The sequence below is a fragment of the Pieris napi genome, chromosome 23 (genome assembly GCF_905475465.1).
Source record: "Pieris napi chromosome 23, ilPieNapi1.2, whole genome shotgun sequence".
NCBI classification, from domain to species: Eukaryota; Metazoa; Arthropoda; class Insecta; order Lepidoptera; family Pieridae; genus Pieris; species Pieris napi.
The window spans coordinates 10,013,891-10,153,161 of NC_062256.1; the positions used below are offsets into that span (position 1 = coordinate 10,013,891).

Genomic DNA, 139,271 nt, shown 5'->3' on the forward strand with positions numbered 1-139,271 from the left:
TTTATTGATTGATGAATTCGTAGATGATTAGTTTTGAGCGTTATATTAGATTGTGTTTGCCTTTTTCGCGTTCTCATTGAACACCGGACAAGTCGTTGACCTTATTACGACGCGGGTGATTTCGTTTTATCCAGATCTGGTAATCTAGGGCTAATTGTTATCACTGTACATTGATAACATTGCCACGTGAAATTAGAAAGTAAAATTCATATCGCATTCATTTCTTTTAAAGAAAGATAAATAAAATAAATAATAACTCTAAGGAGGCAGTTAGCGCAGGAACAAATATTGAAGTTATAATATATTGCAACTGTCGCAAGAATAGGTAACTATGTTATCATATGACATACCTAGGTAACATTATATTAAAGTTGTTTATGCTCGTCGTGATGGTGTCAATATATTTACGATACCTACAGAATAGTATAAAACCCAATGTTTCATATTGTTTAAATATCCAAGTAATCCCCAAGGACTCGTAAGTAAGTTTTAGTGAAACCCAGAGGCACCTCCTGGGTGACGTAACGCCGGACGTGGCCCGCGCCGTTCAAGGACAGTAAACATTTATTTACCAGGTCAATGGTCTCCGTCTCTAGTCGCGTTTTTCAACGGCCACTGCCGAAGTCTCACTGAGGCCCATGCGATAATTCAGCCGACAAATACAGCCAATGTTTTCTTCTATCTATAAAGAGTATAATTCGCAAAAATATACATTTTATTGCCTTTGGAGAACCTGATTACTGAATATTTAAATAAATTCTATGACACATATAAACGTGAATTTATCACCTTTTCAGCGCCCGTGGACAGGGAGAGAGATATGCTGTCCATTTTTAGAGAAGTAGGTATATAATAATTAATGTATTTGTACGTATAGTTGACAATTAAAAAGAATTATTGCCAGTTCTCATTCGTTCTGCGTCCGTTTGATGTTCAGAAGTTAACTAGATAATATTTTAACCATGATCCTAAAGTAAAGTTAATATTTCTTAATAGTAATAATAAAATACGTTTGTTCTCTTCTTCAGGAAATTAACGTAAAACTGTATCATTCGATTAACCGTGATCTACATCATCTTAGAGATGCGCAGCTTATCATTTAGCAGGTAAGCTTAAAGCTTACCTATTGGATACCTTCAAATGTGGAATATCAGTGCTTTTCTAGATTTCATAGATATCATCAGTCCTCTTTAAGTTGAAGTTTTGGAGTAAGAATTGTAATTTTTTAGTAATTGGGACAAACCACAACTTATGTTTATTTTGTCAGGATAAGACCAATCAACTTAATAGATAATCATCGTTGTTGAGTTACTGTTCCGACAGCGTTTGAGAATTGATGACTGAGACCTCACACACTTTAACGGATATGTCTGGTATATCCTGTAGAGTAACCATAGCCTATTACGATAAGACAATAGATCGAAAATAGTACTAATAGTTATTTGTCTTCAATTTGGAGGCTGCTTATATTAACGAGAGCAGCCCTGCGATTCTGTAACTCACTTCACGAACTCACACAGCGGTTTTCGCATCGGCGGTCTCTCTCAAATCAGTCGTGAAGGAGTCATTTTATGATTTGGCATTCTGAAAAGGTGGGAGCTTGTACTTTATTGTTTATCAGAATGCCAAATCATAAAATGACTGCTTCACGACTGATTTGAGAGAGACCGCCGATGCGAAAACCGCTGTGTGAGTTACAGAATCGCAGGGCAGTGATAGCATATTGCTTAGATGAGCGTCTCACCTCAAAACTCGTATGTGCGATATCTATAACATTGCAGACATTTTATATAAATTGCAGGCAAAAAAGCTTTACGTAATACTTTAAAAGAAAGTTTTCTTTAAATGCGCTACATTTTATAATTACCTCAACCCCAAATAACGTATAAGATGTCTTAACAATATCTTACCTATTTGCAAACAATTTTCGATCTTTATAATATATTTTTTATAAATTCTTTTACATAAACCGTTACGAAGTAAACTAAGCAAACCTTGTGCCAGGAGAAGCTGCCTTGGCTCGTACTTATAAAGCTAAATTTGAGCCAGGGCCAATTAAAACCACAGAACACACGCAATACACAATTAAAACGTACTTTCTTCTTTAAAAGAAAAAAAATTGTTATCTCTTATGCTTTTATTTTTTTTTTATTGATTATTGTGTGTTTTGTTAGTAGTAAATGTTACGTTTATGTCTATGTCTATGAATTAAGGAGGCTAATGTTCAACTAACTTGAATTTGCCCTATAACAAGAGAATGGAGCATAAGAATTTCTAGAGTGAAGACCTTTGACCGGATCTTTTGAAATCTTTCTGCGCTATTGAAATGAGCTTGAACGAAAACAATGAGCAGGATTCCAAAACACATGCAATAAAGTGGAATGCTTAGTGCGAGAGAGACGTCACTTTTTCTCAGAATATGCGACTTGGAGCTTGGAACGCGGTAAAATGGAATGTAGCCGGCACCGTTCGAACAATTCATTCGAAAATAGTACGTTTAGTGTACTTTTGCTAATTTGTCTCGGAATCTCGTTTCGTCAATAGACCGTAGAAAAATCTGCCCAAAACAAGACAATTTCAAAAAATTATACGGCCTGTGAAACGAATAGTAAATGTATTACTAAGTGCAAGTAATGAGTATACACTTGAAGATTATTAAATTTGATAATTCTTCCTCTTCTTCTTCTGTTAAATAAAAGAATTAAATATTATAGTTAATAGCATTTTACTCCGGTTAATAAATAAATTACCGTGAAATAGTCCCTTAACAACAGATAATAGATACAGTCTTAAAACGATTTCATTCGCAAATTGCCACAAATCGATAACATCCTTCGGTTTTTTAAGCTAAGCTAACTTAAGTAATTCTATGATCGTTTAGAATAAGACAATGTAACTGTTATGCATACTATTGTAAGGTGTTTAAAGCATTGTATTGTAATATAAAAGGTCCACCGCGCGGTCTATTTTAAAACACAAACCTTTTTAAACGATAATTTACTTTAGCTTCGATGTTTTATAAACCTGACATTAGGCCTAAATTTGCAGAAATAATAATAACAATAATAATAATTGCCAAGGACCTGTTACTTCCAATAGCAATCCCGACCCCGACGTATTTGTAATTTTGTATGCAATTCGATATAGTCCTCTATTTCTAAATATCCATACGAAAAATACCGGAGTCAGAGCTTGCCCAATGCCCGGTGGGCAAAGAATAATATTCTCTTTCGTTAACTCAATTATTACTAGTTAAATTAATCGACTTTGAACACGAGTTTATTTAAACTCTTAAAAGGAAGGGTGTTTGGCGTATTATCGATGATTTTGTCGCTACTTATAACACATGAATATATTTCTAAGTTGTGAAGTTATTGGCTTTGGTTAAGAGCCTATATCTAGGCTACGTAAGTGGCGACCGCCTACAAGGCATAGTAGGCATCACACAAAGAAGGCATATGCACCATGACTGTTAAATTACGAATATATTTTAGCTTTTTCAGTGGGTTGGGCCTCGTCCCTCCTAATCTTATGTGTGTATCGTGTGTAGTGTCCTTGAAACTACATTACTGGAGTTTGTTTTAGTCAGTCTAAAAATTACCTTCTGGAAATAATTTTAGGTATTCCGCTCAGGTATTTCGTGAATTTCTAGATTAAATGTGATAGAATTTCGATTTACAATTTGCTATAATATATTTAGTCTAAGTGACTGTGCAGGTCTAGCAGGTTGAAATGGACAAAAATAATTACAGAATGGCAACCACGAGATGGAAAAAGGAAAAGAGGAAGACCGACCAAGAGATGGGCAGACGATATTAAGATAATAGGAGGCACAACTTGGACAAGAAGAGCTAATAACAGAAAAGAATGGAAACAGCTGGAAGAGGCCTACGTGTCACAGGACACGCTGATTACCAAAAACGGGTCATATGATGCATTAGACTAAGTTTTATTTATGTGTTAGAATTAAGTGTTTTTTTATGTAACTTAAATAATTATTGTTATTACATTGTATGGGTGTCAGCAATAAAGGCTATTTATTATTATTTATTATTATTAAGTGACTGCGAACCAACCCTGATGTCGTGTGTTCGTATCCTGGCTGTGACAGGGGCGGATCTACAGACTTTTTCGGCTGCAGTCCAGAATCCCGTGGATAAAAAGGTCCCCCAGTTCCCGCTGAAAACAATAGGCGATATTTTTAATTTAAAAAATATGTGAAATTAAAAAAATACAATCACAATAAATCTGAGATCAATCAACACATGTGCAATGCGCGACTATCGAATGAAACGGGGAATTCCCCGTCGCTTGTTTTCGGTCAGTGTATATTTTCGCGTGTGCTTCTATTACAGGGAAGTTCCCCGTAATAGCCCAGAACCCCACAAATTCACGATCCGCCCATGGGCAACTGCCCATATATAGAAAATGTTGGTACGGTGTTTATCACCGGCTGATTCATGTGGTCAGCCGTGTGTGTCAAGCGACCGAGACAGTTTTTGTTTAGATGAACCCAGATAACTTTCGTCAACTACTAATCCACGATTCAGCCAATAGCTAATGTGGACAATCAAGTGAGGTGAGTGGGGGGAAGATTGAACGGTGTTTTGATGAGATGAGAGGAGTTGTGTTTGAACCTCTTGTAGAACAATAAATATTAACCTGTACTAATTTATGGCTTTGATTGTAACTAACAAAAACTATACTTTTCTATCATATCAATTACATATTGTTAAATCTGTTTGAAAGCAGAGAAAAAGAGTAAATAGAAAAATAAAGATACGACCACAAAATAGGGTAAAGATGAAATCGTGATGGGGAAAGATTGATATTTTTTCTAAAATCGTTAAAATTAATGTGAGATGTCGTCAACGGCTTTAATTCCATAGCTTTTAGTGACTTGAAAACTCACATCTGACTTTAGTGAAAAAATACCTTTATTTAACAAAGATAACCGGGATTATTCAAGCTAAATATCAATTCATAATATTTACAAACGAAAGACTCTTACTGAAGCGTCTATATATAACCTGTAGTATTCGCTTAACCAAAAATAAGAACAGTAGCTCAGTTAAGGCTGTCATGTAGTATGTCCAAACATTGCATCATTTCTTGAGTGCATCGTGAGCACCAAGGAGCTCGCGGTCTCCGACATTGAGTACCCAAGCACGGCCTGGCTACATATAGACGCTACTTCGCCGAGGCTGATGCGAGAGTGATTTGTTAATGTATAGTGAGAGGTCCATAAAAGGCTTGATTGTTGCTGAGTCAGTCTGCTATTTATTTTAATTTTAAGTTAGTAAAGGTTCATATCAGTTGGTAGACCCCTGTTTTAATCAAAAATAAATACCTTGGCTCCCTCATTAAGCAGGTTTGCATAAACAATAACAGCTATTAAGCTATTTTACAAGATCGCCTTTATATGAACTTCAAACAAAATGTTGATTTGCCAGCCTAAGCGAATAATGAAGGTAAAGCAACTTTCAAAGCATTCACATCTGTTAGGTCATAATCTATGATCCTTTGTCTTCAAATAATAAATGTAAAGTTAAATTTCATGTATTTAGGAAAAAGCTTTATGTGCTGTCACATATTATATTTTGAAAAAATAAAATATATTCACCCTAGAATTAATATAATGATAGAAATTGTGAATTATAATTTGTAGGGCATGTTTTTGCTTGAAAACTGTTTTGGTTTTTGCAAAATGCAAATAACATGGTTGTAAATTGAAATATAATTTATTCACTGTTCCACTGTACTGTACTGTGTACTGCATTAACAAATTAAGGAAAAAAAAAGAAAAGCAAGAAAATTATTCTAAATTTACATTTACTGCTGCCAAAGTCATCAACTATCGCAATTTTAGAATTTGATCAGCGTGATAATTAAAATTATACTATGTGACGACGCTTCGTTCAGGAGTTTAGGGCATTAAAAGATCCTCACTACTTGCCTATGCAAGGTATGACGAAATAAGAGGATTGACCACGTTATGAATTGAAGCAATAAAAATCAAATCTACGAAAGGAGTTTTGTTGCTATCCAGCAACAGCATCGACCAATCCAATTTATTGATTCTGATAATTAATTAATATCTTGAGATTCCCGGTCACAGAACATTTATGTCACATCAACAGAATACAAAAATCCATTACATTAATATGTTAAATTTAATCAAACATTGAAGCATGGAATGTGCAATAATTGGGTGACACAGCTGTTTGGCAATAAAACGATCGTGTTTATGATAAGTTCTACAATAATATTATTTAGTTTTTCCTTAATGCATTAAGTAGACGCGGTGCACGAATTCTAGAAATAAGCATGAAAGTAGGTATAGCGTTGACCTGGTGGTTTATCGACTCTCAACCCAATTGTTGTGCGTTCAACCCCTAGCTATTTCTTTCTATCTCCGAATTTAACACGTGGACGTTCGGTAAAAACCGCTAGTTAACCCTTATGCGTTACACCTAAACATCACTTTTATACCTATTAAAGAGAAATTATCAAAGAAACAAAGCAAACAGAGTCCAACGCGTTTTACATGTCTTTCATTTCATAAATGTTTTCCGAAATCTTCAAAAGGTGTGTAAAACTAGAGCAGTGATGGTGGTAAATTACCCTTTAAATGAAATGTATCTTGTTTAGAATATTTAGTATAATTATTGAACAAAATAAATTCAATAAGTATTTAATTGGCCCCACATAAAAAACTAATTTTACATTTAAACTAACATAACTAATAGATTATCCTTCTAATCACTCTCACTTTTTCTTCGCATTTGGGTTTTTCCAATTTCCCTTACGTCTTTCACTATTTGTCGAGGTTCTTTGTGTATAGATATAGATAAGTTTCATTATTTAATAGAATACATTTTCACAATTCACAGAATTCCTCTAAACACTGTCAACCTTACTCACAGTCTATCATTAAGAATTAATGTTTAGATATGTCTACTATACCTTACAAAATACCATCATTAATGCCTTCGGAAGCATCAACGGGTCTTTCACTGCCTAAATCTGTCGTTAACCGATCAGACAATAATTTTCATACCTGGTTCGCAAGTTATTTAGTTATAAAATTATCAGAATAATCTACCGTCACAGATAATTACTATTATTCATTTGAAAACAGCATGAATCGACAAATTATAAATTCATGTTTGTTAATTCATTAATCAGAATGATCTATTATAAAAGAAAGCATCGAAAAAGACTCTGAGTGAAACAAGTGAGAATTAAACTCAATCACTATTCCAAAAGTCTGTACACGAAATGGGTTCTGCGAAAAACGGTTTGGGACCGACAACCGACAACGGGGCGTATAAAATAAGGAGTAGTTTCTCCTTTTGGTTAGTAAACATAAAATAAATTTTTTACTTCCTCTTCTCAGTTACCAAAGTGCAATTAATGAAATTGTCTCCTTAAGTACTTGTGCGAATACATAATATGTAATTTGTGAACGGTGTTTCTTAAATGTATAATGATTCATGATAGATGTTTTTGTTACAAAATCCAGTCACTTGGCCAATGTGATTGGATGTGCAAGAGTCGTTTTACAATTTTTTTTCTACTAAAAGTACATGAAGTACACGAATTTAAAAAAAAATTAAATGTACGCCGCATATAGTTATATCTACAGAAAGTTATATGTCGAGACGAACAATGCGAAAAAGGGCACTTCATATTTCTATTTAGGAGTAAACTTTTGCACAATACTGAGGATACAAAAAGATACACATACTTGGTAACTAATACTTATTTTATTTCTGTAACACAGTAAGGACTAATACTTACTTTTCGGGTTCATATCCTACTTAATTAGCAACAATAACTTTAGGCTAGACCGTTGACTTGCGTGTCAACAATTAGCCAACATTTTTCGTCTCTAACGAAACATCTATTCAGGTTTTGGGTGAAATGCGATATAATTTATTCAAAGCAGTAAGCACTACAGATGAATTTTGAATAGCAATCAAGGTAGGTTATGATAGGATTTCAGAAAAACTGTTAGAGTGCCGTTACGTTGTCACCATGGCCAGTTCCAGTTGGTATTATTAGCAGGCATTTGCAATGCCGTCGATGATGATGATCGATGAAATTTATCTTCTCTTTGCTTGAAAGAGATTTTTTCTTTCGCAATTTGTAATTGGTTTTACATACAACTGCATTTATTTGTAATACTTAGGTACCTATGGAAAAATCTAGACGATTAGGGCTAGAATGTAGGCTGCTTTTTATTGATGTCAAGGACATTTAAATATTTGAACTAGGTAAGCAAAAAAGCCGTAATTACTAACGTAGAGTAATTTATAGTAAAGGCCGTTGATATGTCCATGGGTATTGATCACCACAATCACGTAAATTGTCTAGGGTGCCCCTTTGGGAAACTTAATCGTTAGATAATATTAATAATTTAGTTAGGAAAAATGAATATCATTTTCTCTCGCCTTTCATTATGTAGTTAACTATCAATACTCTGAGGTAAATACATACAATAAAATAATAATAGTGCTTTTAAAGTTACGTCGGATATTTTATCAGCTCGTGGAATTCATTTCATTTTGTAAATAATAGAACGAGAAGCAAGAATCGGGATAGAATACGAGAGAGCAAGAAAACGTGTTATGTTTTATTATTCGAGCGTCGAATCGGGAGAAACCTGCGTGCGGGCCTCACGGGCCGGGCGGCGCCCCTCCCCTCGCCCCGCCGATCATATGTTCGGCGGCCGGTCGGTCGCTCCGCCGGCGGCCACTCATTGTGACTCGGGCTGTCGCCGTCGTCGCACCGCAACTCGAACGGCTCCACACGCGCGCTCAGTCAGCTGTTCTCGACACGACTCCGCGAGGTAACTCGAGGCCTAGATAAGCCGCTGTGCGGTGTAGCATGGAGCTGTTGTGCGCGGAACGCGTGAGCCCCGGCAGCGAGCGGGCGAAGGCCGGCCCGACGCCCGCCGCCGCCGCCGACCCCGTGCTGCTGCGCCGGCGCGTGCTGGACAACCTATTGCGCACCGAGGAGAGCTACGCCGTCACCGCCAATTACTTCGGCACCGTGCAGACCGAGATCACCCCTCATATGCGCCGAGTGGTCGCCGAGTGGATGTTAGAGGTGAGCTCAGGGCCCACTCGTTCGCCATCTTGTCGATCTGCTAACCACTCGGCCACGTGTAGGTACCTCGGTGTCTGCGTAAGCGCTCGCCTGCCGCCGGTGCCAAACGATTCATACGTCTAGGTGTATGGAGATATTATGATTCCGATAACCGAGTGTATCATAGAAACGTGGTCTAGAAAATCTTGTGCATTTTTCTCTAGTTAACGTGCCATAAGGATAAGCATTATGGTAAAAACTATTTCAAATATTCTAGCGATTATAACACCACTATCGTCATTGTTTACATGATCAGCTGATCATGTTTATAACTTTCCAATAGGAATCTGATTAGAAATAAATTCAAAATATCAAATGAAATATTTTACTATGTTGGGATGCTCCCGCATTATGTTATAACATAAAGTAGTGTTTCGGAATGTAGTGCTTAGTGCCTGTTGATTGCGCGAGGGGCCCTGCCGGCCGGCGGGGCGGAACGCCGCGGTCGCCGACCGATGCGAGCGCTCGTTCTATTTGAATAATCAGCTGATTTTGACACGCACACAGCTGACGCCGGACGCGCTTTTATCTATCGCTAGGAAACTTTATAATTCTCATACATTTACAAATTGTAACATGATATTTTATTGTTAATTTCACAATATTTTATTTGCATTGGTTGATTATGCAGATTTCACCTATGCGGTGAAATGGGGTTTATAAAGATAGGTTCTGCTTTGAAAGATAATGCATCCAGGGTTATCTTAGCCTAACCATATGAGATCAGTCAGCTGTAAATTCGAGCCACGTGGGAGCGGCGCGGGCGCTGACGTCACCCTGCGCTGCCGACGCATGCGCCTCGTTGCCACTTTACCAAGTTTGCCGACACATTATGCCCACCATTTATACGTTAAACCTGTCGCATACCAAATTACAAGAAGCCCTGCCGAAAAACACCACCTGAAAGGGCAATGACATTTCATAGTCTCTAGTTAAGCCCACTAAATAACATCTCGGTGCAAATCAAACATTTTTAGGTAGATTTCATCATGTTATATACCCAAATAGAATTAAAATGAAATGTTTTCCTGCTGTGAACGATTAAACGAGAAGCGATATCACAATATATACACTTATTGTTTCTATACGTATTACACAATGGGTATTAACAAACGCCACAAAAACTAACAACGTAATGATGTTGAAGTATTCGCACCCAGTAATCTTGTAACAGAACAATGGCCCGTTCTGCTGAGCTATGAGTTAATCAGCTGACAGTCGAGCGTGGGACCATCAGCTGAGGCTCTTGCCGGTCCCACTGCGGGTGCATCCGTGTTTCGGATTACACCGTGCGAAACTATGCGCGACCGACTCGCGTCTCTCGTGACGTTCTCTATTTACTAAGTAGATCACTGCACTTCGCTTTACTCTCTCCTTTTAAGTACAACCGATTCTCAACTAGGTATTAACACGACTACGGAAGAACTGTTCAATTACTTAATATACGTTTGACCGTTACTTCTTGGAAAGCAACGAAGAGTACCCGCTTCGATAAGAGCCCGAGTAGGAAAGCACGAGGCTCATTTATCGCACTTAGTGTGAATTACAATTTTATGGAATATATAGGTTATCAGGAATTCAGTGTGATAAGAGCGAGGTGCGGCGCCGTGATGCCCACTAAATGTAATGTACTGAACCGTATCGTTTTTTCAGGTTTGCGAAGATCAGAACTGCCAGGAAGAGGTGTTCACGCTGGCGATGTCCTACCTTGATCGGTTCCTTAGTACCTGCACGGTTGGAAAAAGTCAGCTCCAACTGCTGGGCACGGCCTGTTTGCTGCTAGCGTCCAAGCTACGGGAACCGAGTTCGCGAGGCCTCCCTGCAGATTTACTGGTCTTCTACACGGCAAACAGCATTACGATTTCGGATTTATGCGTAAGTTTTATCATTGAATACTGGACGAAATGTTGCGATATGACCTCCCCTTATCATAAATAACCGAATGCAATTCAGATTGTATTGAAAATGATATGACGTTCGGGTTGTTTCAAAACTTATCACATTCGTAAGTAATTTAAATTGTAGTTGGCTTTCTGCAGCGGAAGTTGTGTTATCAATCTAGTTATTATACACATAAGAGTTAGGGCGAGGCAAGTTACGTGATTAAGTGCCATGTAACATTTTAACGAAGTACCTACTTTTCTTAGTAATCATTAAAGTACATTTTTTGTCAATTTCGAGTTATCATAATAATAGATGGTTAAATTATGCGGTCATTGCCCTCTAACGATTACTTTTTTGGTCGTAGATTTAGTATTAATTTTATGTAAAGTAAATAAATTAATCATTCGTTTGCCCTGCGTGTTAAATCTACCTTAAGGTTAAGTACCTGTAGGTCGTAGATATTAATTAAAATTTAACTTATAACGATATTTTTAAACCTAAATCTTTTAATATATTTTTGATTTCATAACTCTCATTTTATAGCACAATGCTATATTTTACACTATGTCAGACGAGGGGTTATATTAATTTAATAATAGCTTAGCGTAAAAACGTAGGTATTCTCACCATAAAGGTTTTTGTAGTACCTACTCGTTTCTCAAATAATATTACAATATTTCGAACTAAACTAATCCTAATAAGCAATTGATAAATCTAAAAATAATAAAATGTCGCTACATATAATATGTTGAATATATTACGAGTGATATGCAATGCAATTCGGGCGTCGCGGCCACCCGTCGGAGCCCCGTCCTCCCGTAGATAATAAGTGCACGCCGCATCTTTTAGCGTCATACAATCGAGTTCGTTTGTTTTTAACGCATTCCATACTTACTTACCCTGATACCTGGCGGCTTTTTTAGTGCTTGCATTAGTTTCTATTCTTGGACTATTACATAAAAATCGAATTACACCATTCCGCCGGTCGGTGGAAAAAGTTAGGCCCAAAATCGGAGGAATGCGGCGTGAGGTCTGAGAGGAGGGGTCCCGGACAGTGTCCCCTAACGAGCCGGCAGCCTTCTTGGAACCGCCGAACGAGAGCCGCGTTTCAATCAGACCAATTACAGACGAAGCATGCCGCTTGTTTTTTCTCACGGCGCGACCGCGACTTGCCTTGTCTGACGATCCTACGAGCTGCTTCCCAAAGGTTTTCTATATGCGAATGACAATCGTTAATGCTATTCTAAACGACCTTGAAGTATTAAAATACTTTACATTTCTGACGCACTTTGATAACTCTCTTAATATAGCTTAGAAGCTAATATTTATTTCATTATTTTTAGTCTCTGTATGTATATATCTAATCATTTATTCAATACGTTGTGAATGTTGTTATTTGAACAGTTACCTACCAATTATCCAAATGAAATAAATGCTTTATCAAAGAAACACGGTTATGGAATTGTAAACAGTAATGATAAGTTTTATATACACACACAAAAGCGTTAATTAAATTGAGTTTTAATTGTTTCAAACTTAGTCGTTAGGTGCGTAGCATTTTCGTAGAACAACTACGACATTCCGTAGAGCCCAAGATAAAGATAAAAGTGATAATTGATATAATTTTTGACCTTGCATATAAATCAATTAACTATTTTTGTGTAATATGTTTGAATGTGGTCACAAATATGAAAGTAGGTAACCCAATATTCTTATATCAGTAAAGGCGGTACCCGTCACACTGGTTGAATATAATATTATGCTCGTTTACAATGGATTATCCAAGTGAAACGAATGGCGGGTGTCTAGAACAGCGGATGCGCCGGCAATTAATATTAAACATTATTATGGAAATTCTTAGTCTACCCAGAAAACGATTAACATAAATCGAAGCATTATGAACTTATTGAATTTATAAGAAAGATTATATGGATTTTACTAAACGGAATTTTAATTTTGAAATCGTGTATTAGATACAGAGAGCGGTTTCTCTCGTACTGGTTATCAAGCTCGTCAAGGTAGGTGAGCGTAGCACAAGCAAAAAGAGCGACCGAGACAGCTTAACGCAGGCCTCACGAATCACAACCGCCGCCTCGGCACGATCATAAAACCTGCGCGTTCTCACATCCACTGTAAACGCTTATTATAATTGAAGAATAAGGCCGTATTCTTGATTGAATTTTCTTTTTAGGCACCGCTCAGAGAAAATCCAATAACTCGTTCCCGTCTGTCTGTATTGAATGACACGCCTTGAAATATTTTATCTTTTTTGTCATATTTTTCATTTCATAAATATGTACTTATGTAGCTTACAAATGCTTAGTTTACCAGGAAGAAGAAAAGCACACTTATTTGCAGATCTCACGGCTCGGTTACGCTTGTTTTCCCCACTAATGAGCATTGCTAAGACGATGCCATTTTAAATCAATATTTTAAGGTACGTTAGGTGTTATCAAACGGGTTTCCTTATTCAATTTGGCTCGTACTTTCTTACTATTGTTTCCCACGAGAGCAGTCGTTATTCTCGGGTGAGAGGGGCGAAGGGGGTTGGGCGGGTCGCATTCCAGCGCTCGGCTCCTTGCTGCTTGCCAAAGAAACCTCCACGACTGCCAGAATAACTCATATTATCACCATACCAAACTAATACATATAAATATATTCTATTTATATCTTCAAAAGAAACAAACTAGCTTTTAGCGTCCTTTAATGGATTCCATTATTGTCTGTACATTACCGAAGAGTTAAACTATAAAATAAATTACAATTTCATTTGCTACATTTTGTAAAGCATTATTGATATGATACCTCTAAAAACAACAATAATAAATAGCATTTCGTTCTAAGTAAAACCCATTCTATGCGGGCACAGACAATGGGGCAAAGACGAAGACTTTGCGGTTAAACTTGGTAAAACTACTCCATTGGTAAATTCATAAAGGTAACTTAATATTATTAAATATTTAGAAAATTTGTAGTTTCGTAAGTTCTTCGTCACGTACATAAATTAAGATTTACGATCGAACTTAACGTTTGTTGTAATGTACAAATAAGTGAAATAAGCCACACGTAATGATTTCGCAATCGCTCACCATCATTTTACAGGAATGTGCTGTGATAACGTATTACGTTAGCTCCACTGTAGCTGTGTAAAAGAATGCGTGTCACGTTTTGCATACTCGAGGTAACTTTAGTATTCAACATGTAAAGCTTCCGACCAAAACGCTGTCCACTCCCTACACAGTTTGGTCATAGGGAAATCACGGTATAATCATTCACTAATACAACGAATCATTTAGGTAGGTATTGTGTGTAGGTAGTGCTCGATGAAATCGGACGAAGCATGGGAACAGGTACGGAATTCAGCGAGTGTGTCGCGGGCGCGTCGAGGGCTGTTTGCATAGCTCGCTTTATTGGCTGTAACGTGCCTCGATAACTGCTACCGCGCAAGCTTCTAATGAACACCGACTTGGAAATTTATGAGCCGCATTCCAAACGTCTCGAGTTCTATTTGTACTTTCACACGATCGCTGAGACCCGCGCTGCGTGTTTTCGGATCTTAGTTCTTTAGCTGAACGTAACGCTATCGCTACATCCGCACGGTGTATCAGGTGGTGTCTGCGGTAAATTCTTTACGAGCGCATTGTTTCCGAAGCTTTTCAACGACAGCGAGGCGAGAGACGGAATCCTTTGAGAGCGCGGTCGACCCGCATACCACCATCGTTAACCACTTTCGCTCACCTGTTCTTTTTAGTTTCCAAAGCATTATGAGCCATTATTATATGCTTCATATTAACCGGATTACTTAGACCGCACGGTTAGTTGACGCACACCGAGACGAGATCACATATCGTGCGACTTCCAGTGATGATGAGCCTCATTCATTCACAAGTACTGAATATCAAGTACCAATAGGCCTCAAGTTCATTCGAACCGCAGACTAATCTCGACTCTATCCTTATCGATATTCGGAATATATTTGTTTAGTTGAAAAAAGCAAACGTTTGTCGGTCTGGACGACCCCATCGTTTGAGTTATGTAAACATCGAGTATTATCTGTCAACGGCCATGCATCGCTGACATGCGGACGTGTGTGTGTGAGCACAAAATAATCAAGTTATTCATAAAACTCACCATTCATATCGCAAACTTGTACAAAGGTCGTCCTTATCACGGCACTTATTAATTAATGTAGGTCAGCAAAAGAAGCTGGACAAAGTTTCAGATTAAGAGTTTATAGCAAGGAGGGGAATTAAGCGTATTCAGTGCTGGTAAAGGCCGAAGTAAAAATTATCGAATAGTATATTGATTTTTATTGAGCTTAACAATGTGTTGGGGACTACCTACGTTCCGTTCCGGGAAGTCGAGCGAAACTCGGCGTGTTTACGATTATGCAGCGGATGTAAGGAGTGGAATGCAGCATTAATATACTAGCCCAATAAGCACTTCTTTGCATTCGGCCGGCTTTTTATAATAAATCTAAGCTAATCTTCATTTTTATGTCACTCAGAAGTTTTGTGCACGCACACGGCACAGATAACAAATATTATGCTGATTTTTAGTTAGTAATAATAGGAATTATTTAGAATTCAACTAAGTGTATATTTTGTCAACAGAGCTGGGAATTGCTTGTGCTGTCGAAACTGAAATGGGACGTCGCAGGAGTGACGGCTCACGATTTTCTACCACTCCTGATATCACGATTGCCACTCCGTGGTGGACGTGTCACCAGTGAAATGGTGCAGAGGCACGCCCAGACCTTCATCACAGTAGCCGTGAGAGGTGAGCTTTCTTTCTTTACATAACGTCTTATATAACAATAAATGTATTCCATATCTCGAGTTCTAAATACAGTTAGTTATTATCAGCGCAAAACCGCAAACGTAGTCATTTAACGAACCCTCATTAACACTTAATAGGCTGATTGGAGGATATTGTTAAAAATAACTAAATTAATTACATAGTTGATATATAAATACAGTTCATTGTTGTTACTATACTTAAATCTATACATTTGTATGTATTGCTGAATTATTTCATTATTGCAATATTGTTATATTGTAAAACGCCTTACCTGTACCCGTAAAGTGTAAAGCTATAATACCTGTACCCAGTTATTATACCTTTTGTCTTACACGTTCGAGTAAATACTGAAAGTTATCAAAACGAAGTCTAAGCGGCGTATATGTAATTAGCACCTCGTTCGCAATATCAGCGATCATGTCATGTCGCGATGGTTGCGCAGTCGCCTGAATATTCACCGTTCCTAGCTCGCGGTGTCTGTCATGTCGATGTCACGTGTCACTGAACCTAACGACAAATGAATAGAGAACGAACACTATGCCTCAAACCGGAATAAGTCTCAGATGCATATTCATGTCTTACGTCAGATAGCGCGCATTCCCAATTATATTTTAACCTATTCAATGAAATGGCTCTCACGGTGAAGCCACGATGCAGTTACACGCTATCTCGGGCTATCAACAATTGCTGGAACTGATAGTCAACTGAAATAGGCCGCAGTCACGTTATATGCAATTAAGTTGTACTTAATTCGTGGCATCGCGAGCTACGATAGAGATTTTTAAACCTAGAACGTTGCGTGCAGATTTTTGTTGGCTTCTTGCTGCCGAGATGTGAATAGGTTTGTTTACAGTGAGGGTTAGAGTGAGGGCGCGTGTGGGGCCAGCACCTCCCACGCGGCTCGCCTGATCGCATTCCAGCACGCCTCGGGACTGCCCGCGCCCCGCGACCCCTCGGCGGATCATATGTTTTTATGCAACGGTTTTTGTTGTTTGCCGCCGCCGCCGCCTTGTTTTTTTGGCGAAGTTCACGCTTCAACTCTTTTATTTTACATGCTCCTTGGGTATCATCTCGCGCTTGTCAGACTGTAGATTATTCATACCCAATACAATGCTTTATTACCGCAAAATATCACTCTTACACGTGACAGTAACGCTATGAAGTACCCCTTATTAATGTAAAAAATTGAAGGTTAAACTTACGTTAACAAGTTCCGTTTATTAACTGCTAGAATTTTGCACCGTACATAGAGTAATAATGAATTGACTGCAGTCTTATTGTACTTAAAACTTTCGTTTTCAAATGCTTTCAAGGTCTGTGGTATATTTATAGTACAGGAGGTTAAGTGGCGGCGGCTGCCCTGCATGAGTGGTAGTTAGTAGTTACACTCCACGGTATCGAGCGAGCCCGCATTATGTATCATTATTCGAATGGTACAATTTACTCAGTGCAGTCATAACTTGCCGGGATATTAAATTTGTAATGGATTATTTTAGTGCTGACACACACAGACATACTTTACAAAACAAGTTACTTTTATTAGTTTCATCTTAGCTACAGAATTAATAGTTTTAATATCATATTACCCGGACAATTTAGGAGCTTGATTTGTATTAGTCTCACAGCATTGTGACTAGATTTCGTCATTCGTCAAAGGCGGAAACAGACTTAAATGTGAAGTATTAATTCCTTAAATGAGGCACTACGCTCTAGGTCTACAAGTCTATATTGTTCTCGTTCTCCTACGGCCTCGAACGTTCACCTCTCAAATACTTAGACATTGAACCTCAGGACGTAACGATGTCTCGCTGTCGCCATACATGTACAAAGGATATTAGACGATTATGTCATAGGCGACAAAATCGCTTGGGTTTCGACTCGTTGCCAAATTTGCTTAGCGAACTTGGGTACTTCAATGTCATGACTCTCGGATGGATTTCAATATCAAACAAGACTCCGTAAGGTCCCTTAAGTTGGAGCTATCTGGTCGTGAGACCGGTCCGCGGGTCGAACTGCAAAGCGGTAGGGCTTCAATGTTTGATTAACATCAGATTATGCAAATGCTTCGAGTAAGCGGCCGCTCTCGTTGTTTCGTATCTTCGTTTTGTTCCTTCCTTCAGAGCCTTTATCTCGACTCCGCCGCCATACGAATTAAAAAACCCTTTAAATGAAGCTGAAAGAGTGTTCGGTAACCATACGTCGTTCGATATAAAGGAATATACTTAATCATGAATGGAGTGCTCTCGGATGCTCTGCCTATATTGTCTACGTTCCCATACTTTTCAGAATTTGAGATTACGGTGCGCCGAGTCTTCAATGCCCAATAGAGGCTTTTTAACTTTTTTTTGGTCACCGTTTTTTAATAATCCCGCTCCAAATAAATGGTAGACTGTTCTTTTTATGTAAGTGCGTGTGTTTTGAGAGGCAGCATTTGACAAATCGCTGAAGGTCAAATAAGTTTTTCCTCTTGTTTTATTATACTATAAATTGCGTCTGAGGAAATGATAATGAAAACAATGTAACAAGTCTGTTCTTAATTAAATTAAAATTAGCTGGATTATATGTTTTACCAACTAAACCGTGTGGTAACATATAACCTGATCTATTCATTCGGAGTTGTAAGCCCGAATTGGTCGATGATGCCTTTTTAGGAGGATATATTGTATATATAATAATATTATGCCAGGCGAGCTCGTGAGAAATATTCCAGTAAATCGGTTGCGCAGGTACAGCGGAGGAATGCGGCCGCGAGGGCGGTTGCCGGCTCCTTTGAGACTGTACTCTCCAGACAGAGACCAACAACCTGCGGGAAGGAGAGAGACGTATTTCATTAGGCGATACCCTTTCCTTTGTGCCACCAGGGCTACTCCGCTAATACGTTGACTTTGTCGCCAACCACCACGTAGCTGGGAAACCCGCAAAATACGCAATTATAATTATGATTTATGACATAAGTACTTGACGCTCGTTAAATATAAACTAACTTTGTTCCACATCCGCTTTTAGGTACCTACATTTACTGTGTAAGCATGCTGACCCGGTTCTATACTGATATCGCTCGGTAGAGTGCTCGTTTGTTGCTTCAATCATAAGCAGCAATTTAAGTAGGTACTTTAATGAGGCGCCCTTTTTGTCTACGCAAGATTTTGTAAATCTGAAGTTTGAAGTTTTGTACGAACCACTTGTTTTCCTCAAATGTCAAAGTTTAAAACGTATTTACGTATGATATTTCAAAAAATATTTTTTGTTTTAGATTACGAGTTCACGTTATACTCGGCGAGCACTCTCGCGGCGTGCAGCATAGCGGCCGCTTTGCGAGGCCTAGAATTAGACGGACACCTGCCTCGATTACACGAACTGACAGGCATCGATTTGGTAAGTTAATCTCCACCACGCAACTTCATATAAACATAATCACAATTGGCTATTCTCTAACGACGTGTCTTTCATCAGGACTGCTTACAAACGTGTCTGGAGCAAATGGAGGAGCTGGTGCAGGGTTTGATTGAGCGGGTAGTGTCCGTCCCAAACGGACAGAGCCGGGAGGCGTCGGGCTGGACGCCTCCTCCGAGCCAAGACAAGCCCCACAATAACGCTGCCACACCCACCGACGTCAGAGATGTCCACTTCTGAAATTGTCGCTTTAACTTCGGTGCAGTACGAAAATACTATAAACTAGAACATTTGAACGGTGTATCCGTGATCGAGGACTGATACCAAGACTGACAATGTGTCTAACATAAGTACCTACTACTTATCGTGTATAATTTTTATTTAAGAACGAAGTTTATCTTGATAGTTGACGTCGTTTGGCCCTTTGTGCTTCTTGTAAATGAGCGCCCAGTCTTCACATTTCTTTCGCACGAGTGAGGCGCGTTAAATATCGTAGGAAATTAATCACCGATAGAATTTTCTATTAGTTCATAATAGGTATCTTGAAATTACGATCTACCTCTTTATTCATAGGAAACAATTTTCATTATCGCCTGAAACGATAATATTATACATTTATTATTTAATATAAGGTTTTGGTATGCGATAATCAAAATATCTAATCTAACTTACAATTATAACGAAATTGCTAAATCATAACTCACGGGACCAAAGTGAATTCTTCGTAGAGAAAACATACGAGATCCTTTTAATTAAGTATATCGTATTGCAGTCCATATATTATTATATTCTTCCCAAATAACTTAAATATTATATTATCTTGTTGAAAAAAACATTTATGTCACATGGCAGAATCATATTTTTTTTAAATATGCATTTTAATCACAGTAAAAGTATATCGGGGGAAGGCAATATATTACGCTTGAATGTTGCAACTTTAAATATTATATTCAAGATTTAAAATACATTTAACAGAAATATAATGGTATTACCAACACTTGCACAGTATATATAGATTATTTGATATATTATAGTAGAAGGACAAGGGCTACATGAAAGTTATATTATTTATAAGATGACAAAATAAAGATAGTTCTTAAATTGTTCAGAATCGTTGTTCCTTTTTGACACTGAACCAACAGGTAGTTTTAAGTGCCTAATATATAATGTGATAGTTTAACTAACAGTTTAAACTTGATTTCATAGTCACTTCCAGTCATAATATGTTAACGTAGGAGTACTATGTTATGTTGTAAGGTAATATAAGCAAAATCTGAAATAAAAGAATTGTGATTCAATTATTATTAATAGAATATATTAGATATAGAGCGTTTCCATACAATATTGTTCCTAATACTTTGACTTTTGGAAATAGGTAAACACACGGCGATAGATATTAGAACTAGGTTTTCGTACTTAATGGTTCTATTCTGTTGTAGATAGGAATTTAGTATAGACGATTTAAGTTTAACTTTAAAATGTGATAGTTTCCACAGATATTATAATAGATATAATTGTGTGTAAGTACGGGTGGCGTAGTTAGCTAACTTAAGGATTGCTATAAGTCGTGTGCATTTAAAAGAATTAGTTATTTTAAATAGTTTAGTCCAACGTCTTCCATGTAAGTAAGCTTCGAATGTAGCCGCAGCACGGCTCACATATATTTTTGTTCTACTTTAACATTTTCTCTATTTTATTGGGTTAACTTTGTAAATATGAAAGTGTACATATAAAGTATATTTGCTGTAAGCATTTGGTGCCATAAGTAAAATGACTATAAAGTATTCCTCATAATCGATATTAATGAGCGACCTAACTGTTATATACCTTTAAAAATTTATCTGCAATTTGAGTAGTTTCGTTTAACGGACGAGGAATGTAAATATGTCGGTTGTGGTGAACACACAAATATATCGTTTCACAGAATAACATCTTTTATATCTTAGTATTCTATTGTTTGTGAAACTGGGGAAACGATTCGCTTAGTCTTGACCTAGAATTATTTTTGCTTTTGGCTTTGGATAGGCTTTAAGCTCTTAGTTTAGATTATAAGTTCGAGGAATATATTAAGAAATAAGTACTGAACATGGAAGTAGGCCGTTCGCCCTTCTCACAACTGACGTGATCTTAAAAATTTGCGCACATACGTCGAAATTCGAAAGATCAAAAATATTTTTAAGCTGAATGTGGTTTGACACTGATTTGATTTTGTGATGTATTTTTAAGTATATTATCTGTAATAAAAGTTCGTTGACTTTAATATGTTGTAGATAATCGAAATCTGCAATAAAAATGTTCAAAATTAATTATCTTTCATTTTTTTATCGTGTCGTGAATTTCTGTGGAGTCTAGTAACTTTCCACCTAACTCTAGAATCCCTTGCCTTTTCTTGACAACCCCAACATATCTAATGTTAAGGATTTACTTATGTGTAAATATCACTGTCTACGCAGGGTGATATCTTTTGAGTTTTGTCCTCTTCAAAATACAAAGTCATCATCGCAGAAGTAATAACGAAGCAATCTGCAGCTCTCCCATGAAAATTCATAGTAGCAATATACTTGGACACGAGTGCCTACTCTGGTAATTGTATAAGAAGAACATAGCTCACGCTTGGTCACGTGACGGTTTCCAAAGTTCAATCGTCATTAATAGTTTATATGTAACTCCACCCACCATCCACCATACAAGCAAAGTGTTACGCTACCGTACAATAATGTCGTATGAATTCTTGGTTGGAATCTATAACGAATTAGTAACACTATGAATGGTTTAGGTTATCAATAAATAAAAAAGTGTATTGAAATTATAATTTATTCAGAATTTTTACAATTAAATATACAAATGCTGCAGAATCACATTAGTGACCATACAATGTGGTAAATATATATATATATATATATACACAAACATGGCAGCGCAACGTGGAAGCTCCCAATAAATCAAATGATAGAAATTTATATAAATTTACAAAAAAATCATAACATTTATTAGCAGTCAATGAAAAGCACCATTTTAAATTTTGGTCAAATGATGCATTTATAATACATACGAGGTCGTTCGTTCGCGATATTTGTTGTAATATTGCGTTTTATTATTAGAAATAACATTTGGACTAAAATAGCACGATTTGAAATATTGTGGTTATAATTATTCTCTAAGAAGACAACTAGCGCGATTAAATGATAGGGAAGTTCTTAAACTACACTTTTATGTTTCGGTGGCGAGTGATCCACAATTACACGTTTGTCTCGCAAACTCTATCAAATTGTGTCGAGTGCAAGTGCAACAATTTCTAAACATCCCATCACAATTTCAATACTGACGGCTGGTCGTAATACCAACTATTCAAAAACAATAATGGATTTGGATTTTAGCAGAAAATAACAACATTTGGTTAAAATTGTATTTTGATTAATGTCAGTCGGACCGTCTTCTAAGTTTGCCTACGAACTACATAACATTCACTTACATATGGACAACTTTTGGAGTGCTCTTCCCTCGGAGCCAGTTCAGCAGCACTGTGGGAGTGCTTTGAGAGTCACGGGCTGGAAATATAAAACCACTTTGTAAAGAATTAGAAGATTGTGCATTTAGGCCTTCGCTTAGTTGATCCTTCGTGCGAAATGAAAGCAACCATAAAGTATTAAACTCACAGAGGGTGTGGTGAGCCTGGTTAAGCTGCTCCCTCGCCTGAGGAGGCAGATTGGCGACGTCCTGCTGCAAGAGCCTCATGCCGAGCTGTCGCTGCTCGCTTTCGTGTCGAAGGCGCACGTCGCGACTGTGCTTCACGCTGCGCAGCTCGGACAACCTGCAATTCATTTCACAATCACGCCCGACTCAATGGCAGAGAACATCATATTTTCGGAGGTACTTACTTCGCTTGTAGTTTTGGTTTGTCTCCGTCGGTCTCACAAATACTACTACTCCTAGATGTTTGCGCACGATGAACGTCGGCGAATTGGGATTCCTTTTCTACACTAAAGCTTGGCAGTTCAGATATCGTATCTCGGCTGAGGTCCATTGAATTATCGAGGCCGACAGACCCGTGATGCGATTTGAGTTCTTCGTAAGAACGCAAACTGTCGGACAGACGGAGTTGTAATGTATCTCTTTCTTCTAACAATTGAGTCAATTCCATCGTCAGTTCTTCGCAGCGCACGTCTCTTTGGTGAAGCATGTATAAAGCCAAATCCAACTCGGCTCTCGGGACCGCATCTAGTAACTCGTTACTCGTTGTTGTTTCGCCGTCGCCAGAGCTTTTAGCATCGGAAGCAAAAGTGACGTGTTTCTCTATTCTTGTAGAGGCGGCTCGCAGTGTCGTCTTCATGCTTTCTATTTCATCTTTAAGCGTCACAATCTCTAACTCTTGACTCTCCAAGACTAGTTGAGTTTCAGCCGCTTTGTTTGCGTATTCTTCTAATATTTTATTCAAATCGACTATTTGTCTATTGAGGTTTGTGCATTCGATAATCTTTTCATTTAACGTTTCAGATAATTTGACTTTTTCTTTATCTGATTCTGTACGTAATTTCTGATAATGTTCGGTGTTTTCGTGCATCTTCAACCTAAGAACTGCCAATTCAGACTCCTTTTCATAAGTCAAGTCCTCAACTTTTCTTTCATATTCCAAAAGTTGTTTTCTAACAACTTCAAATTCGTTATTTCTATCGGCGAGAGTAATTGTATAGTCGTGCGTTTTTTGGAAGATTTCACTTTCCTTTTGCTGAACGGCTTTGCTTAGTTCAGATATTTTTGATTCATAACTATATTTAAGTTCTTCTATACGTTGATTCAAACTGTCGTTGACAGACTTCGTGGCCTCCAACTCAATTTGAAGAGCATTGACCGCATCACTACCTTCGTCCTGTTTCTCAATTTCGCTTCTCATGTCAGTTATGATCTTTTCGTACTCCTCTTGTTGAACTAAAATTTTGTTCTCGTGTATCATTTTCTCATCTTCCATTTCCGATCGCAATATATCCAGTTGGTGCATGACATCTTCGTATTTAATTTGTAAATTACTTAATTGCATTTCTTTCTCTTGTAATTTATTTTGTAGGGATGTAACTTGTTCTAATATTAAGATCTTATTTGTTTCCTCTTGTGTGGATGACTGTACGCTCTCAAGAAGTTGCTCGTATTTACTCTCAGAGGCATTTAATTGCATTCTCAAATCTTGTTCATTAGTTTGGAATTCGCTCTCCCTTTGTGCTAAATGTTGCTTCCACAGTTCTGCTATTTCAAATCCCCTTTGATCCATAGCACTCGATACTGACGACCGTAACTCGGTGACAGTCGATAATAGTTGATCGTTTTCTAAATTCAACTTGTCAATTTTCGATTCAAGTTCACTTATCTGCCCTTGATAACTTTCTGTTATAGTGCTTTTTTCAAGTTCTATACTTTCATTACGTCTGTTAACATCCTCTAGTTGAGCTTTTAAACTTTCGCATTCTTTTTCAATTATCTCATTTCTGTCAGAAAGTGTATTATTATTCCGTAGTTGTTCTAGATTTTGTCTCTCTTGTAATAATTCCAACTGAATAGCTTCAAGAGTTTCTCTTAGAGACTTTATTTCATTTAAAGCTGCTTCATTCTGAGATTTAAGAGCTACATTTTCAGTTTCTATAAATGCACATTTCTGTATCAAGTCTAATTTGTCGTTTTCGGTTTCTTTACAAGAAGCCTTCAAATCTTCGTTAATATTTACTAATTGCACGTAACGATCTTCTGAGGCCGAAATATCACTATGTAATTTCTGAGACGTGACAGATAGATCATTATTTGTATTTATAAGATCCTCTATCTGTTTTTTAAGTAAGTCACGATCGTCCTTTTCCAGACATTTTTGACGAAGTGTTAACACTTCTTTGTTCAATGTAGTAATTTCATCTGACAGTTTTTCATTTTCGCTTTTAACAGCGTCAACAAGCCCTTGTAATTCATCGTTTTCTTTTTCAAGTTTTAATATGTCCTCTTCCAGTTTTGAATCTATTTTTGAAGTCTGAACTTTTTCATGCTGAACTTCAGAATGATGTTGCTGATTTAAAGATATTTTGTCATTTGCTTGTTTAAAATTATATTTCCACAGTTCCAATTCATTGTCCATTTTCTCTTTCAACTCTATTAATCTATCATTGGCATTCTTTAGGATTTCATTCTGTTTAGTGAGCGTTTCTTTGTCTTTTTTCTCTTTATTGAGCGTGTCATTAAGTTCTTGTACTTTTTTCTCCAACATCTCAAGGTTGCTAGATAACTCACTTTCAATAGCCATATCTAACATCGAAGAGTTAGATATCTGTTTTGATATTTTTAATTCGTTGGCTATCATATCGTTAGCGTTTTTAAGTTCTTTTAATTTTTTAATAGCTCTTAATAATTTATTATTAGAAGCATCGAGTTCTTTCTTTAAACTCTCATTATTATCCTTGAGTTGTTTTATTTCTTGATTTAATTGAGTAACGCCTGGAGTAACTTCGTATATCTCTTCGCTTTCCCCCAGGCCCCAGCCCTCATCTGAATTAAATGGATCCACATCTTTACTATTGTCGGGATTGGAGCACATGTAAGCTTTCTTTGAGACAATCAAAGGTTCTACAGAACCGTCCGATTGTTGATACGAAATAGGCTTTTCAGAGTTTGTTGCGTCAACTTTTTTGAATGTATTAATTTCTTGATTGGTTATTTCAGCATCTGAAAGTATCTGAGATTCCAGTGCTGACAAAGATTTTTGTTCATCGCTCAATTCTTCAATAGTTGACGATATAGTCATTCCCTCTGTTTTAGGTATATTCATCTCAAAAACTAATTTTTTCTTTTCAATCAACTGCTTGATTTGATCTTCTTTTTGAGTAATTAAAATATTAAGCTCACGAATGTTGCTCTTTAACGATTCATTTTCTTGCGACAAGTCTTGCAGCTGTTGGAATGATTCTTCAAGCTTTGCAGATAGCTGTGCGACATTGTTTTCTGCTGCGCATTTTAAAGAGTTATTATGAGCTTGCAATGTCTGTATTTTATCCATTTCTTCGGTAATTTGACTATTTTTACTATTAATGATGGCGTTTAATCTATTGATTTCACTTATATATTGTTCAGTATAATCTGGACTTGCGGTATTTTCGTTTGGCGATGGTTCTTCCAGTTTTCTATTTTCTGTTGATAGTTCTTCAAGATTGATATGTAGGTTTTCAATTGTTATTCTATAATCGTGAATTTCACTTTGCAATCTTTGAATGTGCTCATTTAATTTTTCAACGCTTTCGCTGAGATGTTTCTTTTCCTTTATAGCTGCTTCGATTTGAATATTAAATTCTGCTTCTACGTCGTCCATTTCCATTTTCCTCTGAGCTAACATTTGTTGATGTTCATTGTGTAATTTTTTCAAACTAGTTTCAAGATTTTCAATTTTTTGTTGCAATGAACTATTTTCAGCCTCTAATGACTCTACTTTAGCTGACTTATTTTCCAAATTAGCACAATACTGTTGCAACTCTGAATTATTCTTCTGCAACTTCGATAAATCTTCATTTATGTCGTGTATTTTATATTGCAGGTTTTTATTGTCATTTTCTATTTCATGCAATTCTTTTTCAAGAACCCTATCGTGATCCATTAAAGCGGCTAAACGCGTAACTAACTCATCCTCTTGAACTGAGTAATCGCTGTAAGATTTTTGTTTCTCTTGTAATTGCGTGTCCAGTTGATCCGCCTTTCTCTCTAAAGATTGTCGTCTGTTTTCCATCACAGAAATACTTTCTTCTAGGCGGTAAATTCGATTTTTATATTTATCTAATTCAGACTGCAAATTCTCAATATACATATCTCGCTCCTGAACCTTCGCGTCGAGTCCAAATTGCAATTGATTTATGTTTTGATCCTTACTATGAAGTTCCGCGGTTAGATTGGCTATTTGCATTTGCTTTTGATCGAGTTCAGACTCTAAACAGGTTATTTTAGTCAGGAGATTTGAGTTATTTTTCAGTTCTATTTCATACTCTACAAGTTTATTCGTAAGACTTTCCATATTCAAAGTTAAGGTCACATTTTCGTCTCGATTAAGTTTAACTTCCATATTGAGGGTACTTAACGACTCATTTAATTTTATGATTTCCTCTTGAGCATCTTCATATTTCTTTTGTAAAGATTCTAATTCTGACCGCGCACCGAGAAGATTATCTTCGAGAATATTCTTTTCACTTAAAATTCTATTCAGCTCTTCGTTTGCATACTTTAACTTGTCTTGTAACGCTGGAACAGTTTCGACTTGTATCATTGCTTGTTCGTACTGTTCAGATTTAATTTCAAGGAGGTTTTGCATATCGTTAAATTTATTTTCTAAATCAGAATACATAGCAGTTTTTTTCTTGATGCTTAAAGCAAATTTTTTCAATTTTTCGATTAATTCCTTGTTTTTATTTTCTAATGCCGTTAAGTCACTTTTAGATGTCTCTTCGTGAGAAATGACTTCTAGTTTCTTCTTGAGCTCTTCGCGTTCAGCCATTAGCTCAGAGAAGCCATGTTCTTTTTGCTGTAACATAGTTCTAAGCTTTTCGTTTTCAATAGACTCTTTTCTAAGTTGCAATTTTATTTCATGGATTTCTTCATCACGGTCTTTCGCCTGCAACATGACTTCGGCCCACTCTTCTCTTTGCTTTTGTTGTTGACGTTTTAACTCTTCAATTAATTTTTGATTTTCATTATGAGTTTCTTTTAATTTTGAGAGCTCCGACTCGAGCATTACGTGTTTGCTCTCGAGTTTAGACTTTATAGATGCCAATTGAGCCTTTTCTTCTTCCAGTGTTCTTAACTTTTCTTCGCATTCGGCCAACGCATTTTGATAAAGTAATATTTGTTGGTTCAAAGATTGAATCAATTCAACATTTTGATCATTTGCTTTTTCCTCTTCGAAAAGTTCTATTCTTGATTTGAGTTTCTGAGTGACATCATTTAGTTTAGTAACTTGATTGACATATTCATTGATATCTTTATCTTTCTGCTGTAATGTATTACTATAGTTAAATATTTGTTTTTCATATTCGCCCAACAAATGCTCTAATTCCTGAACTTTAGCATCCCGAGAATTGACAGCGGCACTATACTCTCTTTGGAGACGTTGAATTTCGTGTTGCAAAGGCTCGATCGTGTCTTTGAGGTGGGTTTGTTCAATTTTGTCATTCATCATGGTATCATTTTGTATCTTAAGGTATTTATTTTCTTCTGACAGTTGTTTGATTTTAACTTCATATGCTGCATTACTTTGCGTTAACTCACTCTGTTTTTCTTGGATTTCTTCTAGAGACAGTATTTTCATTTGACAATCTGCTATGTCATCCTCTCTCTCTTTAATGATATTTTTTAATTTCAATATTTCTTTAGTCAACTGCTTCACAGATTTCGCTCCTTTCGAGGCTTTGTCTCCCACGGCCTTGTCGTCTTGGTGAATTTCGAGAGGATTATCGACCGTGTCTTCGGCTGCGATAGGTTTAACTTCGGCGGCTTCCTTGACTATGTCGAGCCGTTGATGTTTTAACTCTTCTATTTGAGAGTTCAATTCTTTATTAAGATTGAGTAGTTCTGCTTTTTCAAAACTTAACTGGTCGATATTTGTTTGCAAATTACGACATCGGTTTTCTAAGTCTTCGATGTTCTCATGAATTGCATTATTTTCTGTACATATAGTATTCATTTTTTCCATAACTTCTTGCCTCTCTTGCGAAAATAATTCTATTTTGCTCTTTAGTTCTTCATTTTCTTGCATCAGTTTGGTTATACTAGGACTGTCAGAAGAGACCGGTGGCTCAGCAGACTCAAAATTGTTATCGTCCGCTTTTTCTGCTTGAATTCCTTTATTATATTCTTCTATTTCTAGCTTCTCTTGTGTCGTTAACGATTCGACGATCTCGATCGACTCCGCTGAACTCACTTTTTCGGCACTTAGTTTTTCTAATTTGTCGGTTAAATCCATATTTTCTTGGACATAATGCTCTAACTTCTGCAACAGCTCTTCCTTTTCAGTCTTGAGCGAGTCGATGTTCCTCTCGACGTGCTCTCTGTCCAGTTTCAGGTTTTCAACGACCAACTCCAGTTCTCTCTTGGCAGCGACGAGTCCGTCGATTTGCTCTTCCAATTGCACCGATTTTATTTCAGAGCAGACTTGTTCGTTTTCAAGTTGAGATATATCTGCAATTTTATCCTCCATTTCTGCATTCTTCTGTTGCAATACGTGTAACTCTGAAATGAATCGTCACAGTAAACATTACTCTACTGAAGAACTCAACGAAACAAAAGTGCGTTATAAAAATAAAATTTACCTTGAACTAAATCAAACTTCTGCGTCTCGAGCAAACTTATCGATTTCAACCTGGCCTCGGCTAAATTCTCCATCTCCACCATCTTCTTATATACATCTGTGTCGGTGACTGAAAAGTAAGAAGACTGAAGTCGTATCTCTAATAAGGCATCAAGGAATTGACATGAATTTGTTAAATAATGAAAATGCGAACTCACGCCTTCCGCTATCGTAATCCACCAAATGCAATTGCAAGTTGCCCTTCTCCTCCTCCAGCTCGGCCACTTTCTGCGAGAGTTGATGAATTTCTTCATTCAGTCGGACGATCTCGGCGTTCGCGTCCGACACCGAACCGAACTTATCGATCGTCTTCTGCATTTGCTTCAGTTTTAACTTGCAATTCGATTTAACTTTTATCATGTTCTTATTCGCCGCATCTATCTCTTCCGTCAATAATGCGATTTGCTCCCGAGCCGCTCTCGATCTCTCCTCGGAGTTCCCGTCGACGGCCGCCGTATCTTTCGTTTCAGGGTGAAGGTCCGATTTTTCCGTTTCTATAGCTACATCCACTTTTTCGAAAATTGGTTGTTTTTGTGATAAGAGTTGCGACTTCAATTCTTCGATGACGTTTTCCTTACGATCATTAGAGGAAGTCAACTCTTGAATGATTGTATCTTTTTGCGATATAATGTAGTCCTTCTCCAGTAAATCCTTATTGAGAGCTTGTACGATCGTTTCTGATTTGGGAATGTCTGACTTCGTCGGCTTCTTTTCGGGATCTTGATTGAGGGCTTCGGCCGAAAGCTTACTCCAAGGCGATTTCGTTTTAGACGCAGTGTTTCTGCCTTTCCGTGTCGGTAGAGGACTCGCTTTTTTAGAAGGTGAAATAGAAGGGGATTTTGCTTCTTTACTTATCGAAGCGAGTTGAATTTCTAGTTCTTTATTAGTCTGCCTGATTTCAAAATTCAGTCGCTCCAATACTTCTATTTTTCTCGTCAGTTCTGTCATATCGGCTACTTCTTTTGAGCCTTTTTCTTCCTCCGACTGTCGTCCCGGTTCATCTTCGGCACGGTCTCTGCTCATTTTACTCAACTTGTCCTGTAATTCTTCAACTTCTTTCGCCTTCGACTCGAGCTCCTCCGATAACCTTGAATTCGCCAAACTAATTTCAAATCGCGAATTTTCAAGAATAGCGTTGGCTTCTCTAAGACTTTTGAGTTGATCATCTTTGGCTTCTATGTCAGCCAAAAGTGTCATCTTTTCCTCTTTCCATTCGGCTTCCATTGTAACAAAGTTATTCTGCATTTTAATCATCTGCTCTTTAGTATCGTCCAATATGTCCATTGCATCTTTTTCTGAAACATATACGTGTTTTGTGGTTAGACTTTGTTCAAAATTTTCTTAATATAAATAAGCAATAAACTCTCAACTCTCATTTCCCTGTTACTAAAATAAAAAGAACAAAGTTGCTTAGATAAAAGAAATTGTTAATTTTCTCCCTTTTTCTATTTACCTTTTTTTGTTAAACTATCTGATATAATAGTAGTTGCTTTATTTTTTGCTTCAATTATCTGGTCTTTTTCATTAAGTTTTTCCTGCATGTCCAGAATAGTTGTTTCCATAGCCTTCATTTTCCCTTGCACAATACTTAGGGCATTTTCTTTGTCTTTCACAACATTCATTAACTTGGAAATTTCTTTGTCAGAACTCTGAAATGCACATAAATTTTTACCAAAGAGTTGTTTAAGTTTTGTCTTAATGTGGTTTTTCGTTGTAAGTATTCAAATTAAATATTATTTTAAAAAAGATGAAATATATATTAAGTTAAATTTATAATTGTGGTAATAGTTTATTTACCTTTCTCAATTCTGAACTTTCATGACTTAATTCCTTTTTAACAAGAGGGGTTGTTTTGCTCGGCCTCTTGCTTATCTCTTTGTATTGCTTGATCCTTTGCATTAATATCTCTTTTTGTTTCAAAGTGTTTGCTAAACTTTCGCTTATTCCTGGAACTATATAGGCATTATATTAGGAAAGATTAATATGATAACACATAATAAATTGACCCCACATCTGCAGACATAGGCATATCTTTGTTACAAGAGTCAATAAGAGATAAATGTTTTCAAGTGCATTACAAATAATAATATCAATGTTTGCTAACTGTTAAGTGCATCTTGGACAGACAGCGTAGTGGAAGTGTCAGTTGCAACAGAATATCCTGTCTTTTCACTCATGGTGGATGCCAATTCTGATTGATTGTCTGCATTATCATCTTCTGTAAAATAGAGGACAGAATCAATGGAGGTTATTCTTAACAAAATTACATCTTATCTTGCTGGAATAGTAATTATAGATTATATGATTTCTGGGTGACTTTTTTACTATAGTAATATCATAAAACAGCATTAAATAACCACTGCAGATAGTACTGGTATTCTCTACTTAGTAATATTTGGAATGTAAATATATTTATTTTATTTTTTCAATGCAAAGCTACACTTTGTGGAAAAACTAAATAGATAAAAAAATAACAAAAAACAGATAGGACAACCAAATGGACCCCATTCAAACAAGTTTGCCTAAAGAGAAGTTAGATACATTTGCAAAGATGTGACTTAGGATACAGGCTTTTTGAATGTATTAATTTTAATATATTTACCATAAGGCCGGCCCAACAGTTCAGCTGTGGCTTTTCTATGCTCTTTGATCCTTTTAGATACCAGAGCAGCATTTTCCAAACACTTTTGGGCTCTTTCAAATTTAATTTGTCTTTCTGCTGTCAGCTGGAAAGACAAAATTTTTGCAAACAATTTATTGATCACATTATACAATTTAAATAAGGTTTAAATCATGTTGTATTAATGAAAAATAATTTATTCTGTTAGTGGTTATTAGAAATTTGGCTAAACAAAAAACTTCACTGTGCAACTTAAAATTATGATATATGAATTAGCCAACTTTTAAAATCTAAAAAAAAATTGTAAATTGGAAAATATCTTGATGTTTTCTCAATTGCTTGCTAAGTTATCAAATGTCTACCACCAAATTTTATAAATGTAGAGTCCTTAAAGGATACCAGTACTTTTAAATAGTATAACAATAAATTTCATTAAAGTGTAAGCTCCTAGATTTCATAATAGTCAAGATTTGTCGTGATATCAGTAGTCACCTAAATTATATGTAATTTAAAATGTACTAAATACCTTAGAATTATTAATGCTGCTTTTGCTCGTAATACTTGCCACATCGCATCGAGACACTGCTATATTTGAATCGACCTCAGATTGCTCCGTTTCAACAGGATTGTCGATGTTTTTATTGTCAGACATATTTGAATATCTGATGAAATCATGAATACGGTAACGATTTTATAAATAGCACCAAATAACTATTGATAATGACTCGGCACTAAATTAAGGCGAATAAAAGGATTTAAAAGAGAAATACAATAAAAATTAGGAATCAAAATATTTAGCAACCACTTGGCACTCGATCACTTGCCATTTTCTATGATGAAAGATCCACCGTCCACGTCAGCACAGATTGAATTTTCTAAGGCACAGAGTTGAAAACTACAGCAACAACAATTTGTCAGATTGAGAATTGGCATTTGTCACCTTTAAATAACTTACTTGACGTTTGTACTGACTATATAGTAGCAAAGTGCAAATTTTATTTTAAATATTTAGTATTTTGTAGATAGAATTTTAAGTAAATTGTTATTGTTACATGATTCGTTAACTAAAAGTTAAATGGCCACTTCCCGTATTCAGGTATTTTAACACTACGTTTCGTAAACAAGTTTTAGATTTTTGTTGCATCACGTCGACTGTGTTGACAATGAGGAACGTGTGACCTTATCAGAATTTGTTTATCATTTTATATTTTTAGGCGACAGCACGCCAGTTGTCGAAGACATTTAAGAAGAAAAACAGATTTGACATAGGTATAGCTGCTGAGCTACCTGTTGCATATAAAAAATTTTGGCGTGAATGGAAGGTTCTGAAACCAGCAGCTGTGCATTTTATCCCTCAGGATAGCAAATGGAAGCGTGATGATCTTACTGGTGAAACCCTCCCAGTGCAAAATATACCTCTTCCCTTGAAACAGCCTCATCAAATTCATGAAGGAATTTGGGGTGGTGAAGCAGTAATTAAAGGTAAGTAAGCCTGTTTTCTCTTATTATATTTGATTTTTTTTTAATGAGTATTGAATGTATCTTTTATTTTTGTAGGTTTTCAAAAGCGTGATCCTCAAAAACGCAGAGTTCCTCATTACTGGGTACCTGTGCTTAAAAGGACTGTTGTTAAATCAGATGTCTTAAACACGCACCTGTCTGTCACAGTTACTGACAGAGCAATAAAGCTTATTAATGACCATTATGGATTTGATCATTATTTGCTGAAAACACCAGCATGTGATCTGGCCTCAATGTTAGCCTTAAAATTAAAAAAACAAATACTTATTGAATTGATGAATGGATGTCCGAGACACGCATACGACCCGGCCAAGCAAAAACAGATCTATGATGAATATAAAACATATTTGTCATCTGTAAGTAACAGTAGTCATGTGTATTATTAGTTTCTAGTTAATATTTTACTGAAATATACATTTTTTAGTATACCCCAGAAGAAATCGAATGGTATGGCTTAACTTGGTATGAGGCTTTGTGTAAAGTTGCAAAAATTAAAGAAGCAGCTAACAAACCAATTCCTCTGAAAAATGTTTATAGAAAAAATTTAGTTGAAAAACTTAAGGCAGCAGGAATTGATGCTAATACGTCTGCTGAGGACATTACGTAAGTCATTTTGTTATAATTATATAACAAGGAAGACATTTTCATGCTTTTCATTATTTTTACTTTTTATTGAATTTAAAATTACAGTTAATATAAATGACAATGTTTCAGGTCCACAACATCCTGGCTTTCAAAAATGAATCCATTTGGAAAGAAGGATGAAGCTTAGTATTTTAGAAAAAACAGACATTATCACATGAAAATTGTTGTGTTGTAGAAAATGATATGGAAATAAATAGTTATATAATGCATACTGTGATGATTTTAATAACTATCAAAGTTAAAACAACAAATAATTCAACACATCTGATATATTTAATTTTCAAAGGATATTAAATAAGTCAAATAAGGACAATTATATGAAATTAATTGAAAAATATCGAGGTAAACTATGTCATAACACTTTTACATTTTTATAAAAGCTCTTGCAAGGATGCTTTACTCTTAATAAAAGCTTTTTATATAGTCTCTAATTATATTGAAACAAACAGTTTCAATATGGTTTTATGTCTTTTTTTCATATTAATTCTAACTAATACAAGGGCCGTATGTATGGCCGTACTAAACAATGTTTACTCGCACATTTGTTAAATATAATGTTAGCAAAGTATACTGAAAATTTTTAACTTCAACAAATTATGACTGTTTAGCAATAACAGCTTATCCCAAGTGTAACTTAAATTTCAAAGAGTATGTCAACAATACTTCATGCAAATCAATTGTGAATTTGAATTTAAAAGTTTTATTTATTATTTATTTTATATACATAAAGAGAAAACTTTTAAATTCACATTTAAATTCATTTACCAAATTAAACAATATTTATTTATTTCTGAACTCTTGGATTCCATTGCTGCAGGCCTTGATAACATTAAATATGGGAAATAAAGTTTCAGCAACATCAAATATGACGACCTAATTTGAAGTTATATTCAAAAACGAAATTATTGCTTAATTATTAGTCTTATAAGGAGGAGTAAATCAAGTAACTTTTCAGTGAAATGGACTTAGATTCATCAATTAATTATATAAAACAATACTACGATTTATTTATAAATAAAATATACGTAACTACCGGCAATGATATAAAAAGAAATTTAGTGAAGTTAGTATTGCCAGTTACGTGATGGTGCACTCGATGGGCGTGTCGGGCGGCATCCTGTCGGCCAGCAGGGTCGCGACGCTGCGGGCCAGGTACGTCATGGTGCCGTAGCTGCCGCTGGGGGCGCTGTCGTACAGCAGCTGGCACACGCCCGCCGCCCCGCCGCACACCTGCCCCCCGCCCCCCCACTCGGGCTTCGCACAGCACAGGGTGGCGTCGCCGTTGCAACGCATCTGCAATCGTTCCGCCGTTAGCACCGTTCGATCGATAAAAATGAAATCGACATATAAATAAACTCACCTGATCTTCCAAAAATATCTGATTCGCCTTGTGCACCAAATGCTCCACCGTGATGGTGCCCCCCAAGTTGTCGATCGTTTTGTATTCCACGATGAGCGTCAGGACCATGAGCGCCTCCACCACCAGCTGCCGGTACTCGGGCTGAGGGATCGAGTTGAGCACCGTCTCGACGGCCAACGCGAACTTCAACTCTCCGGGCGTCATCTCTTGGGTCAAGTTCGGTTGCAGCGTCTTCCCCTGGATGACCAGACCTTGGCACTGGAAAGAACCACCGGCGTCGATAAAAAGTTCGGCAATTTGACTATATAATAAATCACCAATTAATTTATTGATTGCTCAAAATATTGTTATGTTTATAAGGAACTCTCAAAATTTTCTTTCCAAAATCAATTAAATTTATTTAGATATTTCATATTGATTTATTTATTGTTCTTAGACAAAGTATTAAAACAACTTGGAATAACATTACTTATCTTTTTTTATTCCATTTTAGAGACATTGATAACATACGGCAAACACTTCATTATTATAAATGGAATGGGTGAAAACATAAAACACCGAGTTCTAATAAGTCTATGGATTCTATTTATTTTATTTTTTAAATATTGGAGAGCACATAACCGGATATCACATAACATAAATAGATTAAATACCTTTTCTAAGACGCCCCACACTCTCGGATAGAAATCTCTCGGAACTCGATTGAGAGCTCCGTCCAAGCGCCGACGTCTCAACCACTGCCCTTGGCGATCCGGCTCCACCGCCGGAGCTTCGATAACGAATTATATTTATATAATTAAATACATTTGTTTTATTAGAATGGCAGCACCACGCAATATCATGGACATCTTATAGGTTATAAGATGTCAATTAGTCAGTAGTGTGTAGATGCGATCGTCGACTGTCGAGTTCGTAGGCAAATCGGCGCCTGCGCCGTGTTTAAATATTAAATAAAAATAATAATAAGAAGACAAATAATCAATAAACTTAAATTTCCTTATTCCTATTTATCTACGAGGTACACTCACCGTCTTCGATGCCTTGAAGAGTCTGTCCTTCGAGTACGATTTGAGACTTCTTCCCGTACCGAGTCGATTTGTTGCTCACAATAGAGAAGTTACCTCGACCTATGAAAAAAAAAGGCTCGAAATCTAACTTTGATGCGAGTTAAAACTTTTTCAGCGAAAATAAACGAGAATTTATTTTAGACATCACTCGACGTTTCCAGTTTTGTTAGAACTCGCATAGATTATACGAGACGACATTTATATTAATTTATGGTTACGGGCAACATTCTTCGTGTCGATGCATACTACGATACTATTATCGAAGAACATTCAAAAATAACAATCAAATTAATCGAAGAATACAAGCATTGTCACGCATAATTTTATAAAACAAAAATCACTTAAGCATAGACATAGAGCGTAGCTGATATTTCTGTTGATGCGTGGTCTGTGCCAACTGCTGCCAGTGCAGTTTATTGTTTCTTTAATCTATAGGTTAAGGGGCTTCATCCAGATCACTTTACTGTTCAAATAGAACGTTACTTTGGAAATTGGAACGATGCAACTTAACACGGGACGAAGCCGAAATGTTTCGAATTATGATAAAAATATAGTTAATAATTATTTATTAATAACCGGGGAACAGTTAGACAAACAGGGAAATGTGCAAAAACGGACAAGACAAAAGAGGAAACTCGCCTTCCTTCCTAAACTTTAGCGGTATACCGAACACTGAGTTTGCTGTAAACAAAATATTTTTATATATTTATCTTTAATATGAACAAAAATTATTAAATTTGGAGGTATCATTTTAATGAAATTTTCCTGTTTAATTCTTATAAATAAATAGTCGCTGTTTGGTGTGAGAAATAATTTGCTCTAAAAACAGTACGAACTCACCGCTATTAATCGCAAACTCTTTCCCGCTCAGGATGTGATAGAGGAGATTCTTCATCTCAAACGGCGACAAGTTGAGGAGATGTTCCGATGCCTCTTCCCCGTCACAAGAGAGAGTGCGGGATAATTCCGTCGCCATCACCTTAAACAATTTAAACAAATCTAGTTTCGATCGTTCCCAAAGCTTCAAAATTCCACCGCATCTAAGAGGAAGGCGATACCTGAATGATGAGCCCCACCCTCAGCCGCAGCATCTCCAGGAACAACTGCGGCTCCGTCCGAATGAACATGGCCAGGTACACCAGCAGCTCTTGGGTCAACATCGCCGTGCTCTCGTCGTCGCCGTAAGCCTGGCCAAATTGGGAACAAACTATTTTAATTTTCCCTCTTTTTGAGTTTGAGAGTGAACCTACCGATTACCTTTCGATTCCCATCTTTAGAGATTGTTCGGCGTAATGACTGCATGAAATGGAATGCATTTTCTTAATACTTTTAATCGATATTTCAAAAAAGCTCAACCCAAAGCGTCAAGTATTACGTAACATATTTTAGGGGGGGGGGGGGTCGTTTTGTAAAACGTAGAATTACGCGTTATTGTTAATATTACATACACAACATACATACACATAATGGTAACTTTTAGGTATAAAGAGTCACTGGGTGGTCACGAAACGTTTTACTGTGGGGTACAGAAAAACGTTACGGCGCGTTACACGGAGGGGAGGGGGAGAGGCCAATTATCTCCAAAAATTGCGTGACGCAATACTTGAACGCTCCCATAGACCGGGGTAATACTCACGCAGTGGATGAGCTGCCGCAGTTCGTTCTCGGGCAGCGGCGCGGTGATGGTGTACTCGTTGTTGGGAGGCATCCCCACCGTTATCTGCTTCTGCCGAACCAGCAGATCCGTGACGGCCTTGGCCAGGTCCTCCACCCTCTTCCCCAACATCCCCGCCGAGTGCCTCACCAGGCCCCACAGCTTTTGCGAACAGGCCTTCTCGTACAGGATCTTCAGGAGGTCCTTCACCGTCACGCTTTTGCCGTTCTCGAGAACCCCTTCGACATAGATATATGTATTTAATCACTCGCATATACTATGAAAAGGAATTATTGAATTCGATATACGATCGGCAAAGCTGCGCGCGCGCACTCACCGGTCCCGAAGTCCAGGCCGTGAGTGTCGACCAGGTACTGCAGGATGTCCCCCTGCTCGTCCAAGCTCTCGGTCTCCCGCAGCATGCCGATGAGCTCGTCCGTCTCTTGTTCCGCGTAAACCAAGTTCTGGTTTTCGGAGGCCGTGCGATTGCGCACCACCACGTTCTTGTTGGAGGCTGAAAGGGCAATACGGTTTCATGAAATTCGACTTAAGTTACGAATAAATTAGAAAGGAAAGGAGAAACATGGAAAAGTAAGAAAAGTGTTACCTTCGTCTTTGGGTGGCGACGGAGAACTCTCTTTGGTGATCGCGATAGTGGGAGTCACCGCTAAGCTGGTGGTGGACGTGCCCCTGAAATGTGTCGATTATAATTAACTATTAATTATTTACTTAAGATGTCATGTGGAACACGGTGTAATGGTTGCAGCTCTATACAAACGTTGAGTAAAATAAGAAACTTGCCGATTAAAAAGAGTGGCGGAGAGTTTATGGCCAGTTCTAATTTGAGAACTGGCAGTAAATGTAAAATTAGGAGCATTTCATATACATATATTTCTCTTTTGACGTTCATAAGTGTACATTATGTTACCTAAATGAATAAATGATTTTGATTTGATATAATTAGTTTTAATTACGCCTGACCCATTCGAACCATTATATGTAACATAAACATTAATCTTTTCCAACATAATTTCGCTATTTGCAATAAATCATAAATTTATTAAGGGGAAAAGAGAGACATCTCAGTTAAAAGTCAACGTGACATCATTTATCTCGTGACGGGATGCGGAGAAGGATGTTACCGTGCCCTGCTTCAGGCGATTGCCGGTGGCCTCGACAAATAAATAAAGACGAAACATAACAAAATTCATTCAAATCAAGTTGTTGCATCTACCGTCATTTTACATTTGCTTCAATACGTATTTCTATACAAATAAAGTCAGGATAAAATAAAACAGCTTACTTGGAAAAGGCTCTCCTCTTGGGGTCCTCCGGTGAGGGGCTGCGTCCGAACATAGGGTCCACTTCCAGCCACGAAGGTTTCCGTTCGAGAACCCCTTGTTGCGGACCGACGTTCTCTCCTTCCATTCCCAAAGTCTCCGCTGAAAAAAATTGTATTTCTTTTGTAATTGACAAGTTACAAATATAATAACAATAACCAGTGGCAATCTTTTTAAGGCTTATCTATTAGGTATCTGTTTCATGATCATGTGCCAATCTATTAGGCAATCAGGTGATCAGCCTCCTGTGCCTGATACAAGCCGTCGACTTTTTGGCTCTAAGGCAAGAAGGTTTTCTCACGATGATATCCATCACCGTTCGAGCAAATGTTAAATGCGCAAATGGTCCATCGGTGCACAGCCGGGGATCGAACGACCCCCGACCGACTTCAAGGATGAGAGTCGCACTCTGAAGCCACTAGGCCAACACTGCTCATTTAAAAGTTAAACATACATAAGTAAAACTGTTTACCTGTTGGAAACAAACAAATATCTACTCACAATCGACATTAATAGACCTGGTCTTCTTGATGGCGCCTCTGACTGACATCCGTCTCCTCAGAGTGCGACCTCGCGGTGCAGTCGGCTTAGATAAGAAATTGACCTTAGTGCTGAAGGACTTCAATAGATGTTCCTCCAAGTAGCTTTGTACTTGCGGATTCAGTTCTGTAAGGTGCGACATAACAAAATGTACCTTAACACAAAGGAAAAAGGCGTTATGTCAATTGAATTGATACTAATACTGCATAATCTAAACACAGTTTCACAATTAAATAGTTTTGTGTTGTTGGATATATGTTAGTTTATCCTTCGCATATTTATAAACAATTATGCTAAAACTTATTGAAATCCTTTTAGTAGCTTTGGGTGGTTATTTCGCAAAATTTTATGTTCATCATTAAATATGGGGAGAAAATTTTGACCATAAACACAAAATACGTCTCCCAAATGAGTAAAAGTAAAAGAAGTGATATGTTAATGTATATTTTTACAAATTTCACACATACTATCAGGATACCCGTCCTCCTGGCTTCCCAGAAAACTCAAGTTAGTTATGGCCGAAGTGCTTAAAAAGTCCCCGAGGTTACCGAGAGTCACTCTCGTCCCGTTAATGTAACCGGACTTCAACTTCTTCATCGTTGTTATCATGGCCATTGGGATTTTACCATGATCTGAAATTGTTGTCAAATTAAGCTTACATTTTCATTATAGATATTCGATTTCTTAGCAACAAGACATTAGAGAAAGTTAGCGAAAGTTTTAGTTACAAAGCACAATGTATCCGATCAATTAAAGCTCCGTATACATTAAGGTTTGAATACAAGGCTAGGGCCGAAAACAACCATTGCCTTTTATTTATTTACAACCAACACATACATGCATTTTTTAAATAGGTACCTCGATCAATATTTTTTTGTTTAAGACAGGTTCAAAATGATTTGCTACATTTCATTAGTATATTATGCCATCTCATTGTAACTTAAAGTACGCCCATGCGTTATACATAGAACAGTATAAATTAAAAATACCTAATAAATACTGTGTGGCAAGTAAGGTAATTGTCGGTCTTCCCAACATTTGTTTCCAACTCATGCCAAGGAAAGCCACGTTCGCCGTAAACGTGCTGGCGAGCAACGCCGGGTCGCGAGTCATGTAGTACTCCTCGTAGTCAAAGTTCTGGGGCATTCATGCGGGTGTTATGACAACAAGGGAACAGGGGAATACGACATTATATTGTAATCTTTGACGATGGCTATTTATCCTAAAATGCCAGAGTCACGGCCACCAATAATAGTAGAGCAGTTTCTACTAAGTTACTATTAATATTTGTTATAAATACATTATTTAACTTAACGTAGTAATAGACGAATCACGTATCGTTTATACGTTATTGGCATACTCGCGTCAGTGTTACTTTTATGTCATTTCTAATAGAAACTTCTCCATTATCATTGTTGTAACAAAAGTCAGTTATATGCTGGTTATCGCACATCTAAAATTGTTGTAAAACCAATCCAATGATCCAATGTACTACTATTTATTGTAGCGATGGTAAATGCAACTCAAAGCGTGGTATGCACGTTACCACATACTCGTATTAAAAGCCGACATAAGTGTTAATTTGTTTGAACGGGGCACAAAGTAAGCGAACTAAATAAATTTGGAATAAATACCTAAATTCATTTGATTCAAAGTTAATACAATAAGAGGCCTTCCCAGGAGATTTTGCCACGAGGACTTCAAGAAATAAATTTCTGATTTGAGCATGTCTACCATCAGTTCATAGTCAGACGCTATGTAGAAACGCTTCATATCAGAGAACTAACAAACAAAACAATGTCGCTAATTATTTTGTAAAGAAAATAAAAACATGTTTTCAAAACTATTTAAGAGACTCACCTGCGGTGTAAACGCAAAGATTCTATCGTTTAATGAATAAAGCTTGCTCGTACTTAATATTCCCACGTCCCGCGACTTTCTTCCCGACAAACCCAATTTTTTGTTTCTACCTAAAAACATATACCATTATTATGACTCTCATTTAATGTGAAACACTAGATCTAATATTACATAGTATTATTTTTTAGGAAAATATTATCATTTAAATGTACCATGTGCCTGGTTTCGGGTTTAAACATTGTAAAAGTTTAAAGGCAGGCAACCTATCATTAAGTTAACATAATGATCGTTTAAACTTATTTCTAATAATATTACCCAATACTACTTTACCAGCGGCCAGCGTTTGTTCTGACTTTTCTGCCTTAGATCATCTTTATATTTTATTTAACATTCAAAAGTGCCATTTTAGGTGGTCTAAATGGACTAAATGATTTGACTTGACTTTGACAAATAATTCAAACTCAAAAATCATTTATTCATATAGGTAACAACACAATGTACACTTATGAACGTCAAAAAAAATGAAATGCTTCTAATTTTACATTTACTGCCAGATCGCAAATCAAGGGCGTAGAACGGAAGAGTAGAACTGGCAATAAACTCTCCGCCACTCTTTTAAATCGCCTTTTTAATCATTCAACTTGATGTAACAGTCACTCGAATATTTAAATGCAATACCTAAGTAAGTATAGAGATGACTCAGCACTCTCGCTGGCTGGACTTCAATTGGAGCTACTTCATGAATGGTTTGCACGTGTAGGTCATACTCCATTAATTTGTCTCTGATTTCACTATCCTCAGCCAATATGACTATTTGCACTACGACGTCAGGTTTCTTTTCCGAACATAACCTTCTGTTCAATGGATCTAACTCGCCGACGGCAAGAAAACCCTGTAAGTGACAAAAGTAATTTATATACTAGTATAATAGATAAAAGAAAATATTACGCCGTCCCCCACTGCTGAAATAACCTGTGCCAGAGGTTATTTCACTGAGACTTAGATATCCTCCCCGGCTGATACTTCGTACCTCTCCTACCCGGTGTACAAATTAGAACATTCATTTGTGCCGCGGGCGGTAGGTTGTGAGTATGTCTGCTCTCGGCGCCTCAGGACGCTCGAAGGAACAGAGCTTTATAATCTCTGGCTGCACGTAGACTGCGGAAATGAGGAAATCCACTGACTCATGCAGCACATACAACATGGAACTTTTTATTCCACTATCTACGGTGCCGATTGGTGGCAAGTCCCTGCCTTAGTTTAAACGCTCGTAAGCGATCAATGCTTTAGTATAGTTTGTGCAGAAGCGCCGATATCCTGTGATGCGACTTTCGGCGATTTTAAAAATTATTTAACTCAGCATCCAGTCCTTCAAACGGGAAATCGCTAGAGCGAACACAGAGCACATTGCAGGTTTGGCGAGATATTGGCCCGCCTGCCTTCAGGGACTTGAGCCTTCTGGACTCTTGCTGTCCAGAAGAAATTTCTATCAGCCCTCCATTCCACCACTGCACATGGAGGATGACTCGCTGGCCCTCACAGCAAAGGTGTAGGCCGATATTCTGGGCCGCTGGAAGTCGAATTCCACTTTCCGGTCCCTAAAAAAGGCGATCGCTCTGATCCGTCCAACTATCGCCCAATAACGATAACCTACTTTTTCTCCAAAATAGCGGAAATCACTATTAACGGTCAGCTCCTATCTAGAGGGCCACTAGCTGATTAGCGATAGCCAGTACGGCTTTCTTCCTATTCGCTCAGCTGGTGACCTTCTCGTTTATCTTAAACATAGGTGGACAGAGGCAATTGAGTCCGAGGGGGAGGCGCTGGCGGTAAGTTTGGGCATAGCGTAAGCCTTCGATCGGGTGAGGCACAGAGCACTTCTTTCGAAGCTATGAGGCTCCCCGAGATATTATACAACTGGACTTCCAGCATTCGCGCTGATCGGACCATCAAGTTCGTCAGCGTCCAAGCATGTTCCGACCTAAACCTAAGCTTTCACGCCACACCCACAATGCTCTGTATCACCCATATGCATAATAAACAGTATTGGGGATAGGCCATGATACACTGTTTATTATCATTCATTGCTATGCGGACTGTAGAGTATCTATACACTGGCCGTGCAGGTATTTCTCGGGCAGTTGTCGATTAGTATCGAAAGAAACTTGTGTTTGAAGTTGTAACCCTGCAACGTGGAGTGTCGGACTGTGGTCAACTAAATCCAATGCGGCAACGCACTTGCGCCTTTTGACTGCGCCACTAGAGCCTTCCGACAATGTTCTGGAGTGTCCATGGGCTGCGGTATCACTTTACATGAGGTCAGCCTCCTGCCCGTTATACTAAAAAAAACCCACACTTCTAAACCAAAAATCTAAACAACAATTATGTTAAATATTTTTTTTTTTTTTTTATAAAACACGGGGCTAACGGGCAGGAGGCTCACCTGATGTTAAGTGATACCGCCGCCCATGGACACTCACAATGCCAGAGGGCTCGCGAGTGCGTTGCCGGCCTTAAATATATAAACACCACCAAGGAATTGGTTAGGCAGATATTATTGGAAATATATACTCACTTCCTGTAACAGCTTTCCAAGAATATATAATGATTGAGCCCAAATGAAAGGACACCTCCCAAGAGGAATCCTTTCCTGACTGCCAGGGTCGCTTTGTTCCAAATGTGCCTTATCTGCAGGCACAGAATACAACTCTGGCACCAGCTTCATACCTTCATCCTTCCTAATCATAATCATTTCTAACTTTTGCATATATTCAGAGACACTATTTTTATCACCTTGAAAGCAGTAGTCCATTATTAAATAACAGAAAAACAATGGCCATTCACACTCAATGTTTTCAAACATTCTTAATTCCCAAGGCTCATAATAAAGCCTATTTGGATCTTCTCTAGGTGTTTTATGGCCATCTCTCAGAAATCTTTTGCAGCCATATTTCCCTTGCAATTTAGTTACAATAGTTTCCCTTGTTTTTGCTATTAAAGATGGGTCATCAACAGCAAATGCTGGATAGCTAATAATGGAGAGGAGCCCTGAATCTAATTCTTTACTATTAGATTCTCTAGGCAGCATTGATTGCAATACTGCCTGACATTTTTGCGCTTCATCTGCTAAAACATGAATCACACTAGATGGACCACCTCGAGCTCCAAACAAATCCAACTCATTCATTGCCTCCAATGCTGCTTTAGCCATTCCAATTGAACTAGCATTCAGTTCAGGGAGACCATGATTTGTCTTATCACCTCTTTCCCAAATTCCATAATCAGGTGTACAATAAGCTGATTCAATATAAAAAACTAAATTTTGAATGAAGGCTACTTCATCAAGTGAAAATACAATTTGCAACCCAGATGCTGTCATTTGGGCTAGGACAAGGAGGTAAAGGGAAATGGCATCTATTTGTAAATGACCCCATTCTGTGTCTGTAACAACAATACGACCCGTGATTGATGAATATTTAGCATGAAGAGAATCTAATGGATTTTGAGTACTCTTAAATTTCTCAACTTTTTCTTTTTGTTGCATCATAGCCATAAGAAGACCTAAAAATAAAATATTTACTAGAAAATTTCTTAATAGTAACTTAGCAATACTATTCATATGTGTTGTGCTTGCCTCTCATAAGCTTTACACAGCTTTGTTCCAATTCATAAGTTTTGGCCCGATCTTCATCTTGATCTGCTATTTTCTTGAAGGCCATAGAAAGACCCCATACTGCTAATATACAATACAAATTGTCTCTTATCCAAGCGTGATCGTTATGAGGGCTAGCTGGAAACAAGCCAGTCACAGGCTGCTGGTGGTCAAGAATTAACTTATGTACAATTCTCTGGTAGTAATCTAAACGTACACCAGAATTACTACGAGTGCGCATCGTGAAAAATAATCATTAACTAATGAATTTAAATCTCTACTTCATAATTTAACACCTTACAAAGTTCCTATAGTAAAAATATAAAACATAATAAAAATATCTGATCTCATGAAACGCATAATCGTAATATTTTTATTAATAGATATGTCATTTGAAAGTCAAATTTGTCAAGGTTGTCAATTAACATATGATTGAAGTTAAATGTTGACAGTCTCTACCTTTAAAGTCTGCCAAGTATTGAGTGACGTCTGACTGCTGACAACGTCGAGTCTTGGTGTTGACACGTCCTTTAGCTAATAGCTTTTACATTTTAATTTTTGACATCAATTGTTGTGATGGTGTAGGTAAACAGCATAACTTTTATTTTTATAATAATTATTTTCTTTTGTAGCTTTTTATGTATATTTTTAATCAGTTTTTACTTATTTTTTTATTAAGTGGTAGTTACTTTTTTGTTTTTTAAAAGCCAAAGATAAACATGACTCTTATTCGACTATTTTGTGCCGTGTTTTTATTTCTGCCTTCTACAAAGAACGTGTACTCCGAACAAATTGTAACTACTTCAAACGATATTAAAATTCTTCCTAACTTACTACAGCACTTGAACAAAAAGTTATTAATTGAGAGTGAGGGTGGCCCTCTAACAAACACAACAGTCACTTTACCAAAAGAAAATAATTCTATGGTTATAAATTTAGATACAGAACTAGTGAAAAATAAAAGCAATTCGGTAGTTCCACGAAAAGGTGTAAAATATCACCTCGAAGAAAATAAAAGTAATGAGAAAGATTCACTTTCTAGTGGTGATATGATCACACTAGATGAAAGTTCCAATTTCACAAACACTCTTAAACCTATTTCAAACAAAAGTGGGTTGCAAATTGAAGAAAAGCATAATAAAACAATAGTACATAAGCCAACTGTACTTTCCTCACAAATTTTGGACAAGTTGAGTGAAAAGATTGAATTCCAGCCAGATTCCAAAGTGAAAAAAATTCATGAAAATAGTCATCCTGATCTTGTTATGCCTATTGTAATAACTATATTAGTTGTACCAATGTTTGCAGTTGTTGGGTACATGGCTCTAAAGAGAGGACAAGATGCCTGGAAAAACCGACATTATAAAAGAATGGATTTCCTATTGGATGGAATGTACAATGATTAATATCTTAGGATCCATACAATTTTATATATTTTTGTAGATGAAATTGATTGTGATTTTAGTTAATATTATGGAGAATGAGCTACTCTACAAGTTGTGTTACTATTATAGTTAATAACAATGAATATCTCCATGTTATATGATATTGCATTTTGTAACTATTGAAAAATTTTTTATAAAGATTTAAGGTATAAGCAATAAATGGTGCTGTATTTGTAAAATATATTGTGATAAAAGAATTTATATTTTGTCTGTGTTCAGATTTGCTGAAGCTGAAGGTGTGCGCTCAATACAAGAGTAATAAATTTACACATTTTGCAGTCCACTGGCTATAAAAAGATTTTACACATATATCATATGTCTTCCAAGAGCAATGTATTACTTATATATCTTTACTAAATGGTTATAATAATGAACATTTATTTCAAAATGCTTTATTTTATATTTTGTCATTTTATTTTTCCTGTGCCTGCAAAGGCTGTTGATTTTGTAATCTTAGGCATGCCGGTTTTCTCTATAATGTCTTCTGTCTATGAGTAAGAAAAATCCACTGGTGAATAGGCGTGATTCGGACGCACGGCCTCAAAGACGACTTGCACGCTTAAACCACTATGCCAACATTGTTTATCTTATTTAAATAAATATATTTTTAATTACATAAAATAAAAATTTTAATTACATATTAATTTCTTATTATTTTATTACCAATACACATTATATGGGTTATATTTTGTTACTAGTAAAAATGACGACGAAATGTAATAGAGTATTGACTTTTTGATAGGTACTTTTAAACTTTGGTGACTGTCGTACTTGAATTCGTGTATGCGGTGATGTTAATTATTTCGACTATGTGTTTGCGTGTTGTTCCCACTAGAATGTAAGTGCGTGCTCCTATTTCACCATGCCTCCTGCTGATAGGGGACAAGTCTTTGTTTTTAATTTATGTTATTATTATTAATTACTTAAGATGTCATGTGGAACATGGTGTAATGGTTGCAGCTCCTTACAAACGTTGTGTAAAAAAAAAACATGGCGATTAAAAAGAGTGGCGGAGAGTTTATTGCCAGTTCTTCTCTTCCGTTCTACGCCCTTGATTTGAGAACTGGCGGTAAATGTAAAATTAGAAGCATTAACATGTATTTCTTTAATGACGAATCACAAGTGTACAGTGCTGTGTTACCTACGTGAATAAATGATTTTTGAATTTGAATTTAAATGACCGAACATGGGTTTTATTTTTTGTGACTGATATGAATAGTTCCAGGTCGTAGATAGAGTATAGAACCATAGTCCGTCTACGTTCCAGGTGAATAATATATTTCAAATATTATGTCGCCTAGCTCTTGATTTTGCTACAATTTTTTTTTTTAAATTAGGATTTGGTTCATATGATTGCGTATTACGTTACTCGGTTACTATTAGGCCATGTTCAGATGGCAAAAATTTGACACGCGTTTGCAAATCACGCGACTAGACACTTGTGGTATTATCATACAACTGTTCAGTGTTCACATGAGCATTGAGCACACGTTAACACTTAACGCAGGTGATCGCGAGTTGCCTGGCGCTTTGACATGCATGTAAGTTGTAACGTCCGTAGACTGTTCAGCAGTTGAGCGCGCGCTTTTTTCGTATTCAGTCCAAAATGAGTGAATCTCTATATATCAATATTGAAATCGATTTACTAATTGATGAAGTCCGGAAAAGGCCAGCGATTTGGGATATAGCTTCAGAATCCTATAAAAATAAAAATTTTAAACGACGTGCTTGGGATGTGTCTCTCAAGAAGACTTTTGTAAAATAACCACAAAATAATAGCTTCTTCCACTTCCATTTTTTAAACTCTATCGAAACAGACTGACGAGTGACGAGCTCTCACAATTCGCAACGCGCGTAGCGCTTGTCATCTGAATTCTTTATAAATATGACCTGCGTTAACGCCTGTTACATGTCATAAGTTCACATGTGATGATGTGATGTGACTCTAGTGATGTTCCGACTAGTCGGAAAAAAGCGCCGACTATCTATATTAAAGATATTAAAGACTATATTAAAGAAAGCGATGGTTGTTCAGAAGTTTTTAATATATTATTTAGTCAGTGTAATCATTATAGCCTTAACCACTCAAAATCTAATGAAATGTACTTTTTTATTTGTATTTTTATACTTAGACGCAACTTCGGCAACCAAAATTACTTGGAAAGGTTCCAATCAAGGTCCCCCGAGATACCTACATAATCAGTATCATCAAATTCAGGCGACGTATTTATAAATCCAACCCCACATTATAAGAATCAAAAATGAGAAATTATGTCATTTACGAGAAAGCAAATAAGAAAGCAAGTTAAAAGTTATGATCGCGATGGCGGCAGATGGTCCGTCGAAGAGATGGAGCAGGATAGAACGGAATGGACTTACATACCAGTTACCACTGGTATATATATAAAAGTGCCGTAGAGGCCATGGCTTGTTTTAACGGATCAGAAGATCCAATAACAATAGCTAACGATAAGTTAAAAGCCACCCTCGAGTTAAAGCTAACTCAGACTAGGATAAAAGAGCCCGGCTTCACCGGGGAAGGCAGCCCACCTTTTCTACGTATTCGTACGTCAGGCGATTGACCACTAAATAAATTACTCCCTAAAAACCCCTCGACATCTTCATTCTATTGTTATTGTATATTGTTTACAAAAAAACATCTTTTGCGTTAAACGTGAACATACCGAGTGTTCATGTATCTAATAACACAATAATTGGGAATAATCTGTAAACTCAACAATACAATTGGGGATAATCTGTAATCTCAATATATTATGTTATTGTTTTATGTTCTGACAGAAGCCAGATTCGTCATTCGTTCTTTTGACTTGTAGTCAGTAATCAGTTTGTCATTTTGTCTGACACGGTTAGCGCTTGCGGAGATCGAGCTATGAAATATGAAATTAATTTCGCGAGTGTATTAGTGATGATAAATGATAATAATCGCTTGTCCAGCCGTTTTGAGTTTTTAATTGGGTCTTGTTACAATTATTGAAAATACTGACATGTTCAAAATATTTTTAAATTGTAGTTTGTACCAATTATATTGTTAATTTTCTATTTTATCATAAACACAGTTGCAAAAGTGATTTGTTTTACAAAAACTTTAACCTTGGTCTTAAAATGGTGAGTCTATGCACAGCAGCAATTGCTATCTAGTATTTACTTCGGTATTTCTTAATGTTAAAATGCATTTTATGAATGTTTTGTAAGCTTTATTTTTTCCGACCCTCACAGGACCCATGACTTCTGTGAAAATTTTATTATAAATGTTAGATTTGAACATTACCTTACTGAAAGTAGTTTAATAAGTGGGTGAGCTGTTAGTCAAAACACTAGTATGTTTTAACTATAAAAATATTCTAATATATGCCATTTAAGAAAGTTAAATTAAGAAACAATAATATCTCTGTTTACAATTATTTTTGGTCATTAGTGATGACTCTAATGACCTAGATATCAATCATTATGATTACAGTACTAGGTGCAATTACATTAGTGTTAATTTTTTACATTATACTTGTAGAAAAAGGTTTTTCTTTATACAGGTTCAAGATGGTATTTCTTCAGGGATTCATCTAAAAAATGGGTTGCCGAGTGAATAAATAAAACACCATGAGTGCTCACAGTGGTTGTATGAGTTGTAATGAAAGCTCAGAGCAGTTTGAATCTAAAATCGAAGCTGAATGTTCTGAAGCTGAAGATGCCCAAATTAGACTGGCACCGCATGTGCAAGCTTACTTGGCTCATAATAACTCAACTACAAATTGTTGTGGTTTTGCAATACCAATTGCCTTTGAAAGGGCTGCACCGGGAACATGGTGGAATCCAAGGTTTGACTCACCAATACTTGAAGGCCAGTACAGAAGTAGCTCTTTCAGACAGATAAGATTGAGATTTAGGTAAGTACAAACAATTGCCCTGTATAGTGTTTTGTATTCCACATTATACTTTTGCTTGAGTTAGTAATAAATTATTTCTTTTTGTTTTCAGATTTGCACTTTTATACATTTTGATATTTTCCATTTCATGGTTTATCTATTTTGTGGTACTTGGTCTGAATGATGTGAGTGTAAAATGGCCATTTTTATGTTTAATATTTGCTGGAGTATTGTTAATTACATCTGTAATGTTGTTTCTAACCTTTACTGAGATATATAAAGTACATACAATCAGATTGTCAATGACTATGGCTCTCGCTCTGTGTACCCTCAGCTTGTCCCTCATAGCCCTGACAACACAATTGGATCCAAATTCACTTTTGATAGCCGATATAAGTCAATCGGGTCACTTCACTATGTGCATTGAAATACTATTGATAATCTATACTTTAACCCCATTACCCCTCTTTGCTTGTGTCTCAATAGGGCTCCTGTATTCTATAGCTTTTGAGACCCTCAATGTATTCTTACATTTATCAGAACAAGAATGGCAATATCCTGGAATGTTAGTCAGAATTTTACTTCATTTTTGTGTACATATAATTGGTGTACATATTTACCTTATGACTTTTGTAAGAATGAGGGGTACGTTTATGAAAGTGGGTCAGAGTTTGCTAGTCAGAAGGCAGCTGGAGATGGAAAAGCAGCTGAAAGAGAAAATGATTCATTCAGTAATGCCGCCAAAGCTTGCGAGTTGGCTGATGGAGGAGCAAGTGACTGAAACTGAAACTATATCAAAAATTCATGACCCACTTCAGGCCAGAACATCAAACCCTGGTGCTTCAGATATTAAATCATTATTCAGACCGTTTAACATGAGTTCAATGGATAATGTGAGCATCCTTTTTGCGGACATAGTTGGATTTACAAAAATGTCCAGTAACAAAGGTGCAGAGGAATTGGTCAACATATTGAATGACCTGTTTGAGAAGTTTGACGAGTTGTGCCTAATACATGGATGTGAGAAAATTTCCACTCTAGGAGATTGTTACTACTGCGTATCTGGTTGTCCAGAGCCGAGACCCGACCACGCCACTTGCTGTGTTGAAATGGGACTAGGTAAGTGAAAAATTCATTAAATTATTCATTTTTCTTTGTATGGAATGATTTATCGATTCATCGATCGTAACAACGACCGATAAAATTGCTTGTTTGACCTCGATCTTTGTTACATCCATATGTTTCTTTAATACTCAATGTTATATTTACATCATAGTGCAAATCGATCATATTATTTATGACTGCACGTGAACTTTTGGCGTGACCCTTTTTATGTGTTCTTTGATACTAAATGCACAATTTAATTTATAACATAGTATATGTTTTAATCTAGAATTATAAAACTATTATACAAATATAAACAACAAAAGATTTGATTAATTTTAAAGAAGAAAATAATTATACTTCAGGAATGATAGAAGCGATTCAAGAATTCGATCGGGAAAAAGGAGAGGGTGTCAATATGAGAGTAGGCGTCCACACGGGGACCGTCCTGTGCGGCATAGTGGGGACTCGCAGGTTTAAATTCGACGTTTGGAGTAATGACGTAACACTCGCGAATAAAATGGAATCAACGGGAAAGCCGGGCCGTGTGCATATATCCGAGGAAACGAGCAAATTCCTCGGGGGCTCCTACGTCTTAGAAGAGGGCGAGGAAGTTTTCGGTAAGATGTTTACCTAAACATTACGTTCGCATGAGATTCGTTTCGTTAATACCTCATATGTGTCCAGGTCATAAAACCTACTTTATAGAGGGCCGGCAGCTGAGTTCTCCGTACGACCACGATTGCCTGACCCCCTCCAATCCAGTGAACTTGCGTCTTATCATATCTCCGGCCGCCTCCCCACAATCGGCTCTCTCTATCAGCCATTCGCCCTTACCTATCTCCGCGAAGACCGGCGACGCTTCTGCAGACGACAAAACGAAACCCGAAGCCAAGTTCTCCGACTTCCTATCGCCGAACCCGTTTAGTTTTCGTAATAAAGCCAGCTCTCTGCCGAGTATTTTGGACTCGGACACGGAGTTAGAAGATAAAAGAGATAAGCGGTTCGTGAACGGAAACGATGCCTCGTCGAAAAGCCCCACGTCGATCGGTGAGTGCTTTCACATTTTTGCAACTAGGTAAGTATGGTATTGTATTTAGGCAGCCAGGTGATAACTCTGTTGTGCCGGGAATCGAATTTATGGCATCGTTATGCATGCGATTGTACGCATGATGCCATCTAAGGCTTTTGTATATGTTTAAAGAACTTTATTTCTGATTACAAAAAAAAATATTTTTATTTACATGAGAAACTTAGTATAGTTTACGAACGCAGCTATCCCAATTTTAGTCTACTAGGCTCATTCTAATATGTATCTTTAATGCCCTTTTGAATTGATTAAACACGCTAAAATTTTGAATTTTAGATGGTAATTGATTAAATAATTGCACTTATAGACTCATACTTAATAGACTTCTTTAAATAATTTGTGCGCGGATTCGGCAAGTAAAGCAAACTAGCTCTTCTTTAATCTCCTGTAATGATGAGTTATGTGATGATATATTAAACGTAAGCTAAGTGAAAATTATGTAATATGCCCCATTATAAATTCACTGAATACACATACCAAATACGCCAAAACTAATTTAATCAGTGAGATGAAACAAGACACCACCTGAACTGTTCTAGGGAGACGCCCTAAGTCATCGGCAATCGAGGCTTAGTTGTTATTGGAACTCACTATAGTTACCCAGCATCCGAATCTCGATTAGATCTAAATATAGTTGCGGTTTAGTAAAACTAATATTTAGTTTGGGAATACTACAAAATTATAACGTTTTTATATATATTGTTATTATTATTGTTATTATATATTATTATTATTATTAATGAGCCTGTGAGAGTAAAACGGTGAATTATCGTCCATATACATGCATATACGTTCGTTCATTAAGCTGCTAAAAATAACTAAGAGTCTTTTATGTTTGTAAACTTCATTAAGCATAAGTATAAATAATGTTATAAGTTAATTGTTATCAAACGTTTGACGTATTTTGATTAAAATTGCTTTTGCATGGATGATGCTGGCCCTTGGCCCCTTGTTATATAAAATATATATTCAATTAGAATCAGGTTCTTCGATGCGATAAACCAGTGTTGTCATACCCAAAAACCTTATTTCCAATCAATCACTTCGTCCATTAACGAAAAAGTATTTTCCAAACCGGTTCATAAATGACGCATTTGTGAAGTTAAAAACTTCTTTAGACCATCCACTTTACCAATTTTATTATATTTCAGTGTGTACACACACAAAAACCTAATTTTTAAGTGTTATTTGCTTGTAAATATTGACTTATTATTGGAAACACGACCACAGTTTTATTTATGAAGCTTTAGTTATCATCGTAGCCCAAAGATAAGATATAATGTGACTCTAAATAGTCAGAAGGTGATGCTCTTTGCATCTAGATTGCGTATTTATTGAAATCTATCGCCACCCCGACTTATTCGTAAACAATGCTAAATTATATGCAAATGCTCGGTCATCGGAAGTTACTCACGTGTCGTTCAGAGATCGCTTGTTTATTTTGCGATATATGGAGGCGGAAAATGAAACAATTTAAAGTTTCAAATTGAAATTATGTTACAAAACGATTGAGATTTCATTAAGACAACTTTGTCTCCACTCGTGACAGAAGGCATGATGATAATGTTTTGAATTATGGCTTATTTATATGAAGATACACCGTTAAACATTTGGTTTGAGACATGATTATCCATGAAAACGCTCGATGACGTCATTAAGCTGGCTGATCACTAGGTCACATTGCTCAAACCCGTGCGGGTGCACGATGCAATACTATTAATTAGTAACTGCAGCTCCTACTACACTACACTACCGTTTACAAAATTCTTTTAAACCCAATAGATTCATTTAAAAAACAGTTTATCTACGGCAGGTGTTTTCATTCTTTCACAAGAGGAAAATACCCTTTTCTTCAAGCAAGAATTTCCATATTAAAATTTGGATATAGCTCCCTTAAATTGTGAATATTCCCATTGGATTGTTCCGGGATAACACGTAGCAAAGCTCTCGAGCGAAATTACGTCAATCGGTCGGTTGACGTTATTTGAATATAGTTTGGGGAGCGGTTTATTTGTAGGCAAACAAACTCTTTCACACTTACACTATTAACGTCGTGGTGCTGAAAAAGGTCAAAGTCGTATTTTTGTACCCATTCATAAATTTACTTTGCCAGGTAAATAACGTGTAGGCTTAGTACTTACATTCTCAATCCCGCGTTAGAATTACCCAATTTGACCCAAAAATGTGCATGTACGGCATAAAGGTATCACCCGCTAGCCCGTATAAGAAAAATAGTAACAGAAGTGGATACATAAAGCACTTATTTTTCCTCGGAAAAGATCGCTGTAACGCTGTCCGTTGCCCTTATGTAGTTTTTCTAAATTGGTATTGTTATAAAACGAATGAACAGTAACTTAGGCATTAACGGCCAATTAATTCATCTGGACAGAAATAGGTTACAACATTACGGCCGCAATCAGGCCACGTCACTAGGGCATGGGAAAAATTGTGCGAATACATCGGGTCAATTATTATAAAGGAAATCGTTATTACGTAGCGGACGTGTTCTGAAAAGCTTTGATGAGATTCTTAGAAGCTAATTGCTAAAGATTTATTATTTCCTGTAACTGGTAATTCCCAGTCATGTGAAACGTACGAAATAAGAATAGGTTTTATCAAGAGATTTGTTGATTTAGATACGTTGATATGAAGTGGTAATACGTCGTAAATCTGATTTGATATAGTTAAGATATCGAGTTGATTGATAAAAAAATTTATATCGTGTTACATGACGATCGGTTACGTTATCGCCTAACTAGGTATGGATGTATTTTATACTAGACCCGACCCAGTGGATAGACAAATTAGTACACTGAGCCAAAATTTAAGACAGCACGAAGTATGGTACGATGTTCAAAGTCTTAGAGTAGGTATATTAAAAAAGATTGAAATTGCTATATAATGCCACTCGCGTTAATTCGCTCTTAAAAATAAAAAAAAAGTTGTCGAGATAGCGCTTGTAAAACAAATTAAGTTCAGGAAAGATTTTGATCCTTATGCGAGGCTCTGTATTCGTGAGTTCATGATGAACTTTACGTTGCTCGGACGAGTACAATTTCTGCCAAAACGTGGAAAATTCTGTATCGATTGATTACTCGAATAATGAATTGTTTATGGGGATTATAATAGCTTATAAGCAATTATGAGTACTAGAAATACGGGTGTGCTTCATTAATAGTTTGCGCAGCGCACGCTAAATAATGAGTACCTATAATAAGATTACTAAGACACGTGATAAGGAGTTAAACGGTCTGTTTATATTTGTTGTAGTACTCGCGTAAACCAACGCGACCAACCAACCTATTAAAATCAGTTCAGTAAATTTGTTTTTTATTAATGTATAACATACACGTTTTACAGGTAGCTGTGGAAAGTACACAAACAAAATAAAACAATGGAAGGTTCCGAAGTTTTTAAGAAAGCATTCGGACACCCCTTTACACGAAATGAAGAAACAGAACTTCAGCGCCAAAACCATACATATAGTGGAGTGTGGGGACGCGCAGACCAATAATGGTTACCGCAAAGTACCGATCGTTATTGAATCTCATGAGAAGCCAAGACAGAGTAGTAGCAAATTGAATAGCCGTACAAATGAGATGTTCGAGAGGGAAATAATAGATATACGGTCGTATTTAAGTCAGTCTCGAAGCAATATGTCGCCGTTTGCGAGGAGCAGCAGCTACAGGTCGCAGTATGGGAGACCGAACTTAGAGGTGAATTTCCTTGCTTGTTGGCTTTAGTAATTAAAAATCATGGTCATCACAGTTTGATCACTCTCTTTATTATATTTTAAATTCCAGCCAGGGCCAGTTAGTCGCGCTCGCAGTTCCACGTTGGCCACGCAGGGTGAACTGATCAGGCCGAAGGACAGGAAATTGAACCTGCCCGTCCCGAACCACCCCGGCAGACTGCCCGACGACATTGTTAGCCTCTGCCCGTCTGTCAACAGCAGGAAGGATTCAGGGATCAGAAGCACTAGTAGGCGATCTAGCATACAGCAGCAGGTAATCTAAACTATTACTAAACAAACAAACTTATATATGTTCTCTAACGCCTTAGAAATCCTTCTGATCCACATACAATCAAGTAGTGTATACTGCACATCGGTATTTGTTGTTTCAATGCTGAAAATTTAGCGCACCCAACGAGCCATTCTTAAGATATCCTATAGGAAACTTTTTCGCTACTCAACAAAAAAATTGTGCAATGAAACAAAACTTTTAACTGTTAGACAATTATACTAAAAATAGCAGTATGCAGACTTTATTGGAAACAAACTCCGACTACAGCGCAATCCTACATAAGCAAACCCAAAAAACGCACTTTCTTCGCCGAACGCCTTTTCTCCTTAAACCAATTTCTTAAAGACAAATTTTCACTAACATTTCAAAACTCACATTACAAACATTCCTAACAATCTTAAACAACATGTTGTCAACCTGTCCTTTGTTGATACAGAAAATATTCCTTTTGTGCAAAAATAGTTTAATTATAATAGGGGTGTGTGCACTTCCTTTTACCTGTTATTGATAAGTTGGACCAGTGTTTGACGGGCGTTTTGGTTTTATGAAATGCATTTTGCGAGATTGCGGGTTCGATTTCAGAACAAAACATTACTGTTCAGCTTCGAAGTCTTATCGTCTTAAGTATTCGACAAAAAAATAAATAAAACAAACTATAGTTGATAATAAAAACCACAAAGTAATTTATTAGATGCTTTATTTTTAATACAATTATTATAATAGATAGCTATAGAATAATTTGGAATCATTGGAATATTTTCCCAAGGTTATAGATTAGAGACTTATTTTTAAACTTTTCATTCGTATGCTTATTATGCATGGTTTCTAAGGAGAGAAACACTTTTTGTATGATAAAATAATTTATATCAAAACTAGCAAACTCGGCGAACTCCGTTTCGCCACCAGATGGCTTCGTTTTATGTAACATTTCGTTTGGTGATCCCGCTTTTCTGTTGATTTTTTTCCTGAATTTTCTTTGCTACAAACCTCACGAAGCCCGAAATCTTTCCAACGAATGCAAAACTGTGGAAATCGGTTTTTGTGTTCTGGAGTTATAGCGTCAGGAAGGAAAACCCGACTTATTTTTATATAGTAGACTTCACTATCTGCTGTTATGAGCTAAATAATGACTAAAATTTGATAAACGCGTTAAGATGCTAAGAGTGTCGGCGTAAAACAAGTATTCGTTTTATTATAAATATCAAACGAATTTCGTTTCGTTTTCATGTAAAATTCATAATTTTACCATTCGAACACTATTTAGACTGCAAATTTATTTTTGAACGCGGGAAGCACTCCACTCTAAATATTTACAAAAGTTGTTTGGGTTTAAAAAATGTTTAATAATTTCAGATATTCGTATTGAATCACGTCTCGTTGGCGACCTCCCAAGTGGACATAATGCAGCAAAGAGTCTCCGGGTATTACACCTCGAGCCAATCGTCCCTCGACATCCCCCCCCGCTCGAAGCTCCCTCCGCCGCTCGACGAGGAGCAAGTCCGGTCCTTGCAGAAATTGCGGAAACAGTCCGACCTTCAGCTCATCCGCTGCGTCCAGGACAACGCGAGATCCGGAATCAACTACTTCGTGCAGCCGCCCTTGAACGGGCTCACGCTCTTCTTCAAAACGCCGGACATGGAGAGGCACTACCGCGACAGAGCCCACAGGAGCGACGACTGCGAGGATTTCCCTCCGACGCTGACCACGTCGCGCTTCAACACCGCCCTCGACATCTTGGTGTCGTCGATCATATTCGTGATAGTCGCGGCCTCCATCATCATAGTCTACGAGGAGTGGCGATTTTCCATCGGGTGGTTCGTCGCGTTCGTGTCCATCGAAGCGGCGGCGATGTCCCTCTGCGCGTACCGGCACTACCTCAAGTGGAGGTCGAAGTTGGACCCCGACGGCGTCGCGCAGACCCTGAGGAGGGCCGTCAAGGTCTTTCGGAAGCTGTCGAACTGGTACCCGTGGCACTTGTCCGGCAGCCTCCTGATAAGTCTCCCCATTCTGGCGGTCCTGCTGAACTTCTCTTGCCAAAACACAACTCTGACGATACTGAAGGGGAAACAGTCGTTCTACATCTACCTTTTGACCGTCTGTATCGTTCACTTTTGTAACTTCACCCAGATGAGTTGGCTCGTGAAGAACGCCTTGGTGACTCTGTACGCGGCTCTGTTCCTGTTTCTATCCCTCCTCGGCTGCCGAGATCTCAATACTCAATTTCTAGAATCGATCGATATCACGCCGAGCCTGAACCTATTCGCTCAAAACGGCACAAACGTCACGGATTTACTCTCGGAGGACTCGACGGGGAGCAACGGGACGTCGGCGTCGGACGCCGTTCGACACGAGATGCATCTGAAGGAGCTCTACCTGGACGTCGTGTTGCTGCTGATCTTGGTTTGGTTTCTGAACAGAGAGTTCGAGATAAGCTATCGACTCAGTTTCTACAGCAACGTGGTCGCGACCAGAGACAAGCAGAAGGTCCAAACGATGAGGAATCAAGCGGATTGGCTGCTGCACAACATCATCCCGCGGCACGTCGCCGACCAACTGAAAAGCACGGCCAAATACTCCGAGAACCACAGGGACGTCGGCGTCATCTTCGCGAGCATCGTCAACTTCAACGAAATGTACGACGAGTCGTATCTCAAGGGCAAGGAGTATCTGCGGGTTCTCAACGAGCTGATAGCGGACTTCGACGAGCTGTTGGAGAGGCCGGAGTTCCAGCACGTCGAGAAGATAAAGACGATAGGCAGCACCTTCATGGCGGCCAGCGGCCTCGACCCCGACCTGCGACATTCCCTGCGAGGCCCTCGCGAGCACCTCTACCAGCTCATGGATTTCGCCCTCGAGATGCAAAAAGTCGTAGAAAATTTCAATCGGGACTTGCTGGAGTTCGACTTCATCCTTCGGATCGGGTACAACTTCGGCGACGTCACCGCCGGAGTGATCGGCACCTCGAAGCTCTACTACGACATCTGGGGCGACGCCGTGAACATCGCCTCGCGGATGGACTCGACGGGCGTCCCCGAGCGGATCCAGGTGGGCGAGGCTTGCGCGTCGGCTCTCTCCTCCCGGTACGACTTCGAGCCCCGGGGCAGCGTCTACGTGAAGGGCAAGGACGACATGAACGTGTTCCTCGTGATCGGCAAGAGGGACGCGTAGGCGGCTAGTTTTAAGAGAAGTAGAATCTGTGATTTAACTATTTATCGTTTAACGTAATTATACAAATTATAACTGAATCGGTGTATTGAAGATTGACTTATTTATTATTGAGCGCGAATGAAGAGTTAAACGTTCTGCCAGAACGATAGGAATATTTATTGTCGAGACGAATATTTAGCAATAAAGCGTAATTGTGTATACAGTAAAGGCCCGCTCGAGGCGATGTTCTTAAATTGCATTCGATGTTTCGGCTTTTGTGATTCTAGTGCTCACCCACTTGAGTATACTAGATGTATGGTTCTAAATAAAAAACACACACATATTTAAATTAATGGAGAAAATAAAAACGTGTGTGTACTTATGTACGCGCGTAAGAAGTTATACTTCTTTGGCGTAACAAGATTTTTCAAAAAATTTATTCTACGTTTGTAGAAAAAACGACACTAACAATAGAAAAATCTAAAATGTTGACTATAGCTAACTTCAGGGTGTCGGTTTTTTGTGAAAATGTGAATGCGCGCGCATCGTGAAAATTTACTCTCATCATTTTACCCTAACGCTTCAAAAGAAGTATAACTTCAAAAAACAGAGATTTTTTACGTAAGTAATGATATATATCTATGTATCTTAAGTATAAATAATGCAAACGTCATATATGAATAACACAATCTAATGAAATATTTAAAAAATCAGTTAACCCAGGCAATTAAAATGTTTTTCTTTAAAAGTGATTATTTTAAGTTTATTTAATAATGATTTTACTAAACCACAGCTATATTTGAACCATAAATTATTCAATATGGTGACCTCTTCTACTCGTTGCCATTATTGATGAGTCATTAAAGTATACGTATAATATAATGGAATTGTGATATTTTAAGTTATTCCTATTTTGTTGATGTTGATGAATGTGTTTTATTTAATTAATAACAGAAACTGAAAATATAACGTTCAAAGTACATGCCAGCGCAAGTTAAGTCCCCGCCCAAATATTAACCCATCAAATCTTCTCATATTTATAAACCACTCGGCCCTATTATAAAACGTGGACTAATCGTTACAAAATGTAAATAAAATCAACACGGTATTTTTAGTTCACGTTTTATGAAGCAGAATGCTTAGATTTATAGAATTAGTATATTAAGATAATTTGTCTTTTTACAAAATATGTTTTATCAAATTATTTTATGAAATTATGAAAAATGAAATGTTATTGTTTCGCGAAAGCACCAGAGGGCGCTCGACAAACTCAGTCGAGGTAGGATAATATTCGAGAGACAAGAGTTAGTGACTCATTGATTTCAAGAGTTATTGCACTAACCATGCATATGTATTATATTATATATTCAACATTTGTTCTTTGGATTCCGTTGTGTATATCCTTCGTTTATTTTGTAAGATAAAATCTAACATTTCTTGCCACACTGTTCTCCCAAATGTCTGTATTTTATATATGTTTGTACTTTTATACTTTCTAACCATTTAAAATTACCTAATTCCCAGTTCAAGTATTGGTCTAAGTGACAATTATGGATTTGCCGGGTGTCTCAAACCCGTTTTGTAAAAAGACAAATAGTGATGTAATTATTGAAAGTGCATGTTTCAAAAGTATTTTTTGAACACCCGGTATGATCCTGATGCGATTAATAAATAAAATCGTCTTGTCTATTGATACATTTCCAAAATGAAATTTTTGATATTCCACTATGCCTTCTCTATGTTGATCTTCAAACTTATGATAAAAGCCTTACATTCCACTTGTATTTCGAATGCCTTGAAAGTGTCTATTCACTATATAAATGAGAAATTCTCGAAGCAGACTTCGATTGACGGACCAAATCTAAAAAGCCTTAGCTCTCTTAGTCTTCAGATGACACATTTTGATCGTTATTTCTGTCAAAACGATTGCGATTTTTAATACTATTTAAAGTAGCTTGTTCTACGGTCAAAATATGTTATTCGTGCTATTTACAAGTAAAGTAACCTATGTACATCGAGAAAGCTCAACGTACTGTACTGTCTTAAAACTATGTATTATACGTTTACTTTCTTAAATCCTTTGTATTTTTTCAAACTCTACAGCGAATAAAATTATGTGTGAAAAGTCAAATTTATTTATTTGCCCACTTAACATTGAGGTTTGTTGGGAATTAATATAAAACGTGGACATGTTGACATATGTTTTTACACGAAAATAATATCGTTACTATGGTTACAAACACGATACTATCTTCAACCCACGTTTTATAATAAGCCCTTATACATTTTCGAACGTAACTAATTTAAAGTGCAGCTAAAAACAAACAAATTTCAATTACGCAATTTGTTTGCAAATATCGATATAAAGTACGACAGCTGAGTATGAAATGCATTTCCTATATATTTTTTTTACTTTTTGTTCAATTGTTAAAAACGTTACACAACTTAAGCGTCACACAAAACAATCACACATTTCGATTTTTTTTTTTGATTTGAACCTTATTTTTACCAATTGTCGGCCTCCTTCGGGAATGAGTGATGAACCAGTGGTTTTACACTCTATTAATAGGGTTATCGCTCCAAGCGAAGTCATCGTCGGTGAAGGCATATATCATCCAATAGAATAAATTAAGTAAAGCAAATGATGCCGGGAACAACACGCGAGCGGCTTTGTCAATGTGAGATACACTGTTTATGTGACCGCGGTTCCCTGAAAAAAAAATTGACATTTAAAAATTCACTATGTCATACTCCATTAATAATAATATTTTATAAATTCCGAATATATTTAAAAAAAGTAAGTATTTTATTTAATGAGTCATTTCTTAAATTAAAAACTTTACGTGGGAGTACATTCATTCATATTATTTTTCATAAACAAAAGGAAAATTCAATTTGGGCGCTACATAGAAAAGTATGTCTTTCCTGTTTACAAGTGTTTAAATTTAAAATAAATCTTTAACATTTGTTCGTCACGTATTACAAATACCAAAATCTAGAACACACTATCCAACTACATAATATATATTAAGTGAAAAGTAGTGTAAAAAATTCTGTTTTATACTGTGTGTGACTCTTCGGGAGAACATAATATCTTGTCTGTTTAATAATATAAATAGCCTAAAAAGACAGTTAATTTTTCAAGTGAGTTGAACAATGAGGTCCTTGTTAACTAGCATGGTTAAATAAGCCATGGAGAAGCTAAGTCAATCCAAGAGGGTAAATAATTATATACAGTGTACCGGCTTCTCGCTGCCTTTGACGTCTATACTGGTCATCACCCGCGAGGCAGTACAACAGCTGACGCCATCGCGGAACCCTGTTCTCAGTCTGAGTAGTCCGTTCCATGGTGAGACGGACGCATGGATGTTCTTCTTGAACCTGAGGAAGATCGCTATCCGCAGAACTATTACTTTGGGCTGGTAATGAGGGACTCTGAAAAAACAATAAATCATATTATTGACATCCGATGTGGTATGTACATATAATCTAGCTAAAACAATTAATCAATACACACACTTAATTCAACTTACATAATTATTTGCAGATCTAGCCGAACTTCTTCTTCTAGCAGCGAGCTGTCGAGCTGCATACGCGTCACCTCCGACTTCCTCAATTAATTCTTCCCACTCAGAATCATCGATTACTATTTCACCTGATCCTACCTAGAAATTAATTTATAACTTGTTTTTAAAACCAGGCGGTTCTTGGAATGCCTGTAAATGTTAGAAAGGGTATAAACGATCATGTTATTAATATCAAATAAATAATTTGTAGTTTGTATTACATCAACTTTGTACATAGACACACACTTACGCATAGCGTTTCCACGAATAATAGCAGGTTAATAAAATAAATTATTGATAAGGAAATACAACGATAACGCAAATGTCTGTCAATTTATTTACCTTAGTGAAATAATGTACTCCCGCAAACTCGAGCAAGGTTGCGATACAATAGAAGAAGCTCATCAATAAGAACCAATCGAGGGCAGTTGCGTAACGGACTTTTGGAAGATCGGTCCTCGAGTCTAGGCTTATTGTGGACAGTGTCAACACCGTCGTGATGCCTAAGCCCACACGGTCCGACGTAGCCTTGAATTTAGATGTCACATTAATTATTATACTATATTGCAATAAATATAAGTCACAAAACTATGTATTATATCTAGCGACGAAATAGCTTTTAAATAAAATATAATGGCTAAAACATAGCTTTAATGGAAGTAAATGCGATTTTGTTACATTTTTATGTAACATGACATTTAGATTTTTTGCATTCCCTTTCAATTACAATCAGAGATACGGTTGGAAGCAAATGTTTATGATCGCAATAACCTCACCTCTCGATGTATCCAAAACGACACCCAAGACAGAACAACAATCAGTATGCAGGGCACGTACACTTGAATTAGAAAATATCCCGTGTGTCGCTGAAGATTAAATGACACTTGTAGCACCGAGAAATCACCTGCACGTAATAAACTTATTCAAACGTTTTATTAAATAGTATTATATCTTATGTATACTATAGAATAATATAGATGTGTACGTAAAGTATAAACATAATTGATACCCTGTCCTAATGATATAGCAATGCAAATTTAATATGAATTATCCGAATGAGAAGTGACGACTGCAGTGCAGTATGCACGTGAGATTGCTATATTACCTTTGGGAGGGCTCGAGGCAATTAGGACTATAATAGTATCTACTAATTACTTGCAAAACTTTGACTACTGAAGCCCAGATTAAAATGACGCTTTGCCTAAGACATTACACCGATAAGCATTGATAATAGTTAAAATAATAATTTATTTCCATAAACTGACTACATGATCACCATGATGATGCGTCATTTGCGTTACTAAACAATGCGGTAGTAAAATAGTCCTAGATTTCTTGTTTAGCGTTATATTTGGAAAAATAATATTTGAATCATAAGATTCGTTGAATTTTACCATTTAGTACGGGAAAATGTAATTTTTGTGAAGCGTGAAAGCCAATTCATGTCCCCGAAGGCTATATTCGGAGAACACTTAAAGATCGATGTAATGTTTACATATTACATTGTATACGCCACATAGAGGTAAAAATTAAATTATTGGGTAAAAAGGAAAGTCTTTCAATATTGTATTTTGGAGATTTGCATTTTATTTTAATTTTCTAATAATTGGCAGACTTGGTTATAAAAATGGTTTCTTTTTAAAATGCTTTTATATAACAGAAGTCTCAAAAGAAAGTTTACATTTATGCTTTATATACGCTAGTGCTTTAAGTATGCATAGCCCTTCATTATATCGCATTTTACGCAAAGACCTAAAGCTGCATCCCGCCGATATTAAATGGGTGCAAGAATTAAAGCCCCAAGATGCTAGTCAGGGGCTTGACTTCGTAAATCAGGTAACCGAGCGCTTTTCAACGTTAACCAACATCTTGTTTACGGATGAAGCTCATTTTCATTTTAATGGACACGTAAATAAGCAGAATTTCCGCTACTCGAGTGCAACGAATCCGAAATGCAAGCCCCTTAATTCGCCTATAGTGACTGTACGGGATGCGATGTCAGCGCGGGGAATTATCGGCCCATACTTTTTAAATTTTATTGTTCGATTAAATGAGGGCCGTGAACGCGAGGGTCTACATTTGGACGGTATTATTTTTAAGAAATAAATTCCCAAAATGTGTACTTTAATAATGTATAAACACTTTTTTACACACTTTATATTAGCTTCACCTGTATGTATGTATGTATGTAACCGACTCCTTCGGACTCGATTTTGACCGACTTTAAACGGACAGATTTAATTCAAACACTTGTACACTTATAAAGAATCAACGACAGTATAATAATTTCATAGGTTTATCTCGAAAAAACAATGAAATTTTTTTTAAGTCCACAAAGCACGCCAAAAAATACTGGTTTTATTGTGAAAAAGCGTGGGTTGCTCTGTGCCATATTTTTCTATCGAGCAACCCACGCTTTTTCACAATAAAACCAGTATTTTTTGTTCATTACCATTTTCAGCCTAAATTAGGAATTATTTTTCACTTTTTAGTTTGATGTGCTTAAAAAGCGTGTTTTATAGTTTTTTTTAAACTATATTTATTTGATACACGATTTAAATTTTTTTAATCGATCAACTAAATATGAACTTTCCTTTTGACTCACCCTGTATTTTTTCTTTAAAAAGCGTTTAATGCAAAGACATAAACTATGAATAAATTGTTTTATTCAAAGCATACTCGGCAAGGTTGTGTAAATGTGCGGAATCGCATTAAATCGGAAATCTCGGCAGCCCGTGATTAGGGAGGCCGTTGTGAGGAGAGGAAACCGATATCGAGGCTTCGATCTGACTTCAATTTTATAAGTTTTATGAAAGTATGACAACGATCTTCGAGTATTCAAATAATTGTTATGATTTATGCTTTTTACTTTAACGACTGTTATGAGACTTCGTTTCCGACTTTCGTCTTTACATCGTTACCATTTTTATTTATTATTTTGGTATGTGAATAAAAGACTAGTTAAAATCTCATAAAATCTAGTCCTTAACGAAAGAAAAAAATATATTATGCACAATAAAATTTAATTCAGACAAGTTTATTATAGATAAGTGACAGTAAAAAAATTAGTTCTTATGTTACGTAAAACAGCAAAATGATAATATTTCGTCCATAGTTGCTGTATATACATTCGTATGAGAAAAACCTTTCTGAGTGAAATGATTGAGAGTATTATTATGTGGGAACCGAATAGGAAAAACCATTGATTACTCGATTATTAACGTGACTTATTCTAGAGAGGAACTCGTCAGCTAATATTTGAGACACCCCTATTTATTTAGGCTATCTCTTTCCCAATACTTGTTATTATGACTTTCATATTCATTTATATTAACTTAATGATATAAGTTTTAAGAACGTTAAAGAATTTAAGGTAGCTTTCATTCTGGGTTACCCACAATAATTATAAGATTATCAACGTTTAATACCTATCAATTTTCAAAGTTTTCCAGCGGTTAATATATTCCACTGCAGATCGTGAGGTTTTAGCTTAAAATCGGCTTGGAGGACATTATTAATTTTATTTAACAATAAAGGTAAATCATAATGTGTGGCTTACCTTCTCGTCTTGTAAAAGTAAAGTTCCTGTATGGAAAGCTGATGAGATCAAACTGAGACAAAGTCATGCCTGGGACAAAGTTTACGCTTTCGGAATTCTGCCATTGGTAGACCAACTGCTGGTTCGAGTATGCGTCTGCGAAATTATTCATTGTATTAATGTTTTTTCATCTGAATAAATACTAATTTAGTTTAATAATAATTGTAAAGATAGAAGTTCAATATACAAAAAGTAGTATCGGTATTAAAGTCAGACGATTTCTACTGTTCTTAATAGTAACAAAACTATCTAAACAATTTTTTTGATTTTATACATTCTTGAGGTTAATAAACCCAACGCTAACCTTAAATTTAAGTATAAATAAAATTTCTTTATTTCACTGGGAACATTTTGTAGGATCTATCTCTACTAGTATTTAGTATGTCTGTTTCATTCTCTTTTGTAATAAATAAATAAACTTTATATTATTTATGAAAATAGAATATTCCTTTTGTTCCTAACAATACAATCTCAGTCTTTAAAATACCAAGGGTCGCTGAAAACTTTTGTAACTTTTGTACACAACGCATCGCGACTACGATGTTTCAATTGGCCCAATTGAACCATGCAGCCACTAATCAACAAAATAGATACACCTCTACAACTGAACACTTTATTACTTCACTAAATATTAATTACTTAATCTGCTGTGGATTATTGGCCCATGCGCATCTTATTAGAACACACAATTTGTTTTCCAGTTAAATAATAATTGAAATACAGTCGATTACCTACTTTAAAAAATGCCTGTACATTCAATAAAGGATTAGATTAGAAGATGCTTTGGTATTTTTTTTAAGCTAGTAAATATTACTACAATACAAATCGGTTTAAATCTGAATTCTGTTCGTCAAAACATACGCTCAATTATCAATACGATCTGTTGTGTTCCACCAGATTTAGCACGCTCTAATAATTCAGATCGGCGATTATCAAAAATCGATAGGGTTTGTACTCACAGCTTCCAAGGATAAGCGGACACGACTGACGATCCATTGGGAAATTTCGAAGTTCCATTGGACACTTGGCCTTAATAGTCAATCTGTTGAAATACGGGTTCATTATAGCCTACTAGGCCCGTATAAGCTACAAACCAGGTTTGAGTACTGGAGAGAAATATCAAAAAAGTTTGCACTATTTAAAAAATTAGATTAACTTAATTTTTTGACATTGAAATAATTAAAAAGCTTTTAAATTGCTTTTTAAATAATAAACGATGTAAATAATGAAAGATTAATTATTGAAAAATAGTTAAAGTTTTATTAGATTAAAAGTCAAGCACCGTATTAGGTAGTAATTTATTAAATTATAAAATAATTAATGATTTTCAACTCTTAAAGCAATCAGTTCTGAAATCTGAGTGGGCGCATTCTTCTCGCTGCCAATTAAAATGGCGGACTTTGTTTTAAGCGTCGACGAAATTAATGGAGCGCCAAGCACGAGACAATTATTCAACTTTTTTTAATTTTCAACTTTTTGATTGATTATTTGATATAGCACTTTTCATCTACTACGTACTAAGTACACTGAATGGTTGTGTACTTACACTGTTTTTCTTACACCCGCGTAAACTAAAATCAATATAATTGTCCAATAAAGCTAGAATGAAGTAGTTTTTAATTAAACGAAAGTAAGCGCTTTAATGAAAAGCTTATCTTCATTATAATAGATATGCGCTGGAAAAACTATTTTCCAAACAATTGATTGGCTTTGTGCAATAGACATTAATCCTCAAAGCCTAACAATATAAATTCAATTAAGTCTGCTTTCAATTACAAAATTTACGTTATTTTTATCACAATAATGATTAAATGATCAATACAATTTCCCTATTTTTGTTTTATATTTTTAGTATTGTATATTACAAATATTTAGAATTAAAAAAACATACACAATTAAAAGCAATAAAATTATAAACTGGGTTTTATTCTATATTTTATAAACTTTATCTCGTTTATTCTACTCGTACCTATATTTATACTAAAACATGTAGAAAATACATTAAACAATTTAATATATTATTACCTCATAGAATATAATATGTCGCCGTGTTGGCTAATTCGTAGCAACTTATTGGGTACAGTTATTGTGTGAACGTAAGAATGCTTTCCATTATAGAAGTACGTGTCGGGTCGCCAGATCCTCTCCAGCATTTTGATAGATAGTGACAATGATCGTATTGGGCCGAGGAACGACAGGCGCGTGTCTCGCCAGTATTGACGGAAATAACAGTCCATTGAATAATCCTGAAAGTTATTCCGACTCGATTCGAGATCAAATGTACTGAATATTGTAACAAAACTTTAATAACGTAATTAATATTGTGACAAAACGTACCATGTCTAGTTCAGACACCGGACCCATACTGCGTATGAGAATATTAGTTTGGACCACTGTAGGGTAACCTGAAAATATATTTTTTATTATTATTAAACTCACAACCTTAGATTTTAATAATAATAATTAAAAATAAATAGATATAACACTTAAATAAATTTAAAGAGTTTGGTTGCTGCAGTTTCTAATACGAAAAGAAATATGATTTAGCGATGGGAATCTTGTGATCAAATATATTAAACTGTACCTAAATGAGGTTAACATTAAACGAATAAACTTAAAACTAATGTTTCTTTATAAGCTCAAGAATTAATTTTCTATTTAAATAAGAATTATAATAAAATTGACTTTGTTAAATAATATATATCAGCGGCGCTACAACCTCTTTAGGTCTGGGCCTCAGATTTCTGTATCTGTTTCATGATATTTTTTTAATCTTATAGGCAACTAGGTGATCGGCCTCCTGTGCCTGACACACGCCGTTGACCTTTGGGTCTGAGACATGTCGGTTTCCTCACGATGTTTTCCTTCACCGTTAGTAAATAAAGTCAATTGGTGCACAGCCGGGGATCGAACCTACGACCTCAGGGATGAAAGTCGCACGCTGAAGCCACTAGGCCAACACTGCTCTTTGTTAAATAATACTAAAACGATTAATATTTCACTGACCTTTCCCGTGTGTCGGGAGCTGTGACTTCTCATAATTCTTCAATAAGTTTTCTAAAACCACTGTAATATTTTTCGATACCGCATCATTGATGCTACGTTTCTGGTTCACCTTTGCGTCGTATTCGGTTTTGTTCAGTTCATTGAACGTGGTATTAAAGTAAGTGAGTAACATATCCTCTTGTGCTTCATGCCAAAGTGCACTTTCGTTTTCACGATTTTCAACTGTTGCTGAGAAAATCTTTGGAAAATCTTCCGTCGAGCTGTCGGGGTCTAAGGATGTCAGTGATATGGGAAATGTTCCATTTTCAGTTGTCAAGTAGACCGCTCCCTTCGCATCAACTTTTGTCCTGGTTATGAGAAAATATATTTAATATATTTTGTGGACAATACATGTTTCTTTACTAAACAGTTTTCTAAGGGTTCCTTCTATATATTTTTTATTCGTTTAACAGGGATGTTCAAATTCAAGAAAACCAATGTATAATGAGTATGACTTTACTCATTTAAACTAAACGTAGTCAACTATTGTTCTATCTAAAGTACCTACTTATTTCACGGTTTATTGCAAGTGTACTTTACGCCGTGATAAAGTAAAATAGGGAAGTGATTTCGTTTTATAAAAGAGGAGGAGAGAGAAGAGTTATTAAAAAATTAGTTTTTAAAATAAGTAAAACTCTAATCGTACAATTTCGTTAATTTTTGTTTTAGTCCTTATTTGACTCATCAATCAAAGTTTCGTAGCTCTCGGCCGTCATCTTTGACTGATAATAATAAAAGTAGCGCCAATCTCATTTAATCTTCCAAACAAATACATTTACGATCGCTATTCCTTTACTAATTTAGAGCTAGAATATCGTTGATCTGTTGACAGTTTATCTCAGCTGGTATTTATCATATATTACGCTCCATTTTTTAAGAAATATCTTAAAACTATTATCACACAAAAAAATCAGTAATATCTGAAATCTTTTTACAGTCGGAATAAAACTGTTATTTGTTCAAAACTTTAAATAATTTAGTAAAGTTGCCGGCGTCGGTGAAATCGACCAATCGACTGGTGAAATGACCTGTGACAGAGATTATTTTAATTTAGTTAGTCAACCCCTTTCCAGTTCCCTATAGCAAGCCCGATGGCTTCAGCCAAATGGGCAGGCACGACCGGGGCAAAACCGGCGTGAAGTGATGCAATAGGTTCATCCTGAGTGAGACTCACTTAGCGGGAGCCCAACATCCCATAGCGGAGATGCCGGCTGACCGACTCATTGAGTACATCCAAATGGCTATAGATTTCCTGTTCGAAAAGGTCGCGTCCGCCGTAATCGTGATACTTGGCGACATAAACGCCCATCACGCCGACTGGCTCGCTTTTCACGACTTCTCTTTGCCATCTGACCTGACACGAATGGTCTGTACTCGTTCGGCACTGTCCTGAAGTGCTACAAGAACGCTTCAATACATCCGTCCCCTACAAAGGCGATCGCTCTGATCCGTCGAACTATTGCTCAATAGCTATAACCTCCTTGTTCTCCAAAATCAGTATCTAGAGGGCCACCAGCTAGTTAGAGATGGTCAGTGATCGCTCAGCTGGTGACATTGTATACCTTACTCATGTCCTGAACTAAACCTGGTACAATTTAACCCCAAGAATACACAAGTTTGCGCGTTTTCCGCTAAAAACGTTTTCGTTTCCCTTTTTCGTTATTCCTCTTTTCGAAGACACTTTTTTTTTAAAGTCACAGCCAGCATCGGAATACTTGGCTTTGACATATCGTACGACGTTCAGTTTCGCGGTCGAGAACCTCTATGGGCGGCGATATCAGCCTCCTGCCCGATTTTTTGTATGTTCTATAAAAAAAATTAATGACAACATTTGTGACATCCAAGATATACACACAAACTTGACATTTATTCGTACCTTTTTGGGTAGGGCTTAAACGTATTTCGATTATTATCCTTTACACTGATTTGTATCTTATTTTAGATAAAGAAAAAACCTAAAACCTTTCAAAAACGATAAAAATTATATTCATAAGCTCTGCGGCAGATGTACGCGAAAGGGCTTTTTATTTTAGATTATGTTAAAGCATTCCTTGATAGCTCCGCGGTTTGAAAGGTTACGAAATATTTATTCATGGGAAGTGTTGTGTACACTTTACTACACGTGTAGCCGACATTTTCCAATGAATTTTATGCTATAGGAACAATAGAAAGCGAATTTGCTGTTTTATTTGAAAAATAAAATTATTTAAATTTGTTATATTGCAGAAACAGAAAAATCTCCAAGATATAAGTTTAATATTATGAAGACGTTCATCGCTGTTCCAATTCCCGTAATTCTAATTGGACCCTGGCACGCTGTGATTGCTTCATATGCTCACACTGAATCAAAATGATTGCACGCTCTACTTATATCAAATACTCACTTTTAAGTTCGTTTATAACAAATTTTATATGCTATTATTGTTATGTATATATGATAAAGGATGTATAGACAAGCAAACAACACGAAATGTCACCTGAAAACATTTGTTGTTTCACCAGGGGTTGAGGAGTTACAGATACAGATAACAAAGATATAATTAGCTAGTAGTTGATTTATAGATCAAATTAGAATAATAATATTGTTCTGAACAGAAGTTTTCTGTATTACTCTTGTAGTTAGATCCCTATAATGTAACTCCTATTTATCTACATTTTACGAATAACCAGACACAACTTAAAACGTTCTTATAACTTAATTTATCGAATGTTAATTGTTTCGGGTCTCGTTAAAGTGAGTGTGACATCAATGAAAAATAAAAAGATGTATTTTTCGCAAGATCCTCAGTCTCCGAGCACCTACTTACGATTTTAAGTGCTCACTTAGACGAGTTTTGCTGAAAATACCGAAATCATTTTATACAAAAAAAATATGAAAGTAAGCCATCTTAACTTCATTTTTTAAAAACAAATCCGTTCTATATCATATAAAAAAACTTTAGAGGTGTCAAGGGACACCCGGATGGAACGAAATTCCTTTCGATTAATTAATATGTTAATTGGTATCATAACAGTATGATAGATTTTCTCGACACCAATCTTACGACGAAAAAAAAAGCCAACATCACAAGGTGTTCTCAGGCGGTCACCCATCCAAGTACTGACCTCGCCCGACGTTGCTTAACTTCGGTGATCGGACGAGAACCGGTGTATTACAATAGCAAATAGCAAAAAAGTGTCGTGACAACTTTTCGTAACAATTTTTTCCGTCCCCTTTCACAACGCGCGATAAGGAACTTCGTTCCAAAAATGTATCTACATATTAAAACTTATAATAACTTAAAGAATCATCTTCGCAAAGCAATGTAAGAATGCAGGGTAAACTAAAATGGCTATTTAATGCCAATAAGAGTCTCGGTTATTCAACGTTAGAGGAGCTGAAGCCCATATCTTATAATTTCCTAAGAAAAAGACGAGAAAAGTTTTTGGAAAGCTTAGTAAACTCCTAACGAACCGTGATAAACTCTTGCCTAAATGTACGGCAACTTAATCTATCTTTAGTAGAAAAGTTTATTTACAAAGTAACTAAACCTACAGCAAGTAACAATTTTTAAATAATTTTTGTACATTATATATATAAAGGATCTTTTTGAATGTTGGTGGTCGACATCAGCTGTGCTGTAACAATTCCACCACTCTTCTATTTGGTAAGAAAATATTTGTGTTAGCTATAAAGTTGTTAACAATGTAGATGACTTTAACGCAAGGAAAAGATCGTACTAAATCTTAAAAGGCAAGCAACGAGCCCTCTGGTATTGATAGAATTCATAGCTTGCCCCCCCTGTTCTAAAAATCTAAATTATGAAATTCCTTAGAATTTTAGTACTTTTATATAGATCCTACATTTTATCTGGAGCACATACTTGATCACATAAGAAAGTACTAGTTAACTAATTGTTAAGGTGTCTATTTGAAATATTTCCAATTTATATAGGAGTTGAGATGAAACATGATCAATAAAAAAAACAGTGATGCTTCTGGGCTTTTGTATCTATTTTATAGTATTTTTTTCTAATTGGCAAGTAAGACAGCCTTCTGTGCATTACACGCGCCCTCGACTTTTTGGTTCCATCACCCTACGAGCGGGTGTTAATTCCTTCTCATATTTATTTATTTATTGAAGTTCACCACATAATACTACTTCTACGGTTAATGTTACAACCGCTTTTATCTAAAATGTATGACATTACAGGTAAACATAAATGTTTAAAAAAATTACCATCAATAAAGCGGATTAGGTACGAGTTTGGCGCGTAAGAATGCTTTCTTTAAAATCAGATCAGCCCACTATCGAATACATCCAGCTCCGATAAAGAAATGCTTACAAGCGATCTTGCTACACAGCAATTATTCATACCTAATTATTCATATTATATTCATAGCACCTCAGGGATAAAGGTCGCACGCTAAAACCACTAGGACAACCCTGCTTTACATCATATGCGAATAAATATAGATACTTCTAATGTGGATTAGGATTTTCGAATGTTAATTATTATTATTATGCTAGCCGACCCGGCAAACGTAGTTTTGCCTTATATCTTATATCGTAATTATATACTTACAGTATATGATTTCTAGGAAACATTTTTTTAGTACAATAAAAATAACTATCTACTATAATAAAAAATAGGGGTTGATCATAGAGGGGTTACAATTAAGGGTTGTATGTATGTTGTATTATAAAAAAAATTATAATATAATAATATTCAATAAAGAGCTAATTATTAATTTTCAGCTTCAATTTAAGCATTGGATTTTAAAGTGTATTTCCCGAGTTTCAATAATTTATTTGAAAGTGAAGCGACAAAGCCGCGATTTCGTGCTCTCATTGCTCGCAAGAACCTCTTTTAAAAGAGAACTCTTCACCGAAGTATACAATTTGTCAACTCACTTTCAGATAACAGTTTGACAATGAGGCTTTAGTACAACAACTGTGTTTGCATTTGTTAATTCTGGTTTTTCTTCAGGTCATTTATGCAAAAACGATAAATACGAAATTCCGAATCCCCGTTATCTGGTTATCTATATCATAAACTTTTTTATTAACTGACCTTCCCCTCGAAGAATTATCGTGTCGAAGGGATTCGAACCCAGACCTTCAGGGGCATATGCCTGTTTATCATAACATAACCAATAAAACCTACAATAGACACTTATCAGAACTTTCTATTTTATAATTTGACATAAAATGATTATATGAAACAGGTTCGATTGGGGATAATAATTTTATTTATAAAACAACAGCAAAGTTATTGGAAACAAATTAAATCACACTACACTAATGTTACTCGAACAGATCGCCAATGAGCTCTATATAGTAAAATATTTAAATTTCAAACATTGAAATTAGGTCCTATCCCATATATTGATCTAGCTCATTTATAGGCGGCATATTGAACTCCAGAGCCAGAACAAAATCGTATACGAATACTAGTAGATTACTTATTAGAAATATAATATTCAAAATTCGTACACTTTCTTGTTCTGTTGTTAAGGTTCGAGGGTCCGTGAGAACGCAGAGGTGACCGATGAGAACAACCGCACTCGGTACTGGGGGCTGAAAACTATCAATCTCCTCTAAGATATATCCCAAAGCCATCAGGGCATGACCAAAGTATGGTAAATAATGCTCGACGAATAATTCCAAATCATACATTTGTTAAGCCTTTTTATCCATCTTTCATATTATATTGTCCATCGATGTTTTATTTCATTTCGATGCGTTATTTTAATAATTCCGACGGTTTCCATCATGTCTGAATACGTAGATACAAAACCATAATGAGGGATCATTTAAATTCTGTAAATCATTTTAGAAATAGTGTGAAAGTGTATTTCTTGAATTCAATACTATTTTTGCTTGTGTTTTATTTGATATCCCCATTATCACACATAATTATATACGGTATTTTTACATATTTTAATAAAATATAACTGCTGATTGTAATTATTATGACATTGTCATACAAAATGTCAGATAGGCACGTGAAGACGTTGTCATTGTAGAACGATATACGACAGGCCAATTTGGTAAAAAAATGATTTTTGGTGCCATGTCTCGAATTTCTGAGATAAAAATAAGTAAATCCAATTTCTTAGAGAATGGAAACAAAGGTTACAATTATAAGTATCTCGCTGCATTCAGCCCAGGGACCCTGACTGTATTCAGACTTGGCTCGTACTTATACGTGTCGTGTATGAACCTTTGTGTTGCGATCTCAACAAAACTAGGAGAAAAGATAAAATTGTTTTGTATTTCATCTCTTACGAGAACGATCGCCGCGGTAACGAATTTGTGTACGAAATTGGACGGCAAAGACACCTGGTTGTACTAATAATATGGCACGAATTATTGTTCCTACAGTTTTGAGAAATTGGAATACACCTGTAATACACCACCTGAAGCATTTTACTTCAAAGCAAATTCCAGCGAGTTTATTACACATTCCTGCCCCGAGTTTCTAGTTGCTAGCATTTTCGACATTAAACCGATTCTTATTTAACGATGTGCTATGGATTACATAAATTCAATGTTATATTTTGTTAATTTTTAAGGTAAATAATGATTTGGGTCTAAATCTAAACTTTTATTATAAATATAGATGAACACTTCCGTCTATTCGACATGACAAAAAGACAGTTTCAAGCAATGACAAATACCTCATTGGCACTTAAATGGCCATTAAATACAGTTAAAATCAGGAAATTAAAAGTATCACAGTTAACAATCAGCGAAGTCCCGCTACCGAAGAAATAAAATATCTATACACAGGTAAATTGTCTGTTAAACTTGCTCCATAAGATTAATAGCCTTTGTCTTTATGACGTGACCACTATAAAAATAGCAGCCGCTATGAAAAGCATGGCTCATACTTATGTTAGTTCTGTATTAGCATCGGTTTGGCAAGTATCACGTATACTTGTTACGTATACAAACCGATGCTAATACAGAACTAAAGTAACACTGAAAATGTTTAGAACTGGCCAGTTAGAAAACTTTTTTTGAATTTCAATTTAAAAACTCTTTGGTAACCTAATGTAATATATTGCAATCATTGGTTATTTGTTTTTGTGATTTGGCGGCAAATCTAAAACTCTTGTTACACGTGAAAATGAACCTAACGCGAGAAAATTTTCGGTCAATGATTTATTATGACTTTCGTTGTGGGCTTACTCAACAACAAAGCTATGATAGGCTGCGATTAGCATTTCTTAATGAAGCCCCATCTCGTGCCACTATTTACAATTGGTTTAACGAGTTTAAACGTGGACATAGCAATCTCAACGATGATCCGCACGAGGGGCATCCTTTAACAGCGACTACTGAAGATAACAGCAATGCTGTGCCACGCATGATAGAGGAAGATGAGAGTGACCTATCAGCAGATACGGGCAAGCCTAGGATTGGTATGAGTCAAGTTAAAAAAATATTACTCAATTAATTTACTTTTATTATATACATAAAACTACCATATTCATAAAAAAACAAAGTCAGTATATTATGAAATATACTTAAAGAAAATAGCGAGAGAGTTTAAGTTATTTAAAGAAAACGATTATGAAGTCCTTTAGTTAACCCAGTGTAATTACACTGGTTTAGGTGAGCTTGAATAGTTTAGATAAAAAGTTAAAAATACATTGGTCACTTGACTTTCATCTATAATCGTTTGCATTTCCAGTAAAATGGTCGTTGACATTGACTCGTCATCTCGCTCGATAATTAATTGGCAGCGTGTCAAGTTATCTAATGACCCTTTAAGCCACCGAGCAGCCAGAGGTAACGCATCAGCGAGCGGGTTTAACATTATTATAAAAATAGTCTGGTAAGAGGTCATTTAAAATAATACGTTTACTTAGGATAATATTCAGTGCAGAATTATTGCTAAGTATCACCCACGTAGGTATATCAAAATCCAACACCTTTTTGACTTACAGGAGTTCGCGCTGATAGAAAGCTATCAAAGCTAGAAACAATTGTTTCTATATAATCCTTATTGGTTGTAGACGAGAATTTAAAGTAATAATAAATCGATCTTGGTGTTTATGTTAAAGGCAACACCCAACAAACTTATTCCACTAATTCCATTCTAGATATCGTCTGGCTCACTACAATGACAAAAAGCTATACCTAATCAATTACGTAAAAGTATAGTTGTAGAGATAATTGATTTTATTCTAAAATTACGGTGAAATAACTGAAACTTCGAAGCTCGAGCAAAAAGCCATTTAATAATAAATATTTCAATTTCTTTAAGAAGATTGCATTGCAGGTAATATGCCAACTCAGATTTTTGGTATTGTTCGCTTGTAGAATGGAGCTTGTTGTTTTCAATATATTTTAAGTGAGTTTATTAATGTTTTATTTTATTATATTGTAACAATGAGAAGACATATATGTATTCGTCGTCGGTCCTTACATAAATGGAGGTCATTTAGAAAGGTTAAATTAGAAATCACAAATCGAATAGATGACGATGGCCACTTTGACAATGATTCTTTGGCATGATGTTGTTGACACAACTCTTAAAATGCTTATTTTATGAGTTGTGTTTTAATAAATCGTCAAATAAAACTTCAGGAAGTCATTTAACTTTTCCACAGCTTTAGCAGAACATGTCGTAAAATTTCTTTAAAAACGTGACCCAAGCAACATTCACAGAACATTCTGCTTCGAGGCATAATTAAATAAAATCCAACATCTGAAACTCTTTTCGTCACTCTGATGTCAAAAGCGTTCAAAGGGAACTCATAAATTTCAATACTCTTAAAATGCGTAGGGCGAAGATCTTAAAAGGTTTCTTGAATAGACATCGAGCGAATGATAAGCGCAAAGGATGTGATTTGCTCGCGGGCAAAAGATAGCTAACATTTTATTGAATTCGTATGCAACGCCTCTCATGTTGTTACAAACTAATGTATCTCTTATTTCAATTTCTCATAATAAAACATTTTTTTTATTTCATAATAAAAAATACAAGAAAGTAACTAACTACTATAGGCACTAACAAATAATAGAACTTTTGCCAGTTCACTCAACGGACAATGAAAAAGGTCCGTTAACCTATGTAATTCGTTAACTAAATAATGCACTGAATCATATGTGCCCTTTTCAGAAGGTTAGTCCTAGCTGTGGGCACATGAAATAACGGCGGAAGATGTCGGTTTTTGACGTACCCATCAGGTACATTGAAGCTAATGTACTGAAGTACTGCCTTACTGTCCTTGCCATGTAACAATTTTAGGAAGTACATCACAAGCGCGAATTCTCGGCGTACTCTTAGCTCGATGTAGCCCACAGAACCAAGAATAAATAAGGTCGGATACATGAGTGGGTAAAAAGGGTACCGTACATCCTAAGATAGATATGCCTCAAAAATTGGTTTTGTACGTGTGTGTAACATTAATAATATTTATTTATATGCGCGCGACCGAGCATGTTTCTCATTTACGTTAAACGTGGATAAATTATATTAAAGTTTAGGTTTGCTGTGTCTTTAAAATAGGGCAAGTTTAACCTCAATTTCATGATGAAGTATCCTGTAAACATGCAGGATGTTAGGTTGAGCATTCGCTTGCGTTTCAATAACGTTCCATCCTAATCTATCAATGTATGCAGCTTACTTCCGGTCTACGGACTACAATGAACGATCGAACTACATTGTGCAGTAATTCCTATCTCATTACAGTAAATATCTATCCACCTTATATATTTTACCAGGCACTGAAAGTAGCTGAGGTTTCTTTATTAGAGAAACTGAACTAGATGGGTCTAATTGTTTTTATTTTAATTATAAGATCTCCACTAGATTTATGATGAACACATGATGAATTTTGGCCTCTGGTACCTACTGGATAGGTCAAAGACCGGCTACAAAGGCAACAGGAACAGGATCCTCATCTCAGGATTGAAAATTGCATAACGTCATCAAAATCAACCTTCATGTAGGCATCATCCGAAGATCCTGACACTGCATCAACACTACTAGAGTTTTCAGGGGATGCAAAAATTCAGATACATCATCTTTTATTATAAATGTCATTAGAATCCGCATTTATGAAAGAGATAATTCAAGGATGGATTGGCTTAAATCAATTGTTTTAACTAAATTATTCATCTGTCTCTTTTCTTTACAGCGTTAACACAAATTGACAAAAAGAGACGGAACTGTTATAAATAAAAGGGTACAAAGAGTGAGTAGGTAAGAAGATAATATTAGTGTTGAGTATTAAGGAATAAAGCTATTGAGTACAATATTAGCCTCATCGCTAGAGTCTACAGTAAGCTGTGACGTAATTAAAAAATCTTTTGTACTTTACCATTTACTGAAGCAAGGGAATGAAAATTTCTCATCACAACAGAAATTTTATGAATCTTCAGAAAAAATATTGTGAAGCTACAAAAATACCCGTTAAACCTTTATTAGCAACGGAATTTATATCAATAATATTCTGATATGTCGGTATGGTTTGTGAAGCACTTGGAAATTATTCAGATTGTATGGAATATGTAAAAAGTATTTGCATTTACGCTTACCTCGATGTTGTCGAGGTTTCAATATGTATACATAATTAATATACGGCCAAGTATTATATTATCTATTTATCTTTTACTGTGGTTTCAGAAAATTTAATAGATAAATATGAACCTTTAAAATAGGTATAAAAAGGTCTGTAAATAATGCGTATGTACAACAAATTGCAAAAAGACAAATAGATAAGATACATTTTTAACATCTGCCACCAAAAAGCATTTATTATAAAACAAAATTTTATTTCAACTTCCACAGCAATTGTTCTTGTGCGTGAACGCCGACTTTCTACTTATGGATTCTTTTTTATGTTTTGTAGCTCGTACATTAAAAGAAAATGTGATACAACTGATATGACACAAATAACTGCGCCCACTTGACTAGGGATAATAAAAAAATACATATATAGACTACTTTATAATATTATATCGCGCGATACTTTATACATATTCCAACTCGCCAATTCCAGTTTTAATTTCCAATTTTATCTAGACTAGGTTTTTAAGCCAGTAATTATAAAAATGTACCAAAGTATTAATCAATTTAAAAAAACTTTGGTTGCACTCGATATGAAAATACCATTAAAGGTAGCATTCAGTTTATTTGTTCGAAAGCTTTTGTTTAACAACGCAACGTGCATTCTAATAATTCAATTAGCATTCTGCGGTAATACTTTCAGTATTCAAACTGTTGAATAACGGCTTCAATGAGATGGATTTTAAATCACTAAGAACTTGAAGCTGGTTATTATATTCAATAGTTTCCGTACAGAATACGTCTAATTGCGGAACGTATGTTGAGAAAAGAATTTTGTAAAAAGACTAACACAAAATAAGCCTCGTTCATTATTTTCGCTTCGGCATTGTTCGTTTTCCTACAACTTTGATTACTCTATACCTAAGTAGATGTATGCATCTTATATTTTAGAATTTACGTATGCTAACCACAACTCGAACCACAAGATCTCAAACCGATCAGGTACCTTCTGGTGCTTTCAGCTGAAATCTTTTTAAACGAACGTATTGCGGAAGGGGTTTTTCGTTCAAGTTAAAAGTGGTCATAAATAACCAATAAAACATCTAGAATCGATTTGAACTGCGATAAACGTTTGATATCTAAGCTCAGACAGGTTTTATATTATGGTCTACTCGTATGTTATGTCTATTTTACATAATAGTTCTTGAGTTTGACGAGGGTAATTATTATTATTGAGTTATATTATTCAGAATATATATGGAGAACATTTTAAAATAATCTGTTATCAATAAACCCTTCAGCACTGTAGTTAGTAATGAACAACTAAATGTCTACAATTATAAAGTTATAAACAAAAGAAAAAACTTACCATAAGACCACTAGAACTTCTAAAAACAGCGCTCGGATCATCATATATATTTGTCAGAGAACTTAGGAAAACTAGGGCTTTTTCTGTATCGCGTGTAGACTCTCTATAGGCACGAGATGTTGGACGTCTTGTTCGCGCCCTGAGAGCCTGTCTAGAGCAACGGATCCTTGTAATACGCATGCGCCAACATTTTTTGATTAGACAGAATCAAAACTTTCTAAATATTTATCACGTGTTTATTTATTCTAGTAACTTCCAAAATATATAAGATAATTACGAGAGCTTGGTTGAGTTTTTTAATGATATATTTTTATTTAATTTACGAGAAATGTATCATAATTACGAACTTAACATGCCTTACGCTTGAGTTAGAATTAATAGTTTCAAGTTCGAGGCCGCGATGCGCCCGTTCTATAGAAATTGAGAATTAATATGAATATTCATGTCGTCTTAAGAATGTTGCAATGTATGAATAACTTTATTTCTTATACAAAATCAGCATACCATTCTGATAGCTACGATTAGGAGCTATTAAAACTGCAGATTCATCTTTTAGCGCAGTGACTTGTTTTATTTGCAGTATTACTGATTCTAAACCTTGGATAAAACAATGGCCGCTAAATGACGAAATCCCAATAGCATAGCTGATTGCTGCGGGTGTCGAGAGATGCGCTGTCTTAAATTACGTACCTACATTTAATAGATATTTATAGGCCATTATTGAAACCTTACTCGAGTGATTGATACGTAATTAAATTTAATTATTACTTTGATTATTAATTAGGCGGTTTCTGTGTTGTATCGCGTTTTCTTGAATAGAGAAGGTATCGTTATCGATACAGTACAGTACTAAGAAAAAATGCGTATCTGATAGGATGCCGAGTATAGACCTATTAAACGACCATTTTTGTTTTAAAGCGGGCCTAAAACTAGTAACGGAATTTGAGACTATGCTTAATTAAATGTGTCACGATGTCTGAATGAAAAATGCATTTTGCTTCAACCACGTAATTGAGTTTGGTCTATAACAGATTTAATAATGGATTAAAATGTAAATTTGATCACGCCTAGCTCAAGCAGAATTTCAATTAGCATGTCGTGGATCTTTCAACGACTAACATTTATTTTAATTTCATTTATATGTAAAGTGTTTAAACATCAAGTTATATTTTGCGTTAAGAGCCATTATAATCGTCACAAGACTCCAAAATTAGAGTGACCAGTGAAATAGTGTTGTATGGACGAATAAATTGTATATTTATGTATTCTAGTTATTTGTTGAATTTTATCTTTAACTTATTCCAAAAGCGACATTACTTTATTAAATCATCGTCCTTCTTTCAGTTAAACTACTTTCGTTTATTCTTCGCTCTTAAATTTCTTTCTAAAACTGAAAATAAAGAAATAGTAAAATAGAGGGTTGTAAAAAGTTCAAAGATTTTACGTGAAAATGCGGTTTTGACGAGAAACAATGAGACCGTTTAAATGACCACATTATCTCGAGTGCCCACCTCACTCTCCTCTTTGTACTAAAGCTTATGTTTATGAGATCGAGCCATTATATGAATAGCTATAACTTGAGGTAAGACATAATTTTGACCACTTTATAATTAATTCATCGCAATCAATTTGTAAATATTCGGTAGTGGGCCGGTCCATTTAAAAAAAAGCGAATTAGGGAAATATTACTCAAATAATGAAGTAAAAGTTTTACTTCCATTAATTTTTCGTTTTATATTTTTGAACAATAGATACATAATTACATTGCAGAATAATGTATTATATATGTGACGTACATTAATAAATATTATCAAAATATATTGTGATGTTATGGCATTAAGGTATCCCAAGACATCTCGACTGGAAATGATATGATCAAACGTAGTGAGTGGTATCTCCAATGAAATATCACAAACGCTCGAGACATTCATATAAATCTCCTTTGTGAATTGTGATCCAGTCGAAATTCGTTCTATATTTTTGGAGTAAAGTAGTAAAGCTCCCAGCCAGATTTGTATCCACACTCCCTTTGAGATTTGTAACATTATTGGACACGCAACAATTTTTGCCGGAGAATGTACTAAAAATATCCGAAAATCTTAAGCAAATGTTAAAGTGTGATCCGATGAAGATAGGCTTTAACTGACATTGTTTAATGTTTCTCGGTTGCTTGCTCAATAAAACTGTTTAATCGCTATGGAAATGTTAATTCTTAATTTTGATAATTATAATTATCGGTTAGAATAATGTAATTACTTTGTCTTGTTACCCTACGTCGTAAAAGTAACCTGACTTTTTAAATTTAAGTTGAAGGACGAATGTCGACAAAGCAATCGTGTATCTACTTATCCTATTCTCTTAGAAAAAAGGAGGGAAATCACAAAGTTAGCAAACTTAGCGCTAAGTAGTGGCGCAGGCGCGACGGCATTCCGCGAGATTCAGCCGATGAGAAAGCTCCTGCCGGTCACAGCTTTGCAACTCGCTTTACGTTAGGTACTTTCGTAATGTCTTCAATACGCATACTTACTCTGAAATAATGTTAAATTGTGGGTAAATGAGTGGGTGATCGCGCGATGCGAGTGCCGCGCGGATCCGTCGTGCGATGATCGCGCGTTGCACGTCCCCTTCGTGCTCACTGCACGCGCCGGCCTCTATGATTTTTATCATATTGTTTTTCACTTTTGTACCAGTTCAGTAAGTATTAAAATGTACTTTATTTTTATAATTAATTAGCTACAACACGTAACTTATACCTGCGTAAATTATTCGTTTTTAACTGTGTTATTCATTCAATAAAATAAGCGTATAAAGGAATTATTATTAAAAGTAATTAGTTTATTTATAAGTAATCTGTTTATTGCTTAATTCCCTCAAAGGATTAAACATATCTAAAGTTAATTAACAAGGAAATATTAAAACGGTAAAATGCTTCTTAATTAAGTAATTAAATAAGTATTTCTATTATTAATTACGCAGTTATTAAGTAAATTTTGTTGCAAAATATATATTTTTGTGTCTTGTCTGTAGTACCGACGGACGACGCGTTAGGTCCGACTCAAGTACTAGATGAGTGATGACTTATACTTCTCAAATAGTAAGCAGAAAATATAGAAACTCAGTTTAATTCAATTTTGTCTATATGTATAATTATATAGACAAAGGCTTTATAAACGTCCGCATTTCTTATTTAATTAATATAGTAAAAATATATAATAAGAAATAAGTTGTAACTACATATGTTATTCTTTAAAAAACTAGCCAAATTAAAATCGAAACTCATATTATATATTCCTATAACCCACACGCGTGTGCATTTTTGATTTTAAATGGTAAAATATTAATTAGAAGAATTGTAAATTATGAAGGCATTAATTAGGTAAATCTAAGGGAGAACGACAGCTGGTTGGCAAATTCTTAAACCGATCTTAATTGGTGTTCTGCTTGTTGAGAGGAATTACACGTAAAGCCATTGAAATAATTGCCGTCCCGAGTTCCGTAACTCAATTCCACATTCAGTTTGCTGAATCCTCACGCTAAATGGTAATTTCGTGCGAGGAATCTCATTTGTATGTCCGCGTCTTCGAGATGTAATTTGACAGGAGCCTCTCTGATACGACCTTAATCAATGTCCAAGAAAACACGAAAAACGGCCATCTTTTTTCATTACACTGTAAACATCATTTTAAAGTAATATATTTGCTGTTATCATAAATGTATTTTAAACTATTTAGAGAATTATTTTCTAAAATAGGCTGTCACGACGTAGTGGTTTAGGCGTACGACGCTTAACGGCAGCAGTAGGTTTAAATTCCAGGTATGTATAGATTCTTCTTTCTATGCGCCCAATGAACACATGCTCATATATAAAGATGATGATGTAGACCAAAAATCGAAGTGTCCGTCAAAGAAGGTTTACCATAACCTACTTGTCTATGAAATTTTTAATTAAAAAATAAATAATTACAATCGTCAAACATTTTGAAAAAGACAATCTGAAATATATATTAGCATCAGCTCGAAGCAAGATATCAATCTTGTTTTACACAGGGGAATTAAAATGAGAATAAGTAAAAATGCACCGCCCGTTATTTTGAGTTGACCTCGAAACTGAAAAATGCTAACTGGCAAATAATATGGTTGAGTAATACAGTCGAAGGTTCTTCGTTTATATTTTGATGAAGTTCCTCTTTAATTTTGACTTATGTATTGTTTAATACACACAAGGGGTTCCTGTTCAACTGTGTACATTTCGCGTAGTGACTAAAGTTTTGATAGTCGCAAGGAATATAAACTTAGCAGTAAAAAAGTAGTGTTTGACAGGTGACCTATTGTATAATCGTGCAACGTTTAATGATGGGGTTGTGTCATCAAACCCCGGTTTGCGCCCCAATATATCTCTTTCCATGTACAAAGTAAATAAATGCGAGTATGGTTGAAATCTATGTAATTCATTAATAAATTGCAACATACACACGGTTAAAAATAAGTAACAAACATACACAGCAAGTTCAAAGTAATACAAAATAATTGGTATAAATAAAATCGCTTTTAAGTATTTAGCGATAAGATCGTTGCGACTTACAATTTTAATAAATTTAGAAGAATATTATTGAATATCGGAATTATCGGAAATTCATCGACTTTTCAAACCGTTGAATGATATGAATGATGTTCTTAATGGGTGTGTTTAATTAATTTTTAAAGAGCATTTGATAATTTGATACATTTTAGGTTAGATAGCGCGCGCGAGCGCATCGTGGATCGAATGGAGAATGTGACGCACACCGTGACGCGCATCCTGGATGGCTATGACATACGACTAAGACCTAACTTCGGGGGTAACAATTATTATTTGTTCTATTCAATCAATAAATTAATAAATGTACTTCTAAGGTAGTAAATTCAGAAATGTCGTTATGTAAAACTTTGTGGGCTTTCATTCGGAAACGATTTAAGCGACACATACTATTATCCACTCACACTCCACGTACGTGATTTTTTCTCGTATATACCTAAGTCATTAACTAATAGTCCGGTCAATTTAGACATCCAAGGTTACACTAATTCGCACTTGGCTGAATATTGGTAGGATTGCTCAATACACTATTATAAAGGAAATGTGAAAAGTCCTCATCGATCCGGCACGTGCAAAAAAATTTACTCCGGGACAAAGATCACAAAAATGGGTTTTTCGCGATTTTCAGCAAAATGGTAAGTTTTATCATAAAATTAACTTATACAAAAATTGTAGATCAGATAATTATCTATAAAAAATGTCAGATACTTTTTTTCCTAAGAGCCACCATTTTTGAGATATAACGATTCAAAAAGTTGAAAAATATGCACACGTTTCTACGCCACCTTTGAGGTAGTGTACTTAGCGCTTTTTTTTAATGTGGTTTCCCCGGTAGGCCTATTCCACTGATCTTATATGATTCTGTTTAATTTGAAACTATTGAATAACTGTAGATATTGACAAGAGTTGAAAATGATGAAAGGGGTGTAAATTACAAAAAATAAGAAAATGTATCCGTCTGAATCTAAATCATCATTAACTTCTGTTTTCTCTTGTTCTTCTTCTCTTCCTTCTCCTTCTTCTCCTTCTCCTTCTTTATCTTCTTCCTTCTGGGTGTTAATAAATTGTCCCAATAATGACACATCGCATGTCTCTTCGTCAACATCAAATGAATCTTCAATTGTTGGCAATTCAACATTGGAGCATGACCGGCCTTGACAGTTTGTACATGCTACAGAACAAAACAGTCCAAATTTTTTGCAACCACATTTAGTACTACACACCTTTTAACAGTTGCAAAAAATGGTGTTTAGTAGTTTTTCTGGTGCAGGTGGAAGTAAAGTTTGAACTGGCTCTAATGAATTGTCGACCAACTTCCAACCCCAGTCTTTTGGGTCTAACTGATTACCAAGCCACACTTGAACTTGGTAATATACCCGAAAAAGATGTTGATGAGCAGCCGCTGAGGTTGGAGGAAGACATGCTAACTGCACTTGTTTTTTATTTCGAGTATTTTTAACGAAACATGCATATCTGCATTTATCTAAGCACGTAATTTTTTTAAGAGCTCCATACATAGCGAGAAGAAAGCGAATTCCGTTGGTGATAACTTCTTGTGGAGTTGAATTACTCTTTTTAAAAACTCCAGCACACTGAACTAAATTTTGTTTTTCAAACATTTTAAAAACAGTTGTTTTACCTCTCCTGAAAAATGCAGATGTTGAATCACAACCAGTTACTGCATGTAAAAAAAGTGCATGATTTTGACACTTTGCAAAAGTCGATAAACTGTTTGATGAATATATTACAGATTGTTGTTAGAAGAACAAGAACAAGAGAAAGCAGAAGTTAATGATGGTTTAGATTCAGACGGATAAATTTTCTTATTTTTTGTAATATACACCCCTTTGTCAATATCTACAGTTATTCAATAGTTTCAAATTAAACAGAATCATATAAGATCAGTGGAATAGGCCTACCGGGGAAACCACATTAAAAAAAAGCGCTAAGTACACTACCTCAAAGGTGGCGTAGAAACGTGTGCATATTATTATGACGATTACAACTCTTTCAACTTTTTGAATCGTTATATCTCAAAAATGGTGGCTCTTAGGAAAAAAAGTATCTGACATTTTTTATAGATAATTATCTGATCTACAATTTTTGTATAAGTTAATTTTATGATAAAACTTACCATTTTGCTGAAAATCGCGAAAAACCCATTTTTGTGATCTTTGTCCCGGAGTAAATTTTTTTGCACGTGCCGGATCGATGAGGACTTTTCACATTTCCTTTATAATAGTGTATTGAGCAATCCTACCAATATTCAGCCAAGTGCGAATTATTGTAACCTTACCCCTATTTTTTAGTCTAATTTGACCGGATTATTATAAGATCTCAAACGGTGTAGATTTACGCAAATATTTCTATATTTGTTCAATTGTCAAAAAATTGAAATAATTTTCATCGCGTTATACGCAACTTTTATTAATACAATATATCTCGTTTTACATATACTTGATATGTTCGATGAAGATAAGGGATCTGAAAAGATGGAGAAATATTGAATGCCCCGAAGCGTATGACGTGATATACAAAAGAAATTGCTGGCTCGGTAAACACATGGACTGTCAGCGGTTCGGGCTCGTGCATAATTCGTTATTGCTTTCAGGAGACCCACTGTACGTCGGCATGGATCTGACGATCGCCAGTTTTGATGCCATTTCAGAAGTCAATATGGTATGTTATGACTTACATAACTGATACATTATTACATAAAGGCGGCGTTCTTGTAGACTACGGTGGGTATTAAGAGATTTGTTTCGTGTATTCTGTAATCACTAATAATAATTGAGCAGTGTTGGCCTAGTGGCTTCAGCGTGCGACTCTCGTTCCTCAGGTTGTAGGTTAGATCCCCGGCTGTGCCCCAATGGACTTCCTTTCTATGTGCGCATTTATCATTTGCTCGAACGGTGAAGGACTACAACGTGAGGAAACCAACATGTCTTAGACCCAAAAAAGTCGACGGCGTGTGTCAGGGACTATCACCTACTTGTTGTTAGATTTAAAAATGATCATGAAACAGAATCAGAAATTTGAGGCCAAGACCTAAAGAGGTTGTAGCGCCACAGATATTTTTAAATTCAGTAATCACATTTAACATTTTGTTAATTGTACGTTTCTGTTGCTATGGTAACGTCGGTATCTTTAAAGCATGTAATTGTAATTTGTGAATTCCTTTGAAGTCTGGATGTTCTCCGTGTGTTGAGCTAAGATCGTAAACACGAGAGATTGTTAAGTTGGCTTAAATGCGAAGTTGACGCACCTCAACGGAGATTTGACAAGTTTTCTTTTGGGATTCAAGGATGTCGCACTTGATCGCTCATCGTGTTCGTTAAAGCTTTTAATAGGGGAAAGAGCGCAAGGCCAGCTCTTGACATACATCTCTGGGCTCGCCGGTCGCCGGGGGCGGAGTGCTGACTCGGCCAATCGATGCTTGCCTCAGCTGTCTGACGCCTCCCACTCAATAAAATAAATGCTCATTGCCGATTTTTTAAGGCATAGGTGACTTACATTGTTTGTCACTCTCTCTCAGGTCACTGACTTTTTTTAAGTAGTTCCGAACACGCAAGAGAAATGTTTTAATATCAAACGTTAAAACGATTCTATAACGAGTTTAAACATAGAATATCGAAATGCCTTCATTATGCAGTTGCATGATAAATTGCGCCTTAATTGATCAGATTAGATGTCTGCACCAAGGGGTAAGAGACGGAGCCCTAAGGATAAGATCTGAGGTTCATAGGTTCCAACTGTCTCTTCACAATATTTAAGGTCTTGAAGGAGTTTTTGCCACTTTGAGAGAATGTGAGAAAAGAACAAGACAGAGCAAATTTATTATATTTAATGAAACCCTTCTATACTACTTTCTCATATACATTTATAATTATTTTAAAGTGAGCTGTCGGTGAAGTTAAATAAAATACAATTACGTCAAATATCCTGATTGACTTAAGCGTAGGTTTGGGTAACACTGTTTTCAGGACTACACAATAACCCTTTATCTGAATCAGTATTGGAAAGATGAAAGGTTGGAGTTTGGCTTAGCCGAAGAAGTCCTCACTCTCTCTGGAGATTTCGCCGATCGGATTTGGGTGCCGGATACGTTTTTTGCCAATGATAAGAACAGGTTCGTGTTGTTGCAAAATAACGAAACATCAATGTAATCAAAAACATTAACACGAAAGCAATGGCAAGTGATTAATTATTGGCATGAGTCAAATATTAAACAGTTTCATGTTCACACAAAGATTACCTACTTTAGTTTCAACCTAAATTTAGTTTCCTTTTGGAACGTATATGATTAATAAAAAGTCAATTAAATACTAGTAGTGACCGTGGCTAACTCTCAATTCAAATAAATATATTTTGCGAACAACTTGGCCTAAGGACAGGGTTAATTAACGATTAATCAACAATATTTGGTCTTTTTCGATTTCGCAGTTTTCTGCATGATGTGACCGAGCGTAACAAATTAGTCCGTCTTGGCGGAGATGGCAGCATCACATATGGAATGCGGTTTACCGCAACCCTGGCCTGCATGATGGACCTCCATTACTACCCCTTGGACAGTCAGAACTGCACCGTCGAGATTGAAAGCTGTGTGACTCCATAACTTTAATATAAGCCGAGCTAAGCTTTGCTTTGCACTGTTGAAGATGTTTCTGCCGCTTGCACTGTAAAATAAGCTCTCAAATTTTTATATTGGTTTAGTAGCTAATTATTCATACAGCCTAGTCGTAAAGATGGTCGTAGGGTAACTTTGCTGAGTGAATCATGTTAAAGTAGATGCATTTCTTAAACATATTTTATAAAGTTTTCATTTTTGTAGCTGGAATTAATCCGTAACAAATACGGCAATTCTTTTAAAACGTTAAAATTGAGTTTACATTCTAACAGTTCGTTTATATATAGATGGGTACACTGTATCTGACGTTGTGATGTATTGGAAAGACACACCGGTGCGAGGGGTGGAGGACGCGGAACTTCCTCAGTTCTCGATACTGGGCCACGGAACGAATGACAGGAAGGTTAGTACGCGTTATCACTGGCCTTTTGATAGGAAGGATATCGCAAGTGAGGCGAATGTATTTGTGATTATATTTTAAGAATTACAATTAGCCAAACAAATATTATTATAGTCATGTTATTTCAAAACGTTAGATAAGTAAAATCTTAGTATATTTCTGTGTAAAATATTAATAAATATATGTAATAAATGTCCTAAAGCACAATTATTTTACAAGTCCTCTTGTAAAATTCATGTCTTGGTTACCTGCTGCATGAATAAGTAATGTAAGATAGGAAACTGCATATTCTCGGAAATTGCAAACACAGCTTGAATTTTCACTTTGTAAGGTTTGCGTAGGTACGGGGTTCTAGAATAAATATCGTTTTACACGAATACGTTAAAATTTGCCTTAAACTATGTTGTTACCGTTAACGTTTAGGTCTTAACAGAGAAATCGAAGATTTTTTAACATTATCTTTAAACGAACCTACGCTCAGGAAGACATGTTGTTGTTGTTAAAATATGTTAGCTCTCAGACGATTAAAGCTTGTTTAAACAACGAGTGAAACTCGAAATCGGTTTCTAAAGTGTCTATTAACTGTGCAGGAGAAGTTAGCGACAGGCATCTATCAGCGTTTATCACTAAGTTTCAAGCTGCGACGGAATATTGGGTACTTCGTCTTCCAAACTTACCTGCCGTGTATCTTGATTGTGATGCTGTCCTGGGTTTCGTTTTGGATTAATCATGAGGCCACGTCCGCGAGGGTTGCTTTAGGTGAGTTTCCTGGCTTCATTTATTTATTTAAATAATAATAGTTATTTATCCATATTTATCTAAATGGGTAAACATAATTAATATTATCTTACTAAATGCCAAACATTCACGTTATAGGCATAACAACGGTTCTGACGATGACAACAATAAGCACTGGGGTGCGGAGCAGTCTGCCTCGCATCTCGTACGTCAAAGCCATTGACATATACCTCGTGATGTGTTTCGTGTTCGTTTTCGCGGCTCTGCTGGAGTACGCGGCCGTTAATTACACGTACTGGGGCGCGAGAGCGAAAAAACGGGCCAAGTTAAAAAACAGAGACCTCTCCGCTAGCACCAGTGTCGAGAAGGATCTCAAAAGCTCTGAAGGTATTTTTCTTTATTTTAAAGTGACTGATGTATACGTAGTGTTATTATTCTTATAATTCTTATTTTTTCTTTGAAACAAGTAACCGTTAAAGCGACTTATAATAATTTTATCATCAATAGTTTTTGGCCATGATTGAACCGTTATTTGTTGTTTGTTTTCTAGGGACTCGATCGCCCGAAGAGATCATAGCGCTAAGGGAGTGTACACCTACTTCGGGCCGCGTCTCCCCTTTGCTAGGGCTTCGATCGAAGCCTCTACAGGTGGCCACCGGAGCCCCGCCGTCCCTGAGGCTGCAACGAGACCACACAAATCTACGATATAGAACTCGACCGCACTCAAGGAATTCAAGAAGTATGTTTAACCTCAGCTTTAACCCAAATTACGTGTCTTTGAATATCGCATATTACAACATAGGCGTACTATGTACACAATTTGTATAGAAATCTTTCATTGTAAGCACAATTTTTCACGAACAAAGGCTGTTTTTTAGTCGGAGGTGGTCTATATCGGCCTTGTTATCGGAAATGCCATTTTTAAATTAGGTTTAAAGAAGTTTATTCTCATCAAAAAGCAAATATGTCACTAAAATGAGATAATTTTATTATTAAAAAATAAATAATAGTTTAAAAAAACTAAAAAACACGCTTTTAAAGCACATCAAACTAAAAAGTGAAAAATAATTCCTAATTTAGGCTGAAAATGGTAATGAAATTGCTCGATAGACGAAAAATATAGCACAGAGCGCCCCACGCTTTTTCACAAAAATACCAGTATTTTTTGTTCATTACCATTTTCAGCCTAAATTAGGAATTATTTTTCACTTTTTAGTTTGATGTACTTTAAAAGCGTGTTTTTTATTTTTTTTAAACTATGTATTATTTATTTTTTAGTTCATTTTTTTCATTTTTTTTCGGATTATTGCATTGTCATCAATCTTTGACAGGTGCGCAAAGTTTGAATTAAATCTGTCCGTTAAAAGTGAGTCAAAATCGAGTCCGAAGGAGTCGGTTACATATATACATACATACAGGTGAAGCTAATATAAAGCGTGTAAAAACATAAAGTTCTTAATGTTCTTTATTGATTTTGTAGAGATTCCATCTATGCCCGTACTGCAGTTGGAATATAGATTTTGTATAAGTTTTCTAATTGCAGGCACAATCCATTGTTTTAGGTCGGAAAAGATTTTTGTTGAGAGTAGGATTGGTGGGATTTGGTCAGCTAATGTCCCATTGTGGAAAAGAACTCATTAAACTTTTCACAAATATCAGGTAGTGCGGTAATTATTCCAGTTAAATGGCTTTTTCGCCTTTAATTTTGTTCGAAGAAAGGGCATTTATTAGAGACCATATCTTTTACGATTCTTTAGAATGTTTTTGAAATTCTTTATTATAGTAGATCGGCCGTTTGATTTTAGTTTATGTTTCTAGTTTCTGGCTTTGAAATAGTGTTTTTAATTCTTCATGTCCTAGGATTTAGTTTTAAAATTCCCACGTTTCATTTCTTCCGTTAATTGAAATTAGGATATATTTGTTGATTCATTCTTTTGGTGTTAAGTTAAATTGTTTCCGGTTTAGTAGGTCGAGCGTATCAATGAATATTCGAAATCATGATGTATACCTATGGGCAGAATACAATCAATCCTCCAATATTATCTGTTCTATAGTTGTAAGTAGTAGTGCGTATAGTTTGTTAGATGCATCTCAGTTGCCTGATGATCAGATTGAGTCCAAGTTTCAGTTAAAAGTATGACATCTATAATACCAGGCATGGACTTCAGTATTGATTTTAATTCATCAAATTTGGCTTCTTTTCGCAAACTGCAGATATTATTATAAAATAAATTCAATCAATTCAATTCACATTCATAGTTCTTCTCAATTTGATATGTGACATCACGAGAATGTTTGGGTGTTTCTAATGAGAGTATATTTAGTTTTTTGAATTCAATATCGTCCGTATTTATTACTAAATCTTAAGGTGCGTATAAATTTGGACTTGTAGATGTGTTTCATGAGTGATGATTTTCTTCAGGACGTTTATAGTTTGCTTGTAAGATTTTACAGAGATTTCAAGTATAGCCGATACATCACTACACAATTCCAATATACCTTGATTGCAGTTACATTACACGGGTTCAATTAGATATTATTCGAAATGCCGTGCAATATTTATGTCTACAACAAAATAAGAAATAATTAAGTTTTTATTACTTTACAAAAAAAACACACTACAACCTCTTTAGGTCTTAGCCTTAGATTTCTGTCTCTGTTTCACGATCATTTTTAAATCTAATAGGCAAGTAGGTGATCAGCCTCCAGTGCCTGAGACACGCCGTCGACTTTTTGGGTCTAAGACATGTCGGTTTCCTCACGATGTTTTCCTTCACCGTTCGAGCAAATATTAAATGCGCACATAGAAAGAAAGTCCATTGGTGCACAGCCGGGGATCCAACCTACGACCTCAGGTATGAGAGTCGCACGGTGAAGCCACCAGGCCAACACTGCTTATTCATTCAGTCAGTCAATCAATCAATATTCAGAAGCTGTAAGTTTATTGGCGTAACTTTTTCAACATATGTCAATAGCATATCAGGTCGCGAAGGCAGCGTAATTTCCAATTAAATCATGATATCTAACTTTACTTAAAAACAACTTTTAACTTGAAAACTATTTTTCAGATGGCGCCACCCATAGGCCTCGAGTGATGCACGCGCTCCGGAAAGGCGCAACAGTTTTAAAGGCTTCGATGCCGAAAATCCGCGACGTCAACGTCATAGATACCTACTCCCGAGTCATATTCCCGATTTGTTTCCTTATATTTAATGCCGTGTATTGGGTATTCTATGTAATCGATTAGAAACTGTTTAGGATTAGGTCATCATAAATGTAATACAAAAAGAATGTTACGTGTACAGTTATATAAAGCCTAGCATGAGTTTGACATGTGTATATTAGTCGCTAATAAAAAACCTACGAAAAACTATCTGTATGATCTGAAACATCTTAGTTTCGGTCGTAGCTCATGGGAGCCCAAGGGTCTTCTTGACACTTCGTCAAACTCACGTTAGAATCTCGGTGCGCAAAAAAATGGAGAATTTTATAATAAGTGAATATAATTAATTTGTAATCAAAGATTAAATACAATCTCATACTTTGTCTAAGTTTAATAGATAACTTTTGTACATAGCAAGTGCTGAATAAAGTGTTGTTAAATTAAATTGTCCGCAAGAAAGATGTTTTTGTATATTTTTTATGTTTCACCGCTGGTTGTTACTATAAATTTATATATACTGCCATTTCTTCTCATTTTACTTATCATACTGAGATTAACTATGTTTATACACTTAATATATAGTTTAGGAATATTTGAAACTATTAAAATGTAATCACTACCTAGATTTAGCTAATTACCTTTAGTAGAGCTAGCAAATAGAATTTCTCACTTAACGTGTTTCAAATATAACGAGTTGAATTCTATTATAATTGTTGTGTTTAAAAGTATAACCTTCGATCGTGACGTTCTTTCAAGAGTTTATCGTTAGATTAAAACATTACGAAATATATTATTATAGCTTCCTAATAAATGAATTTCGTTTAAAGAGGTCCAAGTAGACTCAAAAAGCAAAGAGATTTAAATAGTTAACTAGATTTGTTAATATTGTTTATGTTAAAATGCAATTAGACATTGAGGTTAATATTATAGATGCAGAGCCAAAAATTATACTACATTAGCCAAAATATTGTAAAATAAAGTATTATGTATGATCCTGTGTTTTTACTTTCACTGTCCACAAGTTGAAGATTGTATTTACATATTACCTTACAATATTTTACTTATCATAACGCAAATGTCCATGCCTCACACCACATAGTTCTTCTAGCATTTGACATCTCGTAAGAAATTTTTTCATATTCTATAAAAATTGAAAATGGTAGTGATGTCAGGAAAGGCCCTCAGAAAACCATTAGTCGTACTCATAACAATGGGAGGAGGTGGATCGGTCTATTATTGCATATACGTCATTATTATTACTCTTCACCTTACATTCTACAACATATCCTTATACACGAATCGACTGATAGGTACCCGTATTGCTTTTCTAATTGTGTGTTAGACGGGGTCAAAAGTTTCTCTGATTGAAATCTCGCGTTTTTGTTGCTTAAAACACGAGATTTCAATCAGAGACATCTTTGTATTAAAATATAAAATAGTAATGCGGATTTTCAAAGTCGGTTCGCAATGAACCTACAATATCAGTGGGTTCATGTTAGAATACTTACACAACTTAAAGGTAAAAGATACTGAACTAATCCTCTAGATGTCATGAAAGTTATCTTTTGTTTTATTATTATTTTTTAACTATTCTCATATAACTAAATTCGTCACATTTCTCTGCTAAGATTTACATTTTTATAAATTACTACTAATACTTACGAACAAGAACAGCTATTTCAGCCATAAAATTACTAGTCTAGTCGACAAGTTGAAAATGGTACAAAATAGAGATACTGCTCTTAAAATTATGTGCGATAGCTCATTGGATCCGGAATGACGTGTAGAAAAATGTGCCAAAAGCATGTATTAGCACATAAAAAATTGCAAAAGTTATAAACAATTAAAATGAAAAAAAAATGGCATTTCGTTTTTTGCCAATATTTAATAAACTATTAATATTTAAGAAATTTCAAGAAAAGATTCTGAAAGAGGAGGAAATTTCTTCTAACTTCTAACACCCTAATATATTTAAGAGCAGCATCTCTATTTTGTACCATTTTCAACTTGTCGACTAGACTATACATCGAATTTCAAAGGTTTAGATTTGTTGTAAATGTTATATAATTTATCCGAATAATTAGTTTTTTTTGTATTTATAGAAATCGATGACGAGTATAATAATTGTTGTAAGGTTTTGGAAGTATTTAATGTTTCCAGCTATATTTGAGCTAGTTATTTATTTAGTTAGTTATTACGTAAAATATGGTTGAATTAAAAAACTATCCTAGTGATTGTTACTGACAACGGCTCATGTTTTAATTATATAGGTACTTTATAAACATTAAATAATAAAGTACGTATTTCTCCCTTCTTTGTCTTCTGATTTCAGTCTAAAGTGTGTCTAAGTGGCTTTTATAGTTTTTCCTTAATTACTTTAAGTTCTCCGAACTGTCTACTGTAAGCTGGTCTATTTCCATCGACTGTTATTCTCAGTAGACGATATAATACAAATGTAGGCGAGTGTTATACTTTAAATAGGTAGAGCTAGGGGCGGGCGGTCCATTCATCGATGTAGCGCAGACCGCGGGGCGCAAAGCGCAGGACGGGCGGGTAAGGTTCCAGATCACTCAGTACCTTCCCCGTTACGGAGAGGATCGCGTCAGTCTAAGTGCCCGAATAACTTGGATTCAATTGTTACTAAAAAACAATATTTCAGTGATTCTGAAACTGGAAAACTGTTTTGTGATTTTGTGTGGAGAATGTCTTACTTGTGCTATTGTGGTTGAGGGAAAGGTATGTACCGTGGACCCAACATGGACCGACTAGTTTATAACGGAATGATTTATCGTTATAATTGGTCTAATTATAATCTTAATCAGTAATGTCAGAGACTATTTAGATAATCCGAGATAAACTATGAATATTGTATACCTGTAAAAAAAATTGTCGGCTACTAGACCATAATATGTGGGAGTTTCCCAGTGGATAATTCTTAATGTTTTATATATACATAATTAATTTTAAAATTGGCGTCGCATAAAATTTTCACGGTCACATCCGTGGGTGGCGGGGTTCGGGTAGCTTAGGTTCGGAGAGGAGGGGGATGGACACACGCGCAGCCTCTGAGCCGTATTGATCGACCGGTTTGCTTGTATTTAAATGATGCCATTTCTTATTACATTATTTCGATATTAAAGAATATGAGTTTGCAATTCCAAATTTAGAAAACTATGCAAAACCTGTTCACCACGTCCTGGTGGACAGAAAAACCAGTTTGTGTTTCCACCACACCAACTTATTTTCTATATAAGATCATGTATATAATAAAAAAAAATCCCCACAAAAATGTAAATTAACATTTTATTTACGAGATCAAATCAATGCTTCTTTAATTACGTATATTAAACATAACGTGTATGAGATATCAAATATGAAATATTGCTAAAATATAATATGCTATTTTAACCATTTCCTTGTATTCTGATACAAATCTAGAATAGACTTTAGATTTGTCCACAAAGACATCATTACCATCGTTACTGTTTTAAGCGGTTCGATTCTTGATGAAGAATGCCCTATACATGTTAATGTTATATTACTGAAAGTTTACGTTAATCGACTTTATTTTAACAGCCATACATAGATACATATTATTTCTTATTTACGCCTTGTCAAACCCCGAAAAGAATGTTATGAAGTAAAATTTGTTACGAGCAATTATGTTCGGAAGAATAATGTAATCAATTGGAAAAAACGTGAGATAATAATTTATGGAAATTTGTAAGTTACGGCGTAGAATGCGCAAGGCTGTGCGTAGTGAATGGAATCGGGATCAACAAGTAGTTCGGAGCGCTTATTCCGCGCATGCCCAGTCTCGAGATTCAGACTTTCAATCTTCAAAATGGCTGCTTACATCTTAGGCTTATTATATAAGCATTTTAATTAATCTAAACTACCATTTAAAGTATTTTTGTATTGACCTTCCGTTCTCAGGTACAGTTGAATTTTCTAAAGCTACACTATAGCTACGCTACATTTCATATGCATGTGGATCTACTCAGTTCTAATAACGTACTTATAAATAATATTAATTTACGCAATGCTATATTTCTGCATCTGTTTCTTTGATTATGTTCTTTAAAGGCTAATAAAGAAAGGCTGACTTATTTTGTCCATTTTTGTGTCTAAGTTATCGCTCTCCTCATTATTACCTTCACGACTACTGTCTCTCAAGAGACGAATGTTTAACCGTGAGACTGAAACTGTGTTGCTATTTTAATATTTATCATACGAGAAGTCTAACACGATACTAGAAATGAATATCTATCGATTACACATTCAGTCCAACTTTCCCGGCCGCCACCTCACTTTACTAATCAAAGGATGGAACACAAATGTAAAAAACCATTCAAAGAATTTCTACGCAGTTCATACTATAATAAATAATATAAAAATGTTTTTTCTTATCAAATTAATACCGACCTTGAAGAAGGTCCATGGGCTGATCTATTTATATGCAATATATATGTCACCGGAATATAACAAAATCCGCAATAAACTTACCGAACTTACGCGTAAAATAATAAATAACTAAAGAAAATTGAAAATTGTATAAGTCACTAACCTAACCTTACCGAATCTAAACGGATTTCCGTTAGTTTATAAATTTACCACGAGACATTGCAAATTGACAAATTTGCGAAAATGAGGGCGAAAATAATATAATTTATTTCTCGTTTAGAATCCTACGACAGTTAAGTATTTGTAAACTTGCGGATTTTGTTATCTTATGATATACATATTATATGCTTACATATACATATATTGCTTCTATCTATATCCCAAAAAACGTGTGTCAGCCTATTACGTATCAATAAAGTAAATCAATCAACGAAACAGATACGATAAGTGCATATATACTATGCTAACTCGAAGTAGATTAAGGTTCTATGATGGCATCCACTGTATACATTCTTTCTATTCAATATATAAGACAATCTCATTATACAAATTGACTTGATATAAATTCAGTTCACCCACACATTGACGTCAGTATCGCTATTATGAATTAAGTTACAAGTTATTTTTGTCTTCGACATCAATTTAGATACGTCGATAAAAATAGAACTATTGTGTAACTAAAAGGATAATGAAAAATACCTTCTTTTAGCCACCTTGGAATTTCATAGTGCTAATTGGATTTTGACTTTAATTATATTAAACTTTTTGGTACATTGTTAAGTTTAGTTGAGATACCTTTTACGGTTTATATTTTCGATTTCCTTCCGATAATTCCCTTAATGTACAAGTAAATTTAAATTTAAAGGTGTAACATTGGTGTGGTGCGCGCATCTTGAGGTGGGAACTGACCAACGTTACGAGGTGTAATGTAACATGTAATGTAATGTTACACAGCGAGCATTCGTGCAGTCAGTACGTCGAGTTACGGGGAAACCAGCGAGCAACTAGCCGCTCGTTGCTCGCTTTGAGTGCTCCACCCGGCTGTCGGTTTTTTGGCGAATCCTTTGAGTGGTACACGGTTCGGTCAGTACGCTCTTTGTCAAAAGTCGTCCCGAGCGCACGCGCGTCGCGAGTAATCACACGTCAATCAATCAAACATGGAGTGGAACAAAGAAAAATCTCTGTGTTTCTCTATAAAATGGAAGAAAAGAGGAAGTGTTGTGGAACCCAGCTCATCCAGAGCAAATAAATTCAACAGTACTTCAAAATCGATCGGAGACATGCGTACAAAGTTTTTATACTGTCCAGTAATCATTTGGTTTTTCAAAGTTGCTATCAATGACAAACCACCACATAAGCCTCTGTTTTTAAATAAGTTTGGTCTCCAGTAACGTTTTTTATTCTTCTTAATTTGTATGAAACAATAATTAAGTAGAATCAAAGATACCAACGCGTCCCCGCTGTCGGCCATCTCGTGAACACTGGCGGTGAAAGCGGAGCACAGACGTTTGACGAGCATGTTACGCCGATTTTAAAACACAGCGTAACATGCTCGATGCGTTACACGCTCGATGCGAATGCTACATTACACATCGTAACTTTGGTCAGTTCCCACCTTTGGCTGATCGCACGAATTTTTTTTAACGATTAAAATATGACAAGGGCAATGTCTGATAAGTAGTGTTTCGTTGAGCACAATATTCCGGCATCTGGGCCAATGAATCCTAGACCTAGAATATTATATTTCAGTAATGAGTATAATATTTTGTATTTTCCAATAGGTGGTCCGAAGCATTGGAATACAGCGAGCCATGTTAGACTCCCCGAGACCTAGATTAAACGAAATCGAGCACGACCAGGTCACCTAAATGGTGCCCTGTGTAATAGTCGACTTCACAGCTTTTACAATGCTGACCCAACAAATGTTAATTCTCAACATAATTGCGATATACGTCCTTCATACCGGTGAGTTCAAATATTTATCATATGTTTTAATTTACCTGGGATCGATCACCGGCCAAGGTGCTTCGTATCGGAAGGTACAGCTGATGTTTAGGCATCAATGAAGCATACGCAAATATTGCTAAATGCGCCGCATTTTATACACAATTCCATGTTTTCATTATTAACCATGACGGTAAATTTGTTAATTAGGATTTTGTGATGACGCGATACCACACAGTCGTTACACGAATGGATCTTTGGAGCCTCCGGCGCCGGACACTCGTTCGGTGGGGCGTGTGCTACCATACCAACCCCCCATTATTGGAATACCGGGGCCCATGCAGGTCCCTGGCATTAGACCTCACAACCCATATACGCGAGTGGATGCTTGGCACCGTGAGTATTGTTTATCGACGCCGACATAAGAGCATTAATTTAACAACAAGATTTCTGTAGTTGAAGCAAGTTGATTTTATTATTATAATAAAAAGTATTTATGCAGCGTAATAATGTGATGTCTTTGACAGCTATTGGACGAGTTTACATAAATCCGAGGGATTCTTACGTAGTGGCTGATGATATTGATGATGGAGGTGATGACGGCGGATGCCATGTGCCATGTACCAAAGAATATTTTGCTTGTCAGGTATGTTTTCAGACCTTATACTAATAATAATAAAAAAAAACTATGTTATGTAATCCTTATAGAAATATACAAAACATACATGTTTCAAAAATATATCGTATACTTATGTTACGCGTTTATGTATTTCAATAGTTATTCGTGTTGTTCCCACGAGAATGTAAGTGCGTGCTCCTATTTTGCCATGCCTCCTGCTGATAGAGGAAAAATCTTTGTTTTTAATTTATTAACTATTTTATTATTATTAATTAACTATTAATTTATTAGTCAAGTCATGTGGAACATGGTGTAATGGTTGCAGCTCAGTACAAACATTGTGTAAAATAAAAAACTTGGCGATTAAAAATAGTGGCGGAGAGTTTATTGCCAGTACTTCTTTTCCGTTCTACGTCCTTAATTTGAGAACTGGCAGTAAATGTAAAATTAGAAGCATATAATATGTATTTCTTTTTTTGACGTTCATAAGTGTACCTAGTGTTACCTTATATGAATAAACGATTTTGGCTTTTGACTTTGACTTTATGTAGTACATTCGCAATTATCTCCATATTCTTATAAATATTTTCACTTATAATAGAATTATTGTCGTTTAAATTATCGATACATAAGTCGTGATGCGATATAAGTTTTATGATGTCAGGCATCCTGTACATGCATCGATCTTGAAAAGCGGTGCGATGGCAATACGGACTGTAAGGACAACGAAGACGAAGTCGGCTGCAACAAGTCATGCGATGAACAGGACAACCGCACGCTCTGCCACGGTACCAATGTCTGCATCTCCTTTGACTGGATCTGCGATGGGGACAACGACTGCGGTGACTTCTCCGATGAGACTCATTGTGGTGACTTTTATTTACTACTTTTCATTAAATAGGTATTAACACTGTCTTCTACAGATAAACTCTTAAGCCGTCGACTTCTTGCATACTTGTACTATCAAGATATATATACGTAAGTATAACTCAGCAGGCGCTCGTTATTGAACGTCTTTGATTTTACAAATCCAACTTCAGCTTAATGGTTCTGAATTAGCATATATTGTAATCTTAAGCTACTTCTGTACATAATTTATTCATTTGACGATATCTAATTCGAAGACGTTTTTGAACTACACAAAACAAACAAAACGCAGGACAGTGCTATTTGTTCTGGTTAAAATGGGAATAAAATTGCTGTCCATAAATTTCTATTACCACACTTTCTGTGTCACTGCGTACTTATTGAAATTATAAATGTTTAAATGCTTTTTTACTTACACTAGGTTCTGACTTGAACTGTACCGAAGTGCAGTTCTCGTGTACCAACGGACTGTGCATTCATAAAGAGTGGATGTGCGATGGAGATAACGACTGCCGCGACAACACTGATGAAATTAACTGCTCAAAAGACAAGTAAGAAAATTATCGGGGTCGGTTATAATAATAAAAAATAAAGTCCGCAGTGGACTAAAGTCGGAACAACCTCCAGTCTCATGTTAATAAAATTTCATAAATTTTCATCGTGGTATAATTTTGTTCACGTTGAAAACAGTATTTGACACAAAGAAATCTTGTGAACACCGTTAACGTATATATATATACGTATACTTTGAGTAGCAAAGTCATTAACCGTTAATTAACCGTAAGTGACGTGTGCGTAAATATTAATGAAGAATGCATTTTATATCAATGGTTAATGAATACTAAAACTATCCACTGTACTCTGTAGTATGGTAATGGTTGCCGAGATGGAAATAATCCCATTGATGAGGATCTCGTCGACGTCGAGTTACGTCAATAGATTTATTTTGCATACATTACGTGATATCACCCTTCGTCGCCTTCGTGAGTTACGTAACATTATGTAACGAAATTTCACTAAATACATTTTCAATTACTATTTTATCGGAACGATCTGACCATAATATTATGATATAATTTAGCCTCTATATCTTTATAGAATCAGGTTAAACGTGTTAAGATTAAATATTCTTCTGTACATACACTGTGTCTTTTTCTTAATAAAAAATAATACTCAAATAAAATACTAAAAAAGTTTCAGAATGCGTTCGGTTATTCGCTATAAGGCTGTTGCACTTAGCGACTTATGTGCTTGTACAAATTAATTGTACTCTTTAAGTAAGAAATTAATTTTGAACAAGTAGATAAAAAAAGCACGGATTCGATTCCGTCGACACGACAGTCGCAGTTTACATAAGTGAATTGATTTCAATTTATTAAATATTTTATTTAAAATAATCAAACTACGAGATCTATTAATGTCTGAATCTGAAGGGTAATATGATGATTCTGAAACCGTTTGTGAGGTATCGTTAAAATCGAGGCTAGCCTGCACCGGGCGGATCGATATTGCGTCGGGCGGCGAGGGGAGAGGGGAGCGCGCCGGGGCGGGCGGGTTTCCCGTCACCATGGCAACGCGCCCACACAAGCCTTGCGCCATCCCGACCCAATATATCCATTTCCGTGGGCGAGCGATGTATTGAAACAAACTGTTTTTAATTATGTTATTTCTTAGCAGCTCTTGACCTTAACGTATTATCCGATTTTAATTGAATAAGTCTTCGTCGGAAATAGAATTTTCTCTACTTAGCAATAACAAGGCTTGACGGTCGTCGAGCATTGTACCAGTTATTTTTAGTTAAACAACAAGTTAAAAACTTACTCATATTTACCTATATAAGTCTAACAGTAAACACCTCGGCGAATAAAAGATAATTTAATTCCAAAAATTACACAGCTTCTTGCAATTGTATGCAGTTATATCACAATAACCTTGTTTTTACTTTTTCTAGATTAGGAATGTATTTCCATTTTCTCAATGGCCGCTTTATTCATTTAAATGTCTTTGACGAAGGTCGAAGCCAGGCGTTAGGACAAGATTAAAGTAATCGTTACTTTTGTGTTGTGTCTAGATGCAGAGACAATCAGTTCACGTGTATATCAGGCGACTGCATACCTCTTCACTGGCGATGCGATAAGGAGGCCGATTGCCCTGACGGCTCGGACGAGATCCATTGCCGTAAGTGGGAAAAGCAACGCTCATATCTGATAGAAACAAAACAGAACACCAACATTCAAACCATCTGTCAAAATGTCTTAATATGTCTATCCCGGGGCTGCTGATCTTAACATATGTTTTTATTTAATTATTATTCGCATCATGACATTTTATAGTGGATAAGATAAACTAGATTTTACTAGGATTTTTGGTTCGGACATATACTAACCTACTTCGAAACCACGATAGTTCGACCGACAGTGGTTTTAAAAGGTTTCTGCGAAGAGGGAAACATCCCTATAAAGTACTCGAAGAAAATTATTACGCCAAAGAAGTATAACTTCTAACGCGTGTACATAAGTAGACACACGTTTTTTCTCATCGTATCTACAATTTTGGATCTGGGTAGTGAAAAGGATTTATATAGGGTATCTTAAGACAAGGTTAAGCACGCTTAAATTCCTTGATGGAAGACGATGCTGCTCCACCCCATTGAGAGATGCAGTAAGATAATATCGACATATGCTCTTAAGTTATTCCCAAGTATATGTAATACATTAATTAATGAATAACTACTTTTATGCAGTGTTATTGTAATATGTACAGCTGTCGATCTCTTACGGTGCGGCGAAAACGAAATTCAGTGCGACAATGGAAAGTGCGTGCGTAAAGACTTCCGGTGCGACGGTGACAACGATTGTGGTGACTGGACCGACGAGGACTCTTGCCCTCTTCTGCCTGGAAATTGCAAAACCACCGAGTATAAGTAAGTTGACTAATTATTTCTTTTATCTGTTTCACTGATCGTTCGGTGATCAAAATTTTTTAATTGCATAACACTGTCTTATTCCTTTTTTAAACATAAAATATGAAATATCAAACATGAGAGACAGAGTTGTCAGCTTACATTAAAATTTACTTTTACAAATATAATAGGTGCAACGACGGAAGATGCATTCCTAAGAGTTGGCGATGCAACATGGACAGAGACTGCACGGACGGTGACGACGAGCTCAACTGCGAAGCACTCGGCATACGGAATTGCACTGCAGATGAGTTCACGTGTGAGGACAGGCGTTGCATATCGGTAAGCATTCCTAAGAAACATTTAAATATTTCACGACTCAGAATGTAACCAAACACGGCTTTGTAGAAAACCTGGTTATGCGACGGCGTCCGCGACTGCTCCAACGGTGAGGATGAAACAAATTGTGAAGTAAACTGCGAAGAAGACCAATACATGTGCAAGTTACAAACAAAGTCAGCATTCCGTAACTGTGTGAACAGAAAACACGTCTGCGATGGCATGAACGACTGTCCTCAGGGTGACGACGAAGAGAAATGTCCAAAGAAGCGAAAATGTTCCGGAAGAGATAAATGTGAGAGGGAGTGTATCACCACACACGATGGAAAACCGGCGTGTTCTTGCCCGATAGGTTATCTCCTGAATGACGACGGTTACAGGTATGAAGTTTTTGTGGTATTTTTTAGCAATTTGGTTTAAACATTTTTTGACGCTTCATTCTTGTAACCCTTGTTTGACTCAACCTAAATTACGCTTTATGATTAAATATAATAAACAATACTATACTCTGATTTTTTATTCCATAGAATTCTGACAGCTAGGCCAGGCACATTTTTCAATTTTAGTACGAGTCTGAACATCTGAGTCTATACGTATACATTTTATTTGTCAGTGAATGTATATATTTAATTAAGTGCGGTGCTCACATTAAAAGTGGTTTTAACGCGAGTGATAATTGCGTCCCTTTTCATCACAAACAGTAAAAAACGCACAAGTAAAGGTAATTTTTTTTAAAGGTTTACTAAACCTGTTAAGATAATTAGAAATATTGTTCGTGATATTGAAATATTTGTTGTTGAGTAAGTAAGTATTTAGATTTACCTTTTTGTAGGTAAAACATAAAAAAAAATTATTTTTTATTGCCCTGACATGGGTCACATTTTTTCCCTTTTTCGGTGGAGAACTCGGTTATTAGCAACGCTTATGAAATGTCAGAATTGTACGGAATGAAAAATCAGGCTATAAATGTTTATGTTTACAATACAATACATTCAGTTGCCGAGACATCGACGAATGTATGTACGAGCAGGACCCAGTTTGCTCCCAGACGTGTTCCAATACTCAAGGCAGCTTCCGTTGTGGATGTATGACAGGCTACGTACTGCGACCGGACGAACGTTCCTGTAAGGCAACCGGAGAATCACCTACATTGCTATTTTCAAACAGTATCGGTGTCCGTAAGGTAAATACATTAAATATCCCAGATGATTAGAATAACATTAAAATTCAATCTGAAAATTTACGCTTAAAAATTATTTATTGAAAGTATCGAGTAGTTTTTTAGTCAGTTGATTACTGGTTGCGAGTGAATGTATAGAACATTCAAATACACCTACTAACAGATATAAACGCTAAATTCGGGGTTTAAGTTAATGTAAATATTTCCACTTTTAAAGGTGTGGTTATCCGGAGACAATTACGTGACAGTTCTAAAAGGACTGCACAATGCAGTTGCTTTGGACTACCATTATAAAAAGAAATTACTCTTTTGGACTGAAAACAACATGAAGGTCATTCGAGTGGCGCCCTTAGAGAGCAACAATATGACAGGTAGCTTTACAGAATATTTTATCAGTAATTTATTTGTGCAGTTTTAATGTTCCACAGTTTAAAAGAGACATTTGTTTTATTGTTTATTTTGTACCGCATGTAAGTCATCGGCGTTCTGTGCAATCTAACCTGATTCCACCATTAGGATATACGAGATCAAAATAAATAAATCTGACTAATAAAATCAGTTTAAATTCCATAATTGTACGCTAAATATGCGGAATTCAACAGATGTGATACGATGGGGATTGGAAACACCAAGCGGGGTGGCGGTAGATTGGATTCACGATCTTCTCTTCTGGACGGATTCGGGGACGCGAAGAGTTGAAGTGGCAACGTTGAATGGATTACAGCGGGCGGTATTAGCGGCCAGTGATTTGGACAAACCCAGGGCCATCGCTGTACATCCAGGAGACGCTCTCGTATTCTGGACGGATTGGGGTAAGTCGGTATCACCCTGATTTGAGTTCTTCTGGACTGGTTGTGGGGGATTCTTAATATCCATAGGGCTGATGTGCAAGCTCTGAATTGCGTGTCACAAAAAGACAATATTCAAGTTAGAATTAAGTGGTAGTCTTAGTTCTTACACATTCTAAAAGTTGTTAGCTAGTTTTTTTCTAAATCAATACTTATATTTGGAGGAAGATGGAGGACAGGGGTGTGCCAACTCAACTGTTAAATATATTTAAATTTTGGTATGCCAACCAGAACAGCACTGTGAAGTGGTCTAATGCTTTTTCTACATCGTATAGGTCGGAGAGTGGTGTAAGACAGGGTGGTCTGTCATCTCCTAAACTATTTAATCTGTACATTAACGACCTGATCGTAGAACTTAGCAGCATGTGTGTAGGTTGTAGAGTTAATGGAGTAAGCATCAACAACCTTAGTTATGCTGATGATATGGTGCTGCTGGCTCCGACAGTAGGGGCGATTACGGAAATGCTGCGTGTGTATAAGGTATACGCTTGTAAGCATGGCCTCATTTACAATGTAAATACATGGTCTTTGGGGGATATGGTATATGCTCGGGGATGTTTCATAATATTTCTCTAAATAGTCTTGGCATCCAGAGAGTGAAGGAATTTAAATATCTTGGGCATATGCTATCTGAAAATTTAAAAGATAATATCGACATAGAACGGGAACGCAGGCCAGTAGCGGCCAGAGGTAATATGTTGGCTCCTAGATTTGCTCGTTGTAGTAAACAAGTGAAAATCACCCTTTTCGCCCCTTGTAAGTTTATACTAACATAATGATGGATTATTTTACCTGATAAAATAAATAAATAACAATAATACTCTCCATTATCAGGGCCAAATCCTAAAATCGAGCGGGCTGATATGGACGGCAGTAGACGTAAGAGCGTCATCGTGGACGAAATCTTTTGGCCCAACGGTCTTACTATTGACTACACGGAGTCCAAGATATATTGGGCAGATGCTAAACACCACGCTATCGAAAAGGCTTCGTTTGATGGCAGAGATAGGAAACGGGTCAGTTTTTATTATATATAGGAATTAGTTACGTTTACCTTCAAGAACACACACTTTCATATATATAATAAGAAATCTACTCTTAGGAATCATTTAATGAACGACTCCGGCTTCCGGTATCGTTTAATAAGCTCATTGTTCTTGAGTATATCAGTTAATGACAATGACATACTTTTATATCAAGATTAATACTTCTGGTTTCTCGTTCCGCACATTAGCTATCTTATAATATAAAATTCCTAATTAAAACACTTTTTATCGCGTAGATAACAAGCAAAGGTGTACCTCATCCCTTCGCACTAACGGTATTCGAAGACGCCATCTACTGGACGGACTGGCACACCAAGAGCATATCGACTATCAATAAGAAAACCGGCATGGGCATGCAGACAATACACGCGAGCTTACAAGTGCCCATGGACATACAGAGGTAGGTACAAACTATAAATCCCCTAAAAAGGCGAACAAACGCGGCTAAAGGTGTAACACGTCTCTTCTATTCCAGTTTCCACCCTTTACGACAGTCGACCACCTACAAGAACCGTTGCGGCTCAAACAACGGCGGCTGTTCACATCTTTGTCTCCCAAACAGTAACGGCTGCACTTGTCGATGCCCGATCGGTTTTAATCTTAAATCTGACGGGTGAGTTATTAATAGTATTCCCTGCATTCTTCCTGTTTGGAAATCAAGGCAAAGTGCTCATTCCATTTTTGTTTCAGTCGCACGTGTGAAGATACACCTGAAAAATTGTTATTGTTTGCAAGAAGAAAAGATATAAGACTGAAACTTCTCAATCCACGTAAGCAGATGGACTCTTTGGACATGGTATGAACGGCTTTTTAGCTAAGAACCGAATGTACTTGTCTTTATTATATATACTGGTTTCCCGTGGCAACAATATCAGTAAAAAAATCTCATTCCTTGCTAACTATTTTACTATCAGTTCCTTAATAATTTTAGGTAATCCCGGTGGATTCGATCAAATCGGCGGTCGCTCTCGACTGGGACCACGCCCGGAAGAGAATATTCTGGACGGACGTGGAAAAAGACACCATAAATAGAGCTTACCTTAATGGATCGAATCAGACTGTAGTCGTGAGCACAAATTTAAGTAAGTACGAAGATATCTGGAACACCGTACTTGACTACACGTTCAGATAAAAAAACCCAAACTTTTTAACAAAATTAAATTATCAAAACGAGATATTTCAAAATTAGAAATTGTGAAAATTATTTTTAAGTATTTTTTCACAATGACAAGAAATCCGGAGCAAATATTTTCTTCAGAATATTCAGTAGATTGAAATTAGTTTATCGGTAAATAAGTATGTGCACTACGTTATGTTTCCGTTGTAGTATCACCGGCCGGATTAGCCTACGATTGGATAACAGACAAGTTGTACTGGACAGATGCAGGCACTAATAGGATAGAGGTTTCCAACTCAAACGGTACCATGAGAAATCTCCTGGCTTGGGAGAACATTGACAAGCCACGAGACATCGTGGTCGATCCTAAAGGTATCTTCCTCATGACAATATAATATTATGCGTAAAGTATTATTAAGTATTACACGACAAAAATGCAGAGCATAAGAAACGGTATTTTTATAGGAAAACGTAGCGTGACTTTGTAGTCGTTTTCGAAAACGGAATAAAATAGTTTAAAATAAATTTTTGTGTCATTACATTATACTCAATTCGGAATCTGGAATAAGAGAATCTGCACGGAATTTGTTTATTTCACTTTACTTTGATCCTAAATCGTGCTATTATCTCTCTTTCTAACTATCAACAAGATAATTATATCTGTCATAGATAAAGTCATAGCTTTCCATATTATAAAAAAATAAAGTCTTGCTTATTTATAACAAACGATAAATGTTTCATTTTCCTTTCCCTGAAACGAAGCACTTGTTCTAAATGTAAATTCACACTTCTTTTTCATATTCACAATACACACACGCACTTAACGACCACCTAGATCTTATTCAAATTATTTAATTGGTATACTCGGACCATTGATAGAGTTAAGAGAATTCGTACTGACGATTGATTTTGGCGTGGCAAATTAACCGACCTGATTGCGCACGGGCCTCCGCAGGACTAGAGAAAAGGCGGAGGGGGTTGCAGAGGTTCGGGGGCATATTCATAGATAGAGGACACAGATTGATTCAAAGTTCGCGGCTTTCAATAACGTCATTTTCACGAAAGAAGTCGGAATTACTTTTGTCAATTTTGCCTACTTAGTAAGTTACAGTGCAGTATTGCGGGAAGATATTATTTTTTATGGAAACAAGGTAATACGTAGTAACGTTGCATGGAATACGGGAATTTATTGCATTTCAACACAAAAGATGTCAGTCTAAAAGAAAATAAATTATTGCGCAATATACATTAAAAAATAAAGGTGATATCAGACGGTTCATTTTTTGTTCATTTTCACCTTTCATTAGGTACATTTCACTCGAAATGAAATGTCTGAACAAAAAATGAAACACGAGTGCCGAATGAAATCATTAGTGAACCGATCCAACAGTGTTGGATATTGGCATCCGGTATCTTTCATTCCCACTCCGAATGAACGAGAAATGAACGGTCTGAACTCTGAGAGAACGTTCATTCGGATTCGGCCATTTTGTTTCGAGTCCTGTAGCCGACGGACATCACGTCACACATCACACATCATTTCTTCTTTCAATCCATGGTCGCACCCACCACCGTCGACGTTTTCTTTGCATCTTTTTTGTCAACTCTTTGATTAAATGATCACAAATTAAACTAATTCCAAGACGTACGACTTCATTCGATGACATATTTAAAAGAAAGAACAATGAATGTTCATTTCTGTATAATTTCGTCTAAGCCGTGTGAACATAGAATGAAAAAAAATGAAGCATTCACTCGAGTGAACAATCATTCGAGTGAACCGTCTGATATCACCTTAAGAGAAGGTAAAGGTGATATCAGACGGTTCACTCGAATGATTGTTCACTCGAGTGAATGCTTCATTTTTTTTCATTCTATGTTCACACGGCTTAGACGAAATGATACAGAAATGAACATTCATTGTTCTTTCTTTTAAATATGTCATCGAATGAAGTCGTACGTCTTGGAATTAGTTTAATTTGTGATCATTTAATCAAAGAGTTGACTAAAAAGAAGCAAAGAAAACGTCGACGGTGGTGGGCGACCATGGATTGAAAGAAGAAATTTATTTAAAAAAAAAGTAATGTATTTTGATCGTTCCACTTGAACACCATTTTGCCGCATGAAAACAATATAATAACACACAGAAAAAAAAGTTATAACTTCGTCGACAACGTGATGTCCGTCGGCTACAGGACTCGAAATAAAATGGCCGAATCCGAATGAACGTTCTCTCAGTGTTCAGACCGTTCATTTCTCGTTCATTCGGAGTGGGAATGAAAGATACCGGATGCCAATATCCAACACTGTTGGATCGGTTCACTAATGCATTCATTCGGCACTCGTGTTTCATTTTTTGTTCAGACATTTCATTTCGAGTGAAATGTACCGAATGAAAGGTGAAAATGAACAAAAAATGAACCGTCTGATATCACCTTAAGTACATTAGAAACGAACCGCACGTTTGAAAAAAGGCCTGTCGTATATTTAGATGAAAGGTTTATTCATAACACTCGAAGAAATGTTTGCAAAGTGGCAACGACTCTGCTGGGAGTTGATGAATTATTAATTGCTCACGGTCAAGAGACAGCTTCGTTGATGATTCATTATTGATTTTTAAGTCTCAACCCAAATCCTCTGATTACCACGATGAGATTAATTCATGAAATTTCCTCAAGTGGGTGTCAGAAGAGAAGAGGGAGAGATATCGAATTTATCAGAAAATCTCTTGCGATAATAAACAACGCCTCCTACCACTCGAACGAATGAAACTCCAACTATGGCATTTTATTTATATGACATTTGCATGCCTATTTATATATGGCTGATTGTGCGGATTTTTCTTGTTGTTCGATGTAATTGTACCACTATCTTGGCAAATAAACGATTTATTTATTTATGAGCAGCTAAAAGCTGAAATGCCCAGTTCTGGTTACGAAAAAGGGGCTTATTTATATATACGAGTATATTATCATTGGACGAAAGCATTGTTGACTTAATGAAACAAAATAAAGAGCCACCAATGTAGGTACACCTTAAAATTTCACCATCGAGAAGTTTTAAGATTACGTCAAAAAGTTCCCCAAGACCGAAAAGAAAAAGTTTAATTGACGGAAGTTACATTGCAACCAATTACGCTAGATAATTGGCAAAATCAACGTCAACATGTGAAACATCTAGAAGATGAAGATTTAAAAAAAATGGTCTTAGGACGATGAAGAAATGGACCTGTTCATAATTATTGACATTTAATACATGTAGTTTAAAAGAAACATATCCTGAAAAAACATATTATTATTATAGAGAACAAATGCTTATTTTCCAAAACGATTATAAAGTCTCGGGGTGTACATAATTGTTAACTTAGCATTGTGTGTTGAATTAGCACCATATTGCAAAATATAGTTTTGATATTGCAACATCTCTTCTATCTATCTGTTATTTCGTAAGATATAAGAATTAGTTTACACTTTACATTTTTTAAATATTCTGTTAATGTTTGAGTATTAAGATAATATTTTTATAGGTGGCGTGATGTACTGGTCAGATTGGGGTCTAAACCCGTGCATAGAAAAGGCTGACATGGATGGTGGTAATCGAAGGCGCTTGATATTCGGGGATATGACGTGGCCCAACGGCCTGGCTCTGGACTTGGCGAACAATCGAATTTACTGGACTGACGGCAACCGCACCATTGAATACGCAAACCTTGATGGCACCGGCCGTGCTGTATTAATTGGTAAGCCGTTAACTAAGGATAGATTGTACCTAGTATTAACCGACAAACTTAATAGGAACGTTTTTTGTAGGTCAACACCTCCCACATCCCTTTGGACTCGACCTCTACGGTGACGAAGTATTCTGGACGGACTGGGATACGAACTCAATACAAGCTGCGAATAAGTTCACCGGAAAGAACCGCAGAACGCTGGGTGCAGGCGTCGAAGGACTGATGGACGTTAGGGTGTTCCATAAGGACAGGAAGGGTGGGAGTAACCGGTGAGGACATACTACAAAAATACGTGCGAAAATGTGGTACAATTTGTATTATAACATTAAGCGTTTCCTACAGTTGTAGCAGAAATAATGGTGGATGTTCACATCTCTGCCTTCTGAAACCCAACGGAAGAACGTGTGCGTGTCCTACGGGAGTTAAACTTATGGTAATTTCGTCTTATTGTACTGGAGATTGTGTACTACTAACATCTTTCTATCTTTCTTATTTATTACATTTCCCTTAAAAAAACGTAATTAAAAATAGCTTCGTTTGACAGGAGGACGGTAAAAGATGCGCGGACGGCCCAGTGAATTTCCTGATATTCGCTCATCGCCTCGACATTCGTTTCGTCTCCTTCGATGTCCCGTACCTGGTCGATGTCGTGTTCCCATTCCGAGGACTTAAAAATGTTCTTGGAGTCGATGTCGATCATCAGACTGGTAAGATATTGTTATTACATAATAATAATGTATTACCAACACTAATATATTGTAAACAAATCTTGCGATTTTTATATTTTTGTTCTTTATTAATCGTTTCGAGGATAACTCAAAAAATATTTTTAGCTAGGAATCAAACCCAGTATCTGGCCGTCCATTACGTGACGTGCATTTCCTTAATTAAAAAATATTTAATTTTGTAAGGTCTTATTTACTGGACGGATACGGCGGAGCGGGTTATTCGTCGTGGGGATAGATTTGGCTCCCAGATCAAGACTATCATCACCCGAGGACTGCAGACAGCTGACAGCCTAGCCGTCGACTCTACTGGTAGGAAGGTGAGTGGAAAAGTCAAGGCTTTTATTTGCCTTTAAAGTAGAACACGCCTGATTTGGTCTAACAGAAGATAAAAACACAATATACCTATAACGTTTTGTTTGGCTTTATCTTTTACCATCTATATTTTGTTTGTTAGATCTATTGGACTGACGGAGGTCGAAACAGCATTGAAGTAGCGGAACTAGATGGCTCTAATCGGAAAGTGCTCGTGTGGACAGGATTAGGTAAATGATGAAATGTTTTTAAATATACTGGTACGTAGAAAGGACGAGAAGAAATGGCCTATTATTTTATAGACTAGTAAACGATCCGCAGCCTGTGCCTGACATACTAATAATTCAGAAAGTGCTTATTGCGCACATAGAAATAAATGTACACAGCTAGGATTCAAACGCAGGACCTCGAGCTTAAAAGTGACACGCTTCAATAACTGAGTCAACAACGCTTAAATATATTAACAATATTATATTTCAACTTTTTCATAAAAGAACTGGCTATAATTTGTGTTTTCCAGATTCTCCTCGCGGCATCGCTTTGCATTACGAACGAGGCTACATGTTCTGGTCTGACTGGGGAACAGAGGCTAAGATTGAAAGAGCTGACATGGACGGAACTCATAGGTATGTTAACTCAAAAGCTTCGTAGTGCGTTCATCCGAAAAACAATAAGAATACTAGGTTTCTTTATCAAAATATTACTATCCGGCAAACATACATATTTAGTTTAAGGTCGTAATATTCCATTTCTATAGCGAGTCTACTTCTTCCAGGCGTGTAATTGTATCCCAAAGTGTGGAATGGCCCAATGGTCTAGCCGTAGATCGCTTAGAAAACCGAATCTACTGGAACGACGCTAAAGCAAACACTATCGAGAGCGCGGACTTCAATGGATGGGCCCGAAAGACTATTCTTAGTAATGTGCCATATCCGTACGGTATCGTTATTGTGGGACAGTACATCTATTGGACTGACTGGAAAACTAAGGCTCTGCATAGAGCCGATAAGAACAACGTGCAGGACCAAATCATTATACGCGAGAATCTCGAGGGACTGATGGATATTAGAGCGATTCAAGTAATTTTAACTAAGATTTTTTAAAACCTAGTTTCCTTAACTTAAAATGTACCACAAACTTATTCAATTTTATGTATATTATATATTATATTTCCAAAAGCAAATGCATGCGCCGCTAAATTTTCTTTTAGACGCAACGGTAATCATTCAGTGAATGTTTTTTTTTATTTAAAGAGTGACTACAAGCTAGAAAATGTCTGTGGCACAAACAATGGCGGATGTTCACATCTCTGTCTACGAAACTCTCGAGGGTTTTCCTGCGCATGTCCCACTGGATTGCTCTTTGAGAACGACACGACACCGGAGCCCAAGATGTGCAAGAAGCACCCGGAGAACTTCCTCACGTTCGCCACCCGTACCAGCATGACGATAATTTCCCTCGACACGCCCGAGTTGAAAGATATCAATATTCCCGTACAACACATGGAGAGCTCTATAGCGATCGACTTTCATTGGGATAAGAAACTTATATTCTACACTGATGTTAAGCTTCATGAGATCAGGTTAGTCTCAGTTTCAACAAAGCTTAATCTACATCAGCAATGCATTTTTAATATGAACTATGGGTATTAATTAGATTGTGATATTCGATAAATGTTTACAGGACATTGAATATGGAAAACATGACAGAAAACAAAATGATAGTGAACACGACCCTGGAGACGCCGAACGGTCTCGCCGTCGACTGGATAGCTGACAATTTGTACTGGACCGACAATAAATATAAGGTATATATTCGTATTACTTAGATTAATTAAAAGTTTCAAAAGACGTTACAATTGCTACTCCAGTTAACGTTTGCTGACTTGCTTGTGTGATTATGCAAAGGTGGTGGAGGTGGCTAAGCTGGACGGAAGTTGGAGAAAAGTCTTAATATCAGGCCTCGATGAACCGCGATCTGTTGCTGTGTTTCCAGCGAAAGGGTTTGTTGTTTGTTATCTTATTAAATATATTATGAAGAAAAAATAAACCTATATTTCCTATTTTTATAATTTGCTGAAATCTTCTTTTAGCTACTTATACTGGAGCGATTGGGGAGAGAATCCTAGCATAGAAAGAGCGGCGTTGGACGGAACCACGAGGAAAATTATCGTCGACCATGATCTAGGTTTTCCGAATGGACTAACCATTGACTACGTAGAACGCAGATTATACTGGACTGACGCCTTGAAGAATAGGATCGATACTTCTGACCTGAACGGCCTTCATCGCGTTCAACTTGTGCCAGATGCAAAGAACCCTTTCGGAATGACCCAGGTAGTCGTCGATTATTAAGTCAAATTTTAGTCGCAGCTATAAGATACATCTACTTACTCAACAAAAATCATCACGCAGAATGACCAGCGCTGCTCCTCATCGTAATTCTGAGCCAGGGCCAATTATAACCACAGCACACACGCATTACACACTTGAAACGAACCGAATGGGAAAAGGGAACAAAACATTTTTTTGGATATCTCTCATTATATTTTTTATTTTATTTATTTCTTTAAGTATTGTTATTTTGTGTGTTAATGTATGTGTCTTTGTTAGTTAGTGATAAATGTTATGTCCATTATTTTATCAAACAAGAAAAAAAAACACATTCATAAAATTTACTCATTCATTTCTGATAAATTATGTTTATGAAGAAGAAACGCAAGACAGAAATCGTAAAAAAAATCGTTTGCAGTTTGGCGAATTCATCTATTGGACGGATTGGAACAAAAAGGCCGTGATGCGCGCAGAAAAGAACACAGGAAAGAACGTAACAGCAGTTAGCTCAAATTTTGAAATGGCCATGGAGATAAAGGCAGTGTCGCACCAGCGACAGCACGGCTGGAACCCGTGCATGGAGGACAATGGCGGGTGCACACACTTCTGCTTCTTTAAAGGGCACGACTACGTGTGCGCTTGTCCCGACCACTCCGACGTCGTTTGTTCTACAAGTACGTTCAAAATGTTAATAAACCACTGAATTAATAACTTTCAGTTGAGACTAATCAATATTATTAAGAGAAGCTAAAATATTAAAGTAACCCATTCACTTCTTAAAATCTAACGTTGTTGTGTCTCAAATAAATGGGAAAAGACATTCTTAAACTACTTGAGACTTAGGTATTATGTATAAGATTTGCTGGTTATAGGAAATAAACATAAGCATCTGTTACGAGCAATGTTAGCGAAGCATAGACGGGAGTTTCTATAAATGTTACTGATGAGGATCCATTTACAGCACCGAAACAGAAGGTGGAACTCCGTATGCCCTCCCACTACCCACCTAACTACGATTACATGGACTACGAACATATCGAGTTGGCTACTCCCGCTCCAGAATCACAATCTCACACCGGAGCCATCTTCATCGGGGCCTCTGTTGTGGTCATCATCATCATCGGAGCTATGGCTATTGGCTTTGTTTGTCGTGAGTATTCTCTCTCACCGAGATGATATTTACAGTCTAATATTCTAGTAAGTCCATAAAGTATGTTAAAAAAGTTTCTGAAAGGAAGCAATACCGACTATACGATTAGGTGTTTTATTTTGCGTTTTGCATTACAGTCCGAGTGCTCAAGGACCGTGACGGCGAATTGAAAGAAACCCACCGAGACTCGAGCTGCCCTATCACTTTTCACAATCCGAATTATGAACAAACGAATTCAGAAGGAAAAAAGAGTTACCGCCTCCATGAAATCTACAAATACGATAAACAGGAGGTAAAGCTTTGACTTCTAAGTAACCTTGTAGGCACGGATGGGAATTAATCTTCAAAATAAACTTAATTAAATTTTGTTGTAGAATCGCGTAACAAACGTGTACATCCAGGAAGGGACTAGCCTCTTGGCGGCGCCTTCTTCCCAGGAAGACTTGCCAGTCAGGCCGCCCACACACAACGACTTTGAACCCGTCACCTTACACACGTTCGCGTAAACGGCTCGGCATCATTAGCACTTCAATCGCTTGATACTGTAGTTAAAGAGGTGTTAACGAGTCTTAGTGTTTTGCGGGAGATTGTCGAAAATAATTGTCTACAGAACAACTATTAGTAATTTTATTAGGTTAAAGGTGTTGCCGTCTCGAAGTCATCTCCTGCAAAACTAGCGCTGAACACCTTTAGAATTCCAAAACAGTACAGAACTAGGCAGTACTGCTGTGAAATACGTCAAAGATTGACTGGAAAATAAATCTATGTATATTTGAATTCCTTGTTACTAAATATGTACCTAGGTATATCGTTAAATATCTGTGTCAAAAGTTCGTATCAATTAACCAAGTCCGACGTCCCACAGTACAGTTTAGCCTATGAAAATGGAGTATTTTATGTACCTACTTAGCATTATCTAACTGAAACGATGATCTCACGTTGTAGTCAGTTTCGTAGAAGACGTGTTTAGGCATAATATGTGTCGTTAATCCTACTTCAGACTGCGATATCCGCCAGCGAAGCTTAAGAATTAACGCACAAGCCGGTCCTTGTCGAGGGTGAGTTTTGTAAGTGCGATATCGCATGTCCCTTAAGTGTATTAGAGTATCTCTGTTGTAAGGTATGGTGAAATAATTGGTGTTATTTTTGTACAAGGCGCTTCTCATTCGACTCTCCCTGGCTCGGGACGAGCCGTACTGTTAGATTTTTACCTTTTTTAATCTGGTGAACAGAAATTGATGGGGATCTGCGATTATTTCTTCCTTTTTGTACATCCCGGTCTTACGATGTACGACACATCGGTGATTGTTTTTACATTGTTGATGCTTTTTCACTCGGCGCTACTCAAATTTGTCAATATACTCGTAATAATACTTCAGCTATGACAAAATTAATTACCGATTCTACATATTCAGAAAAAAAAACTCATCCCCAACTGAATCCTAAACGCTTTAAATATAATTATTTTATATTAATTACGTATTTAGTGAAATAATCGGCATCTTTAGTTCAAATACGACTAAAGTGGCGTCGCGTGGAAGAAGTCTTAGTAATAATTCACCACGATAATATGGTGACAATAAAATATCAATTGTAAATAATTAGTTTTAATTGAGACATTTTTTGTCAACCTGTGTAAAATTCATGTAAATATTTTATTTGTATCTGATTTTGCTTGATTTTTTAAAAATAATGATCCTGTGTAAGATTTGCAAGCATCTTGCGAACGTTAACTTTCATATCACAATTATTTGTTTAGTAAATAAGATTTACGTGCAAGTTCAAATGAGGATTGATTTCTGATGCGAAGGTGCGACATTCCACAGGGTGATTATAATAAGATAGATAGATTTTAGGACGGATGTCGATAAAACGGATTCACTATTTATTTCATTAATTACTTGGCTACCTCGTTGCTTCAAAGGCTTCTATAGGTTTAGCTCAATCTGTGACTCACGCTTATATGATTTCCTAAACGTTGTACATAGAAAGGTTAATATATTTTCATGGTAAGAGATATTTATTATTAGATAATTTATAAAACTACCATCGTCTGACGCTCGACGAGCGATCGATTGTTTCGGACGGTAAACTATGATAACTTTGCTATATAAATACGAAAAACTTCGAATCGATCCGCCCCTCTTGTTTGTGACGAGAAATCAATTATTTAGAATTTCCAATCTCACTATGTCGTAGTGAGAAACGGTCGTTTACTTACTTAGAGTTTTATATTATCATGTTTCTATTAGTTTTAAGTGGAGATTTTAATCCTTTTGTTATCATAGAGTGTAAGAGGGAAAACGTCGAGTGCTGTGATACCAGATGCCAGGAAAGAGATGACGGAATTTACGTTTTAATATTTCGAACGTTTTTATCGGTTTCGGACGAGGTGCTAAACGCGCACACAATAAGTTCCCAATTTTATTTCAGCGTTTCGTGCCAAAAAATCTTCGTTTTTAGCGTCGGTATGAAATCTTTAGACTTAAGTAAATAAACAGCTTTTACACCTTTACCTAGAGCCTCCTACGAAGAGGTGTCAAAACTGTTGTCCAATTTATTATTGTACTGAAAGTAATAAATAGAAATTATTCAGATGTACTCGTGTTTAATTTGGGACTCTTGCGGGGGAGAGGAATCAAACGACTTTTCAAGACATTTTTATTGAACATTCTATGTTACAGACAGAAATGAACAACGAACATGTCTCATACACCTAAACAACTTCAACAGTTAATATAGCCCCAGGTCGTCAAAATTTAGTAAATACATATTTAAAGCATTAGGGTGAGCACAAGAATCTTCGAGATACCGAAAGCTATCGCGAATGTTATCAATATATTATTTTTTAGTTCTACTCTAAACGAAAGAGCTTTCGACTCGAAGACTCTCGTCTCATCCCCCGTATCAACACTTACAAAACATACATTACAAATAGCATTGTGCTTCAATATTCATAGCGAGGTCTTCAAGTGAACACTGCGTCCTCACTCTATTTGTCCAAATTAATAATATAATCGACATTATCATATTCTTTTCATAAAACATAACTTCCCGTTCCGTACAAAGACTGCTCCGAACGAGTCTTATTCAAACTCGAAGCTTTTAAATATTAGTAAATACTGTCTACGTGGATATTTAAAAAAATATTAAATCACGCTTAAAACAGATCTTTTGTCTTATTCATAAAAAATAAATTAGTTTTATACGTCCCACTATTGCAGTTACACGTTTCGGAGGCCACGAATCTTCACACGAGACAAAACAAGAGTGATTTAGTTTTCAAAATAAATAGTGGAAAATATTGTCAACTAGGCCATTTACCACCTTAAAGTAATGAGGTATACATAATACGATTATTTACAATAGTATACGAGAGAACAAATAATAAAATAACAGTCGTCTTACAAAAATAAATATAGTAAGTCTAGTGCGTTCCTAACAATTGTTCGGCGCTCTTTGTCAAAGTGACAGTGAAAGAAAATCCACGAACGTTTGCACGACAAAGAAAACAAACTTGATCCCGAATTTCGCATCGTTTTAATGCTTACAATAAATATAAAATAACAGTCAGGTACACGTCGAGGGCTGAATTACAAATCAATGAGAACTACTATGTAGAGATACTCGTAGTGTCTGACAAATGGCAATTCACAAATATATAACGATACGAGTTATAAAGTAACGGCTACATCAAGAAATATACAGACTACAGCCTCTATCTCCCACTACATCTATGGAATGTTCCTAAAAGTAATCCGAGGTCAAATAAAAAATATAAAAATAATATGAAAGGTTCGAAGTGACGAGATGAGATCGAGCGTTTATCGACGCAAATGATTTCGGTCGCCTTAACTATTGTCGGAAGGCTTTGGCTTCGATCGAGGAGGTAGTGTGGTAACGCTTCAGCTCGGGGAACACCTCGAGTAGAACCAGCTCGAAGAGCTCCTGGAAATATATATTAATTTCTATCTTACTTCTAACAGTTAATTAGTAAATATTGTCCTCGACTCGAGATCAGGTATTGACGTGACGAACTCGATGAAGCGAATCGTGTCGGCGGCTAATTTAAGACTATCAAAGTTTGCGGAGGAATGCTCTCACGGACGAATCTCGAAGTGGGAACACACGCGTCTTTTAGTTCGCGAGATATTACAACAATATATTATATGTTATGATAATGCCGATTCTGTTCAGTGCCGTCGTCTGTCACAAAGTTGTTGTAGAACAATTTGCAACGTGCGATGGAAACTTCGGCGAGATTGTGGAGCTGGTGATGAGGAAGATTCCCGAACGAAATGATAAGATGACGTATTCCTTTGGTAGATTTTTACTGCACTATATCAACGAAGATGGGAGATTTTACTTCTGCATCACTGACAGGGTTCGTATTAATTTCCCTTTTTTTTAATTAAACTATTTTTGTAGGCATTAGGGAAACAACAAAACAAAATTGCGTGGGGTTTGTCCAGAATAATCGTACGTTTGGCTTATCTCCATCCCGATTTAATCCACTTATTATAAATAAATTCATTTTATACAAATCAGAACAGTCTGTTTCCGTGTTATTTTAAGTAGTCCACGTAGGACTACTATTTTTGTCTATTTAATTAATCATTTGACGGCAAATTGGATCTAAGTTAATACAAAATGTATTGTCAATAACACCATTAAAAAAAATTAATTTCTTATCCAAAAATATATTTATTTTATTTTAAATTTGTAAAAAAGCAGTAAAAATCTGTTTCGTGACCATTTATTTATGAATAGGCAAGTAGATGATTAACCGTTTTTAGTTGTGTTGTGTGTGCAGTTTCTTCACCGTACGATATCTCGTGTTAAGTCGATGAGATTGGAGTCGCACACCGAAGTTTTAATATAAATCTATCTTTTAAATTGTTTACACAATTGACGAAATATTTACGAATCGCAAATCTAGTCGAGTCAATTGAATGTTGCAGTCTTGTCAGCGCTCACGAGCATTTCTTTTCCTAAACGAGGTCAAAAGACTAAACGAGAGAAATATCTTGGCAAAACAAATGTACAGATATAACGAGGATTACGGGAGCGTTGTCATAAGAAGCGGGGAGTTGGAAGAAATCAATTCTATTGGAGTCGAAAGCAGTGGTAAAGTTCGCCAACGCGGTCTGCACGTCGCCATACACGTGTAGCACGTGACATTAATGTTATTTTGTGGTTGCAGAGAGTCTTCTCGGCGAAACATTGATCCTAGTTGAAAATGATCAAAACTTACGATATACGGTTAGTATGACATTTTGTATATTTATATTTCACCGAATTAGTCGAAATTGACTGAAATTAACATCCAACTGTAAACATTTGTTTTCAGACAATTTCGTACTCCGAAACTTCGTCGCGCAACGAGTCAGCCTCTTCGGCAAGGAACTTGAAATACAGCATATTGGCGGTGGTGTTCGTCGGGCTTTCGTCACTCGCTTACTTTCCGTCGCAATTGTGTTATTCGATGACTCTTGTTCTATTATTAATTATAATGATAATGCACGCCCACTACGTCGTCTCTTACTAAGGAGAAGCGACACTCACGTAGAAGAGCTGCCGGTTGTGCGTGGCTTCCTGCAGCACCAGGAAGAGGCGATGGGCGCCCCTCGCCGCCGCGTGGGCGCCCACCAGAGAGGACAGCCCGCTCACGACGCTCTCGCTCAGCAGCTGGAGGGCCACGGTGCGGCTGTGCTCTGTGCGGGGTCACAAACCGCCGTTCACAAAACTGTTACAGCGATAAATGTAAGAAATAAATAGTATTTAAAGTTTACCTTTGTCCATGACGTTCCTGTTGGTGGTGGTCTCCGACAGCTCACCTCCCGGCCACCAGGACTTGAGCGCCGCGCTGATGTAGTAGTGCAGCATTTGCTCCGAGAACAACCACGAGATCGTCTCCTTAATTTGCCTGAGACAGGTCGCTCGTTCACGTTCACGCTCTACGTCTTCGGTTCACGCGAATACTAAACGTTCACGCACAACTTCCTAATCTCTAGAGTTTTTTTTCGAGATGTGTTTACATTGACGGTCACGTATATAGGTAATTTTAAAAAAATAGGAAAAATAAAAGCAATAAAAAAGTATTAAAGAACAATATTTTTCATTTCTAAATTTCTCGAAATTACGGTCCCAACACAAAACATATTAAGTGATTCAATTAATATTGAAACAATATCAATAACAATATAAGTTATTATTCGATTGGCCGTTTGAGCCGACACAAGACTTTTATTCCGAGAGAAACGTCAACAGCGCCTAAACTAAATGTATATTGCTGTATATAAATTCAAAAATTCGTTCTCGAGAGTATTCATCTTGTACATTAAAGGTCTATAAAAGTTTAATAGACCGTTAGGGCACAAAGATTGGATTGAAACATTTTTGTGAGATAATATTGTATATTATCATAATGATTATTATATTAATATAACTCTTTTAATTTATCGGTATAGGTTAATAGACTAGTTTTGAATTTTTTATGAGAAATATCAGTTAATATCTTGAAAATATTAACTGATATTTCTAGATCCAGATCGGTCCACGGCAGAGCTTCGCTTGAACGTACACAAAAAAAACACCGACAAAGGATATATTACTAGCGGTAGACTTAACCAGATCTAATATATAAAATTCTCGAGTCATAATGTTCGTTCCCTACTTCTCCGAAACGGCTCGACCGATTCTTATTAAAATTTTGTATGAATATACAGTATATATCTTTCAAACCCTTAAGTTATAAGGGGTGTCCACCCCATATTTTTTTTAAATAATTTTTTGATTTTTTTATGATATAGCATACAACAATACATACTTACAACTCTTAATATTCATCTACCCTCTACGATCAACCACTATTTTTTATTTGTTAGTTAAGAATTTATAACTTGAAATCTGAGGTTTATATATAGAGAAAAATCACATTCCCCGGGGTAGCATAGCAAAATGGTCAATGTCGGTATGTACTAAAAAGGTAGGCTAAGTAAAATCACGTTAAGGAGAAACGAAGTTTGCGAGGGCAGCTACTAAACGTATAAGAAATAACCGAGACGGGTTAAATCGCCTACAATTGCTGTTAGAGTCAAATGTAATTAGAAATACTTTCTCAGTATTATTTTTATTCTTCTCGTAAACCTTGTTAGGAACCTCGGCTCACCTGTTGATGGTCCGTCCGTAGGTGATCTGCACGAAGGAGACGAGGGTCTTCCGGAGCCACTTGAAGACTCCTCTCGCGTCGAACACTTCGCTCAGCAGGGCGTACAGGGGCTCGGCCACGCCGTCCCGCTCCTCGCCCCCCGGCCCCGCTGTCCGGACGAGAGTCGGTCAAACGCGGATCGTCAAACGCCGAGAGCGTCTACGGAGACCCCGCTCACCTCTCGCGGCTCCGTTCGCCTGGGGCCGCGCGAGCTCCCCGTTCCCGTCCAGGTAGGAGGAGATGTCGTCCTCGTCGGCCGACGCCGGGAACGGTTCCCTCTCGCAGGAGGGGCGACTCGGCGCCTCGGCGCTGCCGCTGCACAGACGTTCTCGTGAGGCCCGACTCCGCTCACGCGAGCGTGAAGCGCGTCGAGGGCGAACTTTACCTTTTGAATAACGTGGAGAAGGAGAACTTGTTTTTCTTGGGAAGGTCGACCCGCTTCAGGAGCTCGGAGCTCGGGTTGAGGAAGGTGTACACGGCCTCGGACTGATTCAATCTATCGTCTTCTAGGATGAACTGAAAACGGACAAACGATTACGAAAGAGTTTTTATTTCGGAGGAAAATATTTTTGAATAAATTTAATACCTCTAAATATTTTTGTATCAAAAGTTTGGCCCTCTCCAGCGAGTTCTTGTCGTTTTTCCCAAAAATAAATTTAAAGGAATTGGAAGGCAACTCGAGGTTCTTCAATTCCGAACACATGGGCCTCAGCTTGCGATGCAGTTCCTGGAACAGAGGGCGCGGAATGAAGGGAACGGCCTTCGCGAGCGATTCGTCACTCGGAGCGCTGGTGAACCTGGAACTCGGCGAGCGTCTTCAGCAGCACCCACCCCGAGCAGATGTGCTGCGGCTTCTCCTCCTCGGCCTCGCTCTGCGCCATGTGCACCACCACCACGAACTGCGGGGGCTTGGCCTCGTCCAGCAGCTGCGACGTCAAAGGAACTTTATCTATCGCTCGAGAGGAGGATCGCACGAGTAGAGGGAGCATACGACACCTCAGCGCTGTGCACCGTGGCCCGCCAGCTGCCCAGGTGCTCCGCCCAGGTGTCGGTCCGGGCCAAGTGGGCCTCGAGCCGCATCTGCTCGCCGGCCAGCTTCTCCACTTCGTTGGCCAGCATCGTCAGGGCGGGAGACTCGGGCTTCAGCGAGGCTCGCAACGCGGCCAAGGCCTGCGTCTTGTTGCTGTGCCTCTCGTGCAGCCGGTCCAGCTTCCTCCTGGCGTAGGTGGAGTGCTCCGCGAGATGGGCCCCCGCGCCTCCCTCGGTCCCCGCGGCCCCCGGCGAGAGCCCTTCGCCTCCCTCGCGCTCTTCGACCCCGGAGGTCGCCGCGCCCGTGTCTGATCGTCAACGGCGCTTTTGTTACATCCACGGAGTCAACGAGACCTTTAAACGACGCGATGAACACTCACCCTTGTCCTCCTCCGTGGCCAGCTCCGCGAGGAGAGCGCTATAGTGGTCGCTGAGCAGGAACGAGTGGTAGTACTTGTCCTGGATCGTGTCCACCACCGAGTCCTGCACTTCGTAGAACACTTCCGGTCCCGTGTCCCCGAGCAGGAAGGATTCCATCCTCTTTCTGGTCTCCTGCATATGAACACGTGAACGATGTATGTATCCGAACGCACGATCTTATTCGAGGCGGAATCCCTGACTTCACCTTATCGACTTTAATCTCGGCCGTGGGTGACCTGATGTAGGTGTAGAAGATCTCGGCGCCCAGTTGGTGCCAGTTGTGCCTGTGGCTGTGGCGCAGCTCTTCGACGGCAGACCAAAAGCCCACCAGACCTTGGGAACACAGAGTCTCTAAGAACATCGACAGATACCTTCTGCCGGCGACGCTCTCCATGATGTTATGCAAGGGCATTGTCTGAAAATATATATTCTTCTGTGGAACCATTTTCTACTCACTCATTGTTGTCATCCCAATGAAAAGAGATACATGAGTACTTTATTTAAAAAGGGCAATTAGACTCGAGATTTTAATGATGACAAACATTACTTTATATATTAATAGCGAAATACTAACGCTGGGTTCTTTAAGAGTAGATTTTGATTGAAAGAATCTATAAATACAATAAATTCAAGTTTTCCCTTAAAATACATAAATATAGTCAAAGAGCTCACGTTGACGTCAGACTCGAGAACAGGAAAGGCTCCATCCCAGCCGTACCTCCTCAGAGCGGCTTCGCAGTCGGCTTTTGCGATAGATAACTGATCTATGTATCTCTTTAGTTTCCTCGCATCTGCCACTTGCTGGCGACTGACATTGTTCAGGTTGCCACTCTTCTCTATCACTTCGATGTCTACGCCTTTTGCCCTTTTGATGTTTTGCAAAGTGGTCGCTTGCATTATTTGAGTCACTATGTCATATCTGGAATGATTACAGTTAATTTAACTTTACCGATAACAATTTATTCAAACTCAAAAATATTAACACTCATCTACCGACTCATTATAGTTTAATTTATTGACATAACTTGATGTCACAATTAACTAATTCCCTGTGTAAATCTATTGAGCATGATTTTTATATTTTATCATTGTAGTCAAATGATGTCAGCAAAAAAACCTACACAAATGATGCATTATTCAAAAATACCTTAAGGTATAAAGATTATTCAATCAAAATCAGTAGATTCTCATTTAAAATGAATCAAATTAAGTCTTTTGTAAAATAGATACTTATTATGAAGCCATATATAACACATTTTACAGTCTAATAAACATAAGTTATGAAATAAATACCGTAAGCGCTTGAGTGTGTCCACATTATGACAGCTATTTATTAGGCGAATATAATCCTCAAATGTCTTAGCATATTCGTGGGTCCTCACGTGCATTGCATCCACTTCCTTTTGAGCCTCCAGATATTGTATTATCTTTTGGTTTATATAATCTGGGTCTGTGATGATGTCGATAGCCGGTTGTAGAACTAAAACAATTTATTATTATTGTATTTCTAAATACTCTAGAATTTTAGTTTTAATAAAATACAATGTTGCTCCTAAGCAAATCAACATCAATTAACACAGAGCTTTGATATCCAATATAAGATGAAATAATTATAAAAATTACAATTGTTTTTTACGATGTTAGATGGTCAGTACAAATACCAATTATGACTGAGATGAGATTTTAAAAGAAATTATTTTCTACTAACTTTTACAAGCCAATACTTCTCGGAGTAGATGTGAACCTGGAGTTAAAGAGTAACAGCGTGGCATCAAATACATAACCATCATTTCACTTATTTGTCGTAGATAGTGTAATTCTGTATCCAAAGACATCAAATGTGGCATTAAAGCGAACACTGGAGGTTGATTAAGTTCCATTCTGAAATTATTTATGTTGAAAGAAGTTGGACATTAATGGTGATGACTGAATTTTATGACTGTATTTTAGAAATTGTATTTTACTAGGATGTAGGTATAGATCTACCAAATTTTTTGCAACCAATGAGAATTTATAGGTGACCAAGTTTACTTACGCACAACTTGTAGAAATCCTTATTCTCTCAAAGTGTTGTGTTACTTTTGTGACCATGTCATTGGCTAACAATTTCTCAGCATCTATTCTTAACAATCTTTCATATATATTTTGAATAGCACCCCAAACATGCTCCTTAAACTTTTCAATTATTGGTTCTGGCTTATGTGTCAGCTCCTTTATCCATTGAGTAACAAAATCTCTTAAAAAATAGTCAAGTAACTGTTGCAGCTGACTATCCACTGTTCGTCCAAATATAATTGGTAAATGTGGCTTTTTATTGGTATCACTCCAAGCATTTTTTTCATCCTTAAACACATTTTTAGTTCAATAATTAAAGATTCCTAATCATAAAAGTAAATTCAGAACCCTTATACATACTTTTATTGCACTTTCTAACACGCGAGATTTTTTTTCTAAACTATTAAATAAAAATAGCGACGTTTGGTGCGGTGACGACAATGAGATATGTCCAAAAAAAGTAAACGTAAAAATAGTCACAATAAGAGTGGTACTAAATAAAATGAAGTATGTTAAATTCCATATTAAAGGAAAGCACCAAAACAGTAAGATGCATAAGAGAAGCACAACATAAAATCTTCGCTGAGACATTATCATTTGCCTAGTTTAAGATACATGAGGACGCTTTAAATTGTATTAATTTCTTTTTGAAGGAAGTCCAAAGATTCATATTGTTATTATTTTTAAAAAAGTGAGCCAGTGAAGTGTAAATTTATGTCAGTAAAATTAAAATCAGCAGACTACATCTACGTTAATGATGACTAATCAATGATTCACTAAAAACATATTATAATTTTAAATTGAACATATAAGTTAAAACTAAAATATTTAATATTTATTTAATATAATAACGATTTATTCTTTCCAACTTCCAAGTCTTGACATTTTTCGCACAGATTATGGAATCTAAAATGAGACTTGTAATCTGACTAAATCTGTAGTGGAAGAATTATTGTCTACTTTATAGTCGTTGTCACTGTCATGCGCATGCCAAGTTACACTTAAACAGAGTATATTTTATTAAAATGATAACACGTATTACTCAATCGAAATATCTGCGAACCTGGGTTATGACGTCATACAAACTGGAGAGATAGCAAAAAAATTGAAGATGTAAAAATAAAAAATATTTTATTTGTGTACTTATTTTTATTGATACTCGTACCTACTTGAAATTTACAAATCTTACATACAGCACTAAATAGGTAGTTTATGTAATATTTCACCAAACAGAGAAATTCCAGCGAGGTTCGCAGATATTTCCGACGGCTTGTATAGGTGATCTTGGATGCGTCTTTGGAAAATACTAATAAGATTTTTTTTGTTTATTTTAAATCTCCTTAGTAGGTAATATATACGTAGTCGGTCCCAAAGTTCTGTCATAAATGAAAATAATGATAAAAATAAAAGTACTGATCAGTTTTTAGTGAATGATATATCAATTCATAGTACATTAATTAAGGAATAGAAATAGGATAAAAATATTGGAAATGACCTCCCTTATTTTTAATACTGGCCCTTAAGCGCCGCGGCCAGTCGTCTATCGCAGCACGCACCATATTCATGTCGATTTCAGTGACTGCTGTATTTAAAGATGGCTTCAGTCTCTCCAAATTTTTATGTGGTATAGCACAGACCTTCCTCTCTAAAACCTGCCAAATTTTATAGTCCAAAGGATTAAGGTCCGGACTGGAGGAAGGCCAATCCTCATGTCTAATTAAGTTGATGTTTTGACGCTCAAACCAGGCTTTAGTGGTCTTGACTTTGTATGCAGGCGCAGAGTCTTGCTGGAACACGAAGTGATGTCCCGCAAATAGGGAGCCGGACAGGTCTTTGACAAGGCGATCCAAAACCGTCTCTCGGTACACTTTAGCACTGGTTTTGACCCTCTTTTCGCAAAAATGAACCTCAGTTAGCCCGTAATAGGACACTCCCAACCAGACCATTACTGATGATGGGTGATGTCCATGTTGCACCCTTGGAACATTATTTTCAGCTTCTTCGGAACTCCTAGCGTACTCTGTATCATTATGTTTATTGTACTTCTCTTCAATATCGAAAAATTTTTCGTCCGTAAAGAGGATATCACGGTGTCGGTTTTTCGCGTACCGCTTAAACAACACCCGCGATCTCTTAAGCCTTATTGCTTTTAGACGAGCATTAAGTAAGTTCCCACTCTTTTTTTGTATGCTCGTAGATCAAGATCTTCATTTAAAACCTTTTTACTGTTATCCTACTGACACCCATCTGCAAAGCCATCAACTTCTGTTTTCGGACAGGATTTCTTACTATCCGCGCCTTGATAGCCTTGATTACTGCTGGTGTTCTTGAGAAGCGTGGCCGGCCAGTTCTTTTCTTGTCCTCAATACTGGAGACTTCAAGGTACCTATCAATAGTACCGTACACAAACCTAAGCGTTATATTCAAATTTTTGAGCAACTTGAAAATGTTACTCGGCGAGTGCCCACAGCGGTGCAACGCAATATCAACTATTCGGTTTTCTTTCAACGTCCACCCCATCGTGATTTTTTTTTTTTTTTTAAAGTCAAACATTCCAAAATAGAATGCAATAATTTTTTTATAAAATCCTGCTCGAAATTTAGAAATAATGTGCCAGTGACAGAACTTTGGGACCAACTACGTATATAATATAAAGAATTTAAGTACGACATTACGTTAAGTCGTAATTTTAAACGTACGATACATGAAAATCCTGGTTTTACAGATAATGAACGCATACAATATTGAAAAAGTAAATTGCTTGATACGGCCCGGTTTGTGCAGATATCATTCGAACCGCTGAAAATTATTCTTTAATTTGACAAATACGAAATCGATTTTCACCAAAAGATAGTGTGATTTATAAGGAACGATTCAATATATAATTATTTATGGTTCTACGTAAATTAACAGAAATATAGGCCTTTGAAGAGGACACAAAAAATCTTTATGCTTATATTGGTTTGTTATCTAAAGCTGGCGGCTTCAACACATTTACACTTTGTGCTTGTGTAGTGTCTGTGAATAAGCGCGAGGCGTTATGTCAAACTTAATATGCATCATGAAAAGACTGTCCGTCTCTCTCGCGCTCGGTCAAGCTTATGAGAATAAAAGAGACAGTTATTGTTTTGCTTTTGCTAATGTTTATGTTGATCTTTACTGTACATCTTGATCTTTTTTCTCATTATTATTTTGTCTGTGATTGTTTACTTATTTGGTTGGAGGTTAGAATACTTTGAAAATGAAAAAAAATGAAAATGTCTTATGAAATATATTCCGTCTAAACATTACCAGGACAATCTCGTGAAACAATGTTTTTAATTATTTTAAGCATCTTAATAAAAACAGTTTAAATATGTGAAAAAATGTTATTTTTAATTTGACATCAGATGCGACTGGGGTTTCTAAGAGGAGTATTGAAAGAATTGTTAGTGAAGTAAAAGTGAAGTGTGTTGAGCTAGATGGAGCTTATGTCGAAAAATGAAAAATGATTTACACAAACTACTCTTTTACGTTCTTGGTCGGGCTTAGAACTTTTGGATCCACCCTCGTATGCACATAATATTTATATCTATTTGATACATTTTTATTTATTTACAACCTACCCAATCTTACTAAAACCAGAGTAGACTAAAATATAAAATTTGGCAAAAAAGGCATATTTTTAAACATTCTATATAGTGAAATTGCATTAGTGTGAGTACTGTGAACTCGCCAGCTTTCGATAACCGACCTATATAAACGGCATTTACTCAAAAACTACCGAATGGATTTTGATACTGTTTGCACCAAAAGATAGACTATAATATTAGATTCATAGGGAAGGTTTGAATTTATAATTCTTTATGACGTTTCGATATATAATTCGTCATGGTTTAACGTAAATTGACTGAAATATAAGCAGTTAAACAATATTATATAAACAGCATTTACTCAAAAACTACTGACAAAAGTTGCACCACAAAAATTTTGTAATTCACAAGAAACGTTTCTATATATAGAACAACATTCATATAGACCAACATTCGTTTTACGTAAATTGACTAAAATATTAGATACATATGTTGTTTTCCTAGCACGTATTTAATTGCACAAATAAAAAAAAAATCCATTGGTGTACAGCCGGGGTCTACTAATAAAGTCTATTGTAGAATGGAAAAACATAATTACAATCAGTTGGTAACTAAATCGCGAAGATCGTGCCTTGGGCGTGCCTGCATCCGATCGCCGATAGTATTCTGATTCATTGAGCGAACGTTTCCAATCACGCGCTCCTAAATTGCGTGTCTGAGCTATCGTTACTTGTCACTATTTGATGTGGGCAGAAATGAGCTTTTCTATTTGGGCTGGGAACTCAGTGGTAGCATCTCGACGCGACTTTAGAAAATACTAAAAAGTTTTGTTTGTTTATTGAAGATTTCTTTAGTAGGTAATTTATTCTGTACCTATTACATAATTATTACACCTCTCTTCTTTGCCTTTGGGTTCTCCCTATAATATGCAACAAAATGTAAGCTATTAAGTAACAATAATTTAACGGTCTGATTATCTGTAGTTTTCTTTGCACCAAAGTGTTTCAAATCAGTAAGTTGGATGCAATTAAATAATAAATTGCTCTAATCAGTAATCTCTTAGACTAAATCTGATAATACAGATAAATAAATGGTAAGATAAACTCTCATATTATTATCATAATTCAATTAAAATGCTTGTTTTATAATACTAGCGCCATCTAGTGCAAGAAAATGCAACTATTGTACGAGGCAAATGTTTATAAAATATATTTCGTGTTTGCAATATATATATATATATAGATTTTGTATTTAATAATAAATGTCATGATGTGATTTACACGAGGTAACATAATTTAACAAATTCTATAAATTATACGCGCTTAAATTATTATTTGTCAATACGCACGCATTAGACAGCCTTTCTACAATAATAAAGAAGGCTGTGTCCGATTTAGAGAAGTGGACAGTTTTATCCACATACTCTTGCGTGGTAATGCGGTGTAAAGAGCAAGCTGAGAGGGCCCGGAAATTACATGTGGAGTACTCTTAAAATCGTAAAAAATAAGGAATAAAATATATAATAATATGTGTGTGTATATACAGGAATAGATGAGGGGATAGATGAGGTCATCAGCGGCAAAAAATTGTTCTACGGGAGGTCTCTAAGGTCAACCCCTGCAGAGTTATGATTTATTTTGTTTTTTTTTTTTTTTTTTTTTTTTTTTTTTTTTTTTTTTTTTTTTTTTTTTTTTTTTTTTTTTTTTTTTTTTTTTTTTTTTTTTTTTTACTAATTCTTATTAAAATTCGAAAAAATCTACATCCTGTATCTTTTTCATAATATCCACTAGATTGGTACTGATGAGTTCTTGCGCTAGACATACTATTTATAGTTGTTTATTAAGTGTATTGAAGATAATATTAAGTTATACGATATAATATTTTTTTCAAATCAATACTTTTTTTATTTTTTTTATTTCGGACCCTACTGTGAAAACAAATTACACTCCCGACAAGTGACCCTGTATTCCAAGTTTTGGCGCATTTAATATGGATTCTGAGAAGGTATTACACATGGCCATGAGTCGCTCTAATATCTTTCTTTTAATTAGTCGCTCTAATAAATTCCCCACCCCCCCCAACCCCCCCCTTTAATTATATTATATATATTTAATTTTATTTATTTATTTATTTATTTTTTCTTAGGAAAGAGACAGCGGTCCCGCATATAGGTGTAGTTTTTATCAAGTATACTAGATGGCGCTAGATGTTAAGTAAAACGCGATGGCGTTAAATGGTAAAAACAACATAAGAAGTCTATGCTTGTATATTACGTCTTCGACGAGGTTAGGTTAGGTTAGGTTAGGTTAGGTTAGGTTAGGTTAGGTTAGGTTAGGTTAGGTTAGGTTAGGTTAGGTTAGGTTAGGTTAGGTTAGGTTAGGTTAGGTTAGGTTAGGTTAGGTTAGGTTAGGTTAGGTTAGGTTAGGTTAGGTTAGGTTAGGTTAGGTTAGGTTAGGTTAGGTTAGGTTAGGTTAGGTTAGGTTAGGTTAGGTTAGGTTAGGTTAGGTTAGGTTAGGTTAGGTTAGGTTAGGTTAGGTTAGGTTAGGTTAGGTTAGGTTAGGTTAGGTTAGGTTAGGTTAGGTTAGGTTAGGTTAGGTTAGGTTAGGTTAGGTTAGGTTAGGTTAGGTTAGGTTAGGTTAGGTTAGGTTAGGTTAGGTTAGGTTAGGTTAGGTTAGGTTAGGTTAGGTTAGGTTAGGTTAGGTTAGGTTAGGTTAGGTTAGGTTAGGTTAGGTTAGGTTAGGTTAGGTTAGGTTAGGTTAGGTTAGGTTAGGTTAGGTTAGGTTAGGTTAGGTTAGGTTAGGTTAGGTTAGGTTAGGTTAGGTTAGGTTAGGTTAGGTTAGGTTAGGTTAGGTTAGGTTAGGTTAGGTTAGGTTAGGTTAGGTTAGGTTAGGTTAGGTTAGGTTAGGTTAGGTTAGGTTAGGTTAGGTTAGGTTAGGTTAGGTTAGGTTAGGTTAGGTTAGGTTAGGTTAGGTTAGGTTAGGTTAGGTTAGGTTAGGTTAGGTTAGGTTAGGTTAGGTTAGGTTAGGTTAGGTTAGGTTAGGTTAGGTTAGGTTAGGTTAGGTTAGGTTGAAGGGCCTCATAGCCAAGCGGCTTTGTATGTGACCGTGGTGGGTGTGAGGTTCCGGGTTCGATTCCCGGTCCGAGTGTAAATTTATATTTATTCTCGGCCTTTGGTAGGGCTGTACGGTGCCGGGCGAGTGTTTAAACCGTACATAGTGGGCACAGTTGAGATTCTATAGTGTGCAGTGGGCACCCAACTATATCGATACTCCTGTGTAGGCTTAGAACGTAGCAATACGCTCTAGGCCGAGGGTGGCAATTACAAGTGGTTAAGTAATTGGACATTCCTTTTAAGGGCCTCATAGCCAAGCGGCTTTGTATGTGACCGTGGTGGGTGTGAGGTTCCGGGTTCGATTCCCGGTCCGAGTGTAAATTTATATTTATTCTCGGCCTTTGGTAGGGCTGTACGGTGCCGGGCGAGTGTTTAAACCGTACATAGTGGGCACAGTTGAGATTCTATAGTGTGCAGTGGGCACCCAACTATATCGATACTCCTGTGTGAGGATGGCAATTACAAGTGGTTAAGTAATTCAACATTCCTTTTCAAGGGCCTCATAGCCAAGCGGCTTTGTATGTGACCGTGGTGGGTGTGAGGTTCCGGGTTCGATTCCCGGTCCGAGTGTAAATTTATATTTATTCTCGGCCTTTGGTAGGGCTGTACGGTGCCGGGCGAGTGTTTAAACCGTACATAGTGGGCACAGTTGAGATTCTATAGTGTGCAGTGGGCACCCAACTATATCGATACTCCTGTGTAGGCTTAGAACGTAGCAATACGCTCTAGGCCGAGGGTGGCAATTACAAGTGGTTAAGTAATTGGACATTCCTTTTTTAGGGCCTCATAGCCAAACGGCTTTGTATGTGACCGTGGTGGGTGTGAGGTTCCGGGTTCGATTCCCGGTCCGAGTGTAAATTTATATTTATTCTCGGCCTTTGGTAGGGCTGTACGGTGCCGGGCGAGTGTTTAAACCGTACATAGTGGGCACAGTTGAGATTCTATAGTGTGCAGTGGGCACCCAACTATATCGATACTCCTGTGTGAGGATGGAAATTACAAGTGGTTAAGTAATTCAACATTCATTTCGAGGCGGGCAAGGCGCTGGAGTGGGTCGTGGCGTCTCGGTTGTGCCGGCACCTCTCTGTTGAGGGGCCGGATCTGAGCGAGGCACAGTACGGCTTTCGGGCGGGTCGGTCGACGCTAGATGCTCTTCGGGACCTGAGGTCTCACACCGGTGGGGTGGTTAGCGAGGGTGGAAGGGCATTGGCAGTATCATTAGATATTGCCAATGCCTTCAATAGTCTCCCTTTTGGCGTGGTTGGAGAGGCCCTTGAATTTTTTGAGGTCCCTCTGTATCTGCGCCGGATAGTGGGGGACTATTTTGCGGAGAGACGGATCGTGTACTCCAATAGAGAGGGCACGGTCTGTTACCACCCTGTGCGGTGTGGGGTACCTCAAGGCTCGGTCCTAGGGCCACTCCTGTGGGACATGGCCTACGATTGGGTATTGCGGGGCGCGCTTCTGCCAGGATTGCGCGTCTTCTGCTATGCAGACGATACCCTCGTAGTGGCCAGTGGGGCAAGCTATGGGGAGGTGGCTCGACTTGCAACGGTTGGCACCTCCCTTACTGTTAGACGGATAGGGGCCCTGGGACTTAGGGTGTCTCTCGATAAGACGGACGCCCTATTGTTCCATGGCCCTAGGAATGGTCCACCTCCTGGGGCGGTCCTGATGGTGGAAGGAGTAAGGGTTCCGGTGTCGTCCAAGATGAAATACCTTGGTCTCGTCTTGGACGGTCGCTGGAACTTTGAGGCCCACTTTAAGGCTCTCGGGGGGAAGTTAGTGGGGGCAGCGGGGGCGCTAGCAAGGCTTCTGCCTAATATTGGGGGCCCTCAGCAGAGTGTACGGAGGCTGTACTGCGGTGTCATACGCAGTATGGCCTTGTATGGGGCCCCAATATGGGATGATAGGCTGGGGGCGAAGAACCGCGCCCTGCTCAGGAGGCCGCAGCGAGTGATGGCGGTTCGGGCAGCTCGCTGCTATCGGACTGTCTCATTCGAGGCGGCGTGCCTGTTGGCGGGGACTCCGCCCTGGGAGTTCGAGGCGGTGGCCCTAAGTGGCCTGTATCGTCTCAAGTGTGAGACGAGAGCAGATGGCCGATGGGCCGAATTGGTCGGACCAGCGAGGAGGCAAGCCAGGGAGGACACCTTTAATAGGTGGGCCCATGATCTGGCTATGCCAAGGGCGGGTTTAAGAACAGTGGAGGCGATTCGCCCATTTTTACGG

The 139,271-nt window shown here is 36.7% G+C and overlaps 10 protein-coding genes across 20 annotated transcripts; 6 read left to right on the forward strand and 4 right to left on the reverse strand.

The window, feature by feature from the left end:
- The first annotated feature begins 8,762 nt into the window (after window positions 1–8,762).
- Window positions 8,763–21,536, forward strand: LOC125061402 (G1/S-specific cyclin-D3-like). Its single transcript, XM_047666845.1, has 5 exons — window positions 8,763–9,114; window positions 10,807–11,028; window positions 15,651–15,816; window positions 19,091–19,212; window positions 19,291–21,536. Exons 1-5 carry the CDS (start codon window positions 8,893–8,895, stop codon window positions 19,468–19,470), a joined length of 912 nt encoding a protein of 303 aa, XP_047522801.1. The 5' UTR covers window positions 8,763–8,892; the 3' UTR covers window positions 19,471–21,536.
- A 494-nt stretch (window positions 21,537–22,030) lies between these two features.
- LOC125061226 (protein lava lamp-like) lies at window positions 22,031–33,054 on the reverse strand. 2 transcript variants are annotated; one of them, XM_047666537.1, is made up of 10 exons: window positions 32,731–33,054; window positions 32,187–32,310; window positions 31,689–31,802; window positions 31,382–31,536; window positions 31,038–31,233; window positions 29,743–30,879; window positions 29,547–29,654; window positions 23,109–29,466; window positions 22,887–23,041; window positions 22,031–22,778 (listed from the first exon to the last, which is right to left on the reverse strand). In XM_047666537.1, exons 1-10 carry the CDS (start codon window positions 32,854–32,856, stop codon window positions 22,699–22,701), a joined length of 8,553 nt encoding a protein of 2,850 aa, XP_047522493.1. In that variant the 5' UTR covers window positions 32,857–33,054; the 3' UTR covers window positions 22,031–22,698. The 2 variants fall into 2 exon arrangements, with proteins under 2 accessions (XP_047522493.1, XP_047522494.1); XM_047666538.1 differs by lacking the exons at window positions 31,382–31,536; window positions 31,689–31,802; window positions 32,187–32,310; window positions 32,731–33,054 and having other exon boundaries at window positions 29,743–30,881; window positions 31,039–31,147.
- Window positions 33,055–33,139: 85 nt separating this feature from the next.
- Window positions 33,140–34,579, forward strand: LOC125061229 (39S ribosomal protein L28, mitochondrial). The gene is made up of 5 exons (XM_047666547.1): window positions 33,140–33,300; window positions 33,419–33,686; window positions 33,762–34,081; window positions 34,150–34,328; window positions 34,440–34,579. The coding sequence occupies exons 1-5, from the start codon at window positions 33,280–33,282 to the stop codon at window positions 34,495–34,497; spliced, it is 846 nt and encodes a 281-aa protein (XP_047522503.1). The 5' UTR covers window positions 33,140–33,279; the 3' UTR covers window positions 34,498–34,579.
- A 513-nt stretch (window positions 34,580–35,092) lies between these two features.
- Window positions 35,093–46,213, reverse strand: LOC125061227 (probable phosphorylase b kinase regulatory subunit alpha). Of its 7 annotated transcripts, none has more exons than XM_047666541.1 (19): window positions 45,826–46,213; window positions 44,767–45,752; window positions 42,870–43,083; window positions 42,199–42,301; window positions 41,321–41,475; window positions 40,799–40,963; window positions 40,293–40,457; window positions 39,755–39,893; window positions 39,059–39,141; window positions 38,789–38,965; window positions 38,434–38,690; window positions 38,055–38,093; window positions 37,856–37,984; window positions 37,638–37,776; window positions 37,437–37,478; window positions 36,759–36,857; window positions 36,384–36,499; window positions 35,731–35,988; window positions 35,093–35,663 (listed from the first exon to the last, which is right to left on the reverse strand). In XM_047666541.1, the coding sequence occupies exons 1-19, from the start codon at window positions 46,082–46,084 to the stop codon at window positions 35,448–35,450; spliced, it is 3,741 nt and encodes a 1,246-aa protein (XP_047522497.1). In that variant the 5' UTR covers window positions 46,085–46,213; the 3' UTR covers window positions 35,093–35,447. The 7 variants fall into 7 exon arrangements, with proteins under 7 accessions (XP_047522497.1, XP_047522495.1, XP_047522496.1 ...); XM_047666539.1 differs by having other exon boundaries at window positions 41,321–41,468; window positions 42,192–42,301; XM_047666540.1 differs by lacking the exon at window positions 41,321–41,475 and adding an exon at window positions 41,966–42,113 and having other exon boundaries at window positions 42,192–42,301.
- Window positions 46,214–46,393: 180 nt separating this feature from the next.
- On the forward strand, window positions 46,394–47,928 carry LOC125061230. The gene has a single exon (XM_047666548.1). The coding sequence runs from the start codon at window positions 46,563–46,565 to the stop codon at window positions 47,247–47,249; it is 687 nt and encodes a 228-aa protein (XP_047522504.1). The 5' UTR covers window positions 46,394–46,562; the 3' UTR covers window positions 47,250–47,928.
- Window positions 47,929–50,107: 2,179 nt separating this feature from the next.
- LOC125061353 (adenylate cyclase type 9) lies at window positions 50,108–60,633 on the forward strand. 2 transcript variants are annotated; one of them, XM_047666749.1, is made up of 8 exons: window positions 50,108–50,414; window positions 50,837–51,190; window positions 51,282–52,288; window positions 52,639–52,893; window positions 52,982–53,323; window positions 56,724–57,079; window positions 57,167–57,370; window positions 58,742–60,633. In XM_047666749.1, the coding sequence occupies exons 2-8, from the start codon at window positions 50,904–50,906 to the stop codon at window positions 60,554–60,556; spliced, it is 4,266 nt and encodes a 1,421-aa protein (XP_047522705.1). In that variant the 5' UTR covers window positions 50,108–50,414; window positions 50,837–50,903; the 3' UTR covers window positions 60,557–60,633. The 2 variants fall into 2 exon arrangements, with proteins under 2 accessions (XP_047522705.1, XP_047522704.1); XM_047666748.1 differs by having other exon boundaries at window positions 50,109–50,414; window positions 52,961–53,323.
- Window positions 60,634–61,613: 980 nt separating this feature from the next.
- LOC125061575 (gamma-aminobutyric acid receptor alpha-like) lies at window positions 61,614–82,732 on the reverse strand. Its single transcript, XM_047667054.1, has 11 exons — window positions 82,622–82,732; window positions 70,706–71,052; window positions 70,037–70,104; window positions 69,725–69,945; window positions 68,659–68,741; window positions 67,661–67,795; window positions 64,878–65,005; window positions 64,444–64,629; window positions 64,069–64,200; window positions 63,778–63,970; window positions 61,614–63,245 (listed from the first exon to the last, which is right to left on the reverse strand). The coding sequence occupies exons 1-11, from the start codon at window positions 82,663–82,665 to the stop codon at window positions 63,088–63,090; spliced, it is 1,695 nt and encodes a 564-aa protein (XP_047523010.1). The 5' UTR covers window positions 82,666–82,732; the 3' UTR covers window positions 61,614–63,087.
- A 2,306-nt stretch (window positions 82,733–85,038) lies between these two features.
- Window positions 85,039–97,115, forward strand: LOC125061634 (gamma-aminobutyric acid receptor subunit beta-like). Of its 2 annotated transcripts, none has more exons than XM_047667150.1 (10): window positions 85,039–85,315; window positions 87,353–87,459; window positions 89,809–89,876; window positions 91,181–91,326; window positions 91,641–91,795; window positions 92,112–92,227; window positions 92,815–92,983; window positions 93,101–93,349; window positions 93,513–93,701; window positions 96,031–97,115. In XM_047667150.1, exons 1-10 carry the CDS (start codon window positions 85,224–85,226, stop codon window positions 96,207–96,209), a joined length of 1,470 nt encoding a protein of 489 aa, XP_047523106.1. In that variant the 5' UTR covers window positions 85,039–85,223; the 3' UTR covers window positions 96,210–97,115. The 2 variants fall into 2 exon arrangements, with proteins under 2 accessions (XP_047523106.1, XP_047523104.1); XM_047667148.1 differs by having other exon boundaries at window positions 85,040–85,315; window positions 91,641–91,798.
- A 1,535-nt stretch (window positions 97,116–98,650) lies between these two features.
- LOC125061178 (low-density lipoprotein receptor-related protein 4-like) lies at window positions 98,651–122,241 on the forward strand. Its single transcript, XM_047666415.1, has 35 exons — window positions 98,651–98,861; window positions 102,311–102,494; window positions 102,684–102,869; window positions 103,001–103,119; window positions 103,757–103,961; window positions 104,381–104,510; window positions 106,031–106,137; window positions 106,723–106,882; window positions 107,053–107,203; window positions 107,270–107,580; window positions 108,197–108,383; window positions 108,598–108,751; window positions 108,983–109,192; window positions 110,063–110,244; window positions 110,511–110,674; window positions 110,750–110,887; window positions 110,965–111,070; window positions 111,206–111,356; window positions 111,602–111,763; window positions 114,918–115,130; window positions 115,201–115,390; window positions 115,464–115,554; window positions 115,666–115,828; window positions 116,033–116,166; window positions 116,304–116,391; window positions 116,682–116,787; window positions 116,937–117,240; window positions 117,415–117,743; window positions 117,845–117,968; window positions 118,069–118,163; window positions 118,254–118,497; window positions 118,913–119,168; window positions 119,456–119,644; window positions 119,782–119,936; window positions 120,019–122,241. The coding sequence occupies exons 2-35, from the start codon at window positions 102,398–102,400 to the stop codon at window positions 120,148–120,150; spliced, it is 5,733 nt and encodes a 1,910-aa protein (XP_047522371.1). The 5' UTR covers window positions 98,651–98,861; window positions 102,311–102,397; the 3' UTR covers window positions 120,151–122,241.
- Window positions 122,242–122,291: 50 nt separating this feature from the next.
- On the reverse strand, window positions 122,292–131,271 carry LOC125061179 (sorting nexin-25). 2 transcript variants are annotated; one of them, XM_047666416.1, is made up of 16 exons: window positions 130,719–131,271; window positions 130,339–130,646; window positions 130,012–130,184; window positions 129,597–129,783; window positions 128,976–129,222; window positions 128,509–128,718; window positions 128,264–128,435; window positions 127,851–128,191; window positions 127,652–127,780; window positions 127,441–127,581; window positions 127,240–127,370; window positions 127,033–127,169; window positions 126,816–126,963; window positions 125,437–125,570; window positions 125,210–125,358; window positions 122,292–123,592 (listed from the first exon to the last, which is right to left on the reverse strand). In XM_047666416.1, exons 1-16 carry the CDS (start codon window positions 130,953–130,955, stop codon window positions 123,500–123,502), a joined length of 2,937 nt encoding a protein of 978 aa, XP_047522372.1. In that variant the 5' UTR covers window positions 130,956–131,271; the 3' UTR covers window positions 122,292–123,499. The 2 variants fall into 2 exon arrangements, with proteins under 2 accessions (XP_047522372.1, XP_047522373.1); XM_047666417.1 differs by lacking the exon at window positions 125,210–125,358.
- Window positions 131,272–139,271: the final 8,000 nt, after the last annotated feature.

What these genes read in the sequence shown, in the direction of transcription:
- LOC125061402 (XM_047666845.1), top strand. Translation starts at nt 8,893, where the DNA reads ATGGAGCTGTTGTGCGCGGAACGCGTGAGCCCCGGCAGCGAGCGGGCG. An exon ending in TCGCCGAGTGGATGTTAGAG is followed by an intron (nt 9,115 to 10,806) that starts GTGAGCTCAGGG and finishes TCGTTTTTTCAG; the next exon opens with GTTTGCGAAGATCAGAACTG. An exon ending in CATCACAGTAGCCGTGAGAG is followed by an intron (nt 15,817 to 19,090) that starts GTGAGCTTTCTT and finishes TTTTTGTTTTAG; the next exon opens with ATTACGAGTTCACGTTATAC.
- LOC125061226 (XM_047666537.1), bottom strand. Translation starts at nt 32,856, where the DNA reads ATGTCTGACAATAAAAACATCGACAATCCTGTTGAAACGGAGCAATCT. An exon ending in GCAGCATTAATAATTCTAAG is followed by an intron (nt 32,311 to 32,730) that starts GTATTTAGTACA and finishes TTGTCTTTCCAG; the next exon opens with CTGACAGCAGAAAGACAAAT. An exon ending in GAAGTTTGATTTAGTTCAAG is followed by an intron (nt 29,467 to 29,546) that starts GTAAATTTTATT and finishes GATTCATTTCAG; the next exon opens with AGTTACACGTATTGCAACAG.
- LOC125061229 (XM_047666547.1), top strand. Translation starts at nt 33,280, where the DNA reads ATGGCCACTTCCCGTATTCAG. An exon ending in ATAAAACATATTTGTCATCT is followed by an intron (nt 34,082 to 34,149) that starts GTAAGTAACAGT and finishes TACATTTTTTAG; the next exon opens with TATACCCCAGAAGAAATCGA. An exon ending in ACGTCTGCTGAGGACATTAC is followed by an intron (nt 34,329 to 34,439) that starts GTAAGTCATTTT and finishes ACAATGTTTCAG; the next exon opens with GTCCACAACATCCTGGCTTT.
- LOC125061227 (XM_047666541.1), bottom strand. Translation starts at nt 46,084, where the DNA reads ATGCGCACTCGTAGTAATTCTGGTGTACGTTTAGATTACTACCAGAGA. An exon ending in GATAGAATCTTTGCGTTTAC is followed by an intron (nt 41,476 to 42,198) that starts ACCGCAGGTGAG and finishes ACCCGCATGAAT; the next exon opens with GCCCCAGAACTTTGACTACG. An exon ending in GCTAAAGTTTAGGAAGGAAG is followed by an intron (nt 36,858 to 37,436) that starts GCGAGTTTCCTC and finishes TTTTTTTCATAG; the next exon opens with GTCGAGGTAACTTCTCTATT.
- LOC125061230 (XM_047666548.1), top strand. Translation starts at nt 46,563, where the DNA reads ATGACTCTTATTCGACTATTTTGTGCCGTGTTTTTATTTCTGCCTTCT.
- LOC125061353 (XM_047666748.1), top strand. Translation starts at nt 50,904, where the DNA reads ATGAGTGCTCACAGTGGTTGTATGAGTTGTAATGAAAGCTCAGAGCAG. An exon ending in CTGTGTTGAAATGGGACTAG is followed by an intron (nt 52,289 to 52,638) that starts GTAAGTGAAAAA and finishes ATTATACTTCAG; the next exon opens with GAATGATAGAAGCGATTCAA. An exon ending in AGAGGGCGAGGAAGTTTTCG is followed by an intron (nt 52,894 to 52,960) that starts GTAAGATGTTTA and finishes ATATGTGTCCAG; the next exon opens with GTCATAAAACCTACTTTATA.
- LOC125061575 (XM_047667054.1), bottom strand. Translation starts at nt 82,665, where the DNA reads ATGATGATCCGAGCGCTGTTTTTAGAAGTTCTAGTGGTCTTATG. An exon ending in GCTCCCGACACACGGGAAAG is followed by an intron (nt 70,105 to 70,705) that starts GTCAGTGAAATA and finishes ATATATTTTCAG; the next exon opens with GTTACCCTACAGTGGTCCAA. An exon ending in TACTTTTACAAGACGAGAAG is followed by an intron (nt 65,006 to 67,660) that starts GTAAGCCACACA and finishes TATTACGTGCAG; the next exon opens with GTGATTTCTCGGTGCTACAA.
- LOC125061634 (XM_047667148.1), top strand. Translation starts at nt 85,224, where the DNA reads ATGATCGCGCGTTGCACGTCCCCTTCGTGCTCACTGCACGCGCCGGCC. An exon ending in CCATTTCAGAAGTCAATATG is followed by an intron (nt 89,877 to 91,180) that starts GTATGTTATGAC and finishes CACTGTTTTCAG; the next exon opens with GACTACACAATAACCCTTTA. An exon ending in GTCCGCGAGGGTTGCTTTAG is followed by an intron (nt 92,984 to 93,100) that starts GTGAGTTTCCTG and finishes TTCACGTTATAG; the next exon opens with GCATAACAACGGTTCTGACG.
- LOC125061178 (XM_047666415.1), top strand. Translation starts at nt 102,398, where the DNA reads ATGGTGCCCTGTGTAATAGTCGACTTCACAGCTTTTACAATGCTGACC. An exon ending in ACAGTATCGGTGTCCGTAAG is followed by an intron (nt 108,384 to 108,597) that starts GTAAATACATTA and finishes CCACTTTTAAAG; the next exon opens with GTGTGGTTATCCGGAGACAA. An exon ending in ACCCTTTCGGAATGACCCAG is followed by an intron (nt 118,498 to 118,912) that starts GTAGTCGTCGAT and finishes AATCGTTTGCAG; the next exon opens with TTTGGCGAATTCATCTATTG.
- LOC125061179 (XM_047666416.1), bottom strand. Translation starts at nt 130,955, where the DNA reads ATGATAATGTCTCAGCGAAGATTTTATGTTGTGCTTCTCTTATGCATC. An exon ending in TTCTCCACGTTATTCAAAAG is followed by an intron (nt 127,170 to 127,239) that starts GTAAAGTTCGCC and finishes ACGTCTGTGCAG; the next exon opens with CGGCAGCGCCGAGGCGCCGA. An exon ending in ACAACCGGCAGCTCTTCTAC is followed by an intron (nt 123,593 to 125,209) that starts GTGAGTGTCGCT and finishes ATATATTTCCAG; the next exon opens with GAGCTCTTCGAGCTGGTTCT.